Source organism: Silurus meridionalis, chromosome 3 (genome assembly GCF_014805685.1).
Source record: "Silurus meridionalis isolate SWU-2019-XX chromosome 3, ASM1480568v1, whole genome shotgun sequence".
Taxonomy (NCBI): Eukaryota; Metazoa; Chordata; class Actinopteri; order Siluriformes; family Siluridae; genus Silurus; species Silurus meridionalis.
Genome location: NC_060886.1, coordinates 2,361,992 through 2,494,493, shown reverse-complemented (window position 1 = coordinate 2,494,493; position 132,502 = coordinate 2,361,992). Strand labels below are relative to the sequence as shown.

The window sequence follows — 132,502 nt, the reverse complement described above, 5'->3', positions numbered from 1 at the left end:
TCATAGGGTGACCTATAAGAGTGAAGGAAGGTGCACACAGGTGGATTATGTTCTGTGTAGGAGATGCAACCTGAAGGAGATTGGAGACTGTAAGGTGTTGGCAGGGGACAGTGTAGCTAGACAGCATCGGATGGTGGTCTGTAGGATGGTTTTGGAGGAGGAGAAGAAGAGGAGGAGAGTGAGGACTGAAAGAAGAATAAGATGGTGGAAACTGAAGGAGGAAGACTGTAGTGTAAGGTTCAGGGAAGAGGTCAGACAGGAGCTCGGTGGTGGTGAAGAGGTGCTGGATGATTGGGTAACTACTGCAGGAGTAATGAGGGAGGCAGCACAGAGGAGGGACATGAGTTATATTGGTAGGAGAATGCTGAGGATGGAGCTACCAGGAAGGAGGAAAAGAGGAAGGCCAAGGAGGAGGTTCATGGATGTGGTGAGGGAAGACATGCAGGTAGTTGGCGTGAAGAAGGCAGATGTAGAGGACAGGGTGGTATGGAGACGGATGATCCGCTGTGAAGACCCCTAATGGGAGCAGCTGAAAGAAGAAGATTTTTAATACTCTAATCAACACAGACATGGGCAAATGGATGCTTTGTGCAAATGTATGTTTATTATTAGTGAAAACAAACTGAAAATATTTTTGTAAATGTTATAAAGTAATCATGGTGACCATTATGGTGGTCATCAGGACACCAAACGTAATGTTTGCTATGTTTCCACACGGATGGTTAGTGAGGTGATACCGGAGAAACACTCTTCTAACTGTCATATGGATTACATCTTCAGAGAATATTGTTTTTTCAGGTTGTTTTATTTCTGTGTCTGTAAAAAGAGATGACAGCGATGGTAAACAGTGCCCCCTGCCGGATTTCTTTATTTTACAAAAGCACAGCATTTTATTACGTGTATACAAATAAAAGTAGACCCTTTACAGATTCCAATGATGTATTGCTCTTATCTGTACGATCAAAAAAGTCATTTAAGTTTGTTTCAGGGTTATGAGGAAAAAAATTCTACAAAACACGTCGGCGCATTTGTCGACCCAAAAGAGTTAAATGTGTGCACCATGGCAGATTTTGGTGCGGATTTGAGACTTGGTGCATCAATAAAACTAATTTTTGTATTTATTTTTACATCTGATTAAAGAAAGGCCGTCATAAAGAAACGTGTGTCGCGTTGAAGGATTTAATTTTGCCTCTTTTATATGCATTTATTTATATTTTTAATAAAACTGGTCAAACAGAAATGCACACGATAATTAAATTAATGCCATTAAAATGAATTTGTGGTAATGGGTTCACTTTGACAGACCTAATTAATATATTAATACAAAATGAATTAGAAATTTTGTAACCTAATGAATGTATGCAGGCTGAAGATCCACCATATAGAACACAAGATGATGATGATCAGGTGATCAGGAATGTCTCTGTTCTCAGGAAACATGTTGATGTGCTAAAACACGCAATGAGATGAAAAATATTGTTATTTCACCAAATGGATTAAAACTAAAGTAACGGGTTGTTTTGAAAATGTAAGAAGTAGAAAGTACAGATATTTGTGTAAAATGTAATAAGTGAAAGTCAAAAGTTGATTGATAACAAAATCTACTTGAGTACAGTAACAAAATACAGTGCCTTGCAAAAGTATTGACCCCTTGGCATTTTTCCTATTTTGTTGCCTTACAACTTGGAATTAAAACTGATTTTTATTTGATTTCATGTAATGGACATACACAAAATAGTCCAAATTGGTGAAGTGAAATGAAAAAATAACTTGTTTCAAAAATGTAAAAATAAATAACGGAAAAGTGGTGCGTGCATATGTATTCACCCCCTTTGCTATTAAGCCTCTAAATAAAATCTGGTGCAACCAATTACCTTTAGAAGTCACGTAATTACTTAAATAAAGTCCACGTGTGCAATCTAAGTGTCACATGATCTCAGTATATATACACCTGTTCTGAAAGGCCCCAGATTCTGCAACACCACTAAGCAAGGGGCACCACCAAGCAAGCGGCACCATGAAGACCAAGGATCTTGCCAAACAGGTCAGGGACAAAGTTGTGGAGAAGTACAGATCAGGGTTGGGTTATAAAAAAATATCCAAAACTTTGAACATCCCACGGAGCACCATTTAAGCCATTATTAAAAAATGGAAAAAATATGGCACCACAACAAACCTGGCAAGAGAGCCCCGCCCACCAAAACTCACGGACCAGGCAAGGAGGGCATTAATCAGAGAGGCAACAAAGAGACCAAAGATAACCCTGAAGGAGCTGCAAAGCTCCACAGTGGAGATTGGAGTATCTGTCCATATGACCACTTTAAGCCGTACACTCCACAGAGCTGGGCTTTATGGAAGAGTGGCCAGAAAAAGCCATTGCTTAAAGAAAAAAATTAGGAAACACATTTGGCGTTCGCCAAAAGGCATGTGGAGACTCCCCAAACATATGGAAGAAGGTACTCTGGTCAGAGGAGACTAAAATTTAGCTTTTTTGCCCATCAAGGAAAACGCTTTGTCTGGCGCAAACCCAACACCTCTCATCACCCCGAGAACACCATCTTATGTTTTTTATCAGCAGGGACTGGGAAACTGGTCCGAATATTGAAGGAATGATGGATAGCGCTAAATACAGGGAAATTCTTGGGGAAAACCTGTTTCAGTCTTCCAGAGATTTGAGACTGGGACGGAGGTTTACCTTCCAGCAGGACAATGACCCTTAGCATACTGCTAATGCAACACTCGAGTGGTTTAAGGAAACATTTAAATGTCTTGGAATGGCCTAGTCAAAGCCCAGACCTCAATCCAATTGAGAATCTGTGGTATGACTTAAAGATTGCTGTACACCAGCGGAACCCATCCAACTTGAAGGAGCTGGAGCAGTTTTGCCTTGAAGAATGGGCAAAATCCCAGTGGCTAGATGTGCCACGCTTATAGATACATACCCCAAGAGACTTGCAGCTGTACTTGCTGCAAAAGGTGGCTCTACAAAGTATTGACTTTGGGGGGGGTGAATAGTTATGCACGCTCAAATTTTCTGTTTTTTTGTCTTATTTTTTGTTTGTTTCACAATAAAAAATATTTTGCATCTTCAAAGTGGTAGGCATGTTGTGTAAATTAAATGATACAAACCCCCAAAAAATCAATTTTAATTCCAGGTTGTAGGACAACAAAATAGGAAAACGCCAAGGGGTTAATACTTTTGCAAGGCACTGTATTTGTACTTCATTAATTCCACCTCTTGTGTGTACTGCTTACACAAATTCAGCAAATACATTTGTTTTCAGTGAAAAACACTGATCTAAAATTGATGCTTGAGGCGTAGACCTTTGGAATGATATATAGTTAGTCATGGTTACTCTTCTCCCTTTTCATTGAATCTATTGTTAAACATTAACACCTCTGAACAATGGGATATCGTACACACAGGCACGACGCTGAAGAACGCGTTCCACTTGTTCTCTGATCCGATTTATTGACGAGACGTTCATGTTGTACAGACGGACGAAAAAACACAAACTCAAACAAAACGCATACGATGATGCAAAACATTAAAGACACACTTGTTGCTTGATTCTGCTGAAGTCCATGTAAAGCCACATTAAAATACACCAATGAAGTTTACGATCAACAGAAAGTAAACCTTCCGCTTACTTCCCCCCTCTTCCCAGACACACTACCAAACAGGAAATGGAGTGAGATACTTATGCAGTTAAACCCAGTGAAAGACCATGACCTGGAACTGCATTCCCAAAAATACAAAATAAAAGTCAAACATATAGTGCACTTACATTCCAGCCCCTGATTATTACACAAGAAATCTGTAATAATCATCAAATATAATTAAGAATTAATACAAACATTTACACTGCATTCTCATTGAGTTTTTTAGTCAGTAAGAGTCTGTTTAGTTCATCTTCGTAGCTACAAGGTTTGTCTTCAATAACGTAAGAATTATGTCATATCCATTAAGAGCTCTCAAATGTCACTATAAGAAGTTAGTCCGTAGATTCTTTATGTTCCTCCGCTTCAAGAACACAACTAATTTTTGTAATTGGTCTAGTAAAAAGGGAACTCGTAGTCTTGATTTTGACTTGTCGTACAAATCCTTTTTAGTCCTCTATGGTGCCCACAACTCTACCCATATTCCAGGAGCTCCTTGGTGCATTGTCGTCCACTAGAAGCAGAACATCTCCCAACTGAAAGTTGTGCGTTTTTACAATCCACTTACAATCGGTTATCCATCGCTTCCAAAAGAGATTTGACATGTACCGAACTTGACGCCATCTTCTACGCGTATACAAGTCCTCTTTAGTGAATGTTCCAGGAGGAAATGTCAAATTTGTCTTCAATAGGAGAAGATGATTAGGTGTTCAAACTTCTAAATCATTAGGATCAGAAGAAGCTCTTGTTATAGGGCGATTATTAAGTATGGACTCCACTTCACAAAAGAATGTAAGGAGACCTTCTTCATCCAAACGCTGACCTTGAACAATAGCATTCAGAATTTTCCTTATTGAGTGAATAAGTCTCTCCCAGATTCCTCCATGGTGCGAAACCAGTAGGTGGATTGAAAGTCCATTTAATCTTCCTTTGAAGAAGAACGTCGTTGAGTTGATTTTGGTTCCAATTTTGTATTGCGTCTCGTAATTCACGTTCAGCTCCGACAAAATTTGTCCCATTATCTGAGCGTATTTCAGCCACTTGTCCACGTCGTGCAATGAAGCGTCTTAATGCATGAATAAATGAATCTGTATCTAATGATGCAGTCATTTCAATGTGAACAGCTCTAATGGCAAGACAAGTAAAGATAACCCCGTAGTGTTTTAGGGTGACTCTTCCCCGTTTTATCTCAAAGGGACCAAAACAAGTCAAGTCAAGTTTATTTCTAAACTGAACTGAAGCTTGTTTATTAATGATGCAGGACATCCACCTAGTAATGCATTACAGTAGTCCATTCTGGAGGTCATGAACGCATGGACGAGCTTCTCTGCATCAGATATAGACAACATGTTTCTTAACTTGGAAATATTTCTAAGGTGAAAGAAGGCTGTTTTGTAACTTGGTTAATATGATTATTAAAAGACAAGTTGCTGTCTAAACTGTGGGTTTTGTTAAATGTGAGCCAAAATCATCATAATTAAAAGAACCAAACACTTAAACTACTTCAGTCTGTGTGCATTGAATTAATTTAATACAAGAGTTTCACAATTTAAGTTGAATTACTGAAATAAATGAACTTTTCCACCATGATCTAATTTATTGAGATGCACCTGTAAATGAAAAGGGACAAGAGTGACCATGACCACGACAAATTATATATCATTCTAAAGGTCTAAACCTCAAGCATCGATTTTAGATCACTGTTTTCACTGGAAAACGATAACGTGTGACTCTGGAGGCTGGAAGGGTTTTAAATAGCAATGAATTACATTTCTGTGGTTATACTGCTATCTAGAGGAAAATAACAATTTTACATTCAATTTAAACGTTTGTTGTTATGATCAGTGAAGCGTTTGACCGATTCTTCTATGTTGTAATGTCCACCTACAGGAAACATGACAAAACTGTACGTGTGCATGGGAGGGGTGGGGGTGGGGGTGTAGTCTTCATTCTATTACGTCACAGTGGTTTCAGGTCAGAAGTGGGCGGAGCTTATACTGTCTATATACAGTAGCATTCAGCACAAAGTCTTGCATTTCTTGCTGAAAAACCAAGAGATAGTCTGAGATAGTCTGATAGTCTGACAAGAAGTCTGATATTCATATTTTCCCCATTCTAACATCATATTAAGGTGAGGTTCCATACTGACTAACCTGTTTTGATCTTCCAGCTTTAGTATCTTGTTCCTCATTTTGGCGTGTTCCCCTGATTACATAAAAAGTCAACTTTCTGTGTCATCAATTAAAATCGTCATTTCCTGTTTTCTCTGTTTCAACAGGAAAATCACTTGTTCTTTAGTAGTGTAAAGAGTTTTGGGTGTAATTGTGTGTGATAGCTCAAGAGGGCGCTGTGTTCATTTTATGGTTGTTTATAGTTTTCTTTTGTCCTCGGGACTTGCCGTAAGCAAGAGAGAGATTTATTATCGCACATGCGCACAGTGATGCTGTTCATAACATGAAGTACAATCAAAAGTCGGACTGTTTGTTTCACGGGATTCTGCTTCCGTTTCTATTATATTCTTAGAGAAAAGTATTTAGAAACTTCCCCTTTTCAAAACGCTCCGTTACATTGGTTTGCTTCTGAGTTTTACAAAATGAAAATACAGACCTTTTCATATTCTCTTTCTGAAATGACCAGAAGGTTTACTGACCTCTATGCTTCCATAGATTTGTTTCTCAATAATAATAATAATAATAATAATAATAATAATAATAATAATAATTCAGGAATCTCAAGTCTCACACATTCACCTTGAGACACACATTTTACCCGGTTCACACACACCACACCTTGTGTTTCTCACGCTGAGAAGTGAGGGAGAACTTGTTCGGAGGAGATGTTGTATGAATGGATGAGACGCAGACAGACAGAGAGAAGTTTCTATGTCGAGTTCATCGCTGTCTCGAGCGCTATAGAGTTAAATGCCGCCTAGCAGCCAATCAGAAATCCGGATTTGTTGTTTCCGGGTAAATTCCGTGATCCCGCTGCGAGCACGTTCGTTACTAGGCAACATGGAAGCTGAAAGAGAAAGAGATTTTGTTGATGATTTCATTTTAAAATCTACTGCATTCATACTCTTTTCAGCCATGTTTAGAATATAAAGCAGACATGTGGACATTAAGGTGTGACAGATGTGATCAGACTTATAAAAAGTAAAAGTCATCAGAACAAAGACACTTCCTTCAGTCACCAAGTAACATGACACAGCTTTAGACTTCAGCTTCTGTTATTGCAATAACATTCTTAATCATTCTTATTAAAGTTCTTAACATTGTAGGTTATATTATTAATAATAATAATAATAAAAACACTTATGTAGCATGGAATCCTTATGAATTAGTGCTTGAATGAAGCATTTCTGTTGCAGACATGGAGAGCTGTGGTGTTGTACATGTACATTGAGCTCTGCTCTTCAGTTCACTCATTTGGGGACAAATTTCTTTGATATTTTGATACATTTGTATATTTGAAATATATTAAACAATTGATTTTAATTGGATGAATTTGTCTGCATTTGATCAGATTCACAAGTTGCTATCATTTCTATTTGTGCTGGTCAATTCTGAACAATAGGTCAAAGTGAAAGCATAAACTTTAGAGAATCGGGCGGTGCAGAGGGCCGCTGCTACAAATAAAACTTCAGAGCTCTGTGTATATAGTGTGTGTGTGTGTGTGTGTGTGTGTGTGTGTGTGTAAACCAGATCAAACCATGTGATTTCATTGTTCTGCCAGTAGATGAGATACCAAGTGTTAGATGTGCTGCTCATTTGCAGGTTTTAGAGACAGAGACGGTGTAACAGCATGGACTCTGCATCTGGTTCATCAACTGAGACCGTAAACACGGTGTGGGTCGCGTTCATGGACAACATTCCAGTTGTCTCGCCATCAAAGGAGCTAGTGGAGTTGGCGTTGGCTCTGAGATACGGGAATACAGAGTTGATCATAGAGAAGGAGAAAGCCTTTAATAACTTTTCCAAAAATGAGTATAATAAGAAATACAATAAGGAAAAGTATGTGCCGGTGAGTAATATTTATGAATCATATGCCCAAAAACTGATTAGCAATTTTAAACAATTTATGATTTTCAATGTTCTCAAGCTATCGTCCGGTATATAACCAAGACCCTGCAGTCTCTAATGTTAATGTTGTCCTCTATTATGAGACTGATAGAACCGGAAATTGATTATTTTCACACAGCTGTATGGTTTATCATGTGTCCTTCTTTATATAATGTGTAAATATAATGTAAATATCAGGTATAATTATTTCTTGTCCTGGTCATTATTGTCTGTTTCTGGTAACATGATTTTTTCTTTTCCTTTTAAAAGCCGACTGAACCAATGCCAGGTGTAGTAGGTGTGTGTTATTCCTGCTCTTCTTCTCACAAATATTACTGAAATGCATTGAATAAAATCATAGTATGGAAATATTTTCGCTTTTTTCCACAGAGATCAGAAAAGAAGATCGCAGAGAATATGTGAGGAAAATGAAAGTTTCCAAACAGGCACTGCAGCAGACCCCTCCAGAGTGATGGTCAAGCTTTACTGATGAGTTTTATGAAGTTCATTATCCATCACACAGGATGAAATTTCAGTGTAAACTCCTGAAATTCACCAGAAGGGCTAAATAAACACATACAGAAATGTACACGTGAACGCCTTATCCTTATTACTTTAACACCAACATACACAGTGTTTAACACTAAATCATTATAAACAGTAGATGAACACAGTCTACCTTATGACTTCTTTATGCCTTTTTTGTCCACTGTGTGTGAGTCTGTACTCATCATATCATCATAAAAGTATAGATACCTTCCTGCAAAACTCCCTTCATTAAAAGTGAAAAGTCACCAATTTCAATATGAATTTAGGAAAAGTCTTCAAGTATCTGATTTGAACAGTTCTTGAGTATTTGACTCGTATTGTACATAGACTCAAAAAAATTATTTGTTGGCCTTACTTAACTTTTTTATGTCAACAGGCTCCACGTAACTCAGTGAGGCTGCATTTAAGTAACAATATTTATTTCAGTAAACTTTATTTAATTACATAAAGTTAATGTAATGTTGTTTAGTTAAATCAACGTAATATATTAAAACTAAATCAAGAATGTTAAGTTCATTTATTTTTACTTATTACAAAAAATACTAAAACTATAAGCATTTACAAAATAACACAAAACAAATAATAATACAAAAGTCTTATTTTCTAATATTTCCTCTTGAAACTGAAAAAAAGCTAACAATGCATCAGTTATACAATGCAAAACCAAAATTAAAAGGAATGAACATGGTCGGTACACTGTAATAAAATAAAAAGTTGAGTTAAGTTAAAGAATTTAGTAAATTTGCTGCAAAGCGATTTTGAGTTACTCAACTTCCGTGGTTAAAGTTACGCCAAATCATTGTAGAAAGTGGATTGAAACTGCTAGATTAATTTAGGTATAACTTCCTCAGTAAGTTCATCTAACCTTCCTCAGTAGGTACATCTAACTAGTCATCATAAATTTGTTTAAAGTTATAAAGGGGGTTGAGTGAACTTTAAAAAAACGAGTAGGAGAACTACAGACCTGAAGTTCAGCAAACTCAAAAAGCTTTGAAGCAAATCTACTAAATTTTTAAGTTGGTTCAACTTAAATTACTTCTTTAATTTACAGCTTTAAATCTTTCAATTCAATTCAATTCATTTTAATTTGTATTGCGCTTTTAACAATGAACATTTTCTCAAAGCAGCTTTACACAGATAATGTGGTGATTAAAAGTGAAGATGTTCTTTATAAGTAAGTTTGTCTCTGATGAAGTAGCCGGTGGCGACTGTGGTGAAGGAAAAACTCCTCGAGACGGCATAAGGAAGAAACCTTGAGAGGAAACAGACTCAAGAGGAACCCATCCTCATCTGGGTTGCACGAATGTCCATTTATAGCAGATATACGATGTTGCGGGGTTCAGTGATGATGATCAGAAGTGAAATGTAGTCCTGAGTCAGTGTAGCAGACTGTTGACATTAACTACAGTCCAATCCATCCTCAAAGCTCCGTTCTTACTCCGAATTTCATGGAACCACCCAAGGCGTTGATGAGAAACCGTCCCAAGCTGCACAGAGTTTCCTCCAGTCGAAGAGAACACTATCCAGAGGCAGGCCTGGACGAAGTGGGAAGATCCACGGAGGGAGGAGGGGCAGGAACAGTGGTCACTGGAACCTCAGGAGCATGTTTAACTCGACAGAGAGAGAGAGAGAGAGAGAGAGAAGAGGGTGACAGGAAGAGATGGATATGGATAATTAAGTGTCTTTATTTGTTGTATGAAAGTTAATGTCACTGTGCAGTTTGGACTCTGGCAAGACTCGCTATGGCAGCATAACTAAAAGGGAGAACCAGAAGGTAACACAGAAATGAGGGATCTCTGGGATAAGAGACGACCCACCACACCACCGTCAACAAACCTGAGTGAACGTGTGAAAGTGAGGGACGACAGCATACAAATATCCCAGTCTACCAAACACTCTATATCCATGTTCCGCCAGATCTGCACCTTTACCTAAGAAAAAATCTACTGATAAAAGACTCGACTAAATAAATACGTTTTCAACCTCGACTTGAACACTGAGACTGTGTCTGAGTCCCGAACACTGATTGGAAGGTTGTTCCATAACTGTGGGGCTTTAGAAGAGAAAGATCTGCCCCCTGCTGTAGTCTTTATTATTTGAGGAACCAACAGATAGCCAGCACCCTTTGATCTAAGTAGGCGTGGAGGATTATACTGGTGCGAGACCGTTAAGTGCTTTATCGTCAGTAGTAGCATTTTATAATCAATGCGAGATTTGATTGGGAGCAGTGTAGATGATTAAAACAGGGTGATGTGCTCATATTTTCTAGATCCAGTGAGGACTCTTGCTGCTGCATTCTGAACTAACTGAAGCTTATTTATGCACTTACTCAAACTCCCAGACAGTAAAACGTTACAGTAGTCTAATCTATATGTTACAAAAGCATGAACTAGTTTTTCTGCATCCTGTAACGACATCATTTTTCTAATTTTAGCAATATTTCTAAGGTGAAAGAAGGCGATCCTGGTGATATTTTTCACGTGAGCCTCAAAGAAAAGACTAGGGTCAATAATAACACCAAGGTCTTTGGAAGCCGTACATGCTGAAACAGAAACACCATCCAGAGATGCTACGTAATTGGAAAGTTTGCTCTCAGCTGCATTTGGTCCTAGTAAAAGTACTTCCATCTCATCTGAGTTGAGCAGAAGAAAGTTATCGAGCATCCACTGTCTAATGTCCTTTACACACTCCTCAACAATGTTAAGCTGATCTCTCTCATCTGGCTTTGCTGAAATATACAGCTGTGTATCATCAGCATAGCAATGGAAGCGAATACCATGTTTATGAATAATTTTACCAAGAGGCAGCATATATAAAGAGAAAAGCAGTGGGCCTAAGACAGATCCTTGAGGAACACCAAACTTTACCTCAGAGAGTGTGGAGAACTCACCATTTACTTCAACAAACTGATATCGATCAGTCAAATAAGACCTGAGCCAAGAGAGAGCTGTTCCTTTATTTCAACAACGTTCTCAAGTCTAGCAAGCAGTATAGTGTGATCAATGGTGTCAAAAGCTGCACTAAGGTTGAGCAAAACAAGTAAACTTCTTCCACAAATTCCTGTATGGCATTCACATTAAAAATCAAACAAAGAGATTGCAAACCATACTGTAAACACAATAAAAAGACAGAAACATTTTTTTTGAGAATTTTTTTTTTTACAATTTTGCCAAGCGACGCATTTCCTGTCAACATGAACTGAAGTGGATTCAGATAAAATAAATAATTCAAAATAAAATATATATAAAATTGAAATAAAATAAAAGGCAAAAAAGTCAATCTTGTAATGCCTTTAAAGTGCTGGTGTAAAAATTTTTTTTCTCAAAGTGCCAGAATAATCTTAAAATGCTCCAGCAATAAACAAGCAGAGTTTCAACACATTCATTAGAGTAATGAAGTATTAACTGTTATAAACAAAACTTAAAAGTCATAAAACCTTACAATAAAACTTAACTGACTTTTTAATATGTTGTACTGTTACACAGCGACTAAACAAACAGGAACAAATCAGTACTTGCACTTTTGATCAGCCATTTGAACTGCAGCTACTTCAACTTTACCAATTTGTTTTTAAATCATTGGACTCTTGAACAGCACTGGGGGTCAAGGCCAATAAACACTTTCTGAATAGTTTCAAAAGGTGTATTTTCTTCAGGATATCAAATTTGATTTCATAAATCAAGTCATATAGGAGAGAAACAGCTGTAGGGACGTCTTGCACATTCCAGCACAACTCTAAAAATACAGACAGGCACCTTACATTTGGGTTTGAATGGATGGTGGCAACGTCATCTTCAGCAACAGTTAAGACCCCCTTCTTCATCCCTGTTGTGTCAAGTCAAGTTTATTTCTATAGCGCTTTTCACAACAGACATTGTCCTAAAGCAGCTTTACAGAACAGTGAGGGTGAACAGTGTGCATTTATCCCTGATGAGCAGCCGTGGTGACTGTGGCAAGGAAAAACTCCCTTAGATGTAATGAGGAAGTTGTACAGACCCTGGGGGTCTGTACACGGTTACCAGAGCGAGTTTTCTATGCATGTCTAAAAGTAAAATTTTAAGTACGAGCACTTCAAATGATATAAAACTGAATCCTAATCTCTAACTGACATTAAGAGAGGCACTATAAATGGTAGCTACAAATGCTTTGTCGCCCCAGCTGTAGCCTAGCAGGTACCTCTGTACCCTCACTGTACCTCTGAACACTGGTACATTTTTGTACCTTCTTGTTTGTACCTCTAAAAGAACAATTTTGTGATAGAAATGTACCTTTATGTTACGGTTTAAAATTACATCCTGGTATTCTCCCAGGCCCGTCACTAATATCCAGCTGAACTGATTTGTCCTAAAAAAAAAAATTTTGCATTTTTATTTATTTTTTTATCACAAAAGTAACACATTTCTGAGTATAAAAGTACAGAACATTCTCAATTCAGTTTTATAACTCATACTGGATATTCTGTACCACACATTAACAATTCAATTAACATAGAATTTTAATTCCTTCAGGAATGGAAGCATCATGCCCAATGAACAGTTAATTAATCAGTTTTATGTGCTAAACATAGGTAGTGCATGTTTTACAAGCATTTAAACAAAATGTTACAATTCTTAAATAAAATACAAAACATTAGCAATTCAACTCATAGACTGGATGTTCTGTATAAAACCGCTTAAAATATTTCAAATGAACATGTACAGTGCATTTCAATTCCTTCAGAGCATAAACACATTCATTAGTTTTAAATACTAAACTCTAGAGCTTTTTAACACATCCTATCCTCAAGCTTTTGCAACTTTTTTTTTACTTCTATCCTCTTTAGACCAGCCATCGCTAATATATCAGTATATTGAACATTAAAACCACATTTCTGACAATCTGGACAGAATACTTGCATTAAACAGACAGTTCACCCAAAAACTTAATTTCAATTAACACTTAGAATCTTTCAGTTCCTTCAGAACGGGATATCATGGCCAATGAACAATTAATCAGTTTTGTGTGCTAAACACACGTGTAGTTCATGTTTTACAAGTGTTTTAACAAAATACAACAATTTTTGTAGAGGTATAAATTACAAAACATTAGCAACTCAAATGTTACTCATATACTGGATATTCTGTATTAAACCTGTGAAAAATATTTCAAATGAACATGTACAATGCGTTTCAATTCCTTCAGAGCATAAATACAAAACTGAAATCATCAGGCCCAATGAGCAGTTTATTAATCAGTTTTAAATACTAAACTTACTTTTGTCCCTCTTTAGACCACATTTAGACCACCATTAAAACCACATATCTGATAAAAATCTGGACGGAAGACTTGCATTAAACAGACAGTTTACCCAAAAACTTAATTCTGTCATTTACTCATCCTCATGTAGTTCCAAACCTCTAATTAAATGAAGATATTTTGAAGAATGTTGGTAAGCCAGACAGGTAATGGTAGCCATTGACTTCCATATTAGGAAAACAATAAAAATACTACGCAAGTCAATGGCTACCAACAACTGTCTGGATACCAACATTATTCAAAATATCTTCTGTAGAAAGAATTCATATAATTCAAATATCTTCTGAAGAAAGAATTCATCTAGGTTTGGAACAACATGAGGGTGAGTCAATGACAAGTTAGATTTTTGGTTGAACTATGACTGTGATGGCAGGTATAAAGGGGGGAACAATTCTCTCTAATACTTGTACACTAAGCATCCTCTTCATATGACCTTGCCAAAAACCTACAAGCATTTATACAAAATGTCTCAATCCAACATACAGATTACCATCAACTGTATATGTGTCAAGTGATGTGTAGTCAAACTCATCTCCAGGTTTGAGCAAAAGCACCCATGTGGTATCTATGTTAAGAATGAACTTGATCTGGCCAAACACAGGACATTTTTTTCAACATGTAAAAGGTCTAACGTCAACACATCAATAACAGTATACTTGATATTGTCTGCAGTCAGTTGAGAGACACGTTGCATTATTCTGCCATCAAATTCTACATCCCTGAAGTTGCCACTTTCTCTTAGAGCAGTCTGAAGATCAATGGGTAGAGACAATAAGGGTGTGCAGATACTTCTACCTGGCACCTTTTCACAATCACCCAAGATATTGTCTGGTGAAAGTTCCCAGCATTGTTTGAACTGGTGCCGATTGCTCAGCGTCATTGTTACGTTTACAAAACTTCGACAGTTATAAGTCAGATTCTTAAAATATTGACGTTTTCCTTCGAATCTCATAAACCGATAAGAACGAAGAGGACCGTACATTAACATTAATCTGGGATAATGTATAAGATAGTGGCATTTAGGTGTTAAAACACTTCCAAATACTTCTGTCATCTCTGAAAGCAATGCATGTACAAGTACTGCTAGATTTGCTAGTTCATCTTTCCTCAACTTAGCTGCCATGACAATATCTGCAATCTCTTTACATAATAAGAACACGTGCCAATATCTGGTGCCAGGAGGAACACGATCACCCATTATAAATGGCAACAATCTGAAAAGACACCATTTCTGAGCAGCTGTTCCTATGATCCCTGAGGTTTGAAGAAGTCGTTCAGACAACAGCACAAGCTTATTGGCCTTGTCATTCTGACCAAAAGAGAATTTTTGAAGCTCTTCATTTATCTCAGTTATAGTTATATACTTTTGTTTATGAGCTTCGTGAATAACATGCTTTAATGTCAGTGGAAAAACTCCCTCCAACATATCATGCATGATGTCTGGGGGCAAAGATTTGGTAACATCGAAAAAACCTAGCGCATCAAATGAACAAGTGCTGCGTACACCATACAAAGCAGCATTTTCTTTGTTATGCTGGACACACTGGAGATGATATTCGTGGACTTCGTTTATTCTTAGAACAAAACTATCTTCCTGGAATTTTTGATTAATTTCTGAATGCGTTGCCATACAATAACGACAAATTCGACCCGAGTTGAAACACATGCGAAAGTCACCAATCATATGCGATGACAGAAAACGTTGCTAAAGCAGCATAAACTTTGTGTTCTGTTCCACAGACATTCACAGTGAAGCCATCAGTTGAAAGCTGTTTTAGGTCATCTATCAATGGTTTTAATATGATATCCATACCAAACTCTTTTAAATGAGAATGACAAACCAGCAGAGCTAAATGAATGTGCTTAAGATGAGATCGATACTTTCCACCTAAATTTCCTACTGTGTAGTAAAATCAACTTATACTTCATTCTCTTAGGACCTAAAGGGTTACCTATTTCAAATTCTTCTTCATATAAATGAAGTCTTTAAGCATCTGGATGTTCTCTAAAGAATAAATGTTCCTTAAAATAAAAGCCATCTTTATAGTCCATCAGAAACAGTTAATCTTGGACCTTATTATTTTCAGAGAGTATTTGATTCCAGACATCTTCATGAAAACAGTATTTTTTTTAAACTTCAAAGTGAAATTCTGCACCAGTATGATCCTCCACGCCTACTTAGATTTTAGCGCATAACACCGGATCTGACGTCACCTACAACGCGCCCGCCCAGGTATCGTCCACTCCGGCACCAATGCACCACGGACCCTGGATGCTGTAGCAGCGGAAGCCGCGAGCCAAGCCCCTGTCGAAGACGTCTCCCCTGCCACCACCACCGGCCTTCGAGATCTCAAACCGAGAACCGCTTCACCCCTCTCCGCGAGACGGAACGTGACACTGTACCATTTCTAGTGCCTCTCTTAATGTCAGTCAGAGATTAGGATTCAGTTTTAAATCATTTGAAGTGCTCGTTCTTAAAATTGTACTTTCAGACATGCATAGAAAACTCGCTCTGGTCACCGTGTACAGACCCCCAGGGCCCTACGCTGATTTTCTTCAAGAGTTTGCTTGTTTTCTATCAGATCTCTTGATCAATTTTGATAAAGTGCTGCTTGTAGGAGATTTTAATATTCATGTAGATGATGTAAACGATGCTCTAGGATTATCATTTGTCGACTTATTAAACTCTTTTGGGGTTAAACAAAACGTCACCAGACCAACTCATCGCTTTAACCACACACTAGACTTAATAATATCCCACGGAGCAGACGTCACTGATATAGATATTTTACCTCAGAGTGATGACATCACAGACCATTACCTCATACTGTACACACTACCGGTAGAGCAGATTAGCCGTGTTTCACCACGTTATCGACCTGGTAGGACTATTGTTCCAAACACTAAGGACAGATTCATAAATAACCTGCCCGATTTATCTCAATTTCTCACTAAACCCATAACTGCTAATAATCTTGATGAAATAACCAACAACATAGACCTTATCCTCACTAGAACATTAGACACCGTTGCCCCTATCTGGTTAAAAAAGGTTAGAGAACAAACACCTGCACCTTGGTATAATAGTCATACGCATGCCCTCAAGAGAACAGCACGCAATCTGGAGAGAAAATGGAGGAAAACTAAATTGGAGGTATTTAGAATTGCGTATAAAGTCAGTATGCTCAGCTACAGACAGGTGCTAAAAGCTGCTAGAGCTGAACACCTGAGCAAACTCATAGAAAACAACAAAAACAATCCCAGGTTCCTTTTTACTACAGTAGCCACATTAACTACAAATCAGGGATCTGAAAATTGTGTTCCATCACAGTTTAGTAGTGAAGACTTTATGAATTTCTTCACTCCAAAAAAAAAATACACCAGACAATACACATACAGCACTTAACACACAGACAATACAATATGAATAATGTCAATACAATATTTTCAAAATGTCCCTTTTTCTTTCGTTCCTTTTCTCTTTTCTCTCTCTTACATACTAACATTGTAAATATTCTATAGACACTGAACAGATAAAGGAATGTGTGTGAACCAGTGTGAGAACCATCTTAACACTAACAATTACTATTACTCTAATAATAAGAATCCAATATTAAAATCAAATAATCACATTTCAACTAATATAAATTAAATTGAGGCAAAAAACAAGAATGTAACTAACATGAATGTGAAACCCACACAAGGAAAACAGTAACATCATGAAAATACCACACAAAACATGAGATTATACACAAATAACCAACATAATCTAATGACATCCTCAATATATATCCATAAAGTTAAATCTCACCTGGCGGCGTGTCCACAAGGAAAAATCTCTGCTGATCAAAAACAGAGCAGAAAAGTGCGCGTTGAATGTCAGATATTACTCCACCTGCTGACCAAAGCGCGGTACTGCAGAAGCAACACAACTTATTCGTTTTACTTAAATTATTTGTTTAAAACTCAAATATTAATATTTTTTTAATTTTGTCAACACGACTCTTTTAACTTTAATACACAAACTTATGTGCATTATTTAATTTAGGCATAGTTACTTTCTTTAAACCAACAACAGCCACATTTCATTTTTTTTTATTGATAATAGGCTCAAAGACACGTTAATGAAAAGACAAAAACAGTTGATTTGTGAAGTTTTATTTCTTAAAATACAAATCAAAACCAAAGGTCAACACAACAACCTCTTCAAAATACTAGAATGAACAAAAGAAAATACAAATTACAGTAGTAAAGCAATCTTTAAAAATATTATTTCAATTAACAAATAAAATTACAGGATCAAGTGAGAAAGTAGAAGAACTGTTAGAATTCAATGGACAAATAAAATGAAAGTAAATAATATTTGATAAAGTAAAACCAAATATTCAGAGCTGGTTGTGATTTGATGTGAATCTCAGTCTCAGAGAGGAATAATATCTTTATTTAAATTATACAAGCTCTTTTTTGCTCTTTTTGCTCTTTTTTAGGTTAGTTAAATGTTTGTTGTTATAATCTGTAATTTTTCCATGTTTTAATTGCCACCTACATGGGCGTAAATACCAGGGGGGGGGGACATGTCCCCTCATCTGAGGATCGTCCCCCCAAACAATTATTAAAAAAATATCACACTCTCTATAGTCAAAATATATGTATGTAAACCTAAATAATTGTGTAAGTGGAAATACAAACAAAAACTGCATTTATAAACAGTTGAGTTCCCCCTCCTCTTCCTCACAGTGGTTTGACCCACTGCCTGCTTTCCCAGTTCATCTCAGTCTGCGACTCAATTAATGTTCAACTCCATTAACCAGGGGATTTTATTCACTTTAAATAAAGCGATTCTCTTTAATCTAGTTGATGCAGACTCATTCATAAATTAGTTGCAGTAAAAATGTAATTTTCCATGAATCTGCTTTATTAGTGATTAAAATATCACTTATCTAGTGAACGTTAGCTTGTTTACAATAGCTTGTAGCATAGTGCACTGACACTAACACACCAAAGCCGTTTCACATGCAGTCTTTTATTTGAGACGATTTGGGATTGTTTATCTGTGCATTTACTAAATCAGCACTGTTGTGTACACTGGTGTGTAGTCTTCATTCTGTTACGTCACAGTGGTTTCAGGTCAGAAGTGGGCGGAGCTTATACTGTCTATATACAGTAGCATTCAGCACAAAATCTTGCATTTCTTGCTGAAAAACCAAGAGATAGTCTGAGATAGTCTGATAGTCTGACAAGAAGTCTGATATTCATATTTTCCCCATTCTAACGTCATATTAAGGTGAGGTTCCATACTGAATAACCTGTTTTGATCTTCCAGCTTTAGTATCTTGTTCCTCATTTTGGCGTGTTCCCCTGATTACATAAAAAGTCAACTTTCTGTGTCATCAATTAAAATCGTCATTTCCTGTTTTCTCTGTTTCAACAGGAAAATCACTTGTTCTTTAGTAGTTTGGTTCTGGAGTTTTACAAAAATGAAAATACAGACCTTTTTCATATTCTCTTTCTGAAATGACCAGAAGGTTTACTGACCTCTATGCTTCCATAGATTTGTTTCTTAATAATAATAATAATAATAATAATAATAATAATAATAATAATAATAATTCAGGAATCTCAAGTCTCACACATTCACCTTGAGACACACATTTTACCCGGTTCACACACACCACACCTTGTGTTTCTCACGCTGAGAAGTGAGGGAGAACTTGTTCGGAGACCTCTGTGTATATATAGTGTGTGTGTGTGTGTGTGTGTGTGTGTGTGTGTGTGTGTATTAACAGATCAAACCATGTGATCCATAATTTTAGACAGCAACTTGTCTTTTAAAAATCATATTATCCATGTAACAGAAACGGATTCTTTCACCTTAGAAATATTTCTAAGTTAAGTAACATGTTGTCTATATCTGATGCAGAGAAGCTCGTCCATGCGTTCATGACCTCCAGAATAGACTACTGTAATGCATTACTAGGTGGATGTCCTGCATCATTAATAAACAAGCTTCAGTTAGTTCAGAATGCAGCAGCAAGAGTTCTTACAAGGTCGAGAAAATATCACCATATAACCCCAATCTTATCATCCCTGCACTGGCTTCCTGTTAAGTTTCAAATAGACTTCAAACTACTGCTTCTTACTTATAAAACCTTAAATGGTTTATCTCTCATGTATCTCTCCAGTCTTTTAACACGCTTCAATCCGTCACCCTCCTGAGATCTCAAAACTCTGGACTTCTAGTAGTTCCTAGAATAGCAAAGTCCACTAAAGGTGGTAGAACATTCTCACATTTAGCTCCTAAACTCTGGAATAGTCTTCCTGACAGTGTTCGGGGCTCAGACACACTCTCCCAGTTTAAGTGTGGCTGCTCATCAGGGATAAATACACATCATTCATCTTAACTCTTAAATTCTGTAAAACTGCTTTGAAACAATGTCCGCTGTGAAAACTACAATAGAAATAAACTTGAACTTGACTTGACTTTTTAATGTTCCATACGCTGTAAAACATCTCCTCTCACTATTCTTACATTTCAGGGCCATAACAGGGAAAAGCAGAAGCCGAGTCAGGATCTGAGAGAATCATTGAGACATCTGAGAGACGGGGTAACAGCATGGACACTGCCTCTGGGTTATTGACTCGGTCCATGGCCACTAGGCTCAATGGCACTAGTCCTGGAGTGAATACTGTGTGGTTCAGATTCATTGATAATATTCCAGTCATCGGGACGGTAAAGGAAGCAGTGGAGTCGGTGTTCACTCTGTACGAAGGGAATGAAGCCGTAGTGAAGGAGAAAAAGGAAGTGATCAAAAACAGTGTGGGAATTCAGGTGAGTCAAAAACACAAGAAAGAAAAGTATGTGCTGCTCAGTGATATTTATACATCATGTATCTAAAAACTGACAGATTATTAAGTAAATGCTTCTAATATCCCAAAAAGAAAAGCAGTTAAAGCCCCTATAGCACACTCCAGTTCTTATCAGAGTTCTATAAATATATAATAATGGGTATTTAATCAAGACCCCTGCACATGTTCCCCTCTCTTTTTTACGATGCCGTTTTAGTGCCACACACAAAAAAAACCTTGACTATATTACCTACTTTATTCTCGTAATTTCAACTTTATTCTTGTAAATTTTGTATACATTTTTATGTGGCACTAAAACACCATCATAATTATGAGTCTCTGGTAGTGAATTATTTTCACACAGTTGCATGGTTCATCATGTGTCCTTCTTTATATAATGTATATGTACATTATACAAAGTGTAAATATGTCATGGTCTGGACATTTTGGGGCGGTTTGTGATTTGGCCACCAGATGCCGCCACTGGACCCCTACTCCCTATTCCATACTCCCGAGCCCCTTACGGTTTAATGTCTCCCACCTGCTCCTCGTTTGTGTTGCGTATTTAAGTGTTGTGTATTTAAGGTCAAGAGCCACTCTCGAAGTGGACATATTTATTATAATTATTGCTTGTCCTGGTCCATCATTATGTCTGTTCCTGGTAACATGAATTCTTTTGATTTTTTTCCTTTTAGTCGACTGAAGGAGCAGCAGGTGCAGCAGCAACACCTGAGGTTTCTGGCCTTAAAAATGTGACAGGTGTGTGTTATTCCTGCTCTTCTTCTCACTAATATAACTGAAATCAATTTCATGAATGTGTTTAAGGAAATAGTAATGAAATATTTTTGCTTTTCTCCACAGATGTCACAAAGCAGCACATTAAGGAATGTGTCTTGAAAGAGTCTGAAGGAGAATTAAAATTAACTCCAGAAGAACAGAAAGAAAGTGAAAAAAAATTATTGGACATGTGTGAAAAAATACGGCTCATCGATACAGATTATCAAATGGACAAGAAAGTGGACAAGGAACTGTACAAGGACGAGCGAAGGACTAAGAGAGGAGCGCATGTCTTTAATAATGACTTACTGAAATTTCATCACAAAGTTCTGCAAAAGTTTATACAAAAATATCAAATTTTTAATCTTCAAGGATACAATAAAGAGGAAATAGAAGAATTCGGCAGCCACACACTTTCCCAGGAAACAACAATGGAGATACAGAGAAACATGGTAGTGCACTTTGACCATGAGGATCTGTACATAAACACTAATGGAGTATTGTATGGCACATTTCAGGAAGAGCTATGTGACGCATTATTGAATGTGCTGGGACACATAAACCCAGAGGACGTGACAGAAGCAGATAAAGAACGGCTAAATGATCTGATAAATTACATGAACAGATTAGAAATTTATGTTGACCAAATTGCAAAAGAAAAGTGGATTGGGACTCAAATGAATCACAGGTAAAGAGCAAAAAAGACTCGGTTTGATGTGGTAAAACACCAGGTAGCAACAATGTACGAGACTGATCGTGGTTTGGAGTGGAGCCTGGAGATTTTGGGTAGGGTTGCACCTTTGTTTGGACAAAGACAGTAATTTTAGTTCCTGTTTATAGTGTTGTTGTAAGTGTTCGAGTTTTATAATTAATTTCCTGCTTCAGTCACTGTATTTTTCTAAATTAAATTTCTCTCTCTGAAACTGTATGGAAATTGTTTTGTATATTTCCCACGTTACGCCCTCTTCATATAAAATATGACTCTTAGTGCCGGTCCCAAGCCCGGTTAAATGGGGAGGGTTGTGTTAGGAAGGGCATCCAGCGTAAAACATGTGCCAAATCAAATATGCAGATCACATATAAGAATTTCATACCGGATCGGTCGAGGCCCGGGTTAACAACGACCGCCACAGGTATCGTTAGCCGACAGGGTACCGGTGGAAATTGGGCTACTGTTGGCCGAAGGAGGAGAAGGAGAGGAGGAAGACATCTACAGAGACAGCAGGAAAAGGAGAAGTGTAGAAGAGTGGAGGTTCGGGTTGGTACTTTAAATGTTGGTACTATGACTGGTAAAGGGAGAGAGGTAGCTGATATGATGGAGAGGAGAAAGGTAGATATGTTGTGTGTTCAGGAGACCAAGTGGAAAGGGAGTAAGGCCAGGAACATTGGAGGTGGGTTTAAACTGTTCTGGGTGGAAAGAGAAATGGTGTAGGGGGGATTCTGAAGGAAAAGTACAGTAAGAGTGTAGTGGAGGTGAAGAGAGTTTCTGATAGGGTGATGATCGTGAAGCTGGAAGTTGAGGGATGATGATAAATGTCATCAGTGCCTATGCTCCACAAGTCGGCTGTGAGATGGAGGAGAAGGAAAGATTCTGGAGTGAATTAGATGAAGTGGTAGATGGTGTACCTAGAAAAGAATGATTGGTGATTGGGGCAGACTTTAATGGGCATGTAGGTGAAGGGAACTGAGGTGATGAGGAGGTGATGGGTAGGTATGGTCTTAAGGAGAGGAATGTGGAAGAGCAGATGGTGGTAGATTTTGCTAAAAGGATGGAAATGGCAGTGGTGAACACGTATTTTAAGATGAAGGAGGATCATAGGGTGACCTATAAGAGTGAAGGAAGGTGCACACAGGTGGATTATGTTCTGTGTAGGAGATGCAACCTGAAGGAGATTGGAGACTGTAAGGTGTTGGCAGGGGACAGTGTAGCTAGACAGCATCGGATGGTGGTCTGTAGGATGGTTTTGGAGGAGGAGAAGAAGAGGAGGAGAGTGAGGACTGAAAGAAGAATAAGATGGTGGAAACTGAAGGAGGAAGACTGTAGTGTAAGGTTCAGGAAGAGGTCAGACAGGAGCTCGGTGGTGGTGAAGAGGTGCTGGATGATTGGGTAACTACTGCAGGAGTAATGAGGGAGGCAGCACAGAGGAGGGACATGAGTTATATTGGTAGGAGAATGCTGAGGATGGAGCTACCAGGAAGGAGGAAAAGAGGAAGGCCAAGGAGGAGGTTCATGGATGTGGTGAGGGAAGACATGCAGGTAGTTGGCGTGAAGAAGGCAGATGTAGAGGACAGGGTGGTATGGAGACGGATGATCTGCTGTGAAGACCCCTAATGGGAGCAGCTGAAAGAAGAAGATTTTTAATACTCTAATCAACACAGACATGGGCAAATGGATGCTTTGTGCAAATGTATGTTTATTATTAGTGAAAACAAACTGAAAATATTTTTGTAAATGTTATAAAGTAATCATGGTGACCATTATGGTGGTCATCAGGACACCAAACGTAATGTTTGCTATGTTTCCACACGGATGGTTAGTGAGGTGATACCGGAGAAACACTCTTCTAACTGTCATATGGATTACATCTTCAGAGAATATTGTTTTTTCAGGTTGTTTTATTTCTGTGTCTGTAAAAAGAGATGACAGCGATGGTAAACAGTGCCCCCTGCCGGATTTCTTTATTTTACAAAAGCACAGCATTTTATTACGTGTATACAAATAAAAGTAGACCCTTTACAGATTCCAATGATGTATTGCTCTTATCTGTACGATCAAAAAAGTCATTTAAGTTTGTTTCAGGGTTATGAGGAAAAAAATTCTACAAAACACGTCGGCGCATTTGTCGACCCAAAAGAGTTAAATGTGTGCACCATGGCAGATTTTGGTGCGGATTTGAGACTTGGTGCATCAATAAAACTAATTTTTGTATTTATTTTTACATCTGATTAAAGAAAGGCCGTCATAAAGAAACGTGTGTCGCGTTGAAGGATTTAATTTTGCCTCTTTTATATGCATTTATTTATATTTTTAATAAAACTGGTCAAACAGAAATGCACACGATAATTAAATTAATGCCATTAAAATGAATTTGTGGTAATGGGTTCACTTTGACAGACCTAATTAATATATTAATACAAAATGAATTAGAAATTTTGTAACCTAATGAATGTATGCAGGCTGAAGATCCACCATATAGAACACAAGATGATGATGATCAGGTGATCAGGAATGTCTCTGTTCTCAGGAAACATGTTGATGTGCTAAAAACACGCAATGAGATGAAAAAATATTGTTATTTCACCAAATGGATTAAAACTAAAGTAACGGGTTGTTTTGAAAATGTAAGAAGTAGAAAGTACAGATATTTGTGTAAAATGTAATAAGTGAAAGTCAAAAGTTGATTGATAACAAAAATCTACTTGAGTACAGTAACAAAATACAGTGCCTTGCAAAAGTATTGACCCCCCCTTGGCATTTTTCCTATTTTGTTGCCTTACAACTTGGAATTAAAACTGATTTTTATTTGGATTTCATGTAATGGACATACACAAAATAGTCCAAATTGGTGAAGTGAAATGAAAAAAATAACTTGTTTCAAAAAATGTAAAAAAATAAATAACGGAAAAGTGGTGCGTGCATATGTATTCACCCCCTTTGCTATTAAGCCTCTAAATAAAATCTGGTGCAACCAATTACCTTTAGAAGTCACGTAATTACTTAAATAAAGTCCACGTGTGTGCAATCTAAGTGTCACATGATCTCAGTATATATATACACCTGTTCTGAAAGGCCCCAGATTCTGCAACACCACTAAGCAAGGGGCACCACCAAGCAAGCGGCACCATGAAGACCAAGGATCTTGCCAAACAGGTCAGGGACAAAGTTGTGGAGAAGTACAGATCAGGGTTGGGTTATAAAAAAATATCCAAAACTTTGAACATCCCACGGAGCACCATTTAAGCCATTATTAAAAATGGAAAAATATGGCACCACAACAAACCTGGCAAGAGAGCCCGCCCACCAAAACTCACGGACCAGGCAAGGAGGGCATTAATCAGAGAGGCAACAAAGAGACCAAAGATAACCCTGAAGGAGCTGCAAAGCTCCACAGTGGAGATTGGAGTATCTGTCCATATGACCACTTTAAGCCGTACACTCCACAGAGCTGGGCTTTATGGAAGAGTGGCCAGAAAAAGCCATTGCTTAAAGAAAAAAATTAGGAAACACATTTGGCGTTCGCCAAAAGGCATGTGGGAGACTCCCCAAACATATGGAAGAAGGTACTCTGGTCAGAGGAGACTAAAATTTAGCTTTTTTGCCCATCAAGGAAAACGCTTTGTCTGGCGCAAACCCAACACCTCTCATCACCCCGAGAACACCATCTTATGTTTTTTATCAGCAGGGACTGGGAAACTGGTCCGAATATTGAAGGAATGATGGATAGCGCTAAATACAGGGAAATTCTTGGGGAAAACCTGTTTCAGTCTTCCAGAGATTTGAGACTGGGACGGAGGTTTACCTTCCAGCAGGACAATGACCCTTAGCATACTGCTAATGCAACACTCGAGTGGTTTAAGGGGAAACATTTAAATGTCTTGGAATGGCCTAGTCAAAGCCCAGACCTCAATCCAATTGAGAATCTGTGGTATGACTTAAAGATTGCTGTACACCAGCGGAACCCATCCAACTTGAAGGAGCTGGAGCAGTTTTGCCTTGAAGAATGGGCAAAAATCCCAGTGGCTAGATGTGCCACGCTTATAGATACATACCCCAAGAGACTTGCAGCTGTACTTGCTGCAAAAGGTGGCTCTACAAAGTATTGACTTTGGGGGGGGTGAATAGTTATGCACGCTCAAATTTTCTGTTTTTTTGTCTTATTTTTTGTTTGTTTCACAATAAAAAATATTTTGCATCTTCAAAGTGGTAGGCATGTTGTGTAAATTAAATGATACAAACCCCCAAAAAATCAATTTTAATTCCAGGTTGTAGGACAACAAAATAGGAAAAACGCCAAGGGGGGTTAATACTTTTGCAAGGCACTGTATTTGTACTTCATTAATTCCACCTCTTGTGTGTACTGCTTACACAAATTCAGCAAATACATTTGTTTTCAGTGAAAAACACTGATCTAAAATTGATGCTTGAGGCGTAGACCTTTGGAATGATATATAGTTAGTCATGGTTACTCTTCTCCCTTTTCATTGAATCTATTGTTAAACATTAACACCTCTGAACAATGGGATATCGTACACACAGGCACGACGCTGAAGAACGCGTTCCACTTGTTCTCTGATCCGATTTATTGACGAGACGTTCATGTTGTACAGACGGACGAAAAAACACAAACTCAAACAAAACGCATACGATGATGCAAAACATTAAAGACACACTTGTTGCTTGATTCTGCTGAAGTCCATGTAAAGCCACATTAAAATACACCAATGAAGTTTACGATCAACAGAAAGTAAACCTTCCGCTTACTTCCCCTCTTCCCAGACACACTACCAAACAGGAAATGGAGTGAGATACTTATGCAGTTAAACCCAGTGAAAGACCATGACCTGGAACTGCATTCCCAAAAATACAAAATAAAAGTCAAACATATAGTGCACTTACATTCCAGCCCCTGATTATTACACAAGAAATCTGTAATAATCATCAAATATAATTAAGAATTAATACAAACATTTACACTGCATTCTCATTGAGTTTTTTAGTCAGTAAGAGTCTGTTTAGTTCATCTTCGTAGCTACAAGGTTTGTCTTCAATAACGTAAGAATTATGTCATATCCATTAAGAGCTCTCAAATGTCACTATAAGAAGTTAGTCCGTAGATTCTTTATGTTCCTCCGCTTCAAGAACACAACTAATTTTTGTAATTGGTCTAGTAAAAGGAACTCGTAGTCTTGATTTTGACTTGTCGTACAAATCCTTTTAGTCCTCTATGGTGCCCACAACTCTACCCATATTCCAGGAGCTCCTTGGTGCATTGTCGTCCACTAGAAGCAGAACATCTCCCAACTGAAAGTTGTGCGTTTTTACAATCCACTTACAATCGGTTATCCATCGCTTCCAAAGAGATTTGACATGTACCGAACTTGACGCCATCTTCTACGCGTATACAAGTCCTCTTTAGTGAATGTTCCAGGAGGAAATGTCAAATTTGTCTTCAATAGGAGAAGATGATTAGGTGTTCAAACTTCTAAATCATTAGGATCAGAAGAAGCTCTTGTTATAGGGCGATTATTAAGTATGGACTCCACTTCACAAAAGAATGTAAGGAGACCTTCTTCATCCAAACGCTGACCTTGAACAATAGCATTCAGAATTTTCCTTATTGAGTGAATAAGTCTCTCCCAGATTCCTCCATGGTGCGAAACCAGTAGGTGGATTGAAAGTCCATTTAATCTTCCTTTGAAGAAGAACGTCGTTGAGTTGATTTTGGTTCCAATTTTGTATTGCGTCTCGTAATTCACGTTCAGCTCCGACAAAATTTGTCCCATTATCTGAGCGTATTTCAGCCACTTGTCCACGTCGTGCAATGAAGCGTCTTAATGCATGAATAAATGAATCTGTATCTAATGATGCAGTCATTTCAATGTGAACAGCTCTAATGGCAAGACAAGTAAAGATAACCCCGTAGTGTTTTAGGGTGACTCTTCCCCGTTTTATCTCAAAGGGACCAAAACAAGTCAAGTCAAGTTTATTTCTAAACTGAACTGAAGCTTGTTTATTAATGATGCAGGACATCCACCTAGTAATGCATTACAGTAGTCCATTCTGGAGGTCATGAACGCATGGACGAGCTTCTCTGCATCAGATATAGACAACATGTTTCTTAACTTGGAAATATTTCTAAGGTGAAAGAAGGCTGTTTTGTAACTTGGTTAATATGATTATTAAAAGACAAGTTGCTGTCTAAACTGTGGGTTTTGTTAAATGTGAGCCAAAATCATCATAATTAAAAGAACCAAACACTTAAACTACTTCAGTCTGTGTGCATTGAATTAATTTAATACAAGAGTTTCACAATTTAAGTTGAATTACTGAAATAAATGAACTTTTCCACCATGATCTAATTTATTGAGATGCACCTGTAAATGAAAAGGGACAAGAGTGACCATGACCACGACAAATTATATATCATTCTAAAGGTCTAAACCTCAAGCATCGATTTTAGATCACTGTTTTCACTGGAAAACGATAACGTGTGACTCTGGAGGCTGGAAGGGTTTTAAATAGCAATGAATTACATTTCTGTGGTTATACTGCTATCTAGAGGAAAATAACAATTTTACATTCAATTTAAACGTTTGTTGTTATGATCAGTGAAGCGTTTGACCGATTCTTCTATGTTGTAATGTCCACCTACAGGAAACATGACAAAACTGTACGTGTGCATGGGAGGGTGGGGGTGGGGTGTAGTCTTCATTCTATTACGTCACAGTGGTTTCAGGTCAGAAGTGGGCGGAGCTTATACTGTCTATATACAGTAGCATTCAGCACAAAGTCTTGCATTTCTTGCTGAAAACCAAGAGATAGTCTGAGATAGTCTGATAGTCTGACAAGAAGTCTGATATTCATATTTTCCCATTCTAACATCATATTAAGGTGAGGTTCCATACTGACTAACCTGTTTTGATCTTCCAGCTTTAGTATCTTGTTCCTCATTTTGGCGTGTTCCCTGATTACATAAAAGTCAACTTTCTGTGTCATCAATTAAAATCGTCATTTCCTGTTTTCTCTGTTTCAACAGGAAAATCACTTGTTCTTTAGTAGTGTAAAAGAGTTTTGGGTGTAATTGTGTGTGATAGCTCAAGAGGGCGCTGTGTTCATTTTATGGTTGTTTATAGTTTTCTTTTGTCCTCGACTTGCCGTAAGCAAGAGAGAGATTTATTATCGCACATGCGCACAGTGATGCTGTTCATAACATGAAGTACAATCAAAAGTCGGACTGTTTGTTTCATGGACTCTGCATCTGGTTCATCAACTGAGACCGTAAACACGGTGTGGGTCGCGTTCATGGACAACATTCCAGTTGTCTCGCCATCAAAGGAGCTAGTGGAGTTGGCGTTGGCTCTGAGATACGGGAATACAGAGTTGATCATAGAGAAGGAGAAAGCCTTTAATAACTTTTCCAAAATGAGTATAATAAGAAATACAATAAGGAAAAGTATGTGCCGGTGAGTAATATTTATGAATCATATGCCCAAAAACTGATTAGCAATTTTAAACAATTTATGATTTTCAATGTTCTCAAGCTATCGTCCGGGTATATAACCAAGACCCTGCAGTCTCTAATGTTAATGTTGTCCTCTATTATGAGACTGATAGAACCGAAATTGATTATTTTCACACAGCTGTATGGTTTATCATGTGTCCTTCTTTATATAATGTATATGTACATTATACAAAGTGTAAATATGTCATGGTCTGGACATTTTGGGGCGGTTTGTGATTTGGCCACCAGATGCCGCCACTGGACCCCTACTCCCTATTCCATACTCCCGAGCCCCTTACGGTTTAATGTCTCCCACCTGCTCCTCGTTTGTGTTGCGTATTTAAGTGTTGTGTATTTAAGTGTTGTGTATTTAAGTGTTGTGTATTTAAGTGTTGTGTATTTAAGTGTTGTGTATTTAAGGTCAAGAGCCACTCTCGAAGTGGACATATTTATTATAATTATTGCTTGTCCTGGTCCATCATTATGTCTGTTCCTGGTAACATGAATTCTTTTGATTTTTTTCCTTTTAGTCGACTGAAGGAGCAGCAGGTGCAGCAGCAACACCTGAGGTTTCTGGCCTTAAAAATGTGACAGGTGTGTGTTATTCCTGCTCTTCTTCTCACTAATATAACTGAAATCAATTTCATGAATGTGTTTAAGGAAATAGTAATGAAATATTTTTGCTTTTCTCCACAGATGTCACAAAGCAGCACATTAAGGAATGTGTCTTGAAAGAGTCTGAAGGAGAATTAAAATTAACTCCAGAAGAACAGAAAGAAAGTGAAAAAAAATTATTGGACATGTGTGAAAAAATACGGCTCATCGATACAGATTATCAAATGGACAAGAAAGTGGACAAGGAACTGTACAAGGACGAGCGAAGGACTAAGAGAGGAGCGCATGTCTTTAATAATGACTTACTGAAATTTCATCACAAAGTTCTGCAAAAGTTTATACAAAAATATCAAATTTTTAATCTTCAAGGATACAATAAAGAGGAAATAGAAGAATTCAGCAGCCACACACTTTCCCAGGAAACAACAATGGAGATACAGAGAAACATGGTAGTGCACTTTGACCATGAGGATCTGTACATAAACACTAATGGAGTATTGTATGGCACATTTCAGGAAGAGCTATGTGACGCATTATTGAATGTGCTGGGACACATAAACCCAGAGGACGTGACAGAAGCAGATAAAGAACGGCTAAATGATCTGATAAATTACATGAACAGATTAGAAATTTATGTTGACCAAATTGCAAAAGAAAAGTGGATTGGGACTCAAATGAATCACAGGTAAAGAGCAAAAAAGACTCGGTTTGATGTGGTAAAACACCAGGTAGCAACAATGTACGAGACTGATCGTGGTTTGGAGTGGAGCCTGGAGATTTTGGGTAGGGTTGCACCTTTGTTTGGACAAAGACAGTAATTTTAGTTCCTGTTTATAGTGTTGTTGTAAGTGTTCGAGTTTTTATAATTAATTTCCTGCTTCAGTCACTGTATTTTTCTAAATTAAATTTCTCTCTCTGAAACTGTATGGAAATTGTTTTGTATATTTCCACGTTACACCCTCTTCATATAAAATATGACTCTTAGTGCCGGTCCCAAGCCCGGTTAAATGGGGAGGGTTGTGTTAGGAAGGGCATCCAGCGTAAAACATGTGCCAAATCAAATATGCAGATCACATATAAGAATTTCATACCGGATCGGTCGAGGCCCGGGTTAACAACGACCGCCACAGGTATCGTTAGCCGACAGGGTACCGGTGGAAATTGGGCTACTGTTGGCCGAAGGAGGAGAAGGAGAGGAGGAAGACATCTACAGAGACAGCAGGAAAAGGAGAAGTGTAGAAGAGTGGAGGTTCGGGTTGGTACTTTAAATGTTGGTACTATGACTGGTAAAGGGAGAGAGGTAGCTGATATGATGGAGAGGAGAAAGGTAGATATGTTGTGTGTTCAGGAGACCAAGTGGAAAGGGAGTAAGGCCAGGAACATTGGAGGTGGGTTTAAACTGTTCTGGGTGGAAAGAGAAATGGTGTAGGGGGGATTCTGAAGGAAAAGTACAGTAAGAGTGTAGTGGAGGTGAAGAGAGTTTCTGATAGGGTGATGATCGTGAAGCTGGAAGTTGAGGGATGATGATAAATGTCATCAGTGCCTATGCTCCACAAGTCGGCTGTGAGATGGAGGAGAAGGAAAGATTCTGGAGTGAATTAGATGAAGTGGTAGATGGTGTACCTAGAAAAGAATGATTGGTGATTGGGGCAGACTTTAATGGGCATGTAGGTGAAGGGAACTGAGGTGATGAGGAGGTGATGGGTAGGTATGGTCTTAAGGAGAGGAATGTGGAAGAGCAGATGGTGGTAGATTTTGCTAAAAGGATGGAAATGGCAGTGGTGAACACGTATTTTAAGATGAAGGAGGATCATAGGGTGACCTATAAGAGTGAAGGAAGGTGCACACAGGTGGATTATGTTCTGTGTAGGAGATGCAACCTGAAGGAGATTGGAGACTGTAAGGTGTTGGCAGGGGACAGTGTAGCTAGACAGCATCGGATGGTGGTCTGTAGGATGGTTTTGGAGGAGGAGAAGAAGAGGAGGAGAGTGAGGACTGAAAGAAGAATAAGATGGTGGAAACTGAAGGAGGAAGACTGTAGTGTAAGGTTCAGGGAAGAGGTCAGACAGGAGCTCGGTGGTGGTGAAGAGGTGCTGGATGATTGGGTAACTACTGCAGGAGTAATGAGGGAGGCAGCACAGAGGAGGGACATGAGTTATATTGGTAGGAGAATGCTGAGGATGGAGCTACCAGGAAGGAGGAAAAGAGGAAGGCCAAGGAGGAGGTTCATGGATGTGGTGAGGGAAGACATGCAGGTAGTTGGCGTGAAGAAGGCAGATGTAGAGGACAGGGTGGTATGGAGACGGATGATCTGCTGTGAAGACCCCTAATGGGAGCAGCTGAAAGAAGAAGATTTTTAATACTCTAATCAACACAGACATGGGCAAATGGATGCTTTGTGCAAATGTATGTTTATTATTAGTGAAAACAAACTGAAAATATTTTTGTAAATGTTATAAAGTAATCATGGTGACCATTATGGTGGTCATCAGGACACCAAACGTAATGTTTGCTATGTTTCCACACGGATGGTTAGTGAGGTGATACCGGAGAAACACTCTTCTAACTGTCATATGGATTACATCTTCAGAGAATATTGTTTTTTCAGGTTGTTTTATTTCTGTGTCTGTAAAAAGAGATGACAGCGATGGTAAACAGTGCCCCCTGCCGGATTTCTTTATTTTACAAAAGCACAGCATTTTATTACGTGTATACAAATAAAAGTAGACCCTTTACAGATTCCAATGATGTATTGCTCTTATCTGTACGATCAAAAAAGTCATTTAAGTTTGTTTCAGGGTTATGAGGAAAAAAATTCTACAAAACACGTCGGCGCATTTGTCGACCCAAAAGAGTTAAATGTGTGCACCATGGCAGATTTTGGTGCGGATTTGAGACTTGGTGCATCAATAAAACTAATTTTTGTATTTATTTTTACATCTGATTAAAGAAAGGCCGTCATAAAGAAACGTGTGTCGCGTTGAAGGATTTAATTTTGCCTCTTTTATATGCATTTATTTATATTTTTAATAAAACTGGTCAAACAGAAATGCACACGATAATTAAATTAATGCCATTAAAATGAATTTGTGGTAATGGGTTCACTTTGACAGACCTAATTAATATATTAATACAAAATGAATTAGAAATTTTGTAACCTAATGAATGTATGCAGGCTGAAGATCCACCATATAGAACACAAGATGATGATGATCAGGTGATCAGGAATGTCTCTGTTCTCAGGAAACATGTTGATGTGCTAAAACACGCAATGAGATGAAAAATATTGTTATTTCACCAAATGGATTAAAACTAAAGTAACGGGTTGTTTTGAAAATGTAAGAAGTAGAAAGTACAGATATTTGTGTAAAATGTAATAAGTGAAAGTCAAAAGTTGATTGATAACAAAAATCTACTTGAGTACAGTAACAAAATACAGTGCCTTGCAAAAGTATTGACCCCCCCTTGGCATTTTTCCTATTTTGTTGCCTTACAACTTGGAATTAAAACTGATTTTTATTTGATTTCATGTAATGGACATACACAAAATAGTCCAAATTGGTGAAGTGAAATGAAAAAAATAACTTGTTTCAAAAAATGTAAAAAAATAAATAACGGAAAAGTGGTGCGTGCATATGTATTCACCCCCTTTGCTATTAAGCCTCTAAATAAAATCTGGTGCAACCAATTACCTTTAGAAGTCACGTAATTACTTAAATAAAGTCCACGTGTGTGCAATCTAAGTGTCACATGATCTCAGTATATATATACACCTGTTCTGAAAGGCCCCAGATTCTGCAACACCACTAAGCAAGGGGCACCACCAAGCAAGCGGCACCATGAAGACCAAGGATCTTGCCAAACAGGTCAGGGACAAAGTTGTGGAGAAGTACAGATCAGGGTTGGGTTATAAAAAAATATCCAAAACTTTGAACATCCCACGGAGCACCATTTAAGCCATTATTAAAAAATGGAAAAAATATGGCACCACAACAAACCTGGCAAGAGAGCCCGCCCACCAAAACTCACGGACCAGGCAAGGAGGGCATTAATCAGAGAGGCAACAAAGAGACCAAAGATAACCCTGAAGGAGCTGCAAAGCTCCACAGTGGAGATTGGAGTATCTGTCCATATGACCACTTTAAGCCGTACACTCCACAGAGCTGGGCTTTATGGAAGAGTGGCCAGAAAAAGCCATTGCTTAAAGAAAAAAATTAGGAAACACATTTGGCGTTCGCCAAAAGGCATGTGGGAGACTCCCCAAACATATGGAAGAAGGTACTCTGGTCAGAGGAGACTAAAATTTAGCTTTTTTGCCCATCAAGGAAAACGCTTTGTCTGGCGCAAACCCAACACCTCTCATCACCCCGAGAACACCATCTTATGTTTTTTATCAGCAGGGACTGGGAAACTGGTCCGAATATTGAAGGAATGATGGATAGCGCTAAATACAGGGAAATTCTTGGGGAAAACCTGTTTCAGTCTTCCAGAGATTTGAGACTGGGACGGAGGTTTACCTTCCAGCAGGACAATGACCCTTAGCATACTGCTAATGCAACACTCGAGTGGTTTAAGGAAACATTTAAATGTCTTGGAATGGCCTAGTCAAAGCCCAGACCTCAATCCAATTGAGAATCTGTGGTATGACTTAAAGATTGCTGTACACCAGCGGAACCCATCCAACTTGAAGGAGCTGGAGCAGTTTTGCCTTGAAGAATGGGCAAAATCCCAGTGGCTAGATGTGCCACGCTTATAGATACATACCCCAAGAGACTTGCAGCTGTACTTGCTGCAAAAGGTGGCTCTACAAAGTATTGACTTTGGGGGGGGTGAATAGTTATGCACGCTCAAATTTTCTGTTTTTTTGTCTTATTTTTGTTTGTTTCACAATAAAAAATATTTTGCATCTTCAAAGTGGTAGGCATGTTGTGTAAATTAAATGATACAAACCCCCAAAAAATCAATTTTAATTCCAGGTTGTAGGACAACAAAATAGGAAAACGCCAAGGGGTTAATACTTTTGCAAGGCACTGTATTTGTACTTCATTAATTCCACCTCTTGTGTGTACTGCTTACACAAATTCAGCAAATACATTTGTTTTCAGTGAAAAACACTGATCTAAAATTGATGCTTGAGGCGTAGACCTTTGGAATGATATATAGTTAGTCATGGTTACTCTTCTCCCTTTTCATTGAATCTATTGTTAAACATTAACACCTCTGAACAATGGGATATCGTACACACAGGCATCGACGCTGAAGAACGCGTTCCACTTGTTCTCTGATCCGATTTATTGACGAGACGTTCATGTTGTACAGACGGACGAAAAAACACAAACTCAAACAAAACGCATACGATGATGCAAAACATTAAAGACACACTTGTTGCTTGATTCTGCTGAAGTCCATGTAAAGCCACATTAAAATACACCAATGAAGTTTACGATCAACAGAAAGTAAACCTTCCGCTTACTTCCCCTCTTCCCAGACACACTACCAAACAGGAAATGGAGTGAGATACTTATGCAGTTAAACCCAGTGAAAGACCATGACCTGGAACTGCATTCCCAAAAATACAAAATAAAAGTCAAACATATAGTGCACTTACATTCCAGCCCCTGATTATTACACAAGAAATCTGTAATAATCATCAAATATAATTAAGAATTAATACAAACATTTACACTGCATTCTCATTGAGTTTTTTAGTCAGTAAGAGTCTGTTTAGTTCATCTTCGTAGCTACAAGGTTTGTCTTCAATAACGTAAGAATTATGTCATATCCATTAAGAGCTCTCAAATGTCACTATAAGAAGTTAGTCCGTAGATTCTTTATGTTCCTCCGCTTCAAGAACACAACTAATTTTTGTAATTGGTCTAGTAAAAAGGGAACTCGTAGTCTTGATTTTGACTTGTCGTACAAATCCTTTTTAGTCCTCTATGGTGCCCACAACTCTACCCATATTCCAGGAGCTCCTTGGTGCATTGTCGTCCACTAGAAGCAGAACATCTCCCAACTGAAAGTTGTGCGTTTTTACAATCCACTTACAATCGGTTATCCATCGCTTCCAAAGAGATTTGACATGTACCGAACTTGACGCCATCTTCTACGCGTATACAAGTCCTCTTTAGTGAATGTTCCAGGAGGAAATGTCAAATTTGTCTTCAATAGGAGAAGATGATTAGGTGTTCAAACTTCTAAATCATTAGGATCAGAAGAAGCTCTTGTTATAGGCGATTATTAAGTATGGACTCCACTTCACAAAAGAATGTAAGGAGACCTTCTTCATCCAAACGCTGACCTTGAACAATAGCATTCAGAATTTTCCTTATTGAGTGAATAAGTCTCTCCCAGATTCCTCCATGGTGCGAAACCAGTAGGTGGATTGAAAGTCCATTTAATCTTCCTTTGAAGAAGAACGTCGTTGAGTTGATTTTGGTTCCAATTTTGTATTGCGTCTCGTAATTCACGTTCAGCTCCGACAAAATTTGTCCCATTATCTGAGCGTATTTCAGCCACTTGTCCACGTCGTGCAATGAAGCGTCTTAATGCATGAATAAATGAATCTGTATCTAATGATGCAGTCATTTCAATGTGAACAGCTCTAATGGCAAGACAAGTAAAGATAACCCCGTAGTGTTTTAGGGTGACTCTTCCCCGTTTTATCTCAAAGGGACCAAAACAAGTCAAGTCAAGTTTATTTCTAAACTGAACTGAAGCTTGTTTATTAATGATGCAGGACATCCACCTAGTAATGCATTACAGTAGTCCATTCTGGAGGTCATGAACGCATGGACGAGCTTCTCTGCATCAGATATAGACAACATGTTTCTTAACTTGGAAATATTTCTAAGGTGAAAGAAGGCTGTTTTGTAACTTGGTTAATATGATTATTAAAAGACAAGTTGCTGTCTAAACTGTGGGTTTTGTTAAATGTGAGCCAAAATCATCATAATTAAAAGAACCAAACACTTAAACTACTTCAGTCTGTGTGCATTGAATTAATTTAATACAAGAGTTTCACAATTTAAGTTGAATTACTGAAATAAATGAACTTTTCCACCATGATCTAATTTATTGAGATGCACCTGTAAATGAAAAGGGACAAGAGTGACCATGACCACGACAAATTATATATCATTCTAAAGGTCTAAACCTCAAGCATCGATTTTAGATCACTGTTTTTCACTGGAAAACGTATAACGTGTGACTCTGGAGGCTGGAAGGGGTTTTAAATAGCAATGAATTACATTTCTGTGGTTATACTGCTATCTAGAGGAAAATAACAATTTTACATTCAATTTAAACGTTTGTTGTTATGATCAGTGAAGCGTTTGACCGATTCTTCTATGTTGTAATGTCCACCTACAGGAAACATGACAAAACTGTACGTGTGCATGTGAGGGGTTGGGGGGTGGGGGTGTAGTTTTCATTCTATTACGTCACAGTGGTTTCAGGTCAGAAGTGGGCGGATCTTATACTGTCTATATACAGTAGCATTCAGCACATAATCTTGCATTTCTTGCTGAAAAACCAAGAGATAGTCTGAGATAGTCTGATAGTCTGACAAGAAGTCTGATATTCATATTTTCCCATTCTAACATCATATTAAGGTGAGGTTCCATACTGAATAACCTGTTTTGATCTTCCAGCTATAGTATCTTGTTCCTCATTTTGGCGTGTTCCCCTGATTACATAAAAAGTCAACTTTCTGTGTCATCCATTAAAATCGTCATTTCCTGTTTTCTCTGTTTCAACAGGAAAATCACTTGTTCTTTAGTAGTTTGGTTCTGGAGTTTTACAAAAAATGTTGAAATGACCAGAAGGTTTACTGACCTCTATGCTTCCATAGATTTGTTCCTTAATAATAATAATAATAATAATAATAATAATAATAATAATAATAATTCAGGAATCTCAAGTCTCACACATTCACCTTGAGACACACATTTTACCCGGTTCACACACACCACACCTTGTGTTTCTCACGCTGAGAAGTGAGGAGAACTTGTTCGGAGGGAGATGTTGTATGAATGGATGAGACGCAGACAGACAGAGAGAAGTTTCTATGTCGAGTTCATCGCTGTCTCGAGCGCTATAGAGTTAAATGCCGCCTAGCAGCCAATCAGAAATCCGGATTTGTTGTTTCCGGGTAAATTCCGTGATCCCGCTGCGAGCACGTTCGTTACTAGGCAACATGGAAGCTGAAAGAGAAAGAGATTTTGTTGATGATTTCATTTTAAAATCTACTGCATTCATACTCTTTTCAGCCATGTTTAGAATATAAAGCAGACATGTGGACATTAAGGTGTGACAGATGTGATCAGACTTATAAAAGTAAAAGTCATCAGAACAAAGACACTTCCTTCAGTCACCAAGTAACATGACACAGCTTTAGACTTCAGCTTCTGTTATTGCAATAACATTCTTAATCATTCTTATTAAAGTTCTTAACATTGTAGGTTATATTATTAATAATAATAATAATAAAAACACTTATGTAGCATGGAATCCTTATGAATTAGTGCTTGAATGAAGCATTTCTGTTGCAGACATGGAGAGCTGTGGTGTTGTACATGTACATTGAGCTCTGCTCTTCAGTTCACTCATTTGGGGACAAATTTCTTTGATATTTTGATACATTTGTATATTTGAAATATATTAAACAATTGATTTTAATTGGATGAATTTGTCTGCATTTGATCAGATTCACAAGTTGCTATCATTTCTATTTGTGCTGGTCAATTCTGAACAATAGGTCAAAGTGAAAGCATAAACTTTAGAGAATCGGGCGGTGCAGAGGGCCGCTGCTACAAATAAAACTTCAGAGCTCTGTGTATATAGTGTGTGTGTGTGTGTGTGTGTGTGTGTGTGTGTGTGTGTGTAAACCAGATCAAACCATGTGATTTCATTGTTCTGCCAGTAGATGAGATACCAAGTGTTAGATGTGCTGCTCATTTGCAGGTTTTAGAGACAGAGACGGTGTAACAGCATGGACTCTGCATCTGGTTCATCAACTGAGACCGTAAACACGGTGTGGGTCGCGTTCATGGACAACATTCCAGTTGTCTCGCCATCAAAGGAGCTAGTGGAGTTGGCGTTGGCTCTGAGATACGGGAATACAGAGTTGATCATAGAGAAGGAGAAAGCCTTTAATAACTTTTCCAAAAATGAGTATAATAAGAAATACAATAAGGAAAAGTATGTGCCGGTGAGTAATATTTATGAATCATATGCCCAAAACTGATTAGCAATTTTAAACAATTTATGATTTTCAATGTTCTCAAGCTATCGTCCGGTATATAACCAAGACCCTGCAGTCTCTAATGTTAATGTTGTCCTCTATTATGAGACTGATAGAACCGGAAATTGATTATTTTCACACAGCTGTATGGTTTATCATGTGTCCTTCTTTATATAATGTGTAAATATAATGTAAATATCAGGTATAATTATTTCTTGTCCTGGTCATTATTGTCTGTTTCTGGTAACATGATTTTTTTCTTTTTCCTTTTAAAAGCCGACTGAACCAATGCCAGGTGTAGTAGGTGTGTGTTATTCCTGCTCTTCTTCTCACAAATATTACTGAAATGCATTGAATAAAATCATAGTATGGAAATATTTTTGCTTTTTTCCACAGAGATCAGAGAAGAAGATTGTGATGAATATGTGAGGAAAATGAAAGTTTCCAAACAGGCACTGCAGCAGACCCCTCCAGAGTGATGGTCAAGCTTTACTGAGGAGTTTTATGAAGTTCATTATCCATCACACAGGATGAAATTTCAGTGTAAACTCCTGAAATTCACCAGAAGCGCTAAATAAACACATACAGAAATGTACACGTGAACGTCTTATCCTTATTACTTTAACACCAACATACACAGTGTTTAACACTAAATCATTATAAACAGTAGATGAACACAGTCTACCTTATGACGTCTCAGGTGCTGCTACACAAACCGAATAACTGAAAGAAACTGCACGCTTTAATGTTCATTACCGCTGTTCACCGTTTTTTGATTGAAATGCATGAGATAATGTGAGACCTGAAAGAGCCCTGTGTTGCAGGGGTCTTTAACAATTTTCAGGTCAAGCACTAATTAGTATTTAAGTTACTATCACAAAGGCCTTAAGTTACTGTCATGTGCTAAGAGCGTGTATTTTCTAAAGAACCCTAAAAGCAACCAGATCTGCGCATGTGCTGTAGAAGTCATTGGACTTGTACTAAACTATTACTAAGCTAACACCGCTAATGGGGTCGCTAAGCTAGCACTAGGCTAACGTGGTGTTAATACCTTTTTTTTTTGCCTTTTTTCTCTTTTTTTTCTGCCTTTTCTGTCGACCACTACGCTGATTTTTGTTAAACATAAAAATATGACTTTTTGTATGATGTAAACTGAGAGAGATTCACAGAGCGAAGGTTAAACGTTAACTCATCCCGAAACGCTTGAAACACTCGGTGCCTCAAAATTTTCACTTGCACTTCCGTGGGACACAAGAGACCGGGTTTTAAATCCAAACGTTTGGAGGGTATTATACATATCAAATAAACACTAAAAATGTACTCATAAATTAACCTATTGCAGATGCAGTGAACCTGTAAGCAGTGCATTTTGCCACAGATAAAATAGGACAGTTGTTGAAAACATTGTCGACTGAAACATGGAGGTTTTACCAATACCATGTCTTCATAGTGATTCAAATCTTTTAATGCACTCAAAGTGCATTTATCTGTTTGGCATCCTCGATCAGACAGGCAAAGAAGTCAATCCACAGCTGCATTCCATTGCCAGTTATGTAAATACATGGAGCCCAGCACTGAAGCAGAGTTTTTCACACACTTGCGAAGTCATTTTAAAACTTAAGCAAAGAGTCGTGTGTCCATACGAAGGCTGTGATTTTCAGAGCAATGTATTTTCAACATTTAATGTATGAGTACAACACCACATTTTATACCAGTAATAGTACACAACATTCAACAACCTGATGAGGTGACTGAAGAAGAGAATGTTTCTATGGGAGACACACAGGACTTGGAAACTCAGCTGGAACATAACCTCGCTGCTTTGTTTTTAAAAATGCAGACAGTCCTGCACATATCTGAAATTGCTGCCCAAGAGGTTTTACAGCAGATCAACCAGATCTATTTACTTTCAAGGCCGCTAATACAAAGTGCAGTCCAGAAGATTATCAGTCAGCGTTGTGGTGATGTGGATGATACCATAGTGAATGATATTGAATGATACAGCTAGCAGGAGAACATCTTATTTTCTGCAAGAATTTCCAGTTGTTATGCCAGTTGAATTCTGCCTTGACCGAGGTAGTCCATTGTGTATGTTCCCATACTGAAGATTTACATTTGCGGCATTTGGCAGACGCCCTTATCCAGAGCAACTTACAACTGAGCAGGGGAGAGTTTTTAGGGCTTTGCTTAAGGGCCCAGCAGTGGCAGCTTGGTGGTGGTGGGATTTGAACCTGTGATCTTCTGATCCAAAGCCCAATGCCTTAACCACTGAGCTGCCACCTCCCTGAAGATGGTGCAAGCTTTGTTAAACTATCAGGATATTTTGGATAAGGTGCTACACAAAAAGACTCTTTCATCAGAAGGAAACCTCTCATTCAGAGATGGCTTTCACTTCAAATAAAAAGTTCTTTTGAATGTAGAAGAGTTTAGGATTACTCTTCCAAGAGTAAAAACATCCAAGAAAAAGCACAAGCTATGCGCAGTATATTGGGTGCTTGCTAACCTTGATTCCAAATATCGGTCAGCTCTGCACTCCAAACAACTTACACTTTTGTGTAAGGGTAATACTGCAAAGGAACATGGCTATGCAGAAATCCTTCATCCACTCATTCAGGATCTTGCAACCCTAGAGGAACATGGTGTTTATGTTGAACGACTAGCAGAAAGTGCTAAAGGCACCGCGTTGTATGTAGCAGCAGACAACTTGGGGGGCTCACTCTGTGGCAGGATTCCAGGAGAGTTTTGCAGCCGATCACTTCTGTCGGTTTTGAATGTGTAAACGAGATGAGATACAGGATAAAGAGGTCAGATCAGGTCTACTCCATTTAAGGACAAGCGAGAATCATGACACATGTACAAGATGTTGTACATGACCCTGCTATGGCCAGACATCATGGTGTTAAAAGAGGGTGTCCATTCAGTAAAAATCTGAGACACTTTCATGTGGTCAATGGGTTTCCACCTGACATCCTGCATGACTTTTTAGAGGGTATTGTGCCAGCAGAACTCAAGTCACTGTGTCTTCAGGATTTGTTTACCAAGCAGTATATTTCTTTGGACTCTCTGAATAAGGCTATTAAGCAGATTCCTTACACATTTTCTGATAACACTGGTCTCTCCTGAGGCTCCTTCCATTGATGATTATAGGACTCTATATCCCGGAGGGAGACCAAGCATGGGAGATACTAATGCTTCTAAAAGATATTCTAGAGATAGTGATGTCATCACACTTTACTGATGAGTTAATACACTTCCTGGAATGCAAAATCTCAGAACATAGAGAGTTACTGCAGCAAACCGTTCCAACCTACAAACTTTGTCCAAAACATCATTTTATTGAACACTACCCTCAAATGATAAAAATCTTCGGCCCACTAGTAGACGTGTGGACAATGCGTTTAGAAGGGAAGCACAGTTTTTAAGTCACCAGAAAATAATGGCCTTCCATTTGGATTCATCATCACTCTTCAATCCTTCTTTGGAAATTGAGGTCAGTTATGATTTCATCTTTCCCTGAAAATGTTTAAAACTCCCTTCATCAGCATAATGCCAGACAAAGTGCGGTATTGGTTGCATCATCTGCTTGTGTTGATGGTGTAAAATACAGTGCAGATATGATCATTTCAGTTGGAACTTGTTCAGGTCTCCCAGAGTTCCAGCAAATAGCACATATTGCTGTTATTAATACAGAAATCCTGTTGGTCTGTAGGATTTTGACTTTATGGTATGTTGAACACTTGCATGCTTATGAGTTGTGCTTCAGTGGGGCAAGGTTTCTCACAGTCACTAATTTTTCTGATCTAAACGATCCTTATTCTCCTATCAAGTAAAGGGCAATGTGTATGTGATACTGAAGCGTTATATATTATGATGAATGACTGCATGTGAAATTGGCACTAAAGTCATGTCTGCTCTTTATAGCACCATGGGAAGCTATAAACTAAGAATAGTTGTAAATGAACACGATATACATAAAGTCTCACTAGATGGGAGACCAGAAACAGTTGAAGAACTTGAGATAAAGAAAAATGCAAACTCGAGGATGATTTTTCTCTCATGAATGAAGGTCCTGACTTTGATAATTCCCTCTGTAACCTTGATGATGTACAAGATTTGCCACCTACAAAAGCTACTGTCAATGTCATACCATTGGTGACACTGACACTGATACCTACCTCTACCCCCAGTCTATCTGAAGTCTCCTCAGATGATTTAGAGTTTCTGTTGACACCAAGCTCAACAAAAAGACAAGGGCTATGGCCAGAATTTTTTTGACATTCCAAATTTCCCAGTTGATGTGGAATTCCGACTGAGACAGGCACATCTTCTGTTTTTACGAGACTGTACTTACCTGAACTTACCAAGAGACATGAAGCATGGTATTTTGGAGAAACTTGCTGAGGAGATCTACAAATTTGATACCTATCCAAATGAAGAACGATGCCGTTCTGTGGCATTAGCACTCATAAAAAAAACATCCCTGTCTGAGGGAACCAGGCTCACCAGATGGGTGCTCTGGCTGAAGAACAGCTTGATGTACAAAATGGGAAACTATCGCACTGGAACTGTTATTACTTCAAAGATGGATCAGACCTTCCCACTGCGGAGACGGGAGATTGTGGAGACCGAACCGCTAGTGAAAACCCTGAAGGAGCGGTGGCCTGTCCTTTTTTCAGAAAGACAAGTAAGAACTTACACACAATTTTTTGTTTACACCAATAATTAATGCCGGTCTAGTCACATGTTTTTAGTGTATTTGCTGTGCATTGCAGGTATATGCAGAGTTCAACAGGATTGCCACCACAAATCTAGAAAACGTTGTTTTTGATGCGTTGGACTGCTTCACACCAAGTCCAAGAAAGGAAGTGTTGGAGAAAAAATAGCTGAAATTGTGCAGCAGGTTGATTCAGGCGTACGTCTTCTAAAGTGTTCTTAATGTCATTTTTTTGTTAAACAAGCATAAATACTGTATTTTAAGAAATGGCAACTTGCAGTTTTAACACTAGGTTCTTTGTTCCTGATAAACTGTGTAATAGATTTGGAGATGACTTCTCTCCACTGACAAAAACATTTAGATAAAACTCTTTTCATGTACACTTTTGTGTTCATATTGTAACGTTGAATATTGTATTATCCTGTACTTAATTTGTTCTTTCCATTAGAAGCCAGATGTGACAGCACTACGTCCCCTTGTTCTCAGAGGTCTCCCAATACTACTTGGTGACGATCCGAGTAACTTCTACAACTCTGCCTTTGTAAGTTCTTACACAGTTACAGACAAATAAGAAGATTGAATATGTCCCTGCGAGTTCGGTACCAGAAGGGAGCACAGTGGAACATTGGGTAGTTCTGATCACTCACAGCAAGAATGAACTGAGTTCAATCCAGCTAGCTGACAGGTGTGGAAGATTGGCAGCAGGAATCTTTTTGTGTAGAGTAAAAATGATCCATGGCCCATGTGTTGATGCAGGAAAATGCATGTTTGTGTAGAATGATTCCACTGTTTGTTTTTGTCATGGTCAGGCTGTTGGATCTGTCCGGTCCAACAGGCAGGCCACACCAGAAAAACACAGGTGATGATCACAGCACTCAGGTGATGCTTCTGATGAATGCTGCAGATGACAGCCGAAATGTAAAACGTAACACATTTGTTAAACAAAAGAAACCGTGAAATAAATGATAAACTAATGAACAGGACTTGAAGACTGTGTAGGCAGGACAGATAATATTTCACTGTTGTAATGGAGTTTTTGTGTCATGCAGGACTCAAACGATGATAAGGGCTGGGCACAGGTGACTGTTGGCTTGCTGACTGTTTATCAGCGAAGATGCACCTGTGTTTTCAAGTCATCTCCACTTAAACCCACTTCCAACTGCCATCATTCTGGAAGGAGGTTTTGTGATGGACAATCTCACCACAAGCATTTTGCCTTTTGTTTGGTCTGTCTTATGCTCTCCACCTTGAATACCCAAGGGCCATGAGAAACACGTTAAACTTCATCCAGAGAGTGATGCATAGGCTGGAAGAGAACAAACTCCACCCAAGACTCCAAACTCTAAAAAATCTCCTGTTGAGTAAGTGAAATTATTGAAGAGTTAGATGAAGAGTAGTAGTAGTGCTAGCTGATATTGTTGCTATTGTTAAGTCATTATTGCACTACTTTAAAATGATTTTTTGTTTTTGCTATTATTGTGTTGAAAGCAAAAAACAATCGCTGCAGTTACATAGAGGTTTTTAAAAGCTGGTGACGAATGGGTTCGGTTAAAAACATCACCAAAAGTGCATTTGATTGACTGAGTGATGGTTATGGCTAGTAATGGTTTGGCACTACGTTGCTTATGTGTATGAGAGCAGTGCCAGTTGCTATTGTATGCTAAGTGATTATGGCACTTCTTTAAAACAAAACGTTTTTATTTTTACGTTTGTTACAGGCCACATTCCTGATTGTTTTAAGAGATTTAAAAATTATTTATTATTTAATGTAATGTTTTACTGAATGTTATTATTTAAAGCTAAAACTAGGCCTTTATTTACTGTTGCATTAAAATGGATATATTGTGCAGTTTGCATGCTTTTATGAAGTAAATCTGACTGCTCTTAAAGTAGATACAACTAGAAAATCTCATATACAGGAAATGTGTACTTCAGTTAGCTTAACTTTCATAATTGTGTTATTTAAAATACACACAACAGTAAAGTTTACATGATGCAAGTTACTGGTAGTTCTGAGTAGTCTATACTTACCCAATAGTGCACATTAAGCAAATTGCCAAGTTTTTTGTACTGGTTACTCTTAGTTACAGTAGCTTGGCTATAAGTATATTCTACTTTGTAAGCATTAGTTACTAGGAGACTCAATACCCTATTTTACTGTACTTATTATTTTAAGTGCAACCGGTTTGCATGCTTTTTTCAATTAAGGTTAACTAATCGGATTTTACAGTGTTCCCTCACCACATCCATAAACCTCCTCCTTGGTCTTCCTCTTTTCCTCCCTCCTGGTGCCTCCATCTTCTCCTACTGAAATACCCCATGTCCCTCCTCTGCACATGTCCCCCTGATACTAAATGGATACTAAATTATGGACCTTTGAGGAAGTAGACGCCGAACTCGCAAACATCCCGAACCACCCAGAGACGTACCAGTGTCAATTGGATCCCACTACATGTGTGGAGTTTTGACATTGGACCTCCTGGAGTGTTAAAGGCTCTGGCATGGAGAAGCTGATGCTGGATCTGTGATGATCACAAATGTTGAGCTCAGTAGCTCCTAGTTTTATAACCATAATGACTGTATAAGACTGCAAAAAGAACATTACTTATAATCTTATACTCCAGTACTCATGTTAGTTCTCACTCTCCAGTGTTCTGTAGTGTTGAAAGATTTATGATCAAACTCTTGATGTCACCCAAATGAGGATGGGTTCCACTTCTGAGTCTGGTTCCTTTCAAGATTTCTTCCTCATAACATTTAAGGGAGTTTTTCCTTCACCACAGTCACCACGGCTGCTCATCAGGGATAAATACACACTGTTCACCTTCACTGTTGATTTCTGTAAAGCTGCTTTGAGACAATGTCTGTTGTGAAAAGCGCTATAGAAATAAACTTGACTTAAATGTGTGAAACACAGCCACTGATATGAATAGAAACCAATCATATGACGGTATTTATATGATGATAACACCATTAGAACTATGTTGTTGTTGTACATGTATAATTTCATATATTTTCAAATCTTTCTAAAAGATTTATAAATCCTCACAAACATTTATTGCAATGAAAATCATAATTTATGAAGTTGTTCACGGTTGTCTTTTATTTAAACAGATTTGCAGTTTTATACATTTTTCTTTTACTATTAAGTGGACTATTATAAACATTTACATGAACTTCAGCTTTCATTTTAATAGAACTTTAATCATCATATTTGTAAATAATATATCTTAATTATCTTAAAAAATATATATATCTCCTCTTTGATGTTTTTACCCATGTTTATTTTCTTTAACAAAGATTATTTGTGATTTAACATTAATTAGTAAACTGATGGAGTTTATGGATTCATTCCTAGCGGTTCATCAGTTACTACGCATGCGCGGTTCGTGCGCGAGTGAAGCGGCTGAAAGTTGCGCGTGTCCGCTTTCGGACCAGAACCAGAGCGCTGCGTCACGGGAACGCGCTCTGTGTGACCTCACAGCTGGAACCCCGGGAACGCGCATAATGGTAGAAATGGCCCAGTTTGAGTCCTGAAGCTTCACCTTGTCGCTGTACAGCACATTGACAAGTCGATGAGCAGCCTGTGATCGGGTCGATGGAGCCATTGACCGAAACGGATCATCTCCTTTGTGAGACTGGCCAAAAAAGTCAGACAAACCAGGTAAAAGAGAATCGACAGTTTTTAAACACACACCTGGAGCTCTCAGTGTGGTCAATTATTGATTAATAATTAATTTAATGAAATAAATAATGAATAAGAGCAGAATGAGGAGTTATAAAAGAAACTAAAAAGATCACACACACACACACACACACACACACGTCAATCTGTTTTCATCTCTAAAGTTTGTCTTCTTCACATTTCAGGAGTGTGATCGAGAGCCACAGGATCACAACATCCTCCTGGAGAAGAATAAGACGGAGGTGCTTCAGGAGAAGGACAAGGTAATAAAGGCGATCGATTTTCTTTTCTTTTTTCTTTTTTTTTAAATAAAAATAAAGCCAGAACTGCTGTAACAAATCATACAGTTTGTTGTCCTGAGCTCCTTAAGAGTTTTTTCAGGTTCTGGAAAAAAAAAAAAGATGTTTTTGGATTTACTTTAAATTCATTTGTGCCATTTTTGCATCACATTTTTAAAGAAAATTCAACTCATTCAAATTTTTATGTTAAATAATCAACAAATCCTTTTGTTATTATGTACATCAATATGAGTTCCCTCAACATTTAGTTACAAAAAGATCGAAACACCAATTGAATCTACCGTGTAAATTCCAGTTAAGACAACATTTTATTTCTTTTACATTGAAAAAAAGACATTATTTGAGTTGCACCAACTGAATATTTGAATTTAGATCTAGAACTATTGAATACAAATCAGCACTATACAATACATTAGTACAAAACAAAAGATTTTTTTAAGCAGTTTATTTTATTTTGATCAGACAGGTTACAATATTATAGTAAACACATGAATTAAACTTTACGGGTTTTTCAAAAACCCGTACAAAAGTAAACATTTTTGTTTTCTTTTTTCGATTGCAATAAAACTGTAAAAATGAAAGTCTGAAACCAAATATATAATACAGTACTGCTTTTTTCGACCCTTGCAACCCTTCTGTCTGTCTTCTGACTGTCTAAGAATAAAAGAGAAGTGAGTGCACACTAAGAATGTACCGAGTTCCCAATGCACTGCACAAAACATGCCTTTTTCAAACATATTTTGAATTGTAATTGTTTGAAAAATAACAGTGAAGGCTCCAGTAAAACTGTTTGGAAAAATAAAAACATGTTCCTAAACTCTTTGGGTAACTCAGATTAAGTGCATATATTTCACCAAGCAGCAAAACATAAGTTTTTGCAACACCTGGCAACCCTGTCATGACCTCTAAGCCTTCCAGCACTGTTCCAGTCTTTAAAGGATCATCCATGGAGCCACGTTTCATATCATGATCTTTAATGTCTGCCAAATTAATTGATCCTCATTAATATCCTAAAATACACTGATCAGGCATAACATTATCTCTTCATCATGGCACCTGTTAGTGGGTGGATTTATTTATTAGGCAGCAGGTAAACATTTGGTCCTCAAAGTTGATGTCAGAAGCAGGAAAAATGGGCGTAAGGATTTGAGCGAGTTTGAGAAATTTTGACGTCTAGACGACTGGGTCAGAACATCTTCAAAACTGCAGCTCTTGTGAGATGTTCCTGGTCTGCAGTGGTCAGAATCTATCAAAAGTGCTCCATGGGCAGTAAAGGCTGGTCCGATCCAACAGACGAGCTCCTGTAGCTCAAACTGCTGAGGAAGTTCATGCTGTTATACTCGATAGGTCAGGACTTTTTTAGCAGGAAAATGGGGACCAACACAACATTAGGCAGGTGGTCATAATCCAGTGGCAAGTCGTGCATTTGGTTCCTGGGTCTTCAGCGAGGACGTACCTGACTTAATCCACCCCTTAATACCACCACTATCACGTCGCAATTAAAGAAACCATCAATACTATAGAAAAACGCAATATAACAACACGTGGCATTACAGAGAGACATTTCACATATGGAGTCTAAAAACCATTTTACTAAAGCAAGAAACCCAGTTAAGACTCCAAACCTCCTACAACATCTGGAAATAAAATACAACCTACTCACCAGAGACACAGACTCATAATGTGCAGCGCCCCTCAGAGGCTGTAATCCAGTGGTACCGCTCGTATTCACTGGTCTGGAAGTGTTGAACCCTTTCCTGGGCTGAGACACGCTAGCTAGCTTCAGGGTTGGACGACCCCCTCACCATGTCTCGCTTTTCTTCAGAATGTATTTGTAAGAATGTCTGAGATCAAATCAATTTCTTTTCCTCCGTAGGCATAAAAAAGTCTATCTCAGATGTATTAACGTGTGCGGAGCTACACACGTGTTTCACCAGTCGAACTCGGCTGTAACAGTTTCCCTCTGACCAACCAATCAGAGGACGGAAAAATGCTGATGCTATTGTGGGCCAGCGAGCTGCCCTGTGAGGCGATTATCAAATCTGATTGGTTAAAGAAACAGAGCTATTTCGTAAGAAAACCATGGTAAAAGTCCAGCAGTACTGATTCTGAAGGTTCTGGGCAGATTGACATGGCAGCACATAGAGGCTGAAATCTGATTGGACGAAAAAAATCTATCGTCCACATACACGTACTGGAAGCAGAGACTCTACGACATGAAGAGAATAAACTGATGGGAATAAATTAATCCAATCTTATAGAACAAATATTAAAATTAAGGTTGTAAATGTAGGTCAGTGCTTCTGATAGTGTTCAGGCAGCAGAGAAGGATTTACTGACCCTCGCCGCTACCACTGTCGTAATGTATTCCTGATCAGTGTGTCTTTGTCTGTAGATTCATAAGAACTGCCTTTATAATTGTTTAAAGATCATTCATAGCAATTAAGACACCATAATGTCCAACTCATTTGACTTTTCCCAAGAAAGTTTGCCACAGCACAATGTCACACCACCCTAACCCAATGAACCCTTTTTTTTCTCAGTGCATTCTGACGGAGTTGGAGGACAGAGAGAGATCTTTGGAGGAAAGACTCACTGAGGTGATGAAGGAGTTGGAAACGAAAAGCAAAGTGAGTGAAAAGCCTCGGGTTACACAAAACTCTTATCAATTGATCTGATTATGGATAATTACAATATAAAGGAAAGGGAATATCTGAATTGTAGACAGGAAGCCCCAAGTTTGCACACTGCTCTTCTGTATGTTTGTGTTTTAGGAGCAGATGAAGATCCAGAAAGACTACGTGAAACTGTGGTTAAAATATGAAGAAGCTTTGGTAAGTGTTACAGAGGTACAGAATGTACAAAGTGGAGCAGAACTGCATGATGATTACTCAGTAAAGTATCAATGAGACATCAGTGTCCTATCAGTGTAGTGTGGATCTCAGTAGGGTGAAGGTGAAGGTAGATAGAACTTTTGAACCTGAGCACTGATAACAAGCCAGCTGGTTTCTCTTCACTTTTGCGTGGAGGATGTTGCGTCCATGGTTTCCAAAAAACATGCATGTATGTTCCTGTACCTCCTTCTGGATGGAAGGAGGTTGAACAGGTTGTGGCTGGTATGTGAGGAGTCTGTGATGATGATGTAAGCTCTGCACAGACATTTACAGTGGTGAAGGAGCTCAGTGGCAGGTAGGTGAGTGCCAGTGATGCGTTGGGCGGTTTTGATCATCCTTGCAGAGCTTTCCATGGAGATGTTGTAGCACACTGTGATGGAGCTACAATGGTGTGAAAAAGTGTTTCAGATCATCAAACTAATTTAAATATTAGTGAAAGAGAACACGAGTGAAGACAACATGCCGTTTATTTAAATGAAGGTTCTTTCATTATTAAGAGAAAAACTAAATCCAAAACTACATGGCCCTGTGTGAAAAAGTGTTTGCCCCCTAAACATAACTGGTTGGGCCGCCCTTAGCACCAACAACTGCAATCAAGCGTTTGGGATAACTTGCAGTGAGTGTGTTACAGCGCTGTGGAGGAATTTTGGTCCACTCATCTATGCAGAATTGTTATAATTCAGTCACATTGGAGGGCTTTCAAGCATGAACCACCTTCATGCACCACTGGGCAAAATTCCTCCACAGAAATAGGAAATCAGGGCGAGGGCAAACACTTTTTCACACGGGCTTGTGATGTCCACTGTGTAGTATTAATGAGTCTTTTTTTTTTAAATGGACGAGGTATCAGGGCGTATTCTGTTCAGAAGTTGTAGTATGTAAGCCTTTTGGTTAATCTTATGATCTGTAGAAGGAAATGAAGCTCATGAGATATGTTTTAACTTACAGTCCTATTTGGCTGATGCCAAGTACCAAGAAAAGAAAGCTAAGGAAGTTAATGCAGAGCTGAGGCACAATAACTCTGTCCTGATCGAGCAGCGGGCAGCATTGCACAGCTCAGCGAAGTACATGCGGAAATTACTTTATAACCGACACAATCTGTGCATCAAGAAAGCAAAGGTAAGCCGCTCTACTAACATGGATCCTATCAAAGCATTATGAGGAAAATAAAGATGGTTTCCTCAGAGGAATGGCCCAAACAGCTCACCACAATCGTGAGAAAGCTTATTAGCTCTTACTGTATACATCTTGAGACTGTGAACAGTGGCTTCACTACAAAGCACTAATGTTAAAAGTGTGTCTGAAGTTGGTTAGAGAATAATTTTGTCCTTTATCAACCTCCTGCACTCAGTGTACACTGCAGAACGAGAACCATGAGTTGAAGAATCAAGTCGGAACCTGGCAAACAAAAGTGGAGGACCTTGAGGAACAGCTAAAGACTTGTAGGACGAGTGAAAAGGAACTGATGGTGAGGAAATTTGTCGCTCTATACAGGAACCTGTGTGTGTCTGTTGCTCCAGTGGGATGACTGGGAGACCTTTTAATGTGGAGGAAAATCCTAATCGACACTCAGCGCAAAACAAACCAGAATCAAAACCTCTTCTACTGTATGGTTGTGTTTTAGGAGCAGAGGCAAAGCCAGAGTGACTACTACAGCCTCTGGGTTAAATATAAAGAAGCTGTGGTAAGTGTTTTCTCTCATCAAGCGCCAATGTGTGATGTCTGGCATGTAGTTCTGTATTAATACTGTATATTTTACAAAATTGACAAAGTTTCAGGGTGTAGTCTGTTCTAACATCGTAGTACATAAGCTCTTTGGCTTTGGATTGATGCCCTTAAAATGTTGAATGTGCATGTAGAAGTAAATGAAGCTTATGAATGAGATTTGTTTAAACTTCCAGTTCCAACTGGCTGATGCTAACGACAGGGAGAGAGAAGCTCTGGAGAACAATGCCATACTGAGGAACAGTAACTCCGTCCTGATGGATCAGCAGAAAGTATTGCAAAACTCAGTGGATCACTTGCGGGATTTATTCGCTCAAGAACGCAAGATGCATGTCAATTCAGCAAAAGTAAGCGAGAAGGATTTCCTCCTATAATGTAAAAACATAGAACCATTAAGACATTATGAGGGAAATGAAGATGGTTTCCTCAGAGGAACAGCTCAAAAATCTCACCACAATCCTAAACTCTTAGTGTATACGTCACAAGGGTTGTGAGCGCTAACATTGGCTTCACTGCAAACTACTATTATTAGTGTGTCTGAATTTGGTGTGTGAATAATTTTGTCCTTTATCAACTCAGTCTACACTGCAGAACAAGAACAATGCCATGCGGAAGCAAGTCCAAATCCTGCAAACCACAGTGAACATGTTGGAGGAACAGCTAAAGACTCATACGACGGGTGAAGAGAAACCGATGGTGAGAAACTATTTGTTCTCTTTACAAGAACTTGTGTGTGTTGCTCCAGATGATCATTGGGAGACCTCTAGATTGATAGATAGATAAATAGAACGATGTACAGCAATATTTAAAACATTATACACAGTTTATATACAGATGATATATAGATATGAAGATAATCTGGGATATACAGTACATGAAATCTATACTGCATGATGATTACTGCAGTGGAATCAGTATCCTGTATCATTGAGCCATCAGTATTCTAGCAGTGTAGTGTGGAGTTCAGTAGGATGATGGTAGATAGGGAAAAAAAGATTTACATGATCCTCAAAGGAAAGACTAGAGGCAATAATCACACCAGGGTCAACACATGTTTCCTGGGACAGTTTTACAACCTTTTTCCTCATTTAAAGTCTGTTCTTATCTGAACCATGCTCGTGTCCTGGATTTGGGTCCTACTGGTTGGCTCACTGATAACCACTACCACTAGCATAAAACAGAACATCAAAAGAATAGTTGTAAAAAAAAGTACATAAACTTCTACATTATGGTTGTGTTTTAGGAGCAAATGCAAAGCCAGAAGGACTTCTTCACACTTTGGGTTAAATATGAAGAAGCTGTGGTAAGTGTTTCTTCTCATCAAGCTCCAATGTGATTAGTCTTGCGATGTGTAGTATCAATAATGAGTCTTGGGTATCAATGTGTAGTCTGTTCAAACGTTGTTGAACATAAACCTTGGCATTTCTTATGATTAATGTCCTTCAATAAATTTTAATGTGCATGTAGGAGTAAATGAAGCTGAAGAATGAGATTTGTTTCAACTTTCAGTCCCATCTGGCTGATGCTGAGGACCAAGAGATGACCGCTCTGGAGGACAATGCAGAGCTGGAACACAATAACTCCATACTGATTGAGCAGCAAAAAGCTTTGCAGAGCTCACTGGATTACTTGCAGGAATTATTTGCTCAACAACGCAAGACACGTGCCAAGTTATTGAAGGTGAACAAGTCTGAACTAGCTCACTTTCCTACCATTAAAACATTGAGGGGAAATGAACATGGTTTCCTCAAAGCGATGGCCCTAAATCTCACCACAATCCTACAGAAGTTCTCGAGGCTGTGATCTCTAACAGCGGCTTCACTAGAAAAGTACTAATGTTAAAAGTGTGTATGAATTTGGTGTGTGAATAATTTTGTTCTTTATCAACGTCCTGCCCTCAGTCGACACTGCAGATCGCCAACAATGCCCTGAGGAAGCAAGTCCAAATCCTGCAAATCAAAGTGAACATGTTGGAGGAACAGCTAAAGATTGGTGAGACGGGTGAAGAGGAACCGATGGTGAGAAACTATTTGTAGCACTTTACAGGAGCTTGTGTGTGTTGCTCCAAAAGATCATTGGAAGAGCCCTTAATAGTGGAGGAACCTCATAACGAACACTCAAAATAGAATTGAAACCTCTACTTTATGGTTGTGTTTTAGGAGCAGGGGCAAAGCCAGAATAACTACTACACCCTCTGGGTCAAATATGAAGAAGCTTTGGTAAGTGTTTCTTCTCAATTTCTTCTCAATGTGATCAGCTAATGGTTAAAGTGGTTAAAGTGCTCTGGTTACTGATCGGAAGGTCGGGGGTTCAAGCCCCGGTATCGCCAAGCTGCCACTCTTGGGCCCTTAAGCAAGGCCCTTGAACTTCTCTGCTTCAGGGGCGCCATATCATGGCTGACTCTGCGCTCTGACCTCAAGTTAGGATATGTGAAGAACGAATTTTACTGTGCTGTAATGTATATGTGACGAATAAAGGCTATTCTTCTATTCTTGATCTTCCAGTCCCATCTGGCTGATGCTAGAAACGAAGAGAGGAAAGCTCTGGAGGACAGTGTAGAGCTGAAGCACAATAACTCCCTCCTGAACGAGCAGCTGGAAGCATCGAAAGGTGTATTGCATCAATTGCTGAAATTATTTCATGATTTTCGCAGTACGGGTATCAAGATAACGCAGGTGAGCAGATTTCCACCTGTGATGTAAAAACAAACCAAAAATTACTTGATGAAAACAAAAACAAAAAAAATAAGCACTCGGCCTGGTCTAGATCGCTCTACTTACTTGTTGAAAGTGGATCTTAATTTGGTGTGTGAATAATTTCGTCCTTTATAAACGTCCTGCCCTCAGCCTATGCTGCAGAACGAGAACATTTCCCTGAAGATGCAAGCCAGAATCCTGCAAACCAAAATAGAGAACCTTAAAGAACATCTGGAGATTCGTCGGAGGGGTGAAGAGGAAATGAGAGTGAGAAACTTTGTAGAACTACTTTAACCTGAACAATATCAGGAAATCGTTGTATTGTCTGTTCATTCCGAATCATTCATTTATTTTCCAGTATTGTTTGTTGAACTTCCGGAATCTTTTGGCCAAAGAGACAGACCTGAAAACTCCAACATGTTAGCGTTCAGACAGAGGAAACGACTCTGTTGAATACAATGACACCATCCTGAAAAAATTCACATAGATGCAATGATGGTTCTGGACATTGAACAAAAAAAGACTTGATTAAAAAAAAAAAAAAGGATAAATGAATGTCTTTGGAGTGATCTGTTTTTTTTTTAAGATAGAGAAATCAAAAAACAAATTGCAGTTCAGCTCCGGAGTGGCGCAGCTGAAAAGCTCATCCTGATAATGCCACGTGGAGCAGAATTTCCCAGAGTGGGCGGGGCAGCATTTGTGGTCTTTCCCCTGTCAATCACAGCCGCACAGTAGCCAATCGTGTCTGTCTGTGAGCTCACAGATGTAGAAGAGGGCAGAAAACGCTTTCCTTCTGTTGTATTAAGGCTAGTCTGTATTTGTCACGTGACTGATGTGATTAGGAGAGCTAGCTAGTGGCTGTGACTTAGCCAAACCTTAAATTGAAGAATTTACACGCCATACTGTGTGTTTGTTCCCTGATATCAGCCAGGACACCAGGGGGCATCGTAGATCACGGATCTCTCCAAAGGGAGAAAACACATCAAGGTGAGTTTGTTTTGATACGTCCTTGCTTGCGTGGATCGTCACAAACACCACTGTTATACATGTGATCATTTGTCGATAAAAATAATTCAGAAGACATTTTTATGGAATTACCTTAAAAAAAAGGTCAAAGTTCAGATGTGCAAGTTTTAACAGTGTTTCAGTAAAATAGAAGAAAATTGCGAGTAATATTTTTGCCGAGCTCGCCACCTGGAGATCATATAAATTTACACGTTATGCCTGAATAATCTGCATGTTATGACTTGTGTGTGTCCTGTCGCATCATTTGTCGTTAAAGCGCCAAAGTAAACAGTTAAAGCAAAACTCACCTTTTAGCATGTGGAAACTAAAAATATCAGAATTTTTTTTAAACAGTCCACACTTCTGTCCAACTCTCCCACAGGCTGTGGTTGCACCAGCGTTGGAGAGCAGGAGAACGACAGAGGACCCTCTTTGTCAGTCGGTGAAAACAGAAATAAAAGTGCCAAAAGACATTTAAAAAAAAATTCTTGGATTCATAAGTTTTCATGGCTGAGGTTTGATCACGAGATGAGAAAAAAAGAGAGACTGTAAGAAAACACGGCGATGGTCGAAAGCATAAAAATGCTCGTGAATGGAAAAAGCTAGAAAATTAAATTCAACACCACCGATATGATCGCTTTCGTCCACAGGTCATGCTGTAAAAAGATGGCAGAATGTTTTACATTTTTTAAAGTTCATTCTTGTGTGGCACTGAATATAATCTGGCACCTGTTGTTTTTCCTCATGAGCGCCAATCGCTCCTTCATTGTTTTTGTCTGGAGCCGTGTAAAAAGAGACTTATTTACATAACCTGATGACATCATCAAGACAATAGGTGCTTCCACAAAGTATTAGTTGGGAGGGGTGTTCAGACTTCCACAAATCAAGCTGTGGGAATTGTGTTTAAAATATCACCACAAATTAAAGATTTTCTGTTTGTTGGAATTGGTTAAAAAATTTAGCAGTATGACGTTTTTATTTCTGTCTTTAAATAAATAAAAATCCTGCAATTTTATAAGGGTGTGTCAACCTTTTTTTTCTTTTATATCCACTGTATTTAGAGTCGTAGCTTCTGCTTCTGCCGAATGGTTGCTTCAAACCTTCCCCCTGATTAAAGGTGGATTCTGGTCTCCAAATTGAGGCATGGGTTACAATCCCATTTCTGGCAAAACTTAACACTGGATCTATTTAGCGCCCAAAATATTTACATTTGTATATGTAATATTATGTGGAAGTGAATGTGGTATAGCGTGAAACACAAACAAATGGGAGGGAAATAGAAATGAAGCGACACCACCATCACTCATTACCCTGACACATCCATTTACTCTCAAGTTTTAACATTAGATGGATACATTTTTCTAGAAAGATCTTAAACTTCGGTGATTGTCTGGGGTACACCGAGTATCATTAAAATAACAAGTAGAATGAAGGGAAAGTCTTTGGAGCTTGTATTCATGAACGACACCGACATAATTCAATTCATTTTTAATTGTATTGCGCCTTTAACAATGTCTTTGGCTTTACACAGATAATGTGGTGCTGAAAATGAATAACAGACAGAGAATAAGATGAGACATTAGTCCTCTAGCCCTGTTCGGATGTGATTAATTTTACAAGGGTAGCTGGAGTAATGTAATATTATATAATAGAACATTAGTAGCCAATTCACCCAGGAGAAGAAATCTCAGTCAAACTTCAGTAATCTTTCCTGACATTGTCTGGACTAAAATCACTGAGAAGCTCTGGTAATAATTTACTCCACCGCTCCATCGTAAAACTAAACCCGTCTGAATAAGAGCTTGTGTCAATCACACACACCTCTTTGGATGAACCAGTTCAATTAGAGTTAATGCTTTTGTCCCCTTTTTAAAAAATCCCTCCATCATTTATTACATGAGGCTTAAATACATGGTCCATGATGATTTTTATTTTGTATAGTGAACAGAAAAATGCTTAAAGATGCAAATAGAATTTGAGTCATTACTCAACTCAAGTGAGTTCAGTTCAATAAAGACTTGGAGCTGTTCACATTAAAACACAAGTGGAAGCATAAATCAATAAAAATAACGTATTTAAATGAATTCAGTCAGAAACCAACTCAATTCTGCCCCTATAAAAAAGTTCCTCCATTGGCTGGTAAAATGCAGCTTCTTTTCCTTTGAGTGTTTTGTTTTTTAAGAAGCTGAGGCAAAAGAGTGAATCATGGAGACAGTGTTGAAATATAGTACAACATAAGATTCACCTGTTATTGTGGCAGAAATGGTGGTCCTCAGTTTGCTGGTTCATGGTGGTCCCCAGTTTGCTGGTTCATGGTGGTCCCCAGTTTGCTGGTTCATGGTGGTCCCCAGTTTGCTGGTTCATGGTGGTCCTCAGTTTGCTGGTTCATGGTGGTCCCTAGTTTGGTTGACATGCGGGAACGCGTGCGTACGTGTGCGTTTGTATTTTTGATAATCCGGGTCACTTTAGTCAAATTAGCCCGTAGTTTCTCTGCTACCGTCACGTCCCCTGGGTTTATGTCACCCAGCTTCACGCAGCTCTTGGCGCCATACAGGATTCCGTTTACATAAAATCCCTCAAAGAGTCAAAGTGAACCACCATGTTTCTGTATCTCTCCCTAATTTTTCCACTTCCTGCTTATTAAATCCTTTGAGATTGAAAATAGGAAATGTTAATAGATCCAGAACTGTGAGCTGAAACTCAATGACAACAATCCTTGCATTTCAGTCCACAGTTCTGGATGTATTTATAGAAACATTTCCCATTTTAAATCTTAAAGGATTTAATCTGGAGATCGTTTTAATCCTCCTTTGTAACCGGTCAGCAGACATTCCAGGATATTTTCCAGTCTGACCTCTGTGGAGAAAAGTGAAAATTACTACTTACTATGATTTTATTCAACGTATTTCAGTTATATTAGTGAGAAGAAGAGCAGGAATAACACACACCTGCCACATGTTTGAGGCCAGAAATCTTAAATGTTGCTGCTGCACCTGCTGCTGGTTCAGTCCACTTTTAAAGGGGAAAATGAAAAGAATTAATTTTTTTTAGGAACAGACGATGATGGACCAGATGATGGACCAGGATACGAACTATATATATTAAAATTTAATTTTAATATTGAAGGAGAAGATATGAGTCACACAGAGAGAGTTAAAGAGAGACCGTAGGTTACTGTGAGATTATACATCACAGAGAAACTCTACATTACTGTGGGACTGAACATTGCAGTAATATGAGTTCGAGGCTGTTCTTTAGTGTGAGATGTTACTGTACGTTGTTGTGATAAGACGTTGTAGAAAGATTATGCACTATAATTAAAAACTATTACACAGAGACCAAACATTAATGTGAGATTATAAATTTACAGAGAGACTGTACGTTTTTGTGAGATTATAAATTTACAGAGAGACTGTACGTTACTGTGAGACTCCTCCTGGAGTGTTTAAAGGCTCTGGCATGGAGAAGCTGATGCTGGATCTGTGGTGATCACAAATGCTGAGCTCATAAAACTCGGAGCTACTAACCATATAGACTGTATAAGACTGCAGAAAGAACATCAATTATAATCTTATACTCCAGTAATCATGTTAGTTCTCACTCTCCAGTGTTCTGTAGTGTTGAAAGATTTATGATCAAACTCTTGATGTCACTCAGATGAGGATGGGTTCCCCTTTTGAGTCTGGTTCCTCTCAAGGTTTCTTCCTCATAACATCTAAGGGAGTTTTTCCTTGCCACAGTCGCCACGGCTGCTCATCAGGGACAAATGCACACCGTTCACCTTCACTGTTGATTTGTGTAAAGCTGCTTTGAGACAATGTCTGTTGTGAAAAGCGCTATACAAATAAACTTGACTTGACTTGACTTGAGATTATAAATTTACAGAGAGACTCTACGTTATTGTGAGATTATAAATTAACATAGAGACTGTACGTTATTGTGAGATTAAATTACAGAGAGACTGTACGTTACTGTGAGATTATAAATTTACAGAGAGACTGTAGGTTACTGTGAGATTATACATTTACAGAGAGACTGTACGTTACTGTGAGATTATAAATTTACAGAGAGACTGTACGTTATTGTAAGATTATAAATTAACAGAGAGACTGTACGTTACTGTGAAATTATAAATTTACAGAGAGACTGTACGTTATTGTAAGATTATAAATTAACAGAGAGACTGTACGTTACTGTGAAATTATAAATTTACAGAGAGACTGTACGTTATTGTGAGATTATAAATTAACAGAGAGACTGTAGGTTACTGTGAGATTATACATTTACAGAGAGACTGTACGTTGTGATATTATAAATTTACAGAGACTGTACGTTACTGTGATATTATAAATTTACAGAGAGACTGTACGTTACTGTGATATACATTTACAGAGAGACTGTACGTTACTGTGAGATTATACATTTACAGAGAGACTGTACGTTGCTGTGAGATTATAAATTTACAGAGAGACTGTACGTTATTGTGAGATTATAAATTTACAGAGACTGTATGCGTTACTGTGAGATTATAAATTTACAGAGAGACTGTACGTTATTGTGAGATTATAAATTAACAGAGAGACTGTACGTTACTGTGAAATTATAAATTTACAGAGAGACTGTACGTTATTGTGAGATTATAAATTAACAGAGAGACTGTAGGTTACTGTGAGATTATACATTTACAGAAAGACTGTACGTTATTGTGATATTATAAATTTACAGAGAGACTGTACGTTACTGTGATATACATTTACAAAGAGACTGTACGTTACTGTGAGATTATACATTTACAGAGAGACTGTACGTTACTGTGATATACATTTACAGAGAGACTGTACGTTGCTGTGAGATTATAAATTTACAGAGAGACTGTACGTTACTGTGAGATTATACATTTACAGAAAGACTGTACGTTACTGTGAGATTATAAATTTACAGAAAGACTGTACGTTACTTTGAGATTATACATTTACAGAGAGACTGTACGTTACTGTGAGATTATAAATTTACAGAGACTGAACGTTACTGTGAGATTATACATTTACAGAAAGACTGTATGTTACTGTGAGATTATAAATTTACAGAGAGACTGTACGTTACTGTGAGATTATACATTTACAGAAAGACTGTACGTTACTGTGAGATTATAAATTTACAGAAAGACTGAACGTTACTGTGAGATTATACATTTACAGAAAGACTATGCGTTACTGTGAGATTATAAATTACAGAGAGACTGTATGCGTTACTGTGAGATTATACATTTACAGAAAGACTGTACGTTACTGTGAGATTATAAATTTACAGAAAGACTGTACGTTACTTTGAGATTATACATTTACAGAGAGACTGTACGTTACTGTGAGATTATACATTTACAGAGACACTGTACGTTATTGTGAGATTATAAATTTACAAAGAGACTGTATGTTACTGTGATATAATAAATTACAGAGAGATTTGTTGTTCATTTTATATAATAAATTACAGAGAGACCATACATTACTGCGATATAAAATACAGAGACTGTAAGTTATATGATATACATTACAGAGAGACTGTATGTTACTGTGAAATAATAAATTACAGAGAGCCAATACGTTACTGTGATAAAAATTACAAAGAGACTATGTTATATAAATTAGAGACCATATTTTACTGTGATATAAATTACAAACAGACTGTTATATAAATTAGAGACCATATTTTACTGTGTAATAAATTAGAGAGACCATACATTATTGTGATATAAATTACAGAAAGACTGTGTTATATGATGTAAATTGCAGAGAGACTGTGTTATATGATATAAATTACAGAGAGACCATATATTACTGTGATATAAATTACAGAGAGACTATGTTATATGATATAAATTACAGAGATACCATATATATCTGTAATATAAATTACAGAGAGACTGTGTTATATCATATAAATTAGAGACCATATTTTACTGTGATATAAATTATAGATAGACTGTGTTATATGATATAATTTACAGAAAGACCATATATGACTGTGATACAAATTACAGAGAGACTGTGTTATGATATAAATTAGAGACCATATTTTACTGTGATATAAATTACAGAGACCATACATCACTGTGATGTAAATTACAGAGAGACTGTTATATGATATAAATTACAGAGAGACCATATATTACTGTGATATAAATTACAGAGAGACTGTTATATGATATAAATTACAGAGAGACCATATATTACTGTGATATAAATTACAGAGAGACTGTTATATGATATAAATTACAGAGAGACTATATATTACTGTGATATAAATTACAGAGAAACCATGCATTACTGTGATATTATAGAGAGACTGTCCTGCATTTTTACATTCAGGAGTGAGGCAGTGTAGAGATGAAACCACATTATCACTCGTTTTGTCTTTATACAGGTTATGAATTCATACACAGATTTTCTTCAAACACTCTGTATTATTGCACATTTAGCTGTTCACACATTCGAACAGTGATGTGTGATCGCTGTTTCACCACACAGCACATCACGGTCATCATTTACACTCGTTATACGAGAGCAGATTGTGGATTATTGAGCGCACAAGGTTTCATCTACAGACAAAGAGATGGAGATGTGAGTGCTGTAGATAGAATACAATAATGCTGATAATACTGTAGATACGTGAGGCATTGAGCAGGAATCACAGGAAGCAGTCTATGGGCAGCAGTGTGTGTGTGTGTGTGTGTGTGTGTGTGTGTGTGTGTGTGTGTGTGTGTGTGTGTGTGTGTGTATGTTTTGTGGAGAGAGAAAGAGAGCGCCCTCTGCTGGTGTGCACCTCACGCCTCTTAAGTCTCCAGCATGCCGTCCAGGTTCTTGGTGGCATTCTGCTCGTCCGCGCTGATCTTCTTCACAGGAGGGTATTTACTGCTCAACTCCTGCAGGAGAGTCACCACTTCATGATGGCCAAAATGTGTGGCTTCATCCAGTGGTGTCTTTCCCCACCTACAATAATATCATTTAATAATATAATTACTGCAGTTGATCGGCTCTGTACATGTACCTTGCACAATGACAATAAAGTTGAATCTAATCTAATCTCATATTCAGGATATCTGCTGAACTCTTTTTTTGGGGTACATTACATTGCTGAACCCAGACCTGACCTACTCAAGCATCCCCAGATCATAACACTTCCCCCACAGAACTGTAGCTTTGGCACATGGCATGATGGGTGATTTTTTTGGGTTGCCAGGTCATGTATATTATAGCTTCATCTATTATTTATATAAAAAAAAATTAAGAAAATTGTGCTCATTTAGAGATCTGTAGCCGAAAGATCTTCCACTCCTACACATGTAAAGCACATCTTCATGGAGCTTTGTGCACAGAAGTATTGTCATGCTGGAACAGCATTAGGTCTCCTAGTTTGAGTGAAGGGAACATTTTATGCTCCTGCATCCAAAGACGTTCTAAACAATTGTGCGCTTTTAACTTTGTAGTAACAAAAAGCTCATATGGGTGGAAACGTGAGGTGTCCCAATACTGTTCCAGGAGTTGAGCTTTACCTGTCCTTGGGAACCGGGTTCACCTTACAAGCCTCCAGAAGAAAACGCACCACATCCACATGCCCTGACACACACACACACACACACACACACACACACACACACACACACACACACACACACACAGATACAAGAAAGAAAAATGTCATTATATCCAGTGTATTTTATATCTTCACTCCTGGACATTATTTCATGCTGGAGCTTCACACTCTCAGCATCTTCTCACCAGCTTCATGATGGATTCCCAGGAGACTTAAACTTCTATAACTAAAGGCTCTTCTTTATTTTAACTATCGTTTTGATTTTATTCTTCATTACTCATTTTTTGACCTTATAGTTTTTCTGAACTTTGACATACACAGGGGACGTGTTGTGTCGACATATGGACATGAATAAAGGAAGTGAAAAATGGACGTGAGATGTCAGGAGGACATGAGACAGGGACATAAAAAAGACATGAGAAGGACAGACACATGACCTCTGGTGGAGACGCAGCTTTCTGACACTGGCTGCTACGTTGCCCCCAAAATTCTTTGGTAATCAACAGATTTCATGATAGCGTTCACACAGTCAAGGCCTCCAGTGCCAGGAGCAGCAGAGCAGAAACAAAAACCCCAAAACATCTTAGAAGCTCCACCATGTTTGGGGCTGTTCTTTTCTTTTTCTGTAAACACTGCCATGACGTCCTTTAACAAAAAGCTCTACGTTTGTCTGATCGGTCCACAGTATCTTCTCCCAGAAGGGTTGTGGTTTTATCACATAAGTTTTGGAAAACTCCAGTCTTGTGTTTTTATGCCTTCGTGTCGGCAATGGTGTCCTCCTGGGTCTCCTACCATAGCGTCCCTTTTTATTCATATGAGACAGTCATGAGAAAAGGATGTCAGAAGAGCATGAGAGGGATATGAAACAGTCATGAGAAAAGGATGTTAGAGCAGCAGGAGAGGGATATGAGACAGTCATGAGAAAAGGATGTTAGAAGAGCGGGAGAGGGATATGAGACAGTCATGAGAAAAGAATGTTAGAAGAGCAGGAGAGGGATATGAGACAGTCATGAGAAAAGAATGGTAAAAGAGCGTGAGAGGGATATGAGACACAGTCATGAGGAAAGGATGTCAGAAGAGCGTGAGAGGGATATGAGACACAGTCATGAGAAAAGGATGTCAGAAAAGCAGAAGAGGGATATGAGACATACATGAGAAAAGGATGTTAGAACAGCAGGAGAGGGATATGAGACAGTCATGAGAAAAGGATGTTAGAAGAGCGGGAGAGGGATATGAGACAGTCATGAGAAAAGGATGTTAGAAGAGCGGGAGAGGGATATGAGACAATCATGAGAAAAGAATTTTAAAAGACCGGAAGAGGGATATGAGACACAGTCATGAGAAAAGGATGTTAGAGGAGCGTGAAAAGGAATATAAGACACAGTCATGAGAAAAGGATGTTTGAGTGAAGGACTGGGGATATGGATGTGAAATATGTAAGATAAAGACGTGAGATGTGTGGAGGTGAGAGGACCTACCTTCAGCAGCTGCCACATGTAGAGCCGTCCTGGAGTCGTAGTCTCTCTGCTCCATGTCCACAGATGATAAGGCAAACCTGGACACATCCAAAGTCCAATCCTTCATTTTAAATCTTTATAATCGTTTCTACAGTAACAGCTCATCAGGCTTTACTCCAGTCAGTCATTTCATGTTCCCAGCTCTCGGTCCGCATTACCTTATATGGAGTTTTGTGGGCGTCACCATATGCAAATGAGCTGTTTCTTGAACATGGGTTGTCCTTTACAGCTGATCAGCACACACACAATCAAGACACATAGATTTGGAGTAAAGTACACTGAAAGGCCAAAAGTTTATCTACATCTGACCATAAGTTTCTTTGTGAACATCTCATTCCACATTTAGTCTCAATTTGCTCTTATAATAACCTTCACTCTTCTGGGAAGATGTTTAACTAGATTTTTTTGTGGAGATTTTATTCAGCTGCAAGGGTGTTAGTAAAGTCAAGTACTGATGTTGAAGTCAGTGAGGAGCTCTATAGCAGGAGATCTTCTACTCCAACCCATGTGCACCATATCTCATGGAGCTGGCATTGTTTCTTTGGGTCAGGTGCCTTAATACTTTTGTCCATACAGTGCATGATGTGGAGGGGTGTAATGGTGGGAACATACCTCCTGAGTGCAGAAACGTCTCCGGTGTAGGCAGCAAAGAGGAGGTTAATGACAGACTTCACCTGCAGGGGGATGGAAAAGAGCAATTGGTGCATGTGAAGCTTTACAGAACCAACATCTAAATGTGGTACAGCTTTCAGGGAATTCGACTGAGATTGTAAATTATATCATTGTTCTGAGGATTATGTATTAGTATGAAGCTGTTCTAAATAGATCTGGTGTGTGTGTGGACTTCATCTCTTGAGATTTCAGAATCACTGGTTGAGACAACCTGAGACCTTCTGAGCTGCACTTTTTAAAACCACCACTAGAGACCAAACTAGCCAAACCCATTAATTACTTTTATACTGCACAACTTTAATGTATTCCTCAGCATTCACTCCAACACCATCATTATCTCAATCACTGTTCCCTCATGGCTCCAACACCATTACCACCTCTATCACTGTTCCCTCATGGCTCCAACACCATTACCACCTCTATCACTGTTCCTCAGTGCTCCAACACCATCACCACCTCATCACTGTTCCTCAGTGCTCCAACACCATCACCACCTCATCACTGTTCCTCAGTGCTCCAACATTATCACCACCTCATCACTGTTCCCTCAGAGCTCCAACACCATCACCACCTCCATCACTGTTCCCTCAGTGCTCCAACACCATCACCACCTCATCACTGTTCCCTCAGAGCTCTAACACCATCACCACCTCCATCACTGTTCCCTCAGAGCTCTAACACCATCACCACCTTCATCACTGTTCCCTCATGGCTCCAACACCATTACCACCTCCATCACTGTTCCCTCAGTGCTCCAACACCATCACCACCTCATCACTGTTCCCTCAGTGCTCCAACACCATCACCACCTCATCACTGTTTCCTCAGTGCTCCAACACCATCACCACCTCATCACTGTTTCCTCAGTGCTCCAACACCATCACCACCTCATCGCTGTTCCCTCAGTGCTCAAACAACATCACCACCTCCATCACTATTCCCTCAGTGCTCCAACACCATTACCACCTCCATCACTGTTTCCTAAGTGCTCAAACACAATTACCACCTCCATCACTGTTCCCTCATGGTTCCAACACTGTCACAACCTCCATCACTGTTCCCTCATGGCTCCAACACCATCACCTCCTCATCACTGTTACCTCACAGCTACAACACTATTACCACCTCCATCACCACCACTAGAGAATGCCAAAACTCAACAAATTACATTTATACTGCACCATTTAAATTTATTCCTCAATATTCGCTCGGTGTTCCAACACAATCACCACCTCCATCACTGTTCCCTCAGTGCTCGAACATGAATACCACCTCTATCACTAATCCCTCAGTGCTCCTGCACCATCACCACCTCCATCAGTGTTCCCTTAGTGCTCGAACCTCATCACCACTTCAATCACCACCACTAGAGAGCGCCAAAACCCAAAAATTACATTTATACTGAACCACTCAAATTTATTCCTCTGCATTCACTCGTTGTTCCAACACCATCTCCGCTGCTTCACTGTTCCCTCAGAGCTCCAACACCACCACCCCATCACTGTTTTCTCAGAGCTCCAACACCATCTCCATCACTCTTCGCTCAGAACTCTTACATTACAGTGGACACCGGTTAAGATATTAAAGTTTGGATTATGAGGTCTTGAGTTCAAATCCCAGCTCCACCAAGCTTCCATTGTCCTAAGCAAAGCTCTTAACCTGTAGACTGCTCAGGTAAATAAACAAGATAATTGTACGTCACTCTGGATAAAGGCATCTCCCAAATGCCATAAATGTCATTTACATGTCAACCTCCTCCTTGGTCTTCCTCTTTTCCTCCTTCCTGGTGTCTCCATCCTCAGCATTCTCCTACTGATATACCCCATGTCCCCCCTCTGAACATGTCCAAACTTTCTCAATGACGCACTCCTAATAAAAATCTCAAAATCTTCAGCTCTGCTGCTTCCATCTCCGCCTCCTGTCTTTTAGTCAAACTCATTATTAATCACTCTTTTATTCATTTATTAAAAACATAAACATTCATCTTTACATAATTTAGTTAGTTTAGTCGAATTATCAAAGACACGTTGGAACATTTCCTCTGTAATGGAAGCGGAGATGGCAGATCTTCATTCGTCAATGGATTTTGGACGGTCCTCATAAACGTCTTCTTTTGCTGCACTATAGAAGTAAAAGTCAGGTGGCGTTTTAGTTCAGGCGACCACGGAGCCCAGAGACAACTTGAAATTATGCAATCGCCGAAGACGTCTTTGAGTAGCGCCATCGAAACCCGAGTCTAATGTGCAGAAGCACCGTATTGTTGAGATTAACTGTATTTCACTCATTTAAAGAATTTCAGAACAACATCATTCTGAGTTTATTGTGTTTAAAAAAAATATAGGACTCACAATCCAGATGTCTGGAAATTACAATCCCAACTCCGATTTTCTGGAGTGAAGTGGTTCCTCGTGAACGGCATGTGGAAAAGCTTAAAATTTTCCACGGACTAAATCCGTGTGTTTATCGCCAGCTTTAAAAACGTGCTCCACTAGAAAAAACGTTTTTCGAAGGCTAACATTTTACACAAAAATACGCAGCCGACGTTGAGTAAAGAACTCCTCTGATACGTACAACAGACAGGTGGCGCCAAAAACAAGACCGTGTCAACGCACTACTGCTGCTCTACGTGGCCGCTGCCGAGAGACTTATGGACGCTTGACCATAAGATTGGCATGTGCTTATTTTTCATGCATCCCATTCCACATTTAGTCCCCATTCACTTTTATAATAAGCTCCACTCTTCTGGGAAGATGATCCACTACATTTGTGTGGAAATTAATTTAGGGTATTCATTAAGTCAACTACTGATGATCCTCTAGGATTTTTCACAAAAAGCACATTTTTCAGAGTTCACACACAGTGGTATGGAAAACAAAAAACTAATGGTGGATTTTACCGCTGCCTATATTGGGCGATAACCAACGAATCAACCACTAGTTTTTAAAATTGATAATGAAAAGAAAAAAAAAAGGTAACAATCCATGAAAATAGTACTGAATTATGTGCTCAATAAAATAAATATATTCATTACTAAGTATAATTAATTAATAATTAATGAATAAACAGAATATAGCGCTCTCCTTGCAGTGCACAGTTTAATGTGTAAAAACAAACAAACAAACAAACAAAAAAACCCACACGGCACCAGTGATTTCCCTCTAGAGGCCGTTCCCCGAATGACAGCGTTCAGCATCTGACGTAACCCGGAAAAACTATCGGTATGGATTTTTGCTGATAGCCTTCTGTACATGAATCACTTTTACCCCTGTACATATAGAGCCCATACCCTCATTTAACATACTGCTGTTTATTGTAAATAGGGTACTTGTGCAATTCTAGCTAGATGCTAACTGCATTTCATTGGCTCTGTATATATACTTTGCACAATTTTGACGATAAAGCTGAATCGAATCCTATCTTTGCAAAACAAGCTCTGATTCCATAAAAACGTTGTCTACCGAGTTTCATGATTGGTCAAAGTTATTGGAAATGGTTTGGAAGTTTAACATTTAAAATGCTCCCTGACACAACATCCAGCACACAGATTAATGATTCGCTGGGATTTCCGAGAAATGACGCAAATCTTGACCGTTGCATATTTGAGCCAAAAAGTAGAAAAAAAAAAACCCAGTGGGAAGTCAGGTGACGAGACCAGTAAAATGTGAGGTAGAGTTATTTCATTAAATCCACTGGTGGATGAAGTACACAAACCATGTAGTAAAAGTAGATCAACTCAGTAAAATGTGACTCTTTAAACTTTCACTTTCAAATGTACTTAAGTATCCAAAGTAGTGATTTATAATCTATAATGTTCCTGTTTTCATTTTAATCACAAGATTCTTTACTTAATCACCTCAGTTTCTGTGTAAAGACTCAATGTGACTCTCAGCACACTGATCTATTAATAGAATGATATTAATGACTCAAACACTGATTAATTTCTATTACAATGATCATGAACCCAAAACCATTTTTTATAACTACTTCAATAAACACGTGTAAATGAGGTCACGTGTGTTGTGGCGAGTTCGAGTCTGGAGTTTCTTCATCATTCATTCCTCTCTAAATGTTCTGCTTGATGTAGAACTGATGCTGAACTGTATGTTGGTGATCAGTAGATAGTAGGCAGTACAGGCACATCAGATGTTTCAGTGTGGATGAGGGACTTTTGAAAAACGATTGAAAATGAGAGTGCGGACGCTGAGCGCTTTGAGACGAAAACGCTGACGAGACAATGATGACGATGAACGAAAGCAAACAAAGCAACCAAGCAAAAGAACATGCGATGACAGATGTGATGTGTTTACACACGTTTATTCAAATCAGATCACACAAAAAGAAACGAAAGGTAGATGAAAAAGCCAGACAGAAAGCGAATACTGCTTCATTAGACAACTTCCACGACCTTTTCCAAAAAGAAGCCGATAAGAAAAGCACTTTATATTTATATAAATATATAGATAGATATAAATACATTTGTTTTTTTTATTTGCATGCCGAAAGCACGACTGGTTTACACTTTCAACAGGAAGTAGTCATGTTTGTAACACATGTTCAAGTAAACGACGTGTCCTTCTTCCTTTTAAAAAAGAGAAAAATCCTGTCTCGCTCTCTTAGCGACAGCGAGACGGCTTCATAGCAACACGCTCGAGTGTAGAAAACACACAACACACACACACACACACACACACACACACAATCCAGTTCAGTGTACGATGATACACACAGTGAATAAACAGAAAGCAGTGAGGTGCGTTAACGCCAGAATCGGCATGGAAAAATAACACACAACAATACGATACATTCCCGTGAACATAAACATAAACATAAACACACACACACGCTTAAAAAGAAAAATAAGAAAATAAATAAAGTAACACTTATCGCTCGCCTTGTCCTCTCGTTCGTTACTCTTACTAAAAATTAGTTTTCAGATTTATTTATTTTTTTATTCCTACGAACGAATCAGAAATTGCAGCATTTTTCTGGGAATTGCGTTTAAAATTCCCGGTTGTACAAGTTGCGTTCGAGATACTGACTTTTTATAGTTTTTGAACTTCCTGAGTGGTGTTTCCATCCTTCAAAGATTTTCCTCTCTTTCTACTCCTGAGGAACCAATGATCTTTCTGAGTTCTCCACCTGCTGCTGCTGAGGAAGGTTCCTCAAGAACACCCTAAAGATACTGTAAATGATGAACCATGAAAATGGTTTTAACCAGTTTTGCCTCCATTAATAGTTACAATGTTGGACTCCTAGTCAGAAGGTCAGAAGTCTTAAATCCTATCAACACTAATCTGCCCCTACTGGGCACTTGAGGAAGACCCTAATCCACAGCTGCTCAGTTGTATAAATGACATGAAGGTAAGTTAATCTGGATAAAAGCCATATACAGTATAAGGTAACAAAAATGGAGGGTTGATGGATGAAGATGGGTTCCAGTTCGAGCGTGTTTCCTCTCAAGGTTTCTTCCTCATAATATCTCAGTGTTTTTTACCCTCTCTGGCTCACTCAATAGAGATAAATGTATGAATCTCATGTGTATTAATTTATTTCTGTAATCTGTGAGATCTCAGGGATTTCAGGAAACCAGTGAGGAGGTTCTGAATTCCAGAATGCTGCCTGATCTCATCTCTATGAAAGGCGTTTAATGGATATGTGTTTAAACCCGTGTGATACGATACATTACTAGAATGTGTTGAATAATTCATTCATGAATTTGAGTGTATACACAAGCAGGAGTATGTATTAACGCACTTGTTCTAATAGGTTATCGTTTCTATAGCAATGCTCGTTCCCAGGAGATACACTGTACGTAACTGTTTAGACGGAAACAGTTTCCATTAAATCGATTAATAAAAACTCCACCCTGATCTCCTAAGAGCTTCAGTAGTGAATGGGTGCAGTTGAGGAGGCATCACCTGCAGTGTGGCTCATGGCACATGAAGAAAACTCCATGAAGGAACATGGTATGTTTCAGAGCCTGTGGATTTCTTTACAAGCTACGCATGTCTGTGTAGACTGTACTGTATACCAGCGGACCCCAACCTTTTCTGCGCCACGGACCAGTTTATTGTCAGACAATATTTTCACGGACTGGCCTTTAATGTGTGACGGAAAAATACAAGAAAATAAAAAGATACGACCATAAAAACTGGGATTTTCTAAATCTAATAATAAACGTGAATCCACTGTGTTGTTGTTTGTTTATTTTGCTCACTCGGGGGTTTCAATTGAGCGGTAATGTATTATGTGTTAGCGGCCAGAGCCCCTTCAAGAAGGTAGTGGATGGAGGTAAGAAATGTGACCGAGGGAAACATCATGACATGCATCAAGCGTGAGTCATAGACAGATGTGGAGGAGAGAATCTGGTCATTTTCCAACATAAAATATCGTTCAGAATCAGATAATAAATAAAACATAAATAATGTAAGTTATGTATTCTTTCTGTGAGGCCCCGTACCAATTGACCCACGGATCAGAGGTTGGGGACCACTGCTGTACAGGAACAAAATATTTGTAACTGCAGGACTCGAGTATGAGGGGGTATGATTAAGTACAAAGGTGAACAAAGGAATGTGAGGGGATATGAAGAATATAAGAGAATATGGGGGTTTAAAAGAATATGAGGGGTATGAGGGAGTGTGAAGGAATATGAGGGGTATGAGGGAGTATGAAGGAATATGAGGGGTATGAGGGAATATAAAAGAATATGAGGGGTATGAGGGAGTATGAAGGGAATATGAGGGGTATGAGGGAGTGTGAAGAATATGAGGGGTTATGAGGGAGTGTGAAGGAATATGAGGGGTATGAGGGAATATAAAAGAATATGAGGGGTATGAGGGAATATAAAAGAATATAAGGGGTATGAGGGAGTGTAAAGGAAATAAGAGGGGTATGAGGAATATAAAAGAATATGAGGGGTTATGAGGAGTGTGAAGAAAATATGAGGGGTATGAGGGAATATAAAAGAATATGAGGGGTATGAGGGAATATGAAGGAATATGAGGGGTATGAGGAATATAAAAGAATATGAGGGGTTATGAGGAGTGTGAAGGAATATGAGGGGTATGAGGAATATAAAAGAATATGAGGGGTATGAGGAATATAAAAGAATATAAGGGGTATGAGGGGTATGAGGGAGTGTGAAGGAATATGAGGGGTATGAGGGAATATAAAAGAATATGAGGGGTTATGAGGAGTGTGAAGAAAATATGAGGGGTATGAGGAATATAAAAGAATATGAGGGGTATGAGGGAGTATGAAGGAATATGAGGGGTATGAGGGAATATAAAAAATATGAGGGGTATGAGGAATATAAAAGAATATGAGGGGTATGAGGGAGTATGAAGGGAATATGAGGGGTATAAGGGGAATATAAAAGAATATGAGGGGTATGAGGAATATAAAAGAACATGAGGAGGTATGAGGAGTATGAAGGGAATATGAGGGGTATGAGGAATATAAAAGAATATGAGGGGTATGAGGGAATATAAAAGAATATGAGGGGTATGAGGGAATATAAAAGAATATGAGGGGTATGTTGGAATATAAAAGAATATGAGGGGTATGAGGGAATATGAAGAATATGAGGGGTATGAGGAATATAAAAGAATATAAGGGGTATGAGGGAGTATGAAGGGAATATGAGGGGTATGAGGAATATAAAAGAATATGAGGGGGTATGAGGGAATATAAAAGAATATGAGGGGGTATGAGGGAATATAAAAGAATATGAGGGGGTATGTTGGAATATAAAAGAATATGAGGGGTATGAGGGAATATGAAGAATATGAGGGGTATGAGGAATATAAAAGAATATAAGGGGTATGAGGGAGTGTGAAGGGAATATGAGGGGTATGAGGAATATAAAAGAATATGAGGGGTATAAGGGAGTATGAAGAATATGAGGGGTTATGAGGAGTGTGAAGAATATGAGGGGTATGAGGGAATATAAAAGAATATGAGGGGGTATGAGGGAGTGAAGGGAATATGAGGGGTATGAGGGAATATAAAAGAATATGAGGGGTATGAGGGAATATAAAAGAATATGAGGGGTATGAGGGAATATGAAGGGAATATGAGGGGTATGAGGGAATATAAAAGAATATGAGGGGTATGAGGGAATATAAAAGAATATGAGGGGTATGAGGAATATAAAAGAATATAAGGGGTATGAGGGTGTGAAGGAATATGAGGGGGTATGAGGGAATATAAAAGAATATGAGGGGGTATGAGGGAATATAAAAGAATATGAGGGGTTATAAGGGAGTGTGAAGAAAATATGAGGGGTATGAGGAATATAAAAGAATATGAGGGGGTATGAGGGAGTATGAAGAATATGAGGGGTATGAGGGAATATAAAAGAATATGAGGGGGTATGAGGGAGTGTGAAGGGAATATGAGGGGGTATGAGGGAGTGTGAAGGGAATATGAGGGGGTATGAGGGAATATAAAAGAATATGAGGGGGTATGAGGGAGTATGAAGGGAATATGAGGGGGTATGAGGGAATATAAAAGAATATGAGGGGGTATGAGGGGTATGAGGGAGTGTGAAGGGAATATGAGGGGGTATGAGGGAGTGTGAAGGGAATATGAGGGGTATGAGGGAATATAAAAGAATATGAGGGGTATGAGGAGTATGAAGGAATATGAGGGGTATGAGGGAGTATGAAGGGAATATGAGGGGGTATGAGGAATATAAAAGAATATGAGGGGTATGAGGGAGTATGAAGGAATATGAGGGGTATGAGGGAATATAAAAGAATATAAGGGGTATGAGGAGTGTGAAGGAATATGAGGGGTATGAGGAATATAAAAGAATATGAGGGGGTATGAGGGAATATAAAAGAATATGAGGGGTATGAGGAATATAAAAGAATATGAGGGGTATAAGGGGAATATAAAAGAATATGAGAGGGTATGAGGGAGTGTGAAGGAATATGAGGGGTATGAGGAATATAAAAGAACATGAGGGGGTATGAGGGAGTATGAAGGGAATATGAGGGGTATAAGGGGAATATAAAAGAATATGAGGGGTATGAGGGAATATAAAAGAACATGAGGGGGTATGAGGGAGTATGAAGGAATATGAGGGGTATAAGGAATATAAAAGAATATGAGGGGTATGAGGGAGTATGAAGGAATATGAGGGGTATGAGGGAATATAAAAGAACATGAGGGGGTATGAGGGAGTATGAAGGAATATGAGGGGTATGAGGAATATAAAAGAATATGAGGGGTATGAGGGAATATAAAAGAACATGAGGGGGTATGAGGAGTATGAAGGAATATGAGGGGTATAAGGGGAATATAAAAGAATATGAGGGGTATGAGGAATATAAAAGAACATGAGGGGGTATGAGGGAGTATGAAGGGAATATGAGGGGTATGAGGGAATATAAAAGAATATGAGGGGTATGAGGGAGTATGAAGGGAATATGAGGGGTATGAGGAATATAAAAGAATATGAGGGGTATGAGGGAGTATGAAGGGAATATGAGGGGTATGAGGGAATATAAAAGAACATGAGGGGGTATGAGGGAGTGTGAAGGGAATATGAGGGGTATGAGGAATATAAAAGAATATGAGGGGTATGAGGGAGTATGAAGGGAATATGAGGGGTATGAGGGAGTGAAGGGAATATGAGGGGTATGAGGGAATATAAAAGAATATGAGGGGTATGAGGGAGTATGAAGGGAATATGAGGGGTATGAGGGAATATAAAAGAATATGAGGGGTATGAGGGAGTGTGAAGGGAATATGAGGGGTATGAGGGAGTGTGAAGGGAATATGAAGGGGTATGAGGGAATATAAAAGAATATGAGGGGGTATGAGGGAATATAAAAGAACATGAGGGGGTATGAGGGAGTGTGAAAGGAATATGGGGGATACAATGGAATAGGGATTGAAGGAGTGTAAAGGGATATAAGGGAATTATTAATGGGTACAAGTATATATGAGTAAATATGAGAGGGTATGACAAGGTGAAGGGGAATAGAATAGAATATTGAGGGGGTATGAGGGAGTGTGAAGGGAATATGGAGGGGCACAATGTAATATGAGGGGGTATGAGGAGTTGTGAAGGTCATTATCTCACATTAATATAAAGTTTTAAATACTACTTAAAAATATATTTTTTCCACGTATCATGATATAATAAATGAATAAGTAAAATGTGTTTGGTTTGGAAACTTAGCCTGGGGGCGATTCGAGAATGAAGAGAAATCTCTCTAAATGACCTCCATGACATCACCTAATCTATATCTATATCTGTGTGTATATATGTGTGTGTGTGTAAAGTTCGAGATTAACAGTAACTTATGAGAAAGCAGAGAGTGTGAGCTGAGCAGCAGATCAGGACCGTAACCCCTGACTCAACATTCCTCTTCCCCTGACCACACCTCGCTCTTCTAACGCTGGTGCCTGGGTTCAGAACCCGTCTCTTTGGTATCGTGCTAACACTTTTTGGAAAAAAAAAGCTAAGACACAGAAAAAGTAAAGGAAGAGAGAGAAATAAATAGCGCGACGGGGCAGAGCTTTACTCCAGGCGTGCTTAGTTGTGCTCGCCGATGTGATCCATCCGATAGATCACGGTGGTGGAAGTGTCTTCGTGGCACTCTGTGGGCGTGATCTTTTTCCACAGCGAATCTTTGAGAGCCAGTTCCTGCTGAAGACTCTCGTAATCCATCGGCCCAAAGGTGAGCTGCTGTGTTGAGTGACACGGAGAACACGTTAGTTTGCTTTCCCACAATTCCATGTCTGTGTGATGCTGATAAATATGTGAGTGAGTGTGTGTGTGTGAGAGAGTGTATATTGCCTTTAATGCCCTCCTTTGCCATAAAGTTAGTAAAGAATTATCCAAGCCGTTAGTTTCACCGCGTCTTCATGTGTCCGGCAAGAAAGCGTCGCTCGAAAAAAAGTTACACAGCGACGGGAATCAATTCTGCATCTTGAAATTTCGTTTTTTTGTTTCTTTTTTTAAAAGATTAAAAAGCACAATGTGCTGTTTGTTAGCGTCTGGCCACGCCCCCTTGTTCTACCACCAATCGTGATAAAGAGCCTGTTAAGGTAGGGACACACCAAATAGACACCAAAGAACTAGCTCTAGACCAGGGGTCCCCAAACTTTTTTAGGACCACATCATTTTTCCTTTCCTTAATGGGGCTCGTGTCGGTCTGTAGCAGAAAATGACACGTGACGGAGTGACAACCAGTGTTATTGTGGAGATTTTATTATAATTTTTATTCTATTTATTTTGCCTCCTAATGCTTCATTCGTTTATTATTCTGTTCTGCACCGTACAGACAAACGAGAATTTGTTTTGGAAAGATATATAGTCAATTAAAAGAGCATTATTAGATTTTTTATATTTATTGTTACTGAAATCGAAAAAATTTCCTTACTTATGCATATGGTTGGTGGGTAAATCTAACAAATAATTAGGCTATGTTAATAACTAGACATCATCCGATAGTGGATTTTACCAATACCAATAGCAAGGTTGGATCGTACTTGCCGATAACCAATTATTGAACCGAAATACTGGATTCAAATAAAAAAATAAATATAATAAATATATAAATACATTCATTAATAAATATAATTATATACTTCAAGAATTATAAATAATAAATATAATATAGCGAATTAAGTCTCGCGTGTTAAAAACAGCACGTGCAATCAGTGATTCACCTCTAGAGGCCGCCATCGTAATGACAGCAGAGAGGAAACCGGAAAAACTGTCGGTATTTGACCGATCGTTCCAGCAACTATCGGTGCCTCGACCTCTCTTAATAACTTAGGACATTTTTAGTTTAAATGTCAATCTTTATCATCAAATAAAAATATGATGTGAGTAAAACATTTAAAATAATAATTTTCTAAATATGTCTCTAGGGTTGTTCGAGGGCGTTCTATAAGTTGTTTGGGGTAGGGGGGACTACAGACTACATCTGATGGCCAACTAGCGTTCTGCACTTGCCTGAGAACAGAACTCCTTATACCAGCAGGTGGCGGTAGTGTGTAGTATGTGTTTGGCATCTGAACTAAGAACCCGACAAAGAAAAAAACTGTAATTGTACAAAGCGAGCAGCGTTTACACCTCCATCATTATTAATGAATTTATGTCGCTTTTTTCAATCATGTCTGCTTTGTTGCAAAAAGCTCTGCCATCGTCAGCCTTTGGTCTGAAAGAAAGAAAAAAAAAACGAAGGGGAAGCCACACCAAATGGACAAATCAGATGACAAGACAAGTGGCAAACATGACAAGTAGTGTCTGTGCTTTCCCTTTTTACTTCGTCGTTGTTTGGTATTTTTCTGGCTAAGCTGAATATCCAAGCGGAGTTCACTTTCTTGCTGCCGGCTTTTGAGTAGAGCTGACGATGCGGAACACACCGAAAAAACAAATGCTCAAACATTGCCCGACCTTCGACTTAGTCATGAACAAAGCCAGAGTCTCACGGTCCTAGTGTCCACCTTTTTCACGCTTCACAAACGTTCCACAACTGTAACTATAACGAGATCACATTTTAAATGAATATGGATTGTAATGATAGAATTTTGTGTAATATCTGCTGAGGTAAAAGAGCAATAAAACACACTGGGGAAGTAAAAGTAACTCCGCTCTATCACACCATCCTGTCTTTTACTATTTCCCCAAAACAGTACTGTGCTAATGTACGATGAAAACGAATAAAAACGTATGTTTTTCGGCGTAACGGTTCGAGGTAAAAATAACGCAGAAAGACAAATGTTAGTGAGTCAGAAACAGACTTGCTCCTCACGACCGCGCCCTCCGTACCATGAGCTGTAGTGTTAGCAAACAGGTCTTAGCAAGTGTTCAGCATAGCAGCAGAAGTGTGTGTGTGTGTGTGTGTGTGTGTGTGTGTGTGTGTGTGTGTGTGTGTGTGTGTTAGAGGAGGAGTTTTCGGCTGCGTCAGTGCTCTAGACCGGCGTTAGATCGGCGGCGGTTGTGGTTTGCGGTGATGCGGTGGTGCTCACACGTACAGGACGTTGTGTATTTTGTTGATGGGGCATGCAGGCACGGATAAGTGGGCAGGCAAACGAAAGCACACACTCACCCGCTGCTCACCGCCCTCGCGCCGGGGGTCCAGCTTCTTCGCGAAGTGCCGCAGGTTGTCGTAGTTGTGGAAGTTAAACAAGGACACCAGATCCTGCAAAGAGAGAAACGCCACGTATGAGTGACAGACATGCAAAGTGGGCGGGGCTAAGTCACAAGAGCGATGACAACGTTTCCAAACTAAAAAATTTTCAGATTTTTTTTAATGCTGATACACACACACCGGCCAAAAACGACAATTACTACACGATTTACACCTTTTATTCTGCGCAGGGAGAAACGTGAGGAAGGACGTGTGAAGAACGACACGTACAGACAGGTCCAGCTATGAGCGACAGAGATAGGTAGTGATTCAAAGTGGGTACATGCGTACGTTCATACACAGTGGTCATACTTGACTACTACTACTAAATTTACGCTTAGCCACGCCCACAAAACTATAACAATTTGTTTTAATCTCCCAATAACGCGGCTCAACCACTGTAGCTCATCACTTCCTCCTGTAAGTGGTAGCTTAGTGGTTAAGGCCCTGAGTTACTAAAGATTGGTGGTTTAAGCCCCAGTATTACCTTTCTTGGGCCCTCGAGCAAGGCCCTTGACCCTGTGTGCTCCAGGGGCGCTGTATCATGGCCGACCCTGTGCTTTGACCCCAGGACACTAATACGTTTATGCAAAAAAGGAAGTGACAAGTAAAAAGCCCCCCTTGACCCTTTACAGGGCACCATTACTTTCGTCCTCACAAAACAGCTAGTCTCAATAAACGGATTAAACGGAACAAACAAACAAAAGCCGACTGTGATTTTGTGTGAAAGTATTGAACCCCGATTCATTATTCATACATTTTTTAACTTCACGTTGTCTTAGGCGCTTTTGTCTTACTGGGTACATAGAAACTAACAAATTTGAGTTGCTTATTGGGTAAAATGCCGGCATGGAGATAAAACCAGGTTAGAAATGTGTTCTTATCAGTCTAATCACACACACACACACACACACACACACAATGATAAACTGTATCGGCACACACTGTTGTTCATGCAAATAAAAGTATTTACTGGACTAACTGGATGCCAAGTTGTAAATAAAAGTATAATAATTATAACAATGTGTGTGGGTGTGTGTGTGTGTGTACCGTGCAGAACTGAATGCCCCGAACACTGTTTCCCAGTTTGTCCAGTGGAGGGGACCAGCACATGACCCCCATCACGTTGGGCACCACCAGGAGGATACCACCTGCCACGCCTGACTTAGCTGGCAAACCCACCTGAAACACACACACACACACACACACACACACACACACACACACACACACACACACACACACACATTAATATTAGAAGGGGAATATTAATGTAACCCTGCGCCTCGATCTCCTAATCAGAAGATCAGAATGCAGGATTGGACGGCGCTGTGGTGTAACGTGTAACACTCACGTGGAAGGCGAACTGCCCGGAGAAGTCGTACATGCCGCAGGAGTGCATGAGGCTCAGCGTGTTCCTCACGGCCTCGGGACTCAGAACGCGCTCGCCCGTGATTGGACAGAAGCCGCCGTTGGCCAGGGTAGCAGCCATGACGCTGGCGCTCTCACACGTCACCTCGATGGAGCACAGCTATGCACACACACACACACACACACACACACACACACACACACACACACACACACACACACATATATATATATATATATATATATATATATATATATATATATATATTTACTGAAATGAACACACTGTAGTGTGTGACTTGAGAAATGTTTATAAACACTGTGTCTAAATCCGTAACCTGGTGGAATCCTGCATGAGTGTGTGACTGGTGGATCTGGTTACGCATTCTCATAAAGCCACGAGAGACTCACACACACACACACACACACACACACACACACACACACACACACACACACACCTCTGACCTGTGATCATGTTTCCACAGCCTGTATACCACCATGTGCTTCCGAAACACATAGTCTCACTATATGGTGTGTGTGTGTGTGTGTGTGTGTGTGTGTGCTTGCTTGTGTTTATATATATACACATGTGTGTGTGGGTGTGTGAAGCTTCTGCTGATCTCACCTGGAAGTAAAGGTCCAGGATGGAGGTCATATCCGTGCCTTCAGGAAAACACTGCACACACACGAGATCAGAAGGAGACGATTTAAATATGATTAATGCATATTTATGATTTAAATATACATAAATCTTAAATCGCCATTTGTTTTTGTATTGTTAAGTGTTAATAATGATATTAAATGGTTTAATCGGGGTAGTGGGCGGAGTTAAGTGTGTATTAAGGTATTGGAATTGGACATTAGGCTTAAGGTGCATGAAAAAGGGCGGAGCTTGTGTATACTGAATGTGATCGCTCATACAATATGCATGCTCTTGCGAGTAACCCGATTCTAAGTATAAATACAGGTAAAACTCCCGTTCGTGCGCCAGACTTACCTTCTTCTCCTTCAGGTAGTAGCCGATGGCGAAATTCCGATCGCCTGATTCACGCTCAGACTGGAATCTGGTACGGAAAGAGAACTGTCAGCGATTTAACAACGAAAACTCAATCATCCTTCGAGTTTCCCTTTCAGACGCTCTTTCTTTTTTTTCTATCTGATCCAAGAACAAGAAGAAAATGTTTTGACTGGAAAAACCTGTTGATTCATGCAGTTATCTAATCAGCCAATCATGCAGCAGCAGCACAACACCAAAAAATAAATCATAATAAAATAGACATGCAGATACAAAGAAGAAGAGCTCAAGTCTAATTATGTTAGAAGGTCACTCAGGCATGTTGAGTGCTAATAAATGGGTTGAGTTTTTCAGAAGCTGCTCGGCTCCTGTTGAGAACTTCTCTTGGTTTAACACAGGGGTGGTGCCCAAAGACAAAAAACATCCCTTGTAGGTGGAAAAGTCTTAGTGGGAGGTGGTCGCTCAGTGGATAAGGTTCTGGCTTATTGATTGGAAGGGTGGGGTTCAAGCCTTAGTATCGCCAAGATGCAACTCATGGGCCCTTAAGCGAGGCCCTTAAAACTCTGCTTTGGTTTGAGCTACCAGGAAGTATATAATGACTCGTGTAAGTACATTACAAGTGTGGAGAGCAGAAAAAACATTTCAGCCTGCAAAGAACATCAAAGCCCGAGGTGGATGAGTCTGTGTTAGGGTTGCAGAGAGGCGGAAAATGTACAGTACATTTCTGGAAACTTATTGGGGAATTTTGGAAATAATCAGGAGCAGGATTTAATGCAAATTAATTAGAAAATTTGGGGAAATGTATCTAAACTGATTTGGAAACTGTATCATATATAAAATATCATACCAAATGTGTACAGAATTTAATTTATTTTATACGAACAATCCAAAACGTGTTCGACCTTCTGTACCGTACTGATTGGTGCTACAGTGTCACTGTTTCTACTGTCTGCTGTTTGAGTCTTTTTGCACTACACTTTGTGTTGTTAGTGTAGAGTTCTGTGTAGTTCTGTGTTCCTTTGGTTAATTTAGGTTGTCTGATGTTTCCCCTTGGGTCCTAGGGAAACAGGATATGGATGAAAAGACTATTTGACTGTACAAACATAAATATAAACATTTTGTTTGGTCATAATCTGACATGCATGCAAACGAATACAGATTGTATGTTGACTTTGTTTCAATTTTGTTGCACAAGAGCTTACACACAGCACATGGAAGTTTTAAACATAAATTTACGTCAGATGTAATATGACTATTCGCCAAGATGGACGTTTTCGGAGATTATTTTGTGTTCAGGATTCGAGAAATGATGTGTATGAGGTTACGGAGAGATGCACAGTGCATGTAGGGGGGGCATGGCCTCAGTGGCCCTGCAGTAAGTGTGCATGTAATTGATTATTGTTCAGGGTAGAAATAAAAATGTTCAATTCTGTATTACAGAACTGTAATTGCATTAAATCTGGTTGTGCTTGTTTTCTTTTCAGCAAAGGGCAGGCAACGCTTTTTCCACCCACAGGATGTTTTTTGTGTTTCACACCACTGTTTGTGCGAAAATCCCAGCAGCGACGCTCCAACCAGCTTGCACGGATCTTGGATGTGTGAACATTATCTTGAAGCTCCTGACATGGATCAGCCTGATTGTGTTGCCAAAAATAGGCTCAGTTTTACAATAAAAACATAACTTGATACTAGGCATATCATGTCAAAACTTGATTAGCTAAACATCTCATTCAGCAGATCAGAAGTCCGACTGCAGCCGTGTTGGACCTGCTTTACCAGCTGCCAAATTGCACCAAGGTTTGAGATTCATCATGTAACTTACGTGGCATTGCTGAAACCCACATACTCGTTGCCCGACATCTTTTTCAGGAAGTTCATTATCTTTATACAGGGAAAAAATAAACACCACAAAAGTACAAAATCAGACACTCGGAATAAACTCACACTTCAACTAGAAGAATATAAGATATAAAAGTGTAAACTATAAAGTAAAAAATAAGTATAAAATATTTCACAAGGAAAGAATTTAAAATAAATATAAATTGTGCAAATAGTATAAAAAAAAAAAAAAACAACAGGCAGTATAATAAGACAGAAAGGGATGGGTATGGATAAGACAGGGATATTGACAATATAATATTATTGGTCATATTTGTCACAGTGTCATTAATTACATACTCACATAGTCAAACTTCTCTGCGTTGCCTGCCCTTTGCTGAAAAGAAAACAAGCACAATAAATCACCTGGCAGAGAGATGAATATTCATATATTCATACATTTGCATACATGTGAGGGGGAAAAAAATCTCAACTTTAACACTCGAGCAGTCCATTATTTTTCAAAAGGAAAAGGTTTCAAATACAAATGTGGCTACATGTTGGAGAATCACATGGAGATTTAATATCCGGAAAACAAAAACACAAATTTGTTAGTTTTTATGCGTTAGGAAAAGTGTAAGATGAACCCTATTTGGTTAATGAACCAGAAAACTCATTGTCTTGTTCTGTAAAGCTCGAGTTAAAAGTTAAATTGAAGGATGCAATGCTACGAGAAGATCGTTGTGGTTAGCTCGTAAAATGGCGAACCGTTTGGTCAGGTGAAATCGCGTAGAGAAAGAGAGTTGAAGTGTGTATAAGTGTGAGTGAGTGTGTATTGCACACTCTGGTTGAATAAACCCTGTTTAGATTGACACTCTGTTTGCACTAGCGAGCGACAACATAGAAGATCTTTTGCTAATCTTGACTGTTTAAAAAGCTAGCATGAACACGTAAATTTACCTTAAGAGGTGGTAACCAAAAGTTTCGAGACTCGCTCTGTTTAGAAGAAAGAACTTTATTTATCTACGTTTCCACACTATCACCTTTAACATCCCCTTGCACAGCAATACAGTGCTTCTGCTACTTCTGGAATGTGTCCTGGAAGTCTTCTTTTTGAAGCTTGTCAAGAACCTTCTGCGATCCTCGACGGATTTTTTCAGTGTGGCCAATGGCGAGCTGCATCTTCATCTTTGAAAAAAAGGGCGGAGTCCGCAAGTATTGTGCCGAGTATTGTGCTTGCAGAAGTGAGATCGTGTGGATTGTTCTACGACGATCCTCATGCGCAAGTTGCCAAATGGTTTCCACATTTTCGCTGGTTCACGCAAGCTGCAAACATCACGAGCGAATTGTCACCCGCTAGTGTGAAGAGTACAATGAAAGACATATATGGGCCGAAGTTCTGCATGAGCCTAATACCCTAAAGCGATTAGCGACAGGTGGTGTCTCTTAAAGATGTTCAAATGTTTAGTACAAAATACATCACACATTTCCGAACGGTCAGAGCATTTTCATGGGCGAAATTTTTGCACTTGTATGATGGGTTTGCGCTCTTGGGCAATTGCTGGTTTTTATTTTTGAGCTACTTTGTGCAAAAGTTACAGAATCAACAATATACTGCCCTGGCTAGTAGGGGGTATTGAAGAAGAAGATTCACGAATGGCCTTTTTCAAAATAAATAAATGTTCATATAATCTTCACTGATCAGCCATAACATAAGCCACCTGTCAATTATTGTGTAGTTCCCTCTACTGAGCTCTCGAAGCCTGGACCCCACAGAACAATAGACATTGTTTCAGAGTAGCTTCACAGAGATAAAGTGATTATAAAGCTGCATAAAAGAAGTTTAGTGCCTATAAGTTTGTTTCTTATAATTGTACGTTTATCCCTAAAGAGCGAGCCAGTAGCAACTGTGGCAAGGAAAAACCCCCTGAGACTACATGAGGAAGAAACCTTGAGAGGAACTAGAATAGAAAGGGAAAAGTCCTAATCTGGGTGGTACTTCATCCCAGCATTCATGCCACTTCTGGAATGTGTCCTAGAAGTCTTCTTTTCAGTGGGTGTCAAGCACCTTCTGCAATTTGCACTGGATCGCGGCAATAGTGTCAAAATGGCGACCTTTGCGCTGGATCTTCATCTTCAGGAAGAGGGCAAAGTCTGCAGGAGCCAAATCTGGTGAGTAGGATTTGTGCAGAAGAGAGATCATGTTTCCGATGAGAAACTCAGCTCAGAGAGCTCGGTGACAGAGAGCACACGTGGTCAGAATAGCAGACGTGGTAATGAACATGGTCAGAATAGCACCACCTGAACAGCTCCCAGTTTACAGGAAGAAGGTTTTTGTCACACTGGCTGATGAAAGTCAGTGCTGCCTGTGATTGTGCATGCAGTCTTTTGCTGCCATCAGTTGGCATGTTACAAAACTAGTCTCGAAACTTTGTAATACCACCACGTATAAGTTTGTTCCTTATAATTGTAATTGTGCCCCTAATGAGCAAAACAGTGGCTACTGTGGCAAGGAAATAACTCCCTGAGATGGCATGAGCAAGAAACCCTGAGAGGAACCAGATGTTCAGATGTTATAGGTAATGATATAATCAACGTTATACGTCACCTGGTGTCAATGTTATGGCTGATTGGTGTTTATTCAAATGCTTAGTACCTTAGTACCATTTATTACGCTGGTTGTCTAAACGATTTTCATTCTGTCAAAGGCTGGACGCTAGTTAACACGGATGCGAAAAATTAGTGTTAAGTCAAATCTCAGAATAAGGAACTCTACACAGAGAAAACTTCTGACACATATTAGACATATTGTTATGTCAAACTTTACAAACCTTCTTTTGTTTTCTGCATAAGGAGGTACTTTTTTGCGTACTGATGGCAAATACTAGAGAGAACTGATTAGTTTTCCGACCCCTACTAGTAGGTGTGCTGACAGGATAAAAAATTCAAAGGTTGGAAGACTGAAAGAGATCTGCAGTGACAGACAGTGAAGAAGTGGACTAGGATTCAAAAGAAAGAGCTATTAATAGAGGTGTCTAACAACAATTCAACAATTCTGCAGGGCCACCAATTCTGACCACCAGTTTACTGTTGTTTCATCTTTTTGAGTGGGTTTTGATGTAAAGGTCACATTAAAAATTGCAAACTACGCTCCATTTTTAATGTCATTTAAGCCATCAACTATGCCCGCTATGACCATGTTCTAAAAAGGGTTTAGCGGTACAGTGTCAATGAAGTCAAACGGGTGTCGACAATGACAAAGAGAACCAGGATGCTTTTCAGCTACTGAAATGAATCCATTGTGGCTTCAACAATGACAGATGGAACAGGAAGGGGTTTTGGTTAAGACAATGTATGTAAGAAAGAAATGTGACGAAGAAAAGTGACCATTTGGGAGTCGACAATTACAGATGGTGCAGGAAGGGGAACCATTTTCTTGTGTTTTTTTATGGTCCAGACAATGACAGGAAGGATTTCAGTTAGAACAACAAATCACTGGTGTTTTAAAAATGACAGACGGTACAAGTAAGGGTTTCGGTTGGGATAATTTATCCATTTAGTTTTTGACAAATACAGATGACACAGGAAGAGTACTCGTTTCTGTCATTTGTGGTCTGCGCAATAACAATTTCACAAGAAAGGATTTCGATTATGACAATGCGTTGATTGGCGTTTTTACATTGATGGTACAGGTACAGGTTTCAGTTGTATCTTTGGTCGATTAGGGTTTTAAGAAAGACAAACAGTACAGGTACGGGTTTCGGTTGTTGATTAAATTTTAAAATTGACTGATGGTACAGGTAGGACTTTGGGATGTATCATTTATCAATTGGGGTTTTAAGAAAGATGTTACAGGTAAGGGTTTGGGTTGCCAGTAAGGGTTTGGAGAATGATAGATGGTACAGGTACTGGTTTTGGTTTTAGTTGATGATTAAGATTTAAAAAAATAAAAATGGTACAAGTACGGGTTTCGGTTGTTAGGTAGGGTTTAAGAATGACGGATTGTACAGGTAGTGGTTTCGGGTTGTAAAAGTGGTCGATTAGGGATTTGAGAATGAGGGATGGTGCAGGTACAAGTGTCAGTTTGGTCATTTGCTGGTTAGTGTTTTGAGAATGACTGAAGGTACAGGTAGGGGTTTTGGTTTTAGGTAAGGGTTTTGAGAATGACTGAAGGTACAGGTAGGGGTTTTGGTTTTAGGTAAGGGTTTTGAGAATGACTGAAGGTACAGGTAGGGGTTTTGGTTTTAGGTAAGGGTTTTGAGAATGACTGAAGGTACAGGTAGGGGTTTTGGTTTTAGGTGAGGGTTTTGAGAATGACTGAAGGTACAGGTAGGGGTTTTGGTTTTAGGTAAGGGTTTTGAGAATGACTGAAGATACAGGTAGGGGTTTTAGTTTTAGGTAAGGGTTTTGAGAATGACTAATGGTACAGGTAGGGGTTTTAGTTATGACAATGAGTCTCTCAGGATTTCGAAAATAACAAATGTTGCAGGAAAGGAGTTTTGAAATTTACTTGGTACAAGAAGGATTTCAGTCATGTCAGTGTCAACAAGAGGAAGACGTTTCAGTTATAATATTGTGTCAGTAGGGGTTTAAACAATGACAGACGCTGAACAATGATGAAGTTGTTCCAGTTGGCATGTATGCTGCAGTAATGAAACATTGAACAGTAAGGTGTTGTGGCCCTGCAGGAGTCGAAAGTTAGACATTGGTGCAGATGTCTAGGATTTATTCCCAGAGCCCGAGATTTCTCATCATGCTCTAGATTATACTGTATGTTTGCTTCATGTAAAGCAAAAAGGTTTGTTTTTCGGTCAAGATTCTAAGCTTCATGACAAAAAAGGGAAAAGAATCAGAGAAGTTGTTAAGTTTAGAGCATAAAGGGGCACACTGTGATATCGAGAGCTCAGTGTATCCCGGTTTGTTTCAATGAGGGGGGGGAGGAAGGAGGAAATAATGGAAAGGAAAAGATTACCAACGTCATTGACCTGCTGCAGCGGTCAAAAATTCCCACAGTTCCTACGTCTGTAAAATATGCAACAACATAAAGGAAAAAAGCATACAGAGAAAGCCTTCATCACCACATTGCACACGGCAGCCCGCACGGAGCACTCGCGGCACGAAGGGGGCAAATTCTCAGGAGCTAACGTGGTACCTAATGATCCCATGACACTTCAGCACACAGCAAACACACACACACACACACACACACACACACACACACTTCATACATTTATTCAATCATTCATGAGTAATCAATGTGACATAATTAAGCACAAAGATCAAATAAACATGATCCGGCGAGTGGAATGTAATTCTTTGAGTATTTTAATGCATTTGTTTGAATGAGCGTTTTGCAGCACTTCCTGTTTCATGATCCAACAAGAAAAAATGAGAGCAGGCTGTGCACAGAGAGTGAAAATGAAGGTGCTGATGGAATAACAAAGGAGATATCGATTACACACTGGATGGCCCAAGTCTTGAGGACAACTGACTTTTCCAGCCATTTGTGGTTCTTCTCCGAACTGTTCTCCACACAGTTGTATAGGACATCTTTGGACTTGAAATAGGAGACCCAAACCTGTTCCAGCATGACAATACCTATGTGCACACTAAGCCAGCTCCATGAAGATGCTTTACATGGGTTGGAAGATAAGGAATATCTCCTGCAATAAATCTCTAACCCTATTGAACACATTTGGGATGAATTGTTCATGCTGACTGTACCTCAGCCCTCCTCACCTCACCTACATGACTTTACTAACACACATGTTTGGGACTGAATGAATGTCACAAAAATCTCCACAAAATCTTGTGGAACATCTTCCCAGAGGAGTGAAGGTCATTATCAGTGCCAGTGGGGACTGAGTGTGGAATGAGATGTTCAAGAAGCGCATGGTCAGGAGTCTCCAAACCTGCGTCCATATAGAATAGACCACCAAATTCAGGATCAAATTCTGAATTATTAAACTGGTTCTTTTGGATCTTCAAACAAACAGATACACAATATGGAACAAAAAAGTCCTTGTTGAACTTCCCATTTGAGATTTATTCACTCCACTAGATTTTGGGGCGTGACGTCTTATACAATTGTGTGCTTTCAAGTTTACAACTAACAGTTTATAGGAAGAACCTGATACGGCTGGAAAATTCCGGTTTGGACATTAATAATTATATTTCACTAAAAATGTGTAAAAAGATGCGTTTTCATATTATGGATGTCTTCATGGATGGATGTCTCCAGTGTCAGAGCTTCTCTAGAAATCTGGAGCTTGACCTTAATATCAAGTGAGATTCATTCACAACGTACAAGATTATTATTATTATTATTATTATTATTATTAATAATAAAACAAACCCAGTTATTCTTTTTCTAAATAATTTTGTTACACTATATAAAAAATAAAAAATATTTAATTCTATTATTATTATTATTATTATTATTATTACTATTCACCTATAATGAAAGTTTCATAACTCAATGTTAAAATTTATATAAAATATGTAAATTATTAAATTATAATTTTATATAAATATTGCATATAATTTGTTAAAATTAAATATATATTAGGAAGAGTCATTAAATTCTTAAAAATTTAAACATTTATCATTTTGTATGTGTTTGTATTTGTATGTGTGCAAAATACACACGAATATATTTGCATATAATTTCACATTTGGATCTCTGGATTTTAAAACATAATAAATCAGTGTTGATGGAGTCTGTGTGTTTGTGTGTGTGTTTTGTATAGTTAATCAACAAATGCTCAATCACACACACACACACACACACACACACACACACACACACACACACACACACACACACACTTACAGTGGTAAGCATATGGACATTAAGGACACTATGTTTCTTTCATAATAGTTAGCAGTGAGGCTGTTTTGTGTGTGTGTGTGTGTGTGTGTGTGTGTGTGTGTGTGTGTGTGTGTGTATAATAATCAGTGAAGCCAGAGAACTGAGGAAAGACAAAATAAAATTCTTCTTCTTCTTGTTATTGTTTCATGGAGGATGAACGATGTTGTCTGGGTTGGACAGCCGGGCAATGAAAAGCACTCCGAGGGCTCATGTATCTCATTCACGTGCATCGTGAATCCTCTCGTAAATCCTACATGTATTTATTCTTTATACATTATAATCAGAAGAACGATGTAAGAAGCTAAACTCGGATAGAAGTCCGCTATGTTCTGTGAGTACAGTTAGGAACGATCCGACCACACACACACACACACACACACACACACACACACACACACACACACACTCGAACGGTTTGGAGGCAGAGACCAGGTATATGCTTACCTTTATCATAGAGGTACACACGATGGCTCCGGCGTTCACCATGGGGTTATGAGGTTTATCTGAGAAGAGAAACAACGCAACGGTTACACAACAGCGCTGCCAGTTCAGGATTCTGATTGGTCAGACAGTGTGATTCTTTAATGAGGTGTTTCCATAGCAATTCATATATTTTTTTTAAAGCTTTTAAGAAAGTGTCTGTTAGATGTTTGTGCAGCATTTGATGGATGGAGTCTCCAGTCTCAGTGCTGTGGGGTTTTTCAGGGCAGAGGGAAACTTAAGCGGGAAATGTTTAGAGAAATGGAAGCTGGGGACACTTTATAACATCACATGTAACTATAAGAGCAATAGTTTGGTGGCTTTGGGTTACTGATCATGATGTCCGGGGTTCAAGCCCCAGCCTTCAACACTTTCGATCCGAATCAGGTTCAAATCCCGGCCACACCAAGCTGCCACTTCGTGGGTAAAATGAAACATTCCATATTGAAATAAATAAATACATAACTTAATAAAATAATACAAATATTTCTCTAAAGAAAATAACTAATCAAACTAATAATAAATACCCCCCCCCCCCAAAAAAAGAAAAGGATTTTAAATAATAAAATAAAAAAAAATCTGAACTTCCCTTTCGCACAGTTAAATATTTTTTGCATTATTTTAACTACCACTTTATTATCGAATATAATTTCTCTTTTTTTTTTTTCCTCATAATTTCTCATATTTAATATTTATAGTCCCTTTTATCGAATGCACAATTTTCCAAGCGGTCGATCGGGTTTCCATTTTACTGCAACCTGTATTCTGTACATAACTACGTTTATGACAAATAAAAAACCTCCACAAGCCCCGGAAAGTTTCTCCACATCACGTATACTTGGTTCCGGGCCGGAGTTCAAGAAAGGAAATAACTCAGGCTTTTTTGGAATTCTTCAGGGGTTGCATCACTTCCTGTCACTCTTAAATCAAAGCGCTGACCTGCCCCTGACCCACTGTACATTCCGACCGAGGACGGACAGGAAGATCTTTCGTCCACGCCCTGCTGTTCCCCGCCTCTTATCGCCTTATCATCGGCACCGCGTTACACTTTCATTTCTTGAATCAGAAGATCTTTTAGGAATGAAAACAAGATGGATCACTTATTTTAAAAAACAACCAAAAAAAAACAACACATTCCAGATATGCCTACGCTAATCTGGATAAATTTGCATACGACGTTTTATCAAAAAACGATCCGCGTCCATGCTTTCTTTTTTCAATCGTGTTCCAAAAGTCGCTCATCCACACGTCTGAAAACGCTCATGTCCCTGTACGCGTGTTTCCGCCTGCCGTTTATGGCTATACCAGAACACACACACACACACACACACACACACACACACACACACACACGTTTATTACCCAAACATAGTCTAACAAATGAACACTATTTCATTTAATTTTCCAATTTATTTTAATTACCGTAATTTCCGGACTATTAAACACACCCATATATAAGCCGCACCCACTGAATTTGACAAGGATGTTTATTTTGAACATAAATAAGCCGCACCTGTCTATAAGCCGTGTCTACACTGATACTAATGAACTTTACACAGGCTTTAATGAAAGACAGTGTCTGTTACACGGCTTGTATCTAAACAGTAGCCTACCAAGAAAGTCATTGTTCACTGTCTTCCTCCTTCCTTTCACAACTATTTCTCTCTCTCTCTAGTTTTTCTTTTGGCATCGTCGTGCGTTTAAAAATCACCATCGGTGAATCTTTTCTCCCGATGCCGTGCAGCTCAGAACACAGGTGAAGTGTGTTTTCATGCCCGGTTGTTTTCAGCGTGTTGAATGATTCACATTTCCTGTAGACAGTCCGAGTGAGCGGCAGGTCAAACGTCAGAGGAACATCATCCATATTTATGATGTGGTGCGGCCCGATTCAGTGGGAGCGCATCTGATTTAATATAAAGAGTTTCATTGGTTCACCTGAACCCGTTCTGCAATTTCATTGGTCTAATGTTATGGGGTTCAGTTTTTTGGCTTGAAGTTTGTGAAACCGGGAAAAACCCAGGAAAAATCCATAAATTAGCCGCTTCATTGTTTAAGCCGCGGAGTTCAAAGCGTGGGGAAAAAGTAGCAGCTTATAGTCCGGAAAATACGGTATATAGGTTTTTTTTTTCCAAAAAAAGTGTATTTATATCAAGAGAATCACTGGTAAAGAGTGCATTATAAATACCCCAAACTGGCGTAAACGACTACAACAGGAAGTGGACATATTTGTACAGTAGGAATCGAGTAGCTACATTTACTTTCTGGAAAGCCTCCGTTTTCACAGTGAAAACTGGTTTTATTCGCTGAATGAAAACGGCGTCTCCTTGTGGACGGAAGACGAAATATGCGTGTTCAAAAGAAAAGGTTTTAGTGTGGACTTGGTCTTGTTTATCCCGCGGAAGAGCCGATATCACCTTCATAAACGACACAAATCAAAAGCTCGTAAAGGCTAATTATAGAGCAGGTCTTACAGCTCCTGTTCCATCATCGGGGGAAGAGCATTTCTTCTTGCCACTTGGGAATTCTTTTCACTGACATGGTACTTTTCCTCCAGTCATACTGGAAGTTGTGACTTGAACTTGTGATGCAGTTCTGTAAATACACCTTTGGTTCTTAGTTTATCACACATGGCTTCTACATTTCCATTAACCTCGTTCTAACACCTGGGAAGGACCAGATGATGTGTATCATATCATGTAAAACCACAGAATTCAAAAACGAGTAGAAATACGAGGAGGAAAAACAGGAGGAGGAGCAAGAGGAGGAGGAGGAGGAACTCACCGTCATCGTTCAGAAAGAGTTTGTTGAAGCGTAAGCCGCTTGGCTCTTTGCCGATGAACTGGTGCACGTACTCGGTGCCGTGGTCGTGCACCGCGATGGCGTACTTCAGAGGCTTCACGCACGACTGCAGACAGAACGGCACCTTGGTGTCGCCCACAGTGTGTCTAAACACACACACACACACACACACACACAGAGGGGAGAGAGGTTCAGATCATACACCTTTATAAACACACCCTGCAGAACCCTTTAACCATTAACCCACTCTGTGTAGGCCAAAAGTATGTGGACACCAAACCCTCTGCCCACATTTAGTCTCCATTTCCCTGTTACAACACCCTCCACTCTTCTGGGAAGATGTTCTACTAGATTTTATGGACACTTGTTTATCCACATGTGTGTTAGTAAAGTCAGGTAATGATCTAGGTGAAGTGAGAAGGCCTGGGGTGCAGTCAGCGTTCACACACACCCCAGAGGTGTTCGATAGCTCTATAGCAGGCCACTTGGGATCTTCATGAAGCTATAGTACACTAAACGAAGAGTTAAGGAAGGAGGTGAGGTGCACGTGTAAACGTGTGAAATGTGTTTATTGCTTAGAAGTTGTGAAATGCTGTAATCTGGAAAATAAACAGAAACAAAAACTAAAATATAATCTGCAGCTGCTCACCTGAGTGTTCAAGGTTCAACTGAAACATCTACAGAGCTTTTCACACACTGTTTCTAACGTGATTATGATACAGAAACGTGTTCAGGTGTTGGTGTGCCTGGTGTACGTGAGTCCTGTCCTCACCTCTGTCCGTCCACCGTGCACAGAGCCACACCCCACAGGTCAGGGCTGAACTTGGCCAGCTGAGGAATGTAGTCCGCCACCTGAGACACAAACACAGCATGAGACTCCAGACTGAATGGTACGAGGAAGCGAGGTGGAACGGGTGTGGAACGTCTCATACCTGACCTCCAGACAACTTTCTGCCCGTCTCATAAAGCTCGTCTATGTTTGTGGTGAAAGCCATGAAATCAGGGATTACAAACTTCTTCCGGAAAGCCTGGGTCAGGAGCACAATGTTACTCTGAACACACCTGAGGAGGAGGAGGAACACATGCAGAGGGAGGAGGAGGGGAAGGAGGAGGAGAATGATGAAATACAATAGTATATGGATCCCATTTCCTACTCAATCACTAAAAGAACTATAATATACCAATAGAAGCAATATTATGATCACTGTGAGGAACTATTTCTGCGTGAGGAACTAGTCTAACGTTGCATAAAACCCAAGAGTTTACCAAAACTTGTGTGATAAACCCACAACCCTTCTGGGAGAAGATACTGTGGACCGATCAGACAAACGTAGAGCTTTTTGTTAAAGGACGTCATGGCAGTGTTTACAGAAAAGAAAAGAACAGCCCCAAACATGGTGGAGCTTCTAAGATGTTTTGGGGTTTTTGTTTCTGCTCTGCTGCTCCTGGCACTGGCGGCCTTGACTGTGTGAACGCTATCATGAAATCTGTTGATCACCAAAGAATTTTGGGGGCAACGTAGCAGCCAGTGTCAAAAAGCTGCGTCTTCACCAGAGGTCATGTGTCTTCAAGCAGGACAATGACCTCAAACACACTTCAAACAGCACTCAGAAATGGTTAAAAACAAAGCGCTGAAGATTTCTGAAATGCAGCAATGAGTCCAGAACTGAATCCCAGAGAACATCTGTGGAGAAATCTTAAAACTCCAGCTGGGAAAAGGTGTCCTTCACATCTCCATGACCTGCAGCAGATAGTGAAAGAGAAGGGGCCAATATTTCTGGCCATGACTGTAAGTGAAATCAGTCACTTACAGTAAGGTCCTGATAAAGCAGTGAACACACACACGCAGACATACACACACACACACACACGTGCTCACACACACACACACACACGCTCACACACACACTGTGTACTCTATATGAATTTCAAACTGATTTGTGACCAACAGCATGAGCAGTTTGTCACCATGATGAGAAGGTTGTGTCAGTGTGAGGAATTTGTGATTCAAGTCTCAGAGTGTGAAACTCCTCAAGATGTGTGTGTGTGTGTGTGTGTGTGTGTGTGTGTGTGTGTATACTCACTTCTTAAAGTTGTGTCGGTCCAGCATCACTCCATCTGATGTGGATTTCAGGGTCACCTTCAGCATCTCCATGCACTCCTTCAGACGGGGATCTCCTGTCCTCAAACCTGTGGCCTTCAGTGCCTGGAAACACACACACACACACACACACACACACACACACACACACACACACACACACCTTGAGACACTGAGATACTAAGACACTGAGATACTGAGACACTGAGATCCTGAGATCCTGAGATACTGAGACACTGAGATCCTGATACTGAGATGGTGATACTGAGACACTGAAAACTGAAATGCTGAGACACTGATACTGAGACAATGAGATAGTGAGACACTGATACTGAGACACTGAGATAGTGAGACACTGATACTGAGACAGTGAGATAGTGAGACACTGATACTGAGACACTGAGATACTGAGACACCGAGATAGTGAGACACTGAGATACTGAGACACTGATACTAAAATTCTGACACACTGATACTGAGACACTGAAATACTGAGACATTGAGATAATGAGACACTGATACTGAGACACTGAGACACTTAGATACTGAGATAGTGAGACACTGATACTGAGACACTGAGATCCTAAAACACTGATACTGAGACACTAATACTGAAATGTTGAGACACTGATACTGAGACACTGAGATCCTGATACTGAGACGGTGATACTGAGACACTGATACTGAAATTCTGAGACATTGATACTGAGACGCTGATACTGAGACGGTGATACTGAGACGTTGATACTGAGACGGTGATACTGAGACGGTGATACCGAGACGGTGATACTGAGACGGTGATACTGAGACAGTGATACTGAAATGCTGAGACATTGAAACACTGATACTGAGACAGTGATACTGAGACGGTGATACTGAGACAGTGATACTGAAATGCTGAGACATTGAAACACTGATACTGAGACAGTGATACTGAGATGATGATACTGAGACAGTGATACTGAAATGCTGAGACATTGAAACACTGATACTGAGACAGTGATACTGAGACGGTGATACTGAGACAGTGATACTAAAATGCTGAGACATTGAAACACTGATACTGAGACAGTGATACTGAGATGATGATACTGAGACAGTGATATTGAAATGCTGAGACATTGATACTGAGACGGTGATACTGAGACGGTGATACTGAAATGCTGAGACACTGATACTGAGACGGTGATACTGAAATGCTGAGACATTGATACTGAGACACTGATACTGAGAGATTGAAATAGGAGTTTGAAATTGCTGAATTTACTGAACATATTTCTGTTTTTGGGAGTGTGTGTTAACACACACACGTCATGCTGTACAGTAAGTGTGTTACGTGGGTGTGTGTGTGTGTGTGTGAGATCCAGTGTATACAAGTCTGATAACCTGTACACAGTAGATAACCTATGAGCAAACAAACTTGGAAACGTGTGTGTGAGAGTCTATTACTGACCGTTATAAACTTATGGGCTGGAATCCTCTCCTGTCCCTCTGCAATGGTGTAGAAGAGAAGATCTTCCAGACTCGGCATAATTCCTGCCTTCCTTCTCCTAACACACACACACACACACACACACACACACACACACCTCTATGAGACACGGTGTTACATAGAAAAACAAATTGATCTGAATGAGCAGCTCTGTGTTTTGGCTGTCTTTCTCACGGAGCTTTTCAAACACCGCATGAATGCTCACACAGGCGCACACGCACACAGACACACACACACACCGCATGGATGCTCACACAGGCGCACACGCACACAGACACACACACACACACGCACAAACACACCGCATGGATGCTCACACAGGCGCACACAGACGCACACACACACATGCACACACACACACAAACACACCGTGTGGATGCTCACACAGGCACACACACATGCACACACACACAAAGACACCGCGTGGATGCTCACACAGGCCCACACAGACGCACACACACACATGCACACACACACAAACACACCGCGTGGATGCTCACACAGGCACACACAGACGCACACACACATGCACACACACACGAACACACCGCATGGATGCTCACATGGGCACACACACACACACATTCACACTACACCAAAGTAGAAGGGGGATGAAGAGCATCTGTGGCTAAATTAAATGCAATAAATTGAACTGATACTTACAAAGAACACACACAGGACACGGCACATGGTGATGAAGACACACACAAACAAAAAGAGAACAAAAACATGGATGAGACACGTGACACACACACGTTACACAGATTATACATACACATTACACACAACTGAATGAAGGAATAAATGAAGGAATTTAATTCCAAATAATTGGAAAGAACTCATATCTAGTAATGGTGTAGGAGGTAAAGGTCAGTGATGAGGTGGATGGTGATGGTGTAGGAGGTGGAGGTGAGTGATGAGGTGGATGGTGATGGTGTAGGAGGTGGAGGTGAGTGATGAGGTGGATGGTGATGGTGTAGGAGGTGGAGGTGAGTGATGAGGTGGATGGTGATGGTGTAGGAGGTGGAGGTGAGTGATGAGGTGGATGGTGATGGTGTAGAAGGTGAAGGTGAGTGATGAGGTGGATGGTGATGGTGTAGGAGGTGGAAGTAAGTGATGAGGTGGATGGTGATGGTGTAGGAGGTGGAAGTAAGTGATGAGGTGGATGGTGATGGTGTAGAAGGTGGAGGTGAGTGATGAGGTGGATGGTGATGGTGTAGGAGGTGGAGGCTCCGTTCCTCTTATACCCCATGTTACATAAATTACATTTTAAAGATTTGGATCAGGTTTAACTGTCCACACACACACACACACACACACACACACACACACACACACACACCTGTTTTACCAGCCTCCATAGTTATTTTTTCCTTACTGACGTCTTGTGTCTGTCTGTCTGACTCTTATTATCTTATTATCTCCCCCTACACACACACACACACACACACACACACACACACACACCTACACACACACACACACACACACACACACACACACACACACACAAAGATGACACTGTGCCTCTGCCTGGGTTGAAGAGAGAGTACACTGTTTATAAAACCCACACAGTAACCTATTTTCAAACACACACACACACACACACACACACACACACTTGTCTCTAGTAAACACTGTATTAATTATGGTTGCCAAATGCATGTAAATGCTCTCAGATGCTGAGCAAAGGTCTGTGGTCACATTTCAAAAACCCTATAATAAATAGACAGCTATACAGACAGACAGACAGACAGAAAGACAGCTCGGAGGTGTGTGTGTGTGTGTTTGCATGTGTGTGTGCTGAAAAAACTTGTGTGTGGTTGCCAAGTGACGATGAGTGTTTTTGTGTCTGTCAGCTATATATATATATATATATATATATATATATATATATATATATATATATATATATATATACAGTGAGGAAAATAAGTATTTGAACACTCTGCTATTTTGCAAGTTCTCCCACTTAGAAATCATGGAGAGTTCTGAAATTGTCATCGTAGGTGCATGTCCACTGTGAGAGACATAATCCAGAAATCACAATATATGATTTTTTAACTATTTTTTTGTATGATACAGCTGCAAATAAGTTTCTGAACACCTGTCTATCATCTAGAATTCTGACCCTCAAAGACCTGTTAGTCTGCCTTTAAAATGTCCACCTCCACTACATTTATTATCCTAAATTAGATGCACCTGTTAGATGCACAGGAAGGTTCCCCTGCTTAAACCAGCAAATGTCCAGGCACATCTTAAGTTTGCCAATGACCATTTGGATGATCCAGAGGAGTCATGGGAGAAAGTCATGTGGTCAGATGAGACCAAAATAGAACTTTTGGGTCATAATTCCACTAAACGTGTTTGGAGGAAGAAGAATGATGAGTACCATCCCAAGAACACCATCCCTACTGTGAAGCATGGGGGTGGTAGCATCATCTTTAGGGTGTTTTTCTGCACATGGGACAGGCGACTGCACTGTATTAAGGAGAGGATGACCGGGGCCATGTATTGCGAGATTTTGGGGAACAACCTCCTTCCCTCAGTTAGAGCATTGAAGATGGGTCGAGGCCGGGTCTTCCAACATGACAATGACCCGAAGCACACAGCCAGGATAACCAAGGAGTGGCTCTGTAAGAAGCATATCACGGTTCTGGCATGGCCTAGCCAGTCTCCAGACCTAAACCCAATAGAGAATCTTTGGAGGGAGTTCAAACTCCGTGTTTCTCAGCGACAGACCAGAAACCTGACTGATCTACAGAAGATCTGTGTGGAGGAGTGGGCCAAAATCCCTCCTGCAGTGTGTGCAAACCTGGTGAAAAACTACAGTTTATGACAGTGTGAGACAGAGTTCTCTTTGAATTTGCTCTGATTGACACTAGAGACTCCTTCCTTAAGGTCTCTATCATAGTAACACTGCTGGTAGTGCGTGTGTGTGTGTGTGTGTGTGTGTGTGTGTGTGTGTGTGTGAAATTCAAATCCTGTTTTGGAGTCATAATTCAGATTCTGTCAAAAGGCTGTTAAAATGTTTTGTTACGCAAATATAGACATAAATAGGACACACACACACACACACACACACACACACACACACAGACACATCAGAAAAGGTAATTGTTAAAAAGTACTAATTTAATATGTACTAAGGCAAAGTGGAAAACAAATAAAACCAAAATTTTTAATTCTTTTTGGAAACCATAGAAGCAGCATCCTCCATACTAAAGAGGAGAGCGACCACCTGGCTTCCATCCAGAAAATGTCTTCTTCTAGAAAGGCCTTGGATATTTGAGCCAAACGCTGCTAACTGCATGCTGCATTCATTACAACCTCATGATTTTTAGTAGGAGTCCGGGTGCTGAACTGGTCTGTCTGCAGTCTAGACCTTTCACCATTTAAAAACATTGGTACATCAAGAAATGAAAAATAAGACAAAGAAGACCCAGGACTGTTAAACAGCTGGAATCCTATAAAAGACACAAGTTGAGACAACAATCCCCTCAAAAAACTGCATTTACTGGACTCTTCAGTTCACCGACATATACAGACTGTGGTTACATGTAGAGAGGAAACAAAAATGTGTTTGAGTTTTGCAAATTATTTTTTTATTTACATTTTTCCCAAATCTTTGTTGTGTATGTATACACAATTTCAATCATACACACACACTACACACATACAAACAGCTCTTCTACTCCATACCTTATCCCACTCTCAGATTGCAGTGTATTAGTTTTCTGAGACTACGTGGCTCCTACTCCCTTGCTGTGTGTGTGTGTGTGTGTGTGTGTGTGTTTGGTTCTTGTCAGATAAAGCTCTAATAAACAGCTCAGTGGCTGTTTGTTTATGAAGTTAAGTGTTACACTCGCGTGTGATTATGTGGTCAGGTTACGGACCCTGGCTCTTATCCCAGCTATTACTTAGAGAAGGTTTCCTGTTCATGACAGGAAGTGAGCTGCTCTCTCGGCGGTGCTCCCTTACCCTTTCCAGAAGCAGCAGAACTTTCTGGTAAGATTTCTATCGGACATTAAATGCAACTTTTAGTTTCAGTTTCATGCGGTTTCTAGCTTGTGTTTAGCTTAGTTAAGCATTCACTCCTGTGGTTAGTTATCTGTTTAGTTAATCATGTGGTTACTTGGTGAGTTATTTAATAATTTAATCATGTGGTTAGTTAGTAGTGTGGTTAGTTAGTCATTTGGATAGTTAATGGTGTGGTTGGGTAATGGTGTAGTTAGTTAATCATTTAGATAGTGGTGTGGTTAGTTAGTGGTGTGGTTAGTTAATCATTTAGATAGTGGTGTGGTTAGTTAGTGGTGTGGTTAGTTAATCATTTAGATAATTAGTGGTGTGGTTAGTTAGTGGTGTGGTTACTTAATCATTTGGATGGTTCATGGTGTGGTTAGTTTCTAATTTTGTTAGTTAGTGGTGTGGTTAGTTGATAATTTGGTTAGTTAGTGGTGTGGTTAGTAGGGCTGCACGATTCTTGCTAAAATGTGAATCACAATTTTTCTCCATGGGAATTGAGATCACGATTCTCTCACACGATTCTCATGTTTTCAACCAAAACATTTATTGCACTCAAGTAAAAACAGTGCTACACAGGATTTTCAAGTATAATAAAAGTAGTAGTAATTTGCATTTTGCAGTTCTTTCTCGACTGTCATGCGATACTGAGTATATAGACCTGGCAACGCAACGGATGAAAAATAGTTGCGAGAGGGCAGACAGTAGCGCTTGTCTAAAGTCTTTATCATTGCCTTAAATCCCTCGTTTTCAACAGTGTTTATAGGAGCCATGTCTTTAGCTAGGTGATAAGCGATGGCGTTTGTTATGTCTTTGTGCCGCTGGGAACTTGAGGGGTATGGGGATGCACCGTGTAATGTCTGAGTTATTGAAGTTTGTGTGGTCTGGCGGCTGGTATTTTTTGGTGTGGCTCCCTTGTCTTTCATGGCTAACTCGTACTGTATTTTGTGGTGACGTCTGAGGTGGTTGTAGAGATTGGTGGTGTTACCTTGCGGGGCTGCCACAATGCCAAAGCACTGCTTACAGATTACGACTCGTTGCGCATCATCGTCAGGTTTAAACCGAAAAATTCCACACAGTGCAATGTGCTCCTTTTTTCGTTACCAACGTTGCTGCATCGTCGCCACCAGGAATTTCCGAACTGGCGCTCATTTTTTCCTCTCTTTTGAATGAAACCAATGTTACCGCTCTAAATCCACCAAGTTATGTTACCGCTCTAAATACACCAATGTATTCGGGTCTGCCGCTTTGATACACGTCACGTGAGTGACAGCAGAACGCCGCAAATAAGGACGAGGGAGGAGAGAAACGATCGGGTCTGATTGGTGAATAAATAGGGTTTGGTTTTACACAGTGTGAGTAAGTTTGACTGATATAGCATCTTAGATTGTTGTAAGTAAATACGTGAACACGTGAATGCAGCATCTGAATACAGGGAAATACTATATATGCACGTGAATCGGCGTCATTTAAAAAGAAGATCGAATGTATGTATGATTTGAGATCGTGATTCATTTTTCGATTAATCCTGCAGCCCCAGTGGTTAGTTAGTGCTGTGGTTAGTTTATAATTTGGTTAGTTAGTGGTGTGGTTAATTAGTGCTGTGGTTAGTTTATAATTTGGTTAGTTTGTGCTGTGGTTAGTTTATAATTTTGTTAGTTAGTGGTGTGGTTAGTTTATAATTTGGTTAGTTAGTGGTGTGGTTAGTTAGTGCTGTGGTTAGTTTATAATTTGGTTAGTTAGTGGTGTGGTTAGTTAGTGCTGTGGTTAGTTTATAATTTGGTTAGTTAGTGGTGTGGTTAATTGGTGCTCTGGTTAGTTTATAATTTGGTTAGTTAGTGGTGTGGTTAGTTAGTGGTGTGGTTAGTTTATAATTTGGTTAGTTTGTGCTGTGGTTAGTTTATAATTTGGTTAGTTAGTGGTGTGGTTAATTGGTGCTGTGGATAGTTTATAATTTGGTTAGTTAGTGGCGTGGTTAGTTTATAATTTGGTTAGTTAGTGGTGTGGTTAGTTAGTGCTGTGGTTAGTTTATAATTTGGTTAGTTAGTGGTGTGGTTAGTTAGTGCTGTGGTTAGTTAGTGCTGTGGTTAGTTTATAATTTGGTTAGTTAGTGGTGTGGTTAGTTAGTGTGGTTAGTTTATAATTTGGTTAGTTAGTGGTGTGGTTAGTTAGTGGTGTGGTTAGTTTATAATTTGGTTAGTTAGTGGTGTGGTTGGTTAGTGGGATGGTTAGTTTATAATTTGGTTAGTTTGTGCTGTGGTTAGTTAGTGGGATGGTTAGTTTATAATTTGGTTAGTTTGTGCTGTGGTTAGTTTATAATTTTGTTAGTTAGTGGTGTGGTTAGTTAGTGGTGTGGTTAGTTTATAATTTGGTTAGTTTGTGCTGTGGTTAGTTTATAATTTTGTTAGTTAGTGGTGTGGTTAGTTTATAATTTGGTTAGTTAGTGGTGTGGTTAGTTAGTGGTGTGGTTAGTTTATAATTTGGTTAGTTAGTGGTGTGGTTAGTTAGTGCTGTGGTTAGTTTATAATTTTGTTAGTTAGTGGTGTGGTTAGTTAGTGCTGTGGTTAGTTTATAATTTGGTTAGTTAGTGGTGTGGTTAGTTTATAATTTGGTTAGTTAGTGGTGTGGTTAGTTAGTGCTGTGGTTAGTTTATAATTTTGTTAGTTAGTGGTGTGGTTAGTTAGTGGTGTGGTTAGTTTATAATTTGGTTAGTTAGTGGTGTGGTTAATTAGTGCTGTGGTTAGTTTATAATTTGGTTAGTTAGTGCTGTGGTTAGTTTATAATTTGGTTAGTTTGTGTTGTGGTTAGTTAATCAGACATTGTAATGAACTCATTTATCCATGTAAACAGGATATTCACGAATTACTTATGGACTTTATACAACAGTTAGTTCTGATGTTCTTATTGATCAGTGATTGGAGAAGCACCGGTCTGAGAGCACTGATATTTCAGTATACCTGTACAGGAACATATAAACGTGTGTATCAGTCCGTGCTGAGTGATTACGCTGTGCCATGTACCACTGAAGTGAACAAACACTCAGAAGCTGATAACACCGGCAATGTTTATACACAATGCTGATATGTGTAATAAATCACACTAACAATGCTAACTTTACTCTTTACAACCAAGCCAGAAACACACACACACACACACACACACACACACTGATTACAGACAGGAGAGAGAAAAAGCTTTAGAAATCCGAGTGAACTGTTGTGACACGTGTCCACTTGACTCTCTGCTCTAACCAGGCTGAGTGCTGTGCTGTAGGGATGCAGGATTCTCTTACTCAGAGTTTTCAAACATCCTGATGACGATCACGACCACAGCAGGAGCTTTAACACACACACAGAGCTCGTCCGGGTTTTTATCATCGCTGACGAGGAAACCGCTAAACATTTCACAGCTCGACTCTGAAACTACATGGACACCGAGCTTCTAGCGCTGACGTTCCAACTTTCAGAGGTTCTGGATGTACAGAAGATTCAAAAGCGAGTGTTTGAACTTGGATTCTGCATGTGCTAATTATAAACCAGGTGTTCATGTCCTGCATAAACTCAACATTCCACACGTCACAGCTGCTTGTTTTTTTATGTAATTGGTTGCTGTTTGGTTGGTAAGTTAATCATGTGGTTAGTTTGTTTATTGGTCTATCAATCTTGTGGATAGTTGGTTGGTTGTTTGGTTAGTTCGTTGGATGATAAGTTAAGCATGTGGATAGTTAGTTGGGTGGAAATCTAAGAATGTGGTTAATTGTGTGGATGGTTACTTATACAGTTAGTCTGATAGTTAGTTGATCATGTGCTTAATTGGGTTGTTGGTTTCTCATACAGTTAGTATGTTGGTTAGTTAATCATGTGGTTAACTGGTTGGTAAATTAATAATTTGGTTAATTGGTTATTCATGTAGTTAGGTAGTTGAGAATTATTTGGTTAGTTTGTTTGTTGGTTACTTATGATTCGTTTGTTGGTTGTTTATTTACTTGTTTAGTTTGTTTGTAGGTTAATCGTGTGGTTAATTAGTTGTTTAGATAATTATGAGTTGAGTCGTTTAGTACTGTGAAATAAACACACCCAAACACTAATACTTCAGTCTGGCTACAGTCTGCTTTTTCTGTGTGTGTGTGTGTGTGTGTGTGTGTGTGTGTGTGTGTGTGTGTGTGTGAATACTGAATACCAGTCTCTGGAATTTTACCTGAATAAATGAATTGATAGCTGGGGTGTGGAGAGGTTCGCTGTCCAAACATCCACAACTGCTCATATCTAATCACACTGCGCTGTACCACGTGTGTGTGTGTGTGTGTGTGTGTGTGTGTGTGTGTGGTATGGAAATCTCCACATTAGCAGCGCTCTCATGACCCACAGTGTGTGAGTGAAAGAAACAGAACAGAACAGATCTCTGAGGTGAAGCTGCTGATGGTCTTTTTTTTATCAGCCATTTTTTCTTTCTGATTGTAGACTAAATCATCTCACACACACACACACACACACACACACACACACACACACACACACTAAAAATTTTTACTAAAGAATTGTCAGAATTTCAGGATTAGAAAAATCATTGATGTTAAATTGTGGGTTTTGTTTTTGTTATTATTAATTTATTATGCAGTCATTTTTGATTTAAAAATAAAAAAATGTGATTTTATCTTAGTGATGCCCGTAAATGTTTAAGTTCATATACTGTTTTTTTTTTATTATTATTATTTTATAAATACGATAAATAATGCACTAATGGCAATATTTTATATATATATATATATATATATATATATATATATATATATATATATATTTTTTTTTTTTTTTGGGGGGCTGTTTTAATTGTTTTTATTTTATAAATAAGAAATAATGCATTAATTACATTTATATATATATATATATATATATATATATATATATATATATATATATATATATATTTTTTTTTTTTTATTCTTTATTTGTTTTAGCAGCATTATTTTACAAATAAATACATTAAAAATACAAAAATTAAACATTTATCTTCATTGAGAATAATAATAAAAAGCTTACAGATGTTGAATGGTGTTCTTCATTTGTTAGTTTTATACTAAAATATTTAATATTTATGTTTGTACACATTCATTTAAGAAAGACATCATTTTTTTTACTGAATTGTTTATTAAAAATATAAATGATCAGAGAAAACATCCTGATGACGATCACGACCACAGCAGGAGCTTTAACACACACACGGAGCTCGTCCGGGTTTTTATCATCGCTGACGAGGAAACCGCTAAACATTTCACAGCTCGACTCTGAAACTACATGGACACCGAGCTTCTAGCGCTGACGTTCCAACTTTCAGAGGTTCTGGATGTACAGAAGATTCAAAAGCGAGTGTTTGAACTTGGATTCTGCATGTGCTAATTATAAACCAGGTGTTCATGTCCTGCATAAACTCAACATTCCACACGTCACAGCTGCTTGTTTTTTTATGTAATTGGTTGCTGTTTGGTTGGTAAGTTAATCATGTGGTTAGTTTGTTTATTGGTCTATCAATCTTGTGGATAGTTGGTTGGTTGTTTGGTTAGTTCGTTGGATGATAAGTTAAGCATGTGGATAGTTAGTTGGGTGGAAATCTAAGAATGTGGTTAATTGTGTGGATGGTTACTTATACAGTTAGTCTGATAGTTAGTTGATCATGTGCTTAATTGGGTTGTTGGTTCCTCATACAGTTAGTATGTTGGTTAGTTAATCATGTGGTTAACTGGTTGGTAAATTAATAATTTGGTTAATTGGTTATTCATGTTGAGAATGAAGTAGTTGAGGTAGTTGAGAATTATTTGGTTAGTTTGTTTGTTGGTTACTTATGATTTGTTTGTTGGTTGTTTATTTACTTGTTTAGTTTGTTTGTAGGTTAATCGTGTGGTTAATTAGTTGTTTAGATAATTATGAGTTGAGTCGTTTAGTACTGTGAAATAAACACACCCAAACACTAATACTTCAGTCTGGCTACAGTCTGCTTTTTCTGTGTGTGTGTGTGTGTGTGTGTGTGTGTGTGTGTGTGTGTGTGTGTGTGAATACTGAATACCAGTCTCTGGAATTTTACCTGAATAAATGAATTGATAGCTGGGGTGTGGAGAGGTTCGCTGTCCAAACATCCACAACTGCTCATATCTAATCACACTGCGCTGTACCACGTGTGTGTGTGTGTGTGTGTGTGTGTGTGTGTGTGTGGTATGGAAATCTCCACATTAGCAGCGCTCTCATGACCCACAGTGTGTGAGTGAAAGAAACAGAACAGAACAGATCTCTGAGGTGAAGCTGCTGATGGTCTTTTTTTTATCAGCCATTTTTTCTTTCTGATTGTAGACTAAATCATCTCACACACACACACACACACACACACACACACACACACACACACACTAAAAATTTTACTAAAGAATTGTCAGAATTTCAGGATTAGAAAAATCATTGATGTTAAATTGTGGGTTTTGTTTTGTTATTATTAATTTATTATGCAGTCATTTTTGATTTAAAAATAAAAAATGTGATTTTATCTTAGTGATGCCCGTAAATGTTTAAGTTCATATACTGTTTTTTTTAATTATTATTATTTTATAAATAAGATAAATAATGCACTAATGGCAATATTTTATATATATATATATATATATATATATATATATATATATATATATATATTTTTTTTTTTTTTTGGGGGCTGTTTTAATTGTTTTTATTTTATAAATAAGAAATAATGCATTAATTACATTTATATATATATATATATATATATATATATATATATATATATATATATATATATATTTTTTTTTTTTTATTCTTTATTTGTTTTAGCAGCATTATTTTACAAATAAATACATTAAAAATACAAAAAAATTAAACATTTATCTTCATTGAGAATAATAATAAAAAAGCTTACAGATGTTGAATGGTGTTCTTCATTTGTTAGTTTTATACTAAAATATTTAATATTTATGTTTGTACACATTCATTTAAGAAAGACATCATTTTTTTTTTACTGAATTGTTTATTAAAAAAATATAAATGATCAGAGAAAACTTGCTCTAGGATAAAGAATTGTGTTTCTGGCCAAAAGTTAGTGGACACCTGACCAGAAGAATTCCTATGTGCTCTTCACACATCTCAGAGCTGTCCAGTGCCAATAAATGCAGAATTCTCACAGACTGGGTGTGAGAGGAACCACAGGTGGGTAGTTGAAGTGTGTAATGTAATGTTGTGTACCTGTTCCCTATTGGTCTTTCTCTAAACTCCCCCTTTCCCTCACTCCCATGGTCATATATATATATATATATATATATATATATATATATATATATATATATATATATATGCATGTATAGGACCTGGGACCCCCCTTTAACCTGCATATACATATAGCTGAAGTATAGGACCTGTGTCACATGACCAGCTGAAGTACAGGACCTGGATCACGTGACCACCCCCTTACCATTCATATATACATATAGCTGAAGTATAGGATCTGTGTCACGTGACCACCCCCATACCATTAATATATACATATAGCTGAAGTACAGGACCTGTGTCACGTGACCACCCCCTTACCATTCATATATACATATAGCTGAAGTACAAGACCTGTGTCACGTGACCACATGCACGCAGGTCTGTACTAGTTCATTGAGAGTAGTGTGTGGGGGTCTCTTGCGCTGTGGTTGCCATAGAAACGGAACACACCACTTTGGCCATTATAAAGGGGTTCTTACTTGTCCGTCGCGGCTTCTTGGAGCGCCCCATCTTTTCAGCTGCTCGCCGGGCTCTAAAACTCCTTCCGTCTTCGTGCACAGCGTCCTGCGCCACGCCGGAGGGTGTGAGAAGCATCCCGAGCCCAACACGCGTCTCACTTGGTTCGGTCCGAGCCGGCCATCAGCGCCCGGCGCGTTCGCGTGATGACGTCTCGCGAGTTGAACTAACGGACGCTTCAGGCTCAAGTGAAAGAACTCCTTCAGCAGCAGAGGAGCGCGCCTGAACCGTAACATCTCAATCCTGTCTCTCCGAGTAACCTGACTTTATCCTGTAGAAATCAAACACACACTCTAATAATAAAGGAGATATCACACACTGCCTCGGGAGCGTCTTCTGGAAGAAAAAAACCCACCCCTATCCGTATACAGTGAACGAAAACGCCACTGGCCCCGCCCTCTTTTCCAATCCCCCGCATTTCTATTGGTCTGTGAGCCGACGCTCTTTTCCCCGCCAGAGTTCTGATTGGACAGATGGCCCGTCACTCATTGTGGCCTTGTCTTTGCCAGAAAATGAGTCACAGCGTGTGAAATACGTGAGCGCGTGTGCACGTGTTTTACTTCCTCAATCCACGGTAAATATCGAATAGAAGTCAAAACGATCGATAGTCGTGAAAAAGGCACTCGAATTTCACTCCACGTTAATCAAAACAAAATCAAAGGGTTAAAGGCGCTTTTTATTTTTGATCACGTGACCTGAAAAGTATGATGAAATAGTAAATTATATATATATATATATATATATATATATATATATATATATATATATATATATATATATATAATGTTATAATAATTAGTAACTATTGGGAATGACACGTAATTAAATGACAATGAACTAAAACCAGCAATGATCATAATGATTATATTAAAAATTATTATTCATTTATTCGTTCATCTGCTAAATTTCATCTCCTGCATCATATCTGCGTGTCTCTAGAGCTCACCCTATGATCATAAAACAATCTTTCATTCGAGCTCATTGTGGCCACACATCACGTGATTAATTATGGGATCGTTCTCACGATCGGACTCATGATCAGTCCCAGAAAAACCTCAGAGAAAGCGAAAGAATCACATCTTCCTCTTTCGGACTCATGTAAACAGACCCGTATCGATCACATGATTGTAAGGGTTCCAGGGTTCCACCATCTGGACTCCTGACACCTGATCCAAATAAGACCAAGCAATCTGGTGTAACCTTGTGGAGTCACTGTACACACTAATAAATGATACATAGATTCCCTGAAGAGAAGCAGCAGAGGTGAAATGATCTCATCGTCCTTCAACCCAATCACTAATAGATCACTGATTATGTGGGAGGAATGCAGGCTAACCCGACGAAGTAAAAGAACCAGGAGAAAACGGTGGAGGTCTTTACACGAGTGCAGTGTTATTGTCATTGTGGTTAGTATTATCTGATGGTCAGAGGATTGTTGCATCACATGAAGTAAGTGTGGTGATGATAAGGAGTTCCACCGCCCTGAATGATCAAGCTTCTATTGTCATTTTAACCATATATACAGTAGCTGGTGTAGTTTCTCCAGAACACAGTGTTGTGCAATAACACAATAGCAGCAATCAAGAGGAGTTCGGATTTGTAACACACAGTTGAGCAAGTGTGTGTGTGTGTGTGTGTGTGTGTGTGTGAGTGTGAGTTCAATTCAGTTATATGTTTTGAGGAACCTGATGGCTTAAGGGGAAAAAACTGTTGCATAGTCTGGATGCCTTTCTGATGGTAGAAGGGTGAAGAGTGTGTGTGAGTGGTGTGTGAGGGGTGTGTGTGTGTGAGGTGTGTGTGAATGGTGCGTGAGTGGTGTGTGTGTGAGGTGTGTGTGAGGTGTGTGTGAGTGGTGTGTGTGTGGGGTGTGTGTGAGGGTGTGTGTGAGGGTGTGTGTGAGGTGTGTGTGAGGTGTGTGTGTGGGGTGTGTGAGGGGTGTGTGTGAGGTGTGTGAGAGGTGTGTGTGAGTGGGGTGTGTGTGAGTGGTGTGTGAGGGTGTGTGTGTGTGAGGGTGTGTGTGAGTGGTGTGTGAGGTGTGTGTGAGTGGTGTGTGTGTGGGGTGTGTGAGAGGTGTGTGTGTGAGAGGTGTGTGAGAGTGTGTGTGAGAGGTGTGAGAGGTGTGTGTGAGGTGTGTGGGGTGTGTGTGAGAGGTGTGTGGGGTGTGTGTGTGAGAGGTGTGTGAGAGGTGTGTGTGGTGTGTGTGAGAGGTGTGTGAGAGGTGTGTGTGAGAGGTGTGTGTGTGAGAGGTGTGTGAGGGTGTGTGAGGGGTGTGTGTGAGAGGTGTGTGAGGGGTGTGTGAGGGGTGTGTGTGAGAGGTGTGTGTGGTCGTCCACAATACTGTGTGCTTTGCGGATGTGGTGTAAATGTCCGTGACAGAGGGGAGAGAGACTCAGATGATCTTCTCGGCTGTCCTCGCGATCCTCTACAGGGTCTTGCGATCCGAGACGGTGCAGTTCCCAAACCAAAGCGACCTGCACGACTTTAGATGTTCATTCCAGAAGAGTCAGAGGTCATAAAGATAGAAACCTATAAAAAGAAACCTATTAAATACTCTAAGATAAACACTCCTCCTCCATCTTCTTCTCCTCAACCTCCTCGTCTCTTCAACCACCACCAATAAATACACAATAACTCAAACACAGTCAGATGTTCAGTGAGGAGTCCGAGTTTGAGGCAAATACAGAGAATATAAATTAAGTGTGTAAGGAGCAAACATGGTTTATAGATTAGCCTTACTCAGCAATACTCTTGGCAGACACGCGTGTGTGTGTGTGTGTGTGTGTTAGAGCCACATCGACATGTGTAGGAAAAGAATTAGTCTCAGTCACATACTCTAAGTCTTTCTCCTTCCAGAACCTTCTGAAAGCTCGGACAAAAGCATCTGCTTTACGGTTCTTACGCTCCCTGGTGTCAGGCCGATGTATTGCACATTGAAAATCTGCCTTACTTCTCTCTCTCTCTCTCTCTCTCTCTCTCTCTCTCTCTCTCTCTGTCTCTCTCTCTCTCTCTCTCTCTTCTTCTATTTATTAATTTATACACGTTATATAATCAAACGTGTGTGAACACCTGACCCTAATATTGCTATCTGCTTTTTTTTGAGTATCCTCAGATCCACATTGCTTCTCTCTCTCAAGTCAAGTTAAAAGGGTTTAATTGTAATTTTAACCAGTTTTGTGTATACAGTGAAATAAGATGTTTCTCTAGAACCCTGGTTCTACATAAAACAACATAGAGCTGCATCACATAACATAGAGCTACATGTGTGTGTGAGGAGAGTGTGAGGGGTGTGTGTGTGAGGAGAGTGTGTGAGGATGTGAGGTGTGTGTGTGAGGAGAGTGTGTGAGGAGTGTGTGAGGAGAATGTGTGAGGTGTGTGAGGAGAGTGTGTGAGGATGTGTGAGGTGTGTGAGGAGAGTGTGTGAGGTGTATGTGTGAGGAGAATGTGAGGTGTGTGTGAGGAGTGTGTGAGGATGTGAGGTGTGTGTGAGGAGAGTGTGAGGTGTATGTGTGAGGAGAATGTGTGAGGTGTGTGTGAGGAGTGTGTGAGGATGTGTGAGGTGTGTGAGGAGAGTGTGTGAGGAGAGTGTGTGAGGGGTGTGTGAGGTGTGAGGTGTGTGTGAGAGTGTGTGAGGGGTGTGTGAGGAGAGTGTGTGAGGGGTGTGTGAGGAGAGTGTGTGAGGGGTGTGTGAGGATGTTGAAGATGTCAGTGAAGACATCCGCTAGCTGTTCTGCACGTTCCCTGAGCACTCTACCAGAAATGTTGAATAACCTTCATTCTTTTTCTTTGCCACAATCGTCACTCAGTGGGGACAAACTTAAAATTATAAGGAACAAACGTATCAAATGTTTATTACTGCTTCATCTCTGTAAAGTGCTCTACAGATAGATTGTGTTATAAAGTCAAATTGCGAATTTAAATGTAAACTAAAGGTCTTTTACAGATCCCAATAGTACATTTTTAGGTTTTCTCTCAATTGGTTCAGGTTGACGTTTCTATCCAATAAAATGTCGGGCTTTACCTGTTGCCAGGGTCAAATGGACTATGTTGCTTGAAGCTGTTCCTTTTTGCTGTTTGCTCCTTAAAAAGGCATTTCAAATCCCCAGGAAGACAAAAATGCTGGAAAAACCTCAGGTTCATTTGATGCTTCTGCTAATTGTGTCCAATGTGTTTCTTACTTTAGTAATGACGTTTATTCTCACAATCTCTCTGTTATACTGAGTTAATTGATGGATTCTGGAGCCGTGGTGTCATAATGAAGGTTTTAAGAGGAGGATTGATTCAGCCAGGTACTGATAATAATATCAAGAATAAGAACGAAGAGTAGTATTAATAGTAACAACTGCAAAAAAAAAAAGGAAAACATTTGGGAAACTTGGGAAAGTTGCGTAAAATAAAACCAGAATGTAATGATTAGCAAATCTCATATACCCATATGTTTTTCTTTTACTAAATTTGTTTAGACTGAGATTTAAACATGTAAATTAATCGAATTTTTTTTATAAATACTCGGAGTTACACTGACACCTAGTGGACAGAAGACACAGTACAGGAGGTCAACAGGTTGATATATATATATATATATATATATATATATATATATATATATATATATATATATATATATATATATATAATTAATAATAACATTAATGATGTTTCATTAATAATTGCATTAATTAATGTTATAAATCATTTTAATAAAACTATTTACATTATCACCACTTAGTGGCTCTTTATTTATTATCTCAATTTTAAATACGTATTTTAATAATCATTATAATAATTGTATCATTGTTATTGTTAATTATGCTTATCATGCTTATTATTATTGTTATTATCATTCCTTTTCTTCCAGGCATGTAACAAGTCACACGGGTTTGTGCGCCAGCACCACGAAACATACCTCAAATTGTAAAATATTAGTACTTCTACTATTAATACTATTAATACTATACTACTTTACTTTCTACAGTATGCTATTAGTATACTAATATACTACTGTGTAATATTAGTATTATTAATATTAGTGCTGCTACTATAACAGAGTACCACTATATGATTATACTAAAGACTAGTATGCTGCTACTAATACTATTACTGTTATTACATCTAATATTAAAACTAATATCACTAATACTATTAGTTCTTTTACTACCATATACTATATACTAATCTTCTACTAGTATACCACTGCACTATATACTTTTTTTTAATGTTATTTCTAATGATTCTAATACTATTATACCTACTATTAATACTATACTATAGTACTTTACTACCTAGCGGTATGTTATTAGTTTAATAGTGTACTAATGTTAATATTAGTACTAGTATAAGTAGTATTACTAGTATATGAACCACTAATGTTAGTGCTTCTACTACTACTACTATAATATTATACTACTACGACTAGTGTACTACAATTAATACTACTACTCATATTACTACTATTAATACCATTAGTACTTTCACTACCAATACTACTTTTCTATACTACTATACAATATTCTATATACAATTACTGTTATTTCTAATTGTTTTAATACTAATACTACTATTAATACAATACCATTCTACTTTACTGTATACAGTATGCTAGCATTAGTATATTATTATTACTGTTATACTACTGATATTAGTGCTACTACTACTATAATATTATATCATACTATACTACTATACTGTTACTGTTAGTACTACTAGTATTAATTCTACTACTACTGATACTACTATACTAGTACACAATTATTACTGTTAGTACTACTATCATTATTACTATACAAGTATACTAATATCTCACTACTACAAATGCAATTATTAGTATTAGTACAATAATTATTACTGCTACTGTTACTACTAATACTACTATACTATACACTAGTATACTATTGCTTCTACTAATGCTACTAATATTAACACTAATAATAGTAGAACACTAGTATGCTCATATTCTGTAAATATGCTCATATGTTTTTAAGCTTCTGTCACCAAAATAAATTCGTTTTTTCTTTAACTTTCCCTCTTTTTGGTCTTTTTAGTCTCTCTGTGTGTGTGTGTGTGTGTGTGTGTGTGTGTGTGTGTGTGTAAAGGTAATGTAGTGAAAAATTGTAATGGATTATTTTTTGTTAGCATGACGTGTCAGGGTGCTAATAAAAACTCCGGTGTTATTAGCGCTAGAAGTTTTAAGAGCTGCACGTCAGAAGCAGGCCTTTATTTTCCTCAGGAGCAGAACCCGGTGCTGGCAGGCGAGTTGGGACCAGACGCTTCCCTTCATGTGGTGCGAGATGTTCGCCTGGATACTCACTGTTTTCACTTTTTCACCGTTACAGTAAACTGTTCTGTGCAGTAAACCTAAACTCAGGCTGCTGCTCATCGACCCTACGGAGCACAGCGTACGCGAGCGTGAAGACATGCTGAATTGCTTTTGTAATCGCTGCAATGATTCATTAGTGTTGTGATGGAGCAAAAGTTCTTCAAGTTTTTAACAAGCTGACGACTTCTCTCTGCATAAAACGAGGCGGAAAAAAAGGGAAAAAAAAAAAATCCCACCTGCCCTCCCACACGCAAAAACAAAACCAGAACCAACCGCTGCGGCTCAGGTGACAGCTTTAATTCACACACCGTCTGTTAGCGGGAGCTGTTTATCCCTGCTGGATTATGTACGGATTCAGAGCATTTCATCCTGCACAAATGGAGGAGGAGATCGCTGGCAGTCGCGCCCACGCATGTGCAGGAAAGGAGGGAAAAAACACTCGGTCGCTCTCTCACCGAGATGAAGCTGCTTACCAATTAAAGGACGGGTTTGATGAGAAGTCAGTTTCCAACTTCAAATGACAGAAAAAAAATCAGTGAGCAAACTTACACCAGGGAAGTTTCTCATCTTCAGAGTCGGGTTGCGTACCTGCTGAGTCCACTGTCACTGAGGAACTGCATTGTTCCTGTGGAAATTTCTACTTCTTTGCCCCTATATGATGTCATTCCCATTCAGATACAAATCAAAATTTAAGAAATATGCAAACAAAACGAGAGTCTGAGGTATCATCTGCAACAAACCTACATGTTTGTGAGGAGCAAAGAACATAATCAGGATCTTCCCTCATTCCAGTCACAAACTGTTCAACCACCTTCCATTTAAGAGGAGATCAAGGAACATTCGCACTAGAACCAGCAATCATTTCTATAGCCTATGAAATGCATCGTGCGCCACTGCTGTATAAATATTATATGTATTATATGTATATATGTAACTTCTGAATAAGGTCTGTAGTCACATCTAAAAGATCATGAGAGCATGACCTTTGAGTTGGATCTTCATCCTCAGGAAGAGGGCGAAGTCCACAAACCTGGCGAGTAGGGCGAGTGCGGAAGTGAGATCATGCGGATCGTTCACCGACGATCTTCATGCACTAGTAGCCGAATGGTCGCTGAAGATCTTCCTGACCTTTCGTCATCTTCCGCCGATGTTCTTCCACCACCACCACTTACCACCATTAGTCTCGAATCTTATCGATACCACCTTAAAGAACAGCACTCGTTGCAACGTTGATATTTTATTCAGCTTTTGAATCTGGAAAGTTTTGATCAGAAAATAAAGTTTGGTGGTCATGAAGTTTGATGAACTATGAGGATGGATTTGGTCTGTAATTAATATTAACAGGATCAGGACCGCAGTTTGTATGAACAGTTCTGCATTTGAGTGTCCATCACTGAATGGTAACAATGATGGAACATTCAGTGTTGGTGATAACGATGGGTTTCCTTTTTGAGTCTGGTTCCTTTCAAGGTTTCTTCCTCATGAAGTCTCAGAGAGTTTTTCCTTGTCACAGTCACCACTGGCTCAATCAAAAGGGACAAATTTACAGGCACTGTACTTATACATTAGAATTCTATAGACTCTTTTTCTCTGTAAGGCTTTTTGGACAATAAAACCGGTATGTGTTTTCCCACATTTAGTCTCCATTTGCTGTTTTACTAATCTCCACTCTTCTGGGAAGATGTTCCAGTAGATTTTGTGAAGATTTAAATGAGATACATTCAGCCACAAAGATGTGTGTTAGTAAAGTCAGGTACTGATGTAGTTGGGCTGAGAAGGTGCAGTCACCATTCACATTCATCCCAATGTGGTTGGAGCTCTATAGCAGGAGATCTTCTACTCCAACCCATGGAAAGCATGGCCATTGTTAAAAGAGCTTTATAAATAAAGCTGAATTCAGATCCATTGAAAGTAGCATGTCCGAAAAATGGTTTTGCTAACTAGAGGATTTCTCCTTTGGCAAGTAAACACAGCCTGATTTGGTATGACGGCCCGAAGCGTTTCCAATATGGCCGCCGAGTGGATTGTGTGGATTCCAGCCCATTAAAAGGACATTTATCACACCGTATCTCTCCTTTCAGGGCAATTCACTATAAAGCAGCTCCAAGGTCATTTCTTTCCATGATTACATAAAGAAATAACAGCCCCGAGTGGGCAGAGAAAAGCCTGGTAACTGTGACAACCCTATCTGAAGGCGAAGACGTCACATGACAGTGCTGAGGCTGTGTGAGCGTGAGTCTGTGGGCGCGAGGACGTCCGTCCCCCTGTATGTGTAGGGTTCAGGCCCGGGCTGCTCTTACCAACAACAACCCAATGAAAATAAAGGAAAATGCGAATGAGTCATTTCAAGGCTTTCGAAATGTGTAGGTATGACGTGATGAGAAGTGAAAACGCCAAACCACGATTCCCACACACACACACACACACACACACACACACTAACATGCAGGGTGCTCCCGAGTCAGCAAGCTAATAAAAATCGATGAAAAGGTTAAAAAAAACACACAGATGCCAAGTTTCCTTTTCTTCATAAAAATGCAGCACGATTCTTTACGGACCCTCACGAAGCTCTAGCAGTATGCGTGAATAGCATGTTGTTTTTGTTTGATGTCAAGCATCAAAATGCACACTCAGAGGAAACATGGACCCGCAAACTGGCCTGCAACTTCCTAGAACTCGCATGCCGAGGTAAAACCAGATCCGCCAAAACCTCAGATGATGATAAGGCATGTAAAACACTTACATTGAGGACTTTTAAAAAGTTCTCAGAAACTGTTATCAGGTCCAGTGCACACGTTTATATATATATATATATATATATATATATATATATATATATATATATATATATATATATATACAGTGCATCCGGGAAAGTATTCACAGAGCTTCACTTTCACTCAATTTTACAAAATTCTACAAACAGAAACCCATAATGACAACGAGAAGGAATTTTGTTTGAAATCTTTGCGACTTGAATACAAATAAAATACAAACAAAAAAAATCGCATGTACATAAATATTCACAGTCTTTTCCATGACACTCAAAATTGAACTCAGGTGCTTCCTGTTTCCACTGATGGTTTTTGAGATGTTTCTACAACTCGATTGGAGACCACATGTGGTAAATTCAGTTGATTGTACATGATTTGGTAAGACAAACACACACACACACACGCACACACACACACACATATATATATATATATATATATATATATATATATATATATATATATATATATATATATATATATATATATATATATATATATATATATATATATATATATATATATATATATATATATATATACAGTACAGACCAAAAGTTTGGACACACCTGCTCATTCAAAGAGTTTTCTTTATTTTCATGACTATGAAAATTGTAGAGTCACACTGAAGGCATCAAAACTATGAATTAACATGTGGAATTATATACATAACAAAAAAGTGAACTGAAAATATGTCATATTGTAGGTTCTTCAAAGTAGGCATCAAGACAATGCCAAGAGTGTGCAAAGCAGTAATCTAAGCAAAAGGTGGCTACTTTGAAGAACCTACAATATGACATATTTTCAGTTGTTTTACACTTTTTTGTTATGTATATAATTCCACATGTGTTAATTCATAGTTTTGATGCCTTCAGTGTAACCCATTCTTCACGTGCAAAAGCCTCTAACTCAGTAATGTTTGACAGCTTCCGTGATGCAACTGCCTTCTTCAAATCCTACCAAATTTTTTCAATTGGATTTAAATCTGGTGACTGAGAAGGCCACTCCAGGACACTCCAGCATCTTTTCTCCAACCAAGCTTTGGTTGATTTGAAGGTGTGCTTGGGATTATTGTCTTGCTGGAAGATCCAATGATCACCAAGGTTTAATTTGGTAACAGAAGGCATCACGTTCTTTTTCAAAATGACCTGATATTTCTGGGAATCCATGATGCCAGGTACACATTCAAGATTGCCAGTTCCTGCCGCAGAAAAACAGCCCCACATCATTATTGACCCACCTCCGTGCTTGACAGTGGGGATGGTATTCTTCTGGTCATAAGCCTGACCTTTTGCACGCCAGACATACCGCTGGTCCATATGTCCAAAAAGTTCCAGTTTGGTTTCATCAGTCCATAGAACTGTCTCCCAGAACTCTGTAGTCTTATCCAAATTCCTCCTGGCATATTCTAGTCGACTCCTAAAGTTCCTTGAGGTCAAGAGTGAAGTGTGTCTTAGGGTCCGGCCATGAAGTCCTGGATTATTCAATGCACGTCTTATAGTTGTCACTGAAGCACTTGTACCAGCCTTCATCATGTCATCCTGTAGCTGTCTTGCAGTCACACAGGGGGTTTTCTTAGCTGTCCTGACTAAGTTGCTAAGGGCCCTTGATGAAATTGTGAGCTTTCTCCTACGGCCAGGCAGGTTTGCAGCTGTTCCATAAGTTTTAAACTTCCTTATAATGCTTCCAATGGTGTCTCTTGGAATGTTAAATCTTTTGGAAATCTTCTTATACCCAAGGCCCTTCAGATGTGATGAAATAATCTCCTCTCTCAGCTTTTGTGGAAGCTTCTTTGTCTTTCCCTTGATTGCAACTCACCTTGAACACCTTTATGTTGAATCCTTTGGATGTTGTATAGAAGAAATTGACAGGAACGAGCCACATTAGGGATCTCTGGGAAGAAGGACAGCTCATTGTCCATAGTTACCCCAACGTTACGAGCAGTGGCTGAAGGGGAGAGCAGAGAGTCATGAAGTGTTATTTGGAGATCTTGACCTGGAGATGAATCACCTGGGATGACCAGCAGTTCTGTTTTGCTGGGGTTTGAGTTTTAGTTGATGATGACTCATCCATGAAGATATGTCTGTCAACCATGCCGAGATCCGAGCCAAAACTGTGGTATCTGATGGAGGGAAAGAAAAGATTAGTTGAGTGTCATCTGCATAGCAGTGGTAAGAAAACCCATGTAAGGATATGACTTCACCAATGAAGTGAGTATAGAGGGAGAAAAGGAGGGGACCAAGTACCGAGCCGTGTGGGACACCAGTGGTGAGTCTGCATGGGGCAGATGTGGATCCCCTTCATGTTACCTGGTATGCGCGACCTTCCAGGTAGGAAGCAAACCATTCCCATGCTTTTCCGTAGGCTCTTGAGGGTAGACAAAAGAGTCTTGTGGTTGACTGTGTCAAATGCTGCTGAAAGGTTGCAGGAAGATAAGTACAGATGACAGCTTGGCTGATCGAGCAGCATGCAGTTTCTCAGAAACAGCCAAAAGGGCCGTCTCTGTGGAATGTGCAGCTTTGAACCCAGACTGGTTAGGATCATGGAGGTTGTTCTGTGAGAGATAGACAGACAGTTGGTTAAAAACAGTGCATTCCAGATATTTAGAAGGAAAGGAGAGAAGTGATACATGTCTGTAGTTGTTGATGTCTGATGGGTCCAGAGCAGGTTTCTTTAAGATGGGATTGACCCTTGCTTGCTTAAAGGTAGTTGGCACATAGCCAGATGTTAAGGACCCATTGATGATTGTGGAGATGAAGGGCAGGAGATCTTGTGGGATGGTCTGAAGCATGGTTAAAGGGATTGGATCCAGAGGACAGATGGTGGGATTGCAAGATTGGATGACTTGCAGTATCTCATCTTCTGTTAAGGTTGAGAACCTTGACAACAGCGGAGTAGTGGATTCCTGGTTGTGTTGTGTAGTCATTGTTGGGGAGGAAGTGAAGGTCTGGAAGATTTCCTTAATCTTCTCATCATAGAAGGAGGCAAAGTCATTAGCAGTCAGGGAGGATGGAGCAGGTGTGGCAGGGGGGTTAAATAGTGAAGAGAAGATGTTGTGGAGCTTACGAGGATCTTGTGCAGAGGCCTTGAGCTTTTCCTTGTAGAAGGCAGTTTTAGCAGAAGTCACATCTAAAGAAAATGTGGTCAGGAGTGCACGTTAAGATGCGATGTCTACATCGAGTTGTGATTTTTTCCACATCCTCTCTGCTGATCTAAGTTCTCGTTGATTGCTGCACAAAACTTCTGACAGCCAGGGTGTAGGACAAGAAGTCTTCTTGGGTTTTGTAGTCAAGGGGCAATAGAGGTCCATGGTTGAGGAAAGAGATGAGAGAAGGAGTCAGTAGCAACGTCTAAGGGTAGAGAGGAAAAGGAGTCAGGAGGGCGGTAAATGACAATGATGAGGAGGTTGATTGGAGAGGTAACTGAAACTGCATGGAATTCAAAAGAAGACATGGTTAGATGAGACAAAGGGAGAGGTGTGAAACACCATCACTGTGATAACAGTAAACCAGTACCACCACCTCTACCGGTTTCTCTTGGTGAGTGAGAGAAAGCATAGGCAGAAGACAGAGCAGCTGGTGTAGCAGTGTTCTGTGGGGATATCCAGGTCTTAGTAAGTGCCAGAAAGTTGAAGGTGTAGTGGAAAGCCAAGGCTTTGATAAAGTCAGCTTTTCTTACAGCAGACTGGCAATTCCAGAGCCCACCTACCACCACTGTTTGAGATTGAGACAACAGTGAAGGATCGATGAGGTTACTGGCAATGTGACATCTGTTCTGTGGATGGGAACGTCTGTGTCTGTGAGAGATGACTACAGAGATGGGTTTAAGGCACATGACTGATCTCCCAATTTGAGATCAATGTATTTTAAAAAGAAAAAGTAAAAATAAAAATTCTAAATAAACACTAAGCGTTACTGACCTTAGGGGGGCTTCCAACAATATGTGAGTAAGCCCTGCCCACAATTCACACCTCAAGTGAGACTGAAACTACCCTTGATTAATCACCTGGCAGAACTAATAAGCACAGACCAACACTCTAGAATGAACTGAGTTAAATAAATATACAAAGTTAGAATCCTACCTTACTAGAAGAGAGTAGATTCACAATAGAGCTAAAGCCCTCTGTCCTACTCTATTCAACATGGAGAAATATTGATGCTTTATGCAAATGTGTGTTTGTTATTAGTGAAACCAAACTCAACATAGAGCATGCAGACAAATATTCATGTAAATGTTTGTATTGTGTTTTAAATGACGTAAATCTTCAGGACACCAAACGGAACTTTTACTGTGTTTCCACAGGGATGGTTCTAATCGCCGGATGTGCGCATCATGGTGGATTTTTGGTGCTGTTTTGAGACTTGCCGCATCAGTAAAACAAATGTTTAGTGATTCAGAAAAGATTTTCCTGTGGAGTTTTTTTTTATTATTTATGGGTAAAGAAAAAGGACCACATGAGTAAATGTATTGTTAAAACACTGAAAATGTATTTAAATATAAATAAATTCAAAATGTACAAATATTGAGGTTGCCATTGAGTAAAAGACAGAAGGTGGACCTGAAGGTAGCAGAGCTGAAGATGTTGAGGTTTTCGTTGGGAGTGGACAGGATTAGAAACGAGTTTATTAGAGGGACAGCACATGTAGACAAGGTGAGGGAAGTGAGATTGAGATGGTTTGGACATGTGCAGAGGAGGGACATGGGGTATATCAGTAGGAGAATGCTGAGGATGGAGCCACCAGGAAGGAGGAAAAGAGGAAGACCAAGGAGGAGGTTTATGGATGTGGTGAGGGAAGACATGCAGGTGGATAATTTGAAAGAGGCAGATGTAGAGGACAGAGGGGGTATGGAAACGGATGATCCGCTGTGGCGCCCCCTAATGGGAGCAACCGAAAGAAGAATTTATTTATATTTTTAATAGAAATGGACAAGCATTAATTTTGACAGCCCTAAAATACACACACACACACACACACACACACACACACACACACACACACACACAGAATTGGTATGTGCAGTTCCATCAGATTCTGTGAAGATTTGTGCTCATTCAGCACAAACAGCTGGTGTTAGGAAGCCTTGGGTGCATCAGCGTTCACATTCATCCCCAAGGTTTTCAATAAGGTTGGAGCTCTATAGCAGAAGATCTTCCACATCTTCCAACCCAAATAAATAAAGCATATCTTCATAGAGCTGGCTTTGTGCAAAAGGTGCATGATCATGATTTGGGTCTCCTAGTTCAAATGAAGGGAAAATTTCATTCTACCGCATCCAAAGACGATACACCTGTGTGCCTTGGGCGCTGTGGTAACCAGTTTGGGGAAGAAGCATCTATGGTTGTCCCAATACTTTTGACCACACAATTAACATTTCCTGACATGTGCGTGACTTGAAACTTTTAACTGCTGGAGAATGTAAAGTAATTGTAACGTCTCTAAATGTAAAACCAGTCAGACTTGACGCACAGCGTAATTAGCTTTAAGTTTGTTGGCATACAGTCAACTGGCTTCTCTGGAGTTTTTATATATAATGTGAGGAGTTCAGGTTGATTATTCTCCTTTTAACAGCACGTCTCCATATGTTTAGTTCCTCATGCAACACAGCTACTAGTCAACATCTTGCAAGTACAATCACAACTAAGACATTTCAGCTGGGTATTATAACAGTGAATCGGGACTCAATGTGAAATGGAATGTTCAAAAAGTACATACCAAACTTACACGGTGGTATCAAAAAGTTTTAAAACTAATGATGTAACTGGTGCTACAAGACCACGAAGACCAAGTTCCTTCCATGACTGCGATTTCATCGTGGACAGAAAGTTAGCGTAAACGAGAAAATTCGACATGAAACCGGGCAAATCTGCCACAGACACGTTTGACACGACATACGTTTGACGTACGCCGATGCTGCAATGAGTCGTTCGAGGTGTTTCGAGCTGCACACAATAACATCGAGAACCGAATAACATCGCTGGAAGATGAGCGAGATCAGGAACGAGCTCAACCACCCCGAAAATTTCGAAACCATTCGGCTACTGGTGCATGATGATTGTCGGAGAAAAATCCACACCTTCTCACTTCTGAATTTACCAGATTTGGCTCCTGCGCACTTCACCCTTTTCCAGAGGATGAAACCATTATGGAGATACGGTGCGAATCGTAGAAGGTACTTGACACGTTTTAAAATGAAGACCTCCAGGATGTATTCCAGACGTTTCAGGAACGTTGGGAGCGCAGTATCACTGTGTAAGCAGACTATTCTGAAGGTGATAGGGTGTAAATATAGATAAATAAAGTACTTTTTTGTGAACAGAGAAAGTCTCGATACCACTGATTGAATGGATCAAATTAACGCTTCATTTTCCTTATTTATTTTATATTCCACTCAGATCTAGAATTCTGCTGCTCTGAATCACACCTAGTGATAAAGTAGTGCCAGTAGATTATATTTATTTACAAGAGTTTTACTAAATAGTTATTATAGAGAGAGTGTGTATGTGTGAGTGCATCTTGGCTGCATTTCTTCTAATAATGAAGCTGTTGGAGTAACTCCTGGTGCTGACCACAGAACAGTTTTCTGGATCATGTTCACGCATGCCTTCTTCTTCGCATGCAAAAACTTAAACTTGCATTTTTGGATAACAAATGACCTTATTATTTCCCTAAAATGGTACGTTTCCTCAGTTTACACATTTGATATGTTGTTTTTGGTTTGTTTTATTGTGAATAAAATATTGTTTATGAGATTTGCAAATCATTGCCTTCTGTTTTTGGAACTTCTTTTGGAACTGGGGTTGTATATTAAACAATGATATTTCTAATAGGAAGGGTGTCGTTTTTAATGGAGGGTAAATTCTCTGTGCAGGAAGAGACGGAGGCAGAAACACGACAGTCGGATCTCAAAAAAATAAAGTTTAATGTTCGTGTGCTGTATAACAAATTAAATATATTAGTGTTTAAAAAAAAAAAAAAAAAAAAAAGGACAGGAGGTGAATGACTACTGCATATCCCAACCATGAATCGGTGACAATGACGGGAACAAAGCCTTTACTGGATGGATCTTTTTCTTCTTTTTTAAAAAACAACAACAAAAAAACACGACACATCCATCGCACAATCCTGAATGCACTTTTTCCCCCTTTTTCTGTTTCCTGAAGCTCGACTAGAGACGACAACAAAAGACAAGAACAGAGGACAGAGATATCTTCTGACCTGTAGGGTTTGAGGGTTGGAGCTGCATGTGGATAAACTAGTCAAGACCATAGCATACATGTGTGTGTGTGTGTGTGTGTGTGTGTGTGTGAAAACACGTGTAAAATAAAATAAATAAATAAATAAAAAATAGGAACTGACCCTAGATCAGATGTACTCTCTCTGAAAAAAGGGTTCTAACTGTACGGTACCGGTACTTTTCCGTGTTCACATCGATGTCGATGTGTAGTATTAAAGGCAGAGCGAGTGCGAACGACCGCAGCGATATTAAAAAAAGCCTGATCGAGGGGCGCCAAAACTTTCGACAACGCATCATTACAGATGTACTCCAAGCTCACTTGTTCAGTAACACGTTCACGTGACTGGTTTAAACATATTAACAAGTGCATAAGTATTTACTATCATAGTAGTATTTATTATTCCTTTGCTATTTCGGTTACTAGGTGGTGACGAATCGGATTCACGTGTCGACTGATTATAATAATGGTGCTTTTAAAATTTGAGTGACTTCATCATCATCATCATTGTCTGGGGAGTAACACTGCACAAATTCGAAACAAAGATCAAAAGAATTCCAATTTGGTTCAAATTCAATGGTATCGTGTCGTATCATATTGTGTTGTATAGCATGGAATGGTATCAGATCATATCGTATCGTATTGCATTGTATCGTAATTCGGGTAGGGTATAGTAATATATCGCATCGTACCGTTCGATTTTGTATTGTATAGTTTCGAATGGTATTTTATTGTATTGTATTGTGTGGTGTAGTATCCCATCATGTTCTATCACATTGTATCGACTCGTATCGTATTGTTTCAAATGATAAATTATTTTATTGTGTCATATCGTATCGTTATCATATTATAATGGTATCGTATTGTGTGTTATGGTATTGTATTGTATCATATCGCACGGTGTCTAATTGTTTGCTATCTAATTGCGTGGTATCATATTGTAGGGTATCATATTATATTGTATCATTATATGATATTGTATTAAATGGTATATTGTTTGCTATCATATGGAATGGTATCTAATTGTATGGTATCGTAATATATAGTTTTGTATCTAATAGTATGGTATCGATTGTATGGTATTGTGTTGTATAGTATCTATTTGTATTGTATCGTATTGTATAATATGGTATGATATCGTATGGCATGGAAGCCTGACGGATAAATTCAGCTCGCTTGCTAATAATAGCCCCGTATCCTATGTAGCACATTTTTAATCAGGCCTTTATTTGCTCTTTGTTGCCCCCTGGTCGATCCAATTACATGTTAAGTACAAAAGTTTGTGCCCCCTCATAGTTTTTCAGTGGGAAAAAAAAATTATTAAAAAAAAAATTAAATATAGAAAATAAATTGTTTTCTATATGTTTTTTCCAGATGAGAAGTAGAATAAGTTGTTTACACTACCAAGGGGTTTGGGGTTTAACGAGACCTTTGGAAACGATTCTCGTCTCCACACACTCCAAACAAACAAACAAATAAACAAACAAAAGCAAGAAAGAAAGAAAGATTTGAAAAAAATGGCACTTAAATGAAGAAACATTTTGCATAAAGTAATCGTTTATAAAAAATAAAGATTACAGATTCATTTCTCAAACCTGGACATGAGTATCAGTCGGTTATTTTCGCAGAGGTATTCGATAACACACACGCACACGCGCACACACACACCTGATTGATTGTGGGGAGAAACCTACAGCAGGAGCTCAAGGAAGAGGATTATGGGAAAAAAAATGATGGAAAAGATGAAATTTGTATAAAAAAATGCATTTTGAAGTTGAACACTAGTGCATATAAGTTCCATTAATACACCAGCTATTTCTAACACTATTACACCACACACTGTACAGTACACACACACACACACACACACACACACACACACACATTCACTCACCCTGCGCTTTATTAAAACAACAGCTAGTCAGTATTGCTCTACTACTCACTACACACAGTTTTACACACTTTACACTGAATAACACACACACACACACACACACACACACACACACACACACACACACACACACACACACACACACAGAAATATATATATATACACACAACTTATTTAAATAACATGTCAACATTTTCCACATATCAACAAATGTATATACAACCAGCTGCTGTTACAGCCCACATACAGAACACAGGAGAGAGAGAGAGAGAGAGAGGAGAGAGAGAGAGAGATAGAGATGGATATAGTGAGAGGGAGAGATAGATGGAAAGAGAGAGTGATGGAGAGAAAAGATAGATGAAAGGATAGAGGAAAAAGCTTATACGGGAGTGGGGTAGAGGAAAGTGGGAGAAAGGGATTACAAAGAGAGATGAGATAAAGAAAGGGATATTGGGAAAGAGAAGGAGAGAGAGGGCTGAAAAGATAGAAAATAAATGAAAATAGAGAGATTGAGAGAAAGATGTAAATATTGAGAGATAGATGACAAGAGAAAGATCAAAATAGATAGAGATACAGAGGAGAGAGTGGTAAAGGGGGGAGAGAGAGCTAGAGCGATAAAGAGAGAGAGAGCTTAAAAGATCGATGGAAAAGACAGAGAGAGATGGAAAGAAGGATAGAGGGAGAGAAGGTGGAGTTTTCAATGTACAGTCACCAACAACAGAAAATGCTAATCTACTCAGCGAAGAGAAAATAAGGACTCTGGTGCTTTGGCAAAAAAATAAAAAATAAAAAAGAGAATAAAAGAAAGAGATTAAAAAGAAGGAATAAAAAGGAAATTTGAGGCAACGTTGGTTATTAAGGCTGTTCTGTAGTTGTGCTCCTTTAGTATTGAGGGACGATCAGTTCATCACCGAGTCGAGAAGAGAATGAGGAAGAGGACGAGGAAGAGAGAGAGGAAGAGGACGAGGTCTGCTCTGCTATCTCGACTCCTCAGGTTCACTCTTGATGGTTTTCTTCTCAGAGAGGTTGAGAGCGCGGGGACTCACTTCACCTCCGACTCCACCACTCCCGTTCTCTACACACACACACACACACACACACACCATAAATATTTTAGAATGCACTATTACACAGTAAAAGATAATGCCAATATATGTGACAGAAACTCCAAATATTGTGAAAGATAAGTTTCTTTGTCTAGACTTGTCAGTCAAAGCTAACCTAGCACAGCAATACAACAAGAGTGACAGCAGCACTGTAAGAAAAAGCTAACACAGCAAACTAATCCAGTGAAAGATGATTAGCTTTGTCTAAACTAGCTAGTCAAAGCAACCCTAGTAAGAAAAATATAACGAGGAAGTGAATGCTAATCTAATTAGTAAACAATGACTATAATTAATAATAATTCGTTACATTTATATAGCGCTTTTCTGCAGCACTCAAAGCGCTTTACATATGAAAGGGGGATTCTCCTCAACCACCACCAATGTGCAGCCTCCACCTGTATGATGCAACGGCAGCCATATTGCGCCAGAACGCCCACCACACACCAGCATATTAGTGGAGAGGAGAGTGATATAGCCAATTAATATGAGGGGATGATTAGTAGGCCAGCGGGCAAGTTTTGGCCAGGATGTCGGGGCACACCCCTACTCGTTTTCGAAAGACATCCTGGGATTTTTTAATGACCACAGAGAGTCAGGACCTCAGTTTAACGTCTCATCCGAAGGACGGTGCTTTTTTTTTTTTTTTTACAGTATAGTGTCCCCGTCACTATACTGGGGTGTTAGGACCCACACAGACCACAGGGTGAGCACCCCCTGCTGGTCTCACTAACACCTCTACCAGGTGGTCTCCCATCCAAGTACTGGCCAGGCTCAGCCCTGCTTAGCTTCAGTGGGCAAGCTGTCTTGGGCTACAGGGTGATATGGCTGCTGATATGGCTACTGAGTGAATGCTAACAAAGTGTGGGAACACTGTGAAAGATGGCTTCAAAACTAGTCAAAGCAACTATAAGTTAGTTTTAAAGCAAGAGAACTATAACTATAGTGATAGAAAAAGTTAACATATCTAATAGAAGCTAATCTAGTGTCTAAAAGCTAATATAGTAACCTAATCCACTGAAAGATGATTATCTTTGTGTAAACCAGCTAGTCAAAGCTAACCAAATAAGAAAACTATAACTAGATGACTATTAATTGAGTGTACTAACTTTTGACCAAACTTGTTAGTTAAAGCTAGCAAGAAAACTATAATTAAATAAATTAAAGCTATTTCAGCAAGTGAGGGCTAATCTGGAAGCAAACGTTCATCTAATAAGTGAATGCTAATACAGTGTAAAAAAGCTTTACAACATGCCATCAACACCAGTTAGTCAAAGCTAACCTAGCAAGAGCAATATAATAAGAGTAAAGCTAGTAATGTAAGAAAAGGCTAAAACACAGAATGAAAGCTAATCTAGTGAATGCAAAGTAAATATAGTGAGATAAAGCTAATCCAGTGAAAGTGACTATCTTTGGCCAAACTAGCTAGTCAAAGCTAACCGAGTAAGAAAGTAATTGAGTGTACTTTTGACCAAACTCGCTAGTTAAAGCTAGAGAGGATTATAACTAGCAAGTGGAAGCTAAGTAGTGAGTGATGTTTATCTAACTATCATAGACAGGTGGCTGTCAGTCAAGCAAACTCATTATAATATTAGGCCACACCCACATCATAATCAACCATAATACTTTTATGCATCATTCAGACTGATTAGTATGCTAAAGAATTCACACACACCTGTGGCAGCTGCTGCCTTGCTTTCCATGCTGGCCTGGTAATGCCTCTTCAGCTCATTGGCCAACTGTTTTCCCAGAGGTGTGTCTCCATCTGAAACTCCGCCCCTTTGTCCTGTCACTCGCAGATTCAGTGGCCTTTCACCTACACCCACACACCCACACACCCACACACACACACACAAACACACACACAATTTTAAATATGACAAACAAAATATGACAAACACTCCCCACCCTGTGAACATACTTAAACTATATACGCCTAGCAACGACAACATCCACACACACACACACACACACACACACACACACACACACACACACACACACACACACACACACACACAAGCTTCTAATCTTCATTCAATCTCATACACACAAACACACACAAGCTTCTGATCTCCATTAAATCTCATACACACACACCTGCATTTAAATTTTTGTAAGATAGCTAAATATTATGTTCAATTTTCGGATGGATGGATGGATGGATGGATGGATGGATGGATGGATGGATGGATGGATGGATGGATGGATAGATAGATAGATAGATAGATAGATGTAGAGCAGTGTTAAGCAGGTGTAGAGCAGTGTATAGCAGGTGTAGAACAGGTGTTGAGCAGTGTAAAGCAGGTGTATAGCAGTGTAAAGCAGGTGTAAAGCAGTGTGAAACAGGTGTAGAGCAGTGTAAAGCAGGTGTTGAGCAGTGTAAAGCAGGTAAACAGCAGTGTAACGCAGGTGTAGAGCAGTGTAAAGCAGGTGTAGAGCAGGTGTAGAGCAGTGTAAAGCAGGTGTATAGCAGTGTAAAGCAGGTGTAAAGCAAGTGTAAAGCAGGTGTAGAACAGGTGTAGAGCAGTGTAAAGCAGGTGTAAAGCAAGTGTAAAGCAGGTGTAGAACAGGTGTAGAGCAGTGTAAAGCAGGTGTTAAGCAGGTGTAGAGCAGTGTAAAGCAGGTGTAGAGCAGTGTAAAGCAGGTGTAGAACAGGTGTAGAGCAGTGTAAAGCAGGTGTAGAGCAGTGTAAAGCAGGTGTAAAGCAAGTGTAAAGCAGGTGTAGAACAGGTGTAGAGCAGTGTAAAGCAGGTGTAAAGCAGGTGTAAAGCAGTGTAAAGCAGGTGTAAAGCAGGTGTAGAGCAGTGTAAAGCAGGTGTAAAGCAGGTGTAAAGCAGGTGTAAAGCAGGTGTAAAGCACAGAACCTGCAACACATGATTCTCTTTAACACGGGTTCCAAGAAGCTCCTGGACTGGAACTGAGTCAAAATGTAAATACATATAAACTGCAGAAACAAACACTGAGGCCACGCCTCTTTTCTGAGGGTGGGGTGAACTTATCTTTCTTAACCCACAGTTTCCATTCCTCTCCCTTATCTCTCACTTCCTCCCCCTCTCCCTTGCTTTCTCTCTATCGCTTTCTCTCTTTCCCTCTCTCTGCAAATCTCACATGCCCACTCAGAGTGCATGCTGGGATATGAGGAGGCAGGGGGAGGTGATGAAGGAGGGATGCAGTGGAATGGTGTGGAAGAGCGCTTTGTTCACACAGCGCCAATCAGCGGGAAACTCCCTTAACAACTCTCTCTCTCTCTCTCTCTCTCTCTCTCTCTCTCTCTCACACACACACACACACACACACACACACACACACACTGTCCGATGATTAATACAAACTGAACACACACATACAAACACAAACTCTCTCTCTCTCTCTCTCTCTCTCTCTCTCTCCCCTCCCCCAACTATGACCACACACACTAGATAATACACACTAAATACACAGTATGCACAATAATACACATTACACACTAAATAATACACACTACACACTAGATAATACACACTACACACTAATTAATACAGACTTTACACTAAATAATGAAGATTTTTAGATGTTCTGAGACTCTGTAGATGCTGTCATTTGTGGCTGCATGTGAGGGACATGGGTAGAACACAGCATTCACTTTTTCTTAGACCACCCCCATCTCTCCCTCCCCACTACCACCACAATCATCATCATCATCATCAGCACCATCATCCTCCTCCTCCTCCACCTGACTCCCACCCATCCGCCTCCACACACAGCTGCCAGATGAGTCTCGCAAAGAGAAAAACAGACAGAGAGAGAAAGAGAGAGAGAGGGAGAGAGGAAGAGAGAGAGAGAGAGAGAGAGAGGAAGAGAGAGAGAGAGCAGAGAAAGTGAGGTGCAGGTGATGCAAGCTGCCAAGCCATCAACACCGCCAGCGACAACAACCACCACGAATCAACAACAGCTCCTTAACACATCCACATCGGGTGGGCGTTCCATCAACTCCTGACAGGTTCCTCCAACGCTCCTGCGCTTCACGCTGACCTTCGCTTCTTTCACTTCCCTTCATTTCTAGGAAATGTGTGTGGAAAAAAAACTCGATTCCCTGAATAATAACGCTGCTCTGATCAGCGGGTAATCACGGCAACACCTTCAGGAATCGCTTCAGTTGATCTCACCGCTCTTTTTCTTTAACAGCAAAACAATCTTCTATCTCGGGTTTTGTCTCATCTTC

At 39.2% G+C, this 132,502-nt stretch overlaps 4 protein-coding genes and 1 long non-coding RNA gene across 9 annotated transcripts in view; 3 read left to right on the top strand and 2 right to left on the bottom strand.

Annotated features, from left to right (window-relative positions):
• The first annotated feature begins 18,647 nt into the window (after window positions 1-18,647).
• Window positions 18,648-39,861, top strand: LOC124380414. 2 transcript variants are annotated; one of them, XM_046841374.1, is made up of 4 exons: window positions 18,648-18,846; window positions 20,099-20,391; window positions 21,104-21,167; window positions 21,270-22,042. In XM_046841374.1, exons 2-4 carry the CDS (start codon window positions 20,176-20,178, stop codon window positions 21,875-21,877), a joined length of 888 nt encoding a protein of 295 aa, XP_046697330.1. In that variant the 5' UTR covers window positions 18,648-18,846; window positions 20,099-20,175; the 3' UTR covers window positions 21,878-22,042. The 2 variants fall into 2 exon arrangements, with proteins under 2 accessions (XP_046697330.1, XP_046697337.1); XM_046841381.1 differs by lacking the exons at window positions 20,099-20,391; window positions 21,104-21,167; window positions 21,270-22,042 and adding exons at window positions 38,987-39,233; window positions 39,543-39,570; window positions 39,663-39,861 and having other exon boundaries at window positions 18,759-18,846.
• LOC124380422 lies at window positions 29,848-30,943 on the top strand. The gene is made up of 2 exons (XR_006924675.1): window positions 29,848-30,001; window positions 30,104-30,943. It is a non-coding gene; the product is annotated as an uncharacterized LOC124380422 (long non-coding RNA).
• Window positions 39,862-47,404: 7,543 nt separating the features above from the next.
• LOC124383086 (myosin-9-like) lies at window positions 47,405-57,299 on the top strand. 2 transcript variants are annotated; one of them, XM_046845462.1, is made up of 17 exons: window positions 47,405-47,644; window positions 47,851-47,928; window positions 50,508-50,594; window positions 50,739-50,798; window positions 51,807-51,977; window positions 52,210-52,326; window positions 52,483-52,542; window positions 52,760-52,930; window positions 53,163-53,279; window positions 53,827-53,886; window positions 54,093-54,263; window positions 54,485-54,601; window positions 54,743-54,802; window positions 55,088-55,258; window positions 55,430-55,546; window positions 56,207-56,266; window positions 56,667-57,299. In XM_046845462.1, the coding sequence occupies exons 1-16, from the start codon at window positions 47,579-47,581 to the stop codon at window positions 56,228-56,230; spliced, it is 1,647 nt and encodes a 548-aa protein (XP_046701418.1). In that variant the 5' UTR covers window positions 47,405-47,578; the 3' UTR covers window positions 56,231-56,266; window positions 56,667-57,299. The 2 variants fall into 2 exon arrangements, with proteins under 2 accessions (XP_046701418.1, XP_046701417.1); XM_046845461.1 differs by lacking the exons at window positions 56,207-56,266; window positions 56,667-57,299 and adding an exon at window positions 55,638-55,830 and having other exon boundaries at window positions 47,406-47,644.
• A 5,035-nt stretch (window positions 57,300-62,334) lies between these two features.
• glsb (glutaminase b) lies at window positions 62,335-109,362 on the bottom strand. Its single transcript, XM_046845971.1, is given in 19 exon segments — window positions 62,335-63,273; window positions 63,837-63,900; window positions 65,356-65,432; window positions 66,007-66,068; window positions 79,146-79,238; window positions 80,277-80,408; window positions 80,581-80,757; window positions 81,226-81,276; window positions 81,598-81,664; window positions 83,438-83,496; window positions 83,798-83,830; window positions 90,749-90,807; window positions 93,566-93,729; window positions 94,356-94,435; window positions 94,516-94,645; window positions 95,668-95,789; window positions 97,138-97,228; window positions 108,944-108,973; window positions 108,975-109,362. Coding segments are annotated over 19 exon segments (1,890 nt in total). The 5' UTR covers window positions 109,217-109,362; the 3' UTR covers window positions 62,335-63,116.
• A 17,478-nt stretch (window positions 109,363-126,840) lies between these two features.
• nab1b (NGFI-A binding protein 1b (EGR1 binding protein 1)) overlaps window positions 126,841-132,502 on the bottom strand; it is a 30,127-nt gene continuing 24,465 nt past the window's right edge. For all 3 annotated transcript variants that reach the window (XM_046844733.1, XM_046844732.1, XM_046844734.1), the window contains 2 exons: window positions 129,974-130,114; window positions 126,841-128,270 (listed from right to left, as the gene is read on the bottom strand). In XM_046844733.1, the coding sequence (XP_046700689.1) occupies window positions 128,173-128,270; window positions 129,974-130,114 (239 nt within the window). In that variant the 3' untranslated portion in view covers window positions 126,841-128,172. The remainder of the gene's footprint in view (window positions 128,271-129,973; window positions 130,115-132,502) is intronic.

Coding starts and splice junctions, on each gene's coding strand:
- LOC124380414 (XM_046841374.1), top strand. CDS start 20,176: ATGGACACTGCCTCTGGGTTATTGACTCGGTCCATGGCCACTAGGCTC. Junction 20,392..21,103: donor AAAACAGTGTGGGAATTCAG/GTGAGTCAAAAA, acceptor TTTTCCTTTTAG/TCGACTGAAGGAGCAGCAGG. Junction 21,168..21,269: donor TGGCCTTAAAAATGTGACAG/GTGTGTGTTATT, acceptor TTTTCTCCACAG/ATGTCACAAAGCAGCACATT.
- LOC124383086 (XM_046845461.1), top strand. CDS start 47,579: ATGGAGCCATTGACCGAAACGGATCATCTCCTTTGTGAGACTGGCCAA. Junction 53,887..54,092: donor TTAAATATGAAGAAGCTGTG/GTAAGTGTTTCT, acceptor TTCAACTTTCAG/TCCCATCTGGCTGATGCTGA. Junction 54,264..54,484: donor CACGTGCCAAGTTATTGAAG/GTGAACAAGTCT, acceptor TCCTGCCCTCAG/TCGACACTGCAGATCGCCAA.